This window comes from Nuphar pumila, chromosome 10, assembly GCF_984573655.1.
Source record: "Nuphar pumila chromosome 10, dmNupPumi1.hap1.1, whole genome shotgun sequence".
NCBI classification, from domain to species: Eukaryota; Viridiplantae; Streptophyta; class Magnoliopsida; order Nymphaeales; family Nymphaeaceae; genus Nuphar; species Nuphar pumila.
The window spans coordinates 116,406,816-116,550,994 of NC_143258.1; the positions used below are offsets into that span (position 1 = coordinate 116,406,816).

The window sequence follows — 144,179 nt, forward strand, 5'->3', positions numbered from 1 at the left end:
CTAGTTGACATTTCACTAGGATCTAGGTCGCAGGAACAGATGAAACAACATGTGGACACAGGACACATTAGCAGGGATGTCAATTGGTCGGGTTTCGGTCAAATATCCAATAGAATCTGAACCTGTTGAATCAGATTTGGTAGATCACACGTGATCCAATGAATAATCGGATTGAGATTCAGCATGCACTTTTACATCTGAATCTGATTTCAAACATGAATCCAATAAATAATCTGAATACATATTAAAATGTATCTGATCAGCTAGTCTGTTTAGGATTTGGTACTATGTTTTTCCACCCACCTCCAAATCAAATTAGGTAAAATTCAGTTCAGTCAGGCTCAATAATGCTTACATACTAACCAAATCTGACCCGTTTGCACCCTTAATGCTACACAACATGCTATAATACGAGTTCTGCACTGTTTGTATTGTTACATATTAAAATTATTGAAAATATTTTTACAATAAATAACGAAATATATGTTTGGTAGCTTCCCACTTTTCATTAAATTCGCATATTTTGTTTTAAATTCATATCATATCCATATCCATATTTGTATCCATATTCATATCCACACGTCATTAATGTTGGAACACTAGTGGCAAAGCGGGAGCTGATTTCTTTTTTTATGAAAACAGTCTCTGAGAACCGGAACACTTAATGAGTCCACGCCCTGCAAGGTTAAACCCAAGGTGGGGTCACCAACACAACCAAAGTTGTTGAAACCAATGTTGTCAGTCGATATCCGCCCTGAATCGTTGGGCTACTGATTCAGTTGGATCGCTGATACCGATACTCAATTGAATCGTTCTGTATTGGCCCAAAAATAATAAAAAAAAATCATAACGTGTCAATCGTAGTATGACATGTGTTAAAACCATTACAATAAATATAAAAAAATTATTAAAAAGTTTTTATAATTACTAAAAATAGCCAATTCAGGCCCACAGCGTATCGGATTTCTGTCGATACGCACCGATACTGATAACATTGGTTGAAACCATGAAAGTGATGGATGCCACCATGGCCCCTTTTTTGAGAAATTGCATTAAACACCAAGCCAAGTAAAAATTTGACACATTCAACACGCTTACATGAGAGCCAACAAACTCACACTCACCCAGCATTGAGGCTAAAGTGTAGTTATTGAAAGCTTCTTAAAACTTACCAACAGGGGCTCGGCTTGTCTGGCAGGAGCAGTTATAGTGAACGTCACCTTGTGTTGGGACGTTGCAAGTTCGAACCCCTAAGGGTACAGCTTTCTCTGTTGAAAAAAAAAACTTCTTCAAACTTTGGAAGCTCATGAGAAAGTGTGAAACTATATGCTTCTTTCACTCTTTCGCAAGTTTGATTAACTCCACTTTTGAAAAATCAATACAAAAATAAATTTCCTCGGTATTATAAATGTTTCTCACGTTGAAAAAAATATATACTTTTTTCTAACTTTAAGCTGATATTATGAATCATGTTCGGTGGAATTACTAAAATTTTATAAATAAAGCACACGAGTTTTAATAGTATTTTTACAAAAAATGATCCCCACAAAGCCCGACGCTTCCAACTAACTAAAAAGGCAAGTTCATATTAGGAAAGAGAGAGTGAGGGGAAGAGGGGGATGCCCTACACCAAATATGACATGTTTTCCGAAATGCTCCACAATTTTTGTTATTCTCTCTATGTCCAAAATTGCAAATATCTAATTTTAAAAATACCTTTTTACCCTTTACAAATGTGGTTTTTTAAATATATATAAATTTTCACTCAAATATGTTTGTCTTTTGTAGAAAAGTTTTTATTATCAGATTTGTATCTCTTTTATCTGACTTCAAAATTTTATGTTTTTATAGTCATTGGAAAGATGAGTTATATGTCTATAACGTTTATGTTTTCAATTATAGCTTAAAATGTAATGCTTCAAAATTTTTAACTTAAAAACATAGAATTTTAACCTCATTTTTTTTATAATAGCACAACGAAAATAGTTTGGGTTTTAAAAAGTCGGACAATTTCGGCAGGTTACATAAATGAGTTCTGTATTTGAAATAGAGATCTATCACATAACCAAGACAAGTAAATATTATTCCAAGCATTACAAATAGTTCAAAGTTTATACATCCTCAAAGGTTTAATGAAATATCTCATTAAAATGAAACACTTAATAACTGGTTTCAAGATCGAAAACATAGTTAGGGAAGGTTGGATTAGGGTCTCGCCACGCAGCAAGCTCTCGAACTGCATAATTGTTCGTCATCTGCACCCCATAAAACGGGGTCAAAACTCTTGTGAACCAAAAAACTAACTTAAGCATTATGCATTATGATAAGTAATTAAAAGCATCTATCTTGATTTCAGTTATGCAATATCAGTATGATTACCATAATCATAATCTCATATATGTAATGATATAATTATAATCTTGATAACAATCATGAATAGCATGATGAAATTATAAAGAATCATATTATCATAATCTCAGAATAACAATAAAAGTAATATGCTCATAGTCTCAAATAAATCATAGCTTACTATTTTAGTATATTAGCAAGGTTATGGCTTAGTAGCCCCATACTCTCCGCAGGGCAGTATGTCATGACAGGGTTTATACAAACAAACAAACAACAACTACGCCTTCATCCCAAAACATTGGGGTCGGCGATATGAACCAACAAAGAAAATCATTATGGGTCTTCCACATGAATCCTTCTCCTCCATTCTTTTCTATCCATTGCCATGTCCTCGGTGAGGTTCAAAGCATTCATATCCTTTCTTATCACCTTCATCCATGTCTTCCTAGGCCTACCCCGACCTCTTTTAACTAATATATTTTCTCATTTCTCCATCCTTCTAACTGGAGCATCATTAGGCCTTCGTCGAATATGTCCAAACCACCGTAAACAATTCTCTCTCATCTTATTTTCAATGGGTGCAACGCCTACCTTCTTACGTATCTCCTCGTTCTGAATCTTATCTTTTATTATATTTCCACACATCCATCTCAGCATACGCATCTCAGCTACACTCATTTTTTGAATATGATGTCTCTTGGCAGCCCAACATTCCGTACTATATAGTAAAGCGGACCTAATAGTCGTCCTATAAAACTTTCCCTTCAACCGCAATGGCATTCTACGATCGCACAACACTCAAGTTGCACTCTTCCATTTCATCCACCCAACCTTTATCCTATGATTTACATCTCCATCAAGGGTTTATGCTTATCCCAAATCGCGTGCTTCTCAAACAAGTACCCTATTAGTGAAGGTGTACACCCATGATTTAATATGTGGTTATTAGTGCATGTAGTCAAACTTTCACTCGCAGCGTGGGGTCGCAGCTTACCCAAGCTCTCATTAGAGCATTAATGTGTTCCACAACTAGTTTATTTCACACATAAGTCAAGAAATGTTCATCGTGCCTCAATGCATCAATTCATAGCATAACAATTTAGATGCAAACATATGCACTGTCATTTTATGCAAGCATCATAGACATTTAGAGACAATTCATATGAAACATGAACATCAAAATCATTGACCTTTATGCATGTATATGTCATATGCATTTTCTTTTTCATCTCATCTTGTTATTTTGTAGGCAATATAACACACTATCACACAAGTGATATATATATATATATATGGCACTCAACCTATGCATAAACATTCGCGTATCAATGTCAAGCATAAGTATGTTATTCTACGTCAATGTGCATTTGTCACATTCATGAGCATATATCTAATTCTTGCAAGTGTGTGGTGAATCTCATAAGCATTTTCATCGCATTGTCGCTTAGCTTTTGTCATAAGCTTGTAGAGTTTTGGTCATGCCTCTTGTACACGCATAGACTTGTGAGGTCTTTCAAATTTCGTTGAGAAGAGTTGAAGTATAGACGTGTCTAGCCTCTCTAAGGCAACAACATTGTGCACTCATAAGTGTTTGATTCTTGAATCATGCCTTATCGATTTACTCGGGCCTAATCGAGTATTAAATACAAATTCTTTCTTTTCTTCGTGGTTGTTTCACTTTTTGAACACTTTGTTCTTAAAGTGTGTGTGAGCCTTATATTGATACAATTTCTAAAACCTTGAAAAACTCAAGCTTTCGCAATGAAACCCTTTGTCCACTACCTTTGCTATTTTCTCAAAAATCGAATTCTTAGTTTCTTATTGTCCTCCTTTTTATTTTTATTTTTTATTTTTATTTTTCTCTATTCTGATTTTCCTCAAAGTACATTGAAGAGGTTGTTGGTCTATCCAAGCTTATATGGGACAGACAACCCTCTTTTGAACCATGGCTGGACCGAATTACTTTGTCCAACTAGTTTCAGCTAACTCGACGCAAACCAACCGAACCTAGTTCGGTTGGCTGTGTCAACTTTTATTAACCTAGGTTTGAATCAAGTTTGGTTTAGACCTGTGTGGTTTGATTGGGTAGACTCGATCTAGACCATGCTGGTTCGAACTAGGTTTTTCCAGCCGTGTAGGCATATTTGAGTACTTTCGAAAATCGTCTCATCCTTTTTAAAACTCTCAATTGCATTTTTTTCATTTTTCAAAAATAAGAACCTTAAATCAACATATTAAGTGTGTCTTTCATCCCTTGAAACCCTTCATTTTTTATTTAACTTTTTCATCAAGGAAATTAAGAATTCAAGTAGCTATTTTCTACGCAATCACTTCTCACTTTGGGAATCTATACTCATCCGAATTTCCAAAATTAATTTTCATTGAGAGAACAATTTCCAAATTCTTTTTTCATTGAGTGAATCATTTCCAAATTCATATTCATCCAAAAATTTCAAATTTATTTTCATTGAGTGAATTATAATTATCGGAATTTTTCAAATTCATTTTCATTGAGTGAATCATAATCATCTAAATTTTTCAAATTCATTTTCATTGAGTGAATCATAATCATCCAAATTTTTCAAATTCATTTTTATTAAGTGAATTTTTCAAGAGATCATCAAAGTCTTCAAAAAGCATTTTCCTTTTTATAAAGTCTTCAAGAAGACTTTCTAAATTATTAATCTTCAAGAATAAATTTCTCATATCACAATCATCTAGAGATTTTGAGAAACCAAATGTTAATTTAATAAATCCTATCTCATTCACATGAATTACTCAAAATATTAACTTCAAATCTATAAATTCAATCATATTTATATAGATTTTCAACAATTAATTTCTCAATATGAATTTCATCACTTTCATATGAATTGTGAAAATAAAAAATCCAATTTTTACATTCACATTAATTATTTTCAAGAAAGCATTTCTCATAAATGAATTTCATCATCTTGACACCAATTTTCATGAAATCAAGTTTTTGATTCCCATATTCCCATGGATTTCCAAGAATATTCTAATTTAGAGAGTAACATGATTTTCTTAAGTAGCCTTAGGTGGAATTAAAACATTTGTGAGATGCTTAAACCCTTAAGAATGAGAACTCCATGAACCCAACTAATTTTTATGGTTGATCATGGTTTTTGAAATAAGAAAATGCCATTGAAATTCGTGCTTCTCCATTTCAAACATGAGCATTGTCAAAATCGTATGGATCAAGAAAGAGACATAAGAGTGAAAGAAATAATAATAAGCATAATCATTTGCCATATCCACATGTGTTATGGAAATACATGTTTATATAGTTTGAGGAGAGAGAGAGAGAGAATAGAAGAGAGATGAGGGTTTGAACGATTATTAAGATGCATAAATAATAAATCTACTTACCATGACTTGTGAACTAGGCTTTGATCTTTTCCTTCACTTGGATCTTTCAACTCACAAGAGGTGTAGAGAAGAGTTCCTAATTGGCATTCTTCACTACACTTAAGTGAAGAAAGAGAAAAATGCAAAAATCGTAAATGATAGACAAAGAGTTTGTAAACTCTTGGATGTCTCTCCTTCATAAATTGATGGGGTATTTATAAGGTTAAGGCAATGATTACATTCAAGATGTGTGGCTTGGATCTATTACAAGAAATCAAGGGTTGAGATCTAATTATCTCAATTATCAAAAAATTTCTCACAAGCATAACCCTTGACCTTCATATCACATCTAGAATTTTTCTAATATGAAAACCTATTCCAAGCTAGATATTCTAGCTTCTCTACTTTATTTGTTCTAGTTATGATATTTTAGAGATTCACCTTGGGATTGGGTGTATCTCACTTAGATTAAAAAATCTAAATCTCATTATTATCAAAAATTGCCTCCCCTCTTGTTGTACTTCTATTTATTTAAATTCAAACTATCATAATCACTTAGTTACCTTTTCTCTTTACTTTAATTAATTATTATTTTATTATTTCTTTGATATTCCATTTAACAACCTCAATTGATGCTAATTCCACATTAGATCTTATTTTTCTCAAAATTCCATATTGAGTATTTAATTTTTAAAAATTTCATCTAGAGTCTTTATTTTTGTGAAATTCCATTTTTAGTTTTTAGTTTTCTGAAATTCTATTTTAAGTCTTTATTTTTCTGAAATTTCATTTTAAGTCTTTATTTTTCTCAAATTCCATTTTAAGTCTTTATTTTTCTAAAATTTTATCTTAAGTTTATATTTTTCTAAATTTCTATTTTAAGTCTTTATTTTTTTCTGAAATTTCATTTTACTACTTTCTTCCTACTTTGGACCTTCTTGCTTGATCTAGTCCACTAAGTTAAAAACTTTACATAAATACTATAATTAAATAAAATCATGGTTTAAGGCATAATTCAGAAACAACTAGCTTTTCTAAACTAATTAGATCTTGCTTTTTAAATAAGATTTAACAAATAACTACTAAATAAATATTTCAGGTGAAGTAATATAAAAACTCTACATTCTAGAGATATAAGAAACATATAGAATCAATATTTTCATATTTAAAATTTCTCTATAATGTCTTAAAATACCTAAAAATTTATGGGTTTTACAGAAAACACTTATAGTGCTCCTGTTTCTGCATTCCAACAACGAAATAGAAGCACACTCTATAGACTGGAGTCGGCATGGTTGCGCCTTTTCTGCATGTTCTATGCTATTTTTTAGTCATATGCATTAAAAAATGAAAAAAATATAAAAAATGACAAAGATAGATTAGGAAGTTAGCTTTTCAATACCACCAAGTGCTCTTTGATATGGCGAGTGGTTGCAGAGAAATGTACATGGCAAGATAGATTGTTCAGTTGTTCCAGTCTGCAAAGCATGCTTCTATTATGGTTTTTGAGCTAACAAACAGGAACCCTAGAGAGGTTTTTGGCTGTAACTCAAAACAGAAAAGCTATTGGCTTATGTATAAGCCTTCCAACGATTATAAAAATACAAGTTTTTAACATAAGAGTGGAGAGATATTGACCCGAGAACATAAACTATTTTGCAAAAAATATATATGAGATTTTCACATATATTTTCTATGATTTTCTCTTAAATATATGTAGACTTTCTCATATATATGTGATTTTTCCTTAAATATATATTATTTTCTCGTATATATGTGATTTTTCTCCTAAACATGTGATTTTCTCTTAAATATACATGATTTTTCTCCTATATATGATTTTTCTATTAAATATATACCATTTTTTTATATGTGATTTTCTCTTAAATATATGTGATTTCTTCCCACATATGCATTTTTTCTCCTAAACATGTGATTTTCTCTTATATATGCAATTTTTCTCACAAAATATATGTGAATTTCTCTCAAATATGTGATTTCTCTCCTAAATATATATGATTTTCATGAATAAAAATTTGCATATATTTATGAAAAAATCACATATTTCCTCCTAAATATATATGATATTTATAAATAAAAAATTGTATATATTTATGAGAAAATCACATACATTTAACAGAAAATCACATATATAGGAGGAAAATCTCATATATAGGAGGAAAATCTCACATATAGGAGGAATTCCATGTATATTTAAGAGTAAATTACAAAAATTATATGAAAAAATTGCATGTTAAGAAAGAAAATAACATATATAGAAAGAACTATGCATATATTTAAGAGAACATATATATAAGAAAAATCACATATATAGAAGAAAAATTGCATATATTTGGGAGAAAATCATGTTTATGAGAAAAATCACATATATTTAGGAGAAATCCATATATTTGAGAAAAAACACATATATTTAGATGAAAAATAACATATATAAGAAAAAATCACAAATATTTAAGAAAAAATTGTAAGTTCAAGATAAAATCACATATATAAGAAAACATCGTATATATTTAGGAGATACTATGCATATATTTAAGAGAAAATAGCAAAAAATATATGCAAAAATTATATATATATTTTTTGCAGAACAATCTGTGTTCTCATGTTTATATCTCTTCGCTTTGATGTCGAAATGTTATCTTTTTACAGTCATTAAAAAGTTGAGACATAGGCTTATAATTTTTTTGTTTTAAGTCAAATTCAAAAACCCATCTAGGGTTTCAATTTTTGAGCTCGAAAGCTAAAATAGCATTCTCAGCAGACTGAAACAAGTGAACCTGAACCCACGTTTTTCATCCACAAAGAGAAGGGTGATCTAGTTGATCATTCATCAGTCTATTTTTTAGAGGACGTTTCTCCTCAATCGTTCATCAGAGTGCGTTTCTCCTAAATCGTTCATCAGATGAAGGTGATCTTAATGGCATTGAAAAACTAATATCCTAATCTATCTCTGTCATTTTTTTTATTGTTCTCAATTTTCAACGCATGTAGCTGAAAAATGGCATAAAACAAACAAAAAAGAAACAATTGTGTCTGTACCGATCTGTAAATCATGCTTTTATTCTGATTTTGAAATGCAAAAATGAGAATCCTAGAGGGGTTTTAAGTTCTAACTCAAAACAAAAAAGTTACAAGCCTATGTCTAAGTTTTTCAACGATTGTAAAAATGCAAGATTTAGATATCGGATCAAAGAGATACAGATGCAAGAACATAGACTATTCTACAAAAGTCACATATTTGAGAGTAAATTCACATATATTTAGAACATCTTGTGCAGGGATAACAAAGTCTTTAAAACTAGATATTTGCATTTTTAAACATGAGGAGAATCGCAAAAATTATAGGGCATTTCAAGAAATGCATCATATTTGCCGCATAGTACTTTTCTAGTATTTTTATGCCATTTTCCATTTATTTTTATTTGTTTCATACTTGCATTGTCTTGTGTTTTCTAACACTTCAAAGCTTCACACATCCAAGCATCTCTTAAACTGTTGCTTCTCGCTTCACCCATCGCTTCCACCATACTCCAGTAACTTTGGAATTACCACAAAGTTGGGGATTACAGGAGATCCAAATTTCCACCAATCTCATTTGTGAAGTTTGGCCTACATGAATGGTTGAGAGTTCATATCTACTTGTGGAGCTTGCATTGTTGTCTCCCATCAATTCTATGGACCAAATACCCCTTAGGGCATGTTTGCTTACATCCCATGTGATTCAAAATAATGTGACTCAACCTCACATGATTCAAAATCACATGGTAGACAACACGATTTTGAATCACATGAGAAATGAGCCTTGATGTGAACTTTGTATCTCTGCCACATTTTTCTCACGTTTGCTTGCACATGAGAAATGGGGCAAATGAGAATCGTTCTCACGATGATTGTGAGAGAACAATTCACATTTGGGGCTGGACAAATGTTTAGTAAGGCGGGCCCACCCTGTATGTCCTGACACTATTGCTGCCATTTGCTGCCCTTATTCTCCGTTGCAGACTTCTAAAAGTATGCATCCAAAGGCCTATAACACAGTGAAACACTAGAAAATTTACAGCATGATCATAGCTCAAGTTAAGTAAACATAATGAACCCTTTTCCATACCCAAAAGCATATCGAACATAAGCCCCAAACTGGAAACAAGTCAAGGTTAAAAGGAAAAGAAAAAGAAGAGATTTCACCTCAATATACAATAGAGTTCCTTAATACTTTTACATGCTTGTGTGTAAACGTTCAAAAATTGATCTGCAACCAAAAGGAGATGAGCACACTTAATAATGCCAATATATTTGCTTGTTGTCCATCTCCTGCTCTAATTAAGTTCACCAAACTGATCATATCGCAGTTGATGATCAAAGAATATGCTTGCGCAGGTCAGATGCACACTTTATTCAGTTGGGATGGACATGTTCTTCTGGAAACATTCCTTAAGGCACTCATCAAAACTATTATCACCATCACTGTTTCTGTTAGCTCCTGAAGTTGGCTCCACCCATGCTGTTCACGCCACCACACCAAAAGACAAGGCAACTTCAGTGCAATTATGAAGGGAAGAAAAGAAAATGAATACAGCAAGTGGAGACAACAACAGGTTGTGAAGGCTTGTTTCAAAACAATGGCTGCCCACAGTCGACAAAACCAGGGTTCCATAACCTAGCAGAACAGGAGTTAGGACGCTTTCATGATTCTTTTTCATCTGTTAATGAATTGGTGCTCTATTAACAAATATGCCAGCCTGCAGAAAAAGCCAGAGAAAATACTGCAACAGCACCATGGATATGGATAAATTTTGATCTGAGCTTGACTGTTTTCCCAGTCAAGTTACTGAACTCTTGTTGAATATAGAATCAATCAATTCAGCCATGCAACTCCAACCAGATTCCCCTCAAGTTAGTCCAGATCAGAAGGTATATACCAATTAGTGAGAGCCAAATTCCATTTGAACACCAGATAAGTAATACCTGAAGAGTGGACATTATCTGCCTGAAGGGGAGTTTAGAGAGGAATCAAGATTAATAGATTCAAGAGAGCAACATTCATCATCTCGCTAAGCTAGGACAGAGCAAATGGGAGGAAGAAGGATAATACGCCACTAAAATGCACTCACACTATCGACATTCATTTTAGTTATCACTGATATATATTGCAAGTTTAGAGGCTCCTGTTTGATTCACAGGAGACAGCTAGAAGATCTCTAACCTCATGCTTAAACAGAAATCAAATCATTTATTATGAAACCATAGAAGCAAGCAAGCATGATAGATTCCATATACCTGTTCCAAGAAATAGTTTTCATGAAGCAAATTAACATATTTGTTCATCATATTTATTTGTGAACAAATCATTTGATTAAGTTGAAGCAACTCTTTTTAATAGCTCATCAAAAAACTCTTTTTTATAGTTCATAACTTGTAATGGCATTATAATTATCTAGAATTGATTGATATTGCAAGTTTTCTTCCATAGGTGATTAGTGCGCTCTCCGATTCATTTCTTTATGGGAAAATTCCTACCATTGTTCATTCACAAAAAAAAAAAAACTGCCATCGTGTCTACATGTTTGCAAGCTCACTTGGCCAACTTGAGGTCAGCTTTAGAAATTTCTAAATGTGCCTCTAAGCTCCTTTTTCTTTTCCTTTTTTTTCATGGAAACTCACCAGAGTGTGTGCATCTGCCATGAAAGTGCATGTTCATACACTAGGCCAAGTTAAGGTATTTTGTAGCAATAAAAAATCTCCATGTTCTCATGTCATTGCGTATGATAATATTCACGTTCCAGCTAATGGAATTACATGTAGCATACTACTGCTATTCCAAGGCAACAGTCTATGACTCTATGGACTTCAAAAGTATGCTTTGAGGATTTTTGAGCACTGTATATGTAGAAGACCAGCAGATTGTACATGTAGAAGATCATGTACAACTACATCTATACGGCTCCTTTGCTGATGCCATTGGCATTTACACTCGGATGTTCAACCGATCCATAGAAGCAAATGCCTTTTATTATCTCTATCATTTTCAAGGCATTGCACAGTGAGAAAAGATTGCATGAGGGGCACAAGGCCCATTATCAGGATTAGAATCTTTGATATAATTGAGATCAGTTTGTTTGTGTTGATGAAACTCATGGATATGTAAGGAAATGAGGATCTTCCACGAAAGCACAAATGCTTGCAACAAGTGTCTATCAAAGACACTTTAATCATAACCCACAAAAGGGCACAAATGAGAGAACTCGAAAACAAAAATAATAAACTTCATTTCATTCACATAAAATGCTTAAGAAGCATTAATACAATGAGAGGAGAGTTACCCCTATTTATATACATGAGAGCAGTGTTATCAAAAACGCGCCTTGAGGCGCAAAAGGCACGCTTCTCCTTGAGGCGAGGCCCTCTGCTCCTCAAGGCGCCAGCCGGAGGCCTGAGGGGCCAAAAAAAATAGAAAAGAAGTTTTTTCATTTTATTTTTAATTAGTATGCTTTTAATTAGTTTAATTTGCTTTTCTATTGCATATTGGTTGTTGCTTGCTTTATAAGATATTATAAATCTTATATTTTTTAGTACTGATTTCAGATTTTCTATTTCTTATTGGTTGTTACTTCATCAATAAAGCATTTATTTATTTATTTGTAATTTTAGATATTTTTTATAAATTTTTTTAAGCTTTCAAAAAAAATTGAGGCTTAATTTTTGTGCCTTGCCTCAGTTTTTGGTGGAGAGCCTCAATGCTTTTCACAACAGTGCATGAGAGAGAGAAGAGCCTTTAAAAGGCTCCAAAAAAGTTCTAACGACTATTCAAACTAGTCAAAACTTTGTCTAGTTTGAGTCTAGTTCAATATGAACTAGACAGCCTAAAATACAAAAAAAAATAAAGAAAAAAGAAAAAATATATAAAAAACATATAAATTATATTATATATAATTATATTTATATGTATATACACTTTTTAACACTCTCCCTCAAACTTACGGTACAATGAGCAAAATTTTGTTTAAGAGGAAATGAAATCTAGGAGCAATGATAGGTTTGGTGAAGAAATCCACTAATTGGTATTCTGATGTAACATAAGGCAGATCAATGGTTCCATGTAGATACTCTTTTCTAACATAATGACAATTCATTTCGATATGTTTGGTGCATTAATGAAATGTTTCATTGCTGTCAATGTAGATCGCACTTTTGTTGTCACAACACAAGCATGGGGCTTTTGTCACTTCAAGTCTTCTGAGCCAAACTACCCGCCATGGTTGTGGTGGCCATGACTTGATATTCAACTTTGGTTGACGAAAGAGAGACTTTTTGTTGCTTCTAGCACCGTCACGAAATCAAGGATTCACTTAAGAAAACACAAAAACCAATGGTTGAATGCTCGTTATTGAGATCACCTCCCCAGTCAGCAACAGTATAAGCAATTAAATCTAATGAAAATGAAACAAACAAGAAAAGGCTTCGTGAAAGGGAAGACTTAATGTATCTAATAATACACAAAACTGTTCCCATGTGAACAAAAGTGGATATGTGCTGAAATTGACTATCTGTGTGTATAACATGTGCTATTTTAGGTCTCGTAATGGAGAGATATGAGAGTACTCCAATAAGTTGTCTACAAGGAGTGGGATCTTCAAGAGGTTCTCCATAATCAATTCTCATTTTGGTGTTGACAACTTCTGGAGTATCTACTTTCTTATCATATGTGATTTCGGACTTGAAAACAATATCAAAAGCAAACTTAGATTGAGATAATAAATAACCTCGAGGGAAATAAACAACTTCAATTCCTAAAAAATATCTCAATAAACCTAAATCAAACATTTCAAAATTATTTTAAAGAAGCTTTTTAACGTTTTCAACTCCTTGTTTGTCTCCTCCGGAAATGATTATGTCATCCACATAAAAAAGAAGAATGATAATCCTTGCATCAGAAATCTTAACAAAAAAAGTAGTGTCACTCAGGCAAGTTCTGAATCCAATATCGAGCATAACATGACTAAACTTGTCATACCAGGCTTTTGGTGTATGTTTAAGACCATAAAGAGTTTTTCTAAACAAAGAGCCTTACTCTTAGGAATACTCATATCATGTGGTGCTTGTTGAATTATGTATCACATATATATATTATATATATATATAAGGTGATACATGTACATATATATGTATATTATCTACCTAATTATATATATAAAATATATATTTTTATTATTAAATGTATGGGTAGTTTGGTCATTTCTCTATTATTGTGCATATTCAATTTATGAATATGCTTGTAATTTTGGTTTTTTTATGTTCTTTTTATTTTTTGTTTTTTGTTTCTTTTTTACTAAAGTCAATGCACCTTGGGGGGGGGCCACTCTCATAGACGTTGGGCCCCCTCCAACGGTCACAATTGTGACCGTTGGAGGGGCTCCAACGTCTATGAGTTGGCCCCTCCAAGGTCCTCATTGTATAAATAGGGGCATTCCTGGGTCAAATCCCAAGTATTCAATAAAGCTTTTTATTTATTATTAGTGTATTTGCGAGATTGATTTGTGCTTTTGTGCACAAGTGTTCTTATTGTGCATGTATTCGTTATCAAGAATATTAAGGTCTTGATCATAGTATCTTATTGAAGATACTTTCACATGGTATCAGAGCTACGTTTAAAGAAGGAAGATCATGCGATTTTCCACATTCTTGGGTACCTTGAAAATCGTGCCTTCAAGCTATTGGAGATTGGAGTGGATCACTTTGGGCAATATTTTAAAAGTTTCTTTGTCAAGAAAGACTTAAAAATCTATTGAGGTACGTGTTATTTTCTTATTTTTATCATCTCTAATGGGCAAAAAAGACTCACACTTCTCCCTCGGGTTTAAACTCAATTGTTCAAACCATCATGTTTGGGCCGGTAATATGGAAGCCCATATTAAAGGAAAGGGGCTTTGGGGGTACATTCAAGGTTCGATACGAGAACTCGAACCAAAAATTACTATTATAGAAAAAGGAGATATAAAGATTCTTGAAGGAGAAGAAAGACGGAGCTCTTGAAGATTATTTAAAGAAACATGGCGAATGGGAAATGAAAAACTTCAAGATCTTATCATGGTTTTTCTCATCCATTGAAACAAAGATCAATGTCAACATCATCAAATTCAAGAAGGCTTTCGAAGCTTGGCTATATCTTGAAAAAATGTATACATCACGAGATTTATCATAAGTACTATCTTCAAAAGAGGGCATTAACCTTACAATAAAATGAAATGACTATTCGGGAATACTTTGTCGAATTATCTTCCATTTGGGACGAGCTTGCTATGCTTGAACCCAAATGGAGTGGTGAAGCTATCGAGCTTAGACACAAGCAACTTGAGGAAGATCACTTTTTTAACTTTCTAAATGGCCTTAGACCCCCCAAACATTCGAATGTATTAAGTCAAGTGTTCTAGATGAAACAAAAGTTCTATCATAAAATGATAATCTCTTCATTTTACCAAGAATACAATCTTTACAAGCAAAATTTTCAGAATTACAAGATTTTCCTAAACTTGAAAAGTGTTGGATTTTGAATATACGAGGATGGCCAAGTCTTTTGTTCTATAGATCCAAATCCAATTTCTGAACATTATAACAAAAAACATTCTTGGGTAATTTAAAAAAATCTATATGGTAGAGTCCTTCTCTATGGCCTTCCCCAATCAATCTAGGATTGGCTCGCACAAGCCAGACAAGTCAAACCCAAGCAATACCTGGCTGTAATCGAGACAAGCCAAAACAACCCATGTTTAGTTCACTCAGTTTGTTTACCATCCATAGTCCAAGTCATTTGCAATCTGTCAGCACTAATAGATCTTTTCAGCTCAAACATGAGGACATAAACAAGTGAATATTGTAAAGCATTGTAATTGAAGTTATAAAAAGGCATATTATGAAGAGAACAAATGAACATCTTAAGGTCCAACAAGATGAAGCATGTTTATTTTAATTTTATATGATGACTTAGTGTTCTTCATGCCAATTTCAAGGACCATAAGCTGGATCTATTAGTCAAGAAGTTATCATGCAAGTTTCGTAGACTCTTGTAGGCTCACTCCAAAGAAGAGTCTACACTTCCAGTGAATAACCTTGTTGTATCTCATGCTTCACTAGCCTCAACGATGTCTGTCTGTAACTCCTAGACCATCGAACTTTGTTTTTTGTTTTCCACGACAGGAGAGGGTGACACCGTATTTTAACAGCAACTGTTAGAATATTCCTTGAAATGTTAATCTCTTGCACTTTACACCCATGTCATGTAAAATCCACACAAAAAACATTGTGGACCCGGGTCAGATCCGGACACGGACCCGACCCGGATCCAAATAGAGGCAGGCGGTCACCGCCTGCGTGTTTTAAATAAAACACGCAGGGGGAGGGACAACCGGTGAATCCCTCCCCCACGCGTCGGTGGTCTTCCCTCCACCTGGCGATCAACGCCCTCTCCCCCTCTATATTTTTTCTGCAGCACCGCCGACCAACCTCTCCTCTCCTCTCCTATTTCCTTTTTCCGACCGCCCGCCGTCGGCAAGCCTGTTTGCCGACACCCCTTCTCCCTGCTGCGATCTCTCAGCTCATCAAAAGACCCCCCGAGCCTCCCCTCTGCTGCCTCGCTGCCCACTGGTAAACCCCGACACCCCCCTCCTCGTCTCCCATATTGCCACTGTCAGGTGAACCTCTTTGCCCTCGCGCTGCGACGACCTGGTCGGCACGACCTCTCTCTGTTGCCTTTTCCCCCTCTCTCATCTTCGTCAGTCTCACCGGGCACCCGACCCCGGTCGACACCGGCCTTCGGCCACCCTTCCTGGCGAGCATTTTCTACTCCCATCTCACTCTCGTTCCGGCCTCCTCTCAGGTAAGACCCCCTCTCGGTGTTGTCCTCTTCTTCTTCTTATTTTGCCCGTTTTTGCAGAGGAGGGGCCGAGCCCCTCCCTGCCTTCCCATTTTCGTAGAGGAGGGGGTCGTGCCCCTCCCTATTGCCCCATTTTCGCAGGGGAGGGGATGGGCCCCTCCCTATTCCCTTTGTATGCAGGGGAGGTACCGAGACCTCCCTATGTCCCCTGTTTGCAGGGAAGGGGCCAAGCCCCTCTCAGTCGCCTCTTTGCTTTTCCGGCAGGCAGGGGCCACCCCTAACACTTTCGCTCCCTTTATGTTTCGAGTTGGGGTCCTAGCAAGCTCACTCGTCCGAGTGAGCTCAGCCCCCTCTCGCTCCCTGTTCAGGGCTTGCAACCCCTTAGGTTATTTTCGAGCATTTATATAAGTACTCACTTTTGTTTTTTTTTTTCAGCTTGCGCAATGGAGCCCGCTCGTGCCCCGCGGCTCGAGATCGTCATTCATACACTCGAAGGTGCATGCAACCCCGAAACCCTCAAGTAGGGAAAAGCTACGCAAAAAGGGCAAATAGATGAACCGAATTAAGTTGAAATAATTAAAATGAACATGGTAGATATGCCTAGATTTACTTTATTTTTCCTGTACTTATTCGCTTTGTGTATTTACTTGCCTGCACGCTTATTAGTCGATGTACGGTTTCGTACCTCGTCCATTATTTGTAAAGTTAGTTGCTTATTCAAATATTTAGCCGAGGTACGGTTTCGTACCTCGTGCATTGCTTACATATTTACTTGCTTGCCCATCTTTTTGGTCGAGATACAGTTTAGTACCACGTGCATTTTGCTTATGCATTTTTCGCTTAATGTGTGATTTCACACATCGAGTATTGCTTAGTACTTTGTTGTCGCGCTATAATGTGCACATGCTCACAATTGTGCTATACAAGTAAATGCAGCCTTTTATATATCATGTTTTCGCTCATCTTCAAAGGATGCGAGTTGCGCTTGTGCGCAACAGTTCTTTTTAAAAAGATTCCTTATGCGAATCCAATTTTCAAATACATCGTTTTGCAAAAGCAAAGATTGAAAGTCCCACAGGTTGCGAAAGTGCAATTAAGTTTTCCCAAGTCGGCATTTTCGAAAAGAATGTTTTACAACTATAAATTGATATTTTGATATGACTCGGAAACTCTGAAAAGGATTACAACTTATCGAGTGCGCAGTCTTACAAAGCAGCTCGAAGGTTTTGGGAGTTGCAATATAACAATCAAGTCTCCCAAATTACAGTGTCTTTGGAAAACGAAAGCAAGATCCGAGGCGATCTCATATCGTGCAATATGCCATTGTTGTTAATATAATTTAAAAGACTTAATCTTATCAAACTGAGTAATTATTATCACTTCTTTTATGAAAGATAAATGTCGAGGTTTCTTTTGAGAAATTGTTTCCCTTTTATCGTAGTTGTACCTTTTGACAGGTATGGTTGTATCTTTGGACAGGTATGTTGCGTTGGTGTTACGATGATTGGATGAGAGGTCGGTGGTAACCTCGAAACGTGTTTTGGCACGTTGTTATAATAATGTAACGTTGATATTCGCCTAACAGGCAAGAGGCTCGTGACGGTCTAAAGGACCAAACTTGAATGGTTACATCGTGTACTTTGGCAAAGCAATGTTGTAGGGATTTTCTTTGAGAAATCCATACCCCTCTCATCGTAGTTGTACTTTTGAACAAGTATGTTGTGTACTACGATGAGTGGGATGAGAGGTCTATGTTTACCTCGAACGTGCAATGACACGTGTTTGAGACCACAAAATGGTGATGTTTTCACCCTCACAATAAGTTGACCCCTTTCATCATGGTTGTACTTTTGAACAGGTATGTTGCGTACTGCAGTGAGTAGGATGAGAGGTGTGTGGTTGCCTCGAACGTGCATTGGCGCGTATAAATCACTTAATGGTGACGGTTTCGCCTTCACAGGCAAGATGCTTGAATGGGTCCAGCAGACCAGAGCATGTAGAATGGGGCGGCGGTTAAGAAACCCCTGTTGTGCCCATTCGACCCATTGACTTCATCAAGAGAGAAAATGAATGGTACAAAAACTCTGATGGACAGACCATTAATGACTATTTCAGGCAAAAGACTCAGTTTCCTCATTCATCAGAGTTAAGGAAAATGGGTTACAAAAGATACTTTTAGGTCACTTCTGCAGAAGTTTGGATGCATCCACGGGCCACCTATGCCTCTGGAGATTTACCCTCTTGGTCATTGGTCATCCCCTTAGGAGCGGACTCAGTCAGTCATCTAGGTTATCTAAAACACATAGCATAATAAACCCCCAGACTGGTCTCGACTGTTTCTACGTTTCGTGGCTTGCACGTACCCGCCTGACCAGCTAATATCGAAACATAAGTTAACATATCCACATTATTTGAGATGTGTGTATTGTGACATGACTTGCTTGTTTGCTCAATAGTTCAATATAGTACTCGTTGAATTATGCACGCTCGTTGTCGTGTTACACTAGTTCTTTATTAGTAATAACTAGTTGCTCGTACTAGTTAAATGCTTATGATAACAGCATTATGACAATTGCAATATGATACATGTGACTTGCTTTACTACTTGGTTGAACTATTCGTGCTTATTGTAATGTAGCACTTGTTGGTTTGAGTCTCTTATGACGGATGTAATTGCTCGTCTTATAGGTTGTTTATATCTTATGGCTGCTTACGACTCGTAATCTACGAACTGTTTACATCTTATGACTAATGTAACTGCTTACAGTTCATAATCTATGAACTGTTTACAACTAGGACTAATGTAGTAGCTTGTCTTAGAAGTTGATTATATCTTGTGATTTATATAACTGTTGTCGTGTAATTGCTTACCGCGTGTATCTTATAAACGGCTTGTTAAGCAATTGCTTGCACCTTATGATTAATATATTTGCTTACCGTGAAAGTGGGTATGTCTTGTGTAGAATGAACTCTGACCTTGTGATAGTTGATAGCTCACTTGATTTTATAGTTAAGTGCTCACATTGAAAACCTTTATTTGTTTGCATACCCAATTGTTCATGTTAGAAATACTTACTCATTTGCATAATCTATTGCACATGCTAGATATAACTCATTTCTTGTTATAATTATTTATTTCAGTTCTAAATTGTCGTTTATGTGCACCTACCAGTTTTTCGTGAAACTGACCCATTTTATCGGCATATGATATTTCAGATTGCGATGACACGCTGGCGTGATGAGATCAAGATGAGGCACTTTCCCTAATGTTTTGCTCCTGAGGGCATTTCGGTAAATTCGCATCAGGATTTTCATGAAAATCTCTCATTTGTACAAGTCTTAAAACTATTAAAATTGCATTTTCATCATCTATTTGATTTCTTAAATGTACTGTATTGCAAATCCGTTGTGTAAGAGAGTGTGCGCTATAATGTGCTCAATGTCTAGGAACTTGCTATTTCAAACATGATTTTTCGCTGAACCTCTATTTCAAGCTCTGATAAATGATCGGTTTCAAAGCTTTCAACATTTTCATAAAAAGTTTCAAGTCCCGGATTTTTTGGGTGTTACAACTTAGTATCAAAACGACAGGGAAAACAGTGATCCTTGACTATCTGGCATCTGCATCGCACTGTAAGTATTATTATTTAAATTGTTTAGTATTTATTTTAATTAAAGAAATGTGTTTACGCTTAGATGTCGTTCAATGAATTGATCGAGTCAATAGATACATTGATCGGAGCAGTTGAACAACTCCAAGCAATGGTCCAGAACTTGGATCATATGGTTGATAGGTTGGTTTGCGAAAGCACCAACCTAAGACGATGTGATAACCCTCCAACTCTCTGGACAAATGTGCCCCCGAGATTCTTTTGATTGTGATGCTTATGTTAGCGTATAGGTGAATGACACCTCATGCCTACAAATGATTAGTTTTGACTTAATAGGTGGATGACATATCGCGCCTACAAATGATTAGATTTTACTTATTAGGTGAATGATACATCACGCCTACCTAGCTTCTTTGCAAATGATCACATTATGATTGTTTGAGTAAGTATATCATACTTATATAGCATGATTGATGAGTATCATGAATGTCTAACTAAATTACTTAGGAGGTATGTGCGTGTCTTTCACGCTGAAATGATCGAATGTGATTTGATGTAAGAATTGTGAATGCTTATGAAGATGGTGCAATGATGTGAATGTCTTAGAGATATATAAACTTGAATCCTGTGTGCATAACTCGAACTACATAAGAGTTACGTATGTTGAGGTTTAATTGCTTCATATTATGTATGTTGAGTTCCGAATCGGAACCATCCACAATCGGAACCATCCACAATCCCCCATAAGCCTTTTCCCCATATATGGTGTTTCATGATTGAAGCCCATGTTACATAGTTCGTATCGCTTAGTTTCATAGGCATGATGGTGACTTTATCATTGTCATCCATCGATTACAAGGAAAGAAAGAATAGGGATAGAAGAGAAACAAGAAGGAAAATGAGAAAGAAAGAAAAAAAAAACAATACAACAAGATGTGAAATCTTCTCCAATGAAGTGATAAAACACTTCTCTTCAAGTGGCGAACACTTTTGCAAACGGGCACGGAAACTGAGGCAGCTTTTCCTCAAGATTTAGTACTTCCGCGGCTCTGATACCATGAAATGAAATAGGGATCTTCGAAACACGAGCTTTGATTAACAAGAGCAAGTGTCAAGAATGACACTAAAGCATAACCCTTAAAAAGGGTATAACTGGAAACAAAATAAAAATAAAAATGTATTCTTTATTGATATGAAAAACCAATTGCTTAAGAAGCATTGGAGTAAAATACAAGAGGGGCTGCACCCCTTTATATACACAGCTGAAAGAGGACTCAATAGAGCTGTTGGGCACAGTCCAACAGCTCTATTTAGAGCTGTTGGAATGTGTCAGTCCATAGAGCTGTTGGACTGTGTCAGTCCAACAGCTCTATTGCTAGTCAAGTCTGGACAGGACTTGACTAGCAACAGTCATTCTAGTTTAAACTGAACTAGATGACATAAAGACAAAAAATAAAAATAAAGGAAAAAAAATACAGAAAAGAAAGAAATTAAAAATGTATTTATATATATATATATAATAATATAATATTATTATATATACATATATGTACAGTTTTACATTTTAACACTCCCCCTCAAACTTACGGTACAATGAGCGAAAGTTTGTCTAAGAGAAAGTGAAATCGGGGAGCAGCGAGAGGCTTTGTAAAGAGGTCTGCTAACTGATATTCTGAAGTGACATATGGCAGATCAATTATCCCGTGTAGATATTCCTCTCTGACGTAGTGACAATCCATTTCGATGTGTTTGGTGCGTTCGTGGAATGTTCTGTTACTGGCAATGTAGATCGCACTTTTGTTGTCACAACACATTTGTGAAGCCTTTGTTGCTTCAACTCCCATGTCAGCAAGCAGTCGTCGGAGCCAAACTACTTCCATGGTCGTGGTTGCCATGGCTCTGTATTCAGCTTCGGTGGATGAGAGAGATACCTTCTGCTGCTTTTTACACCTCCACGAGATTAATGATTCCCCTAAAAAGACACAAAAGCCAGTGGTTGAGTGTCTGTTATTGGGATCACCTCCCCAATCAGCATCAGTATATGCAATTAAATCAAGAGAAGAGGAGGAAGATAAGAAAAGTCCTCGTGAAATAGAGGACTTGATGTATCTGATAATACGCATGACTGCTCCCATATGAACAGAAGTAGGAGCATGTTGAAATTGACTTGCTGTATGAACAGCATGTGCTATATCTGGTCTGGTAATGGATAGATAGGAAAGTGCCCCGACAAGCTGTCTGTAAGGAGTAGGGTCTGCAAGAAGTTCTCCATCATCAATCTTCATTTTAACATTAACAACTTCTGGAGTGTCAACTTTCTTATCATCAGTAATACCAGACCTGAAAACAATATCAAAAGCAAATTTAGTCTGAGATAATAAATATCCTCTAGGAGAATAAGTAACTTCAATGCCTAAAAAATATCTCAACAAGCCCAAATCAGTCATTTCAAAATGAGATTTAAGAAGTGTTTTGATTGTTTCAACTCCCTGTTTATCGCTTCCGGTGATGATCATATCATCCACATAAAGAAGAAGCACAATGATCCCTGCATCAGAATTCTTAATAAACAAAGCAGTGTCAGTTAAACAGAATTGAAAACCAATATCAATCATAACACGACTAAACCTATCATACCAAGCTTTTGGTGCTTGTTTAAGTCCATAAAGAGCTTTTTCTAAGCGAAGGACTTTACCCTTAGGAATACTTAGACCAGGAGGGGGTTCCATATATACTTCTTCAACTAGCTTTCTATTTAAAAAAGCATTTTTGACATCCATTTGAAAAATAGACCATTTTTTGATAGAAGCTAAGGCAATTAAGGTTCGGACAGTAGTCATACGAGCCACCGGAGCAAAGGTTTCTTCATAATCAATCCCATATTCTTGGGCATAACCTTTGGCTACTAAACGGGCTTTATATCTTTCAAGAGTACCATCACTCTTGGTTTTAATTTTATAAACCCATCGACATCCTATAGTTTTCTTCCCTGGAGGAAGATCTTGAATATTCCATGTAGAAGCCTTTTCAAGTGCATCTAATTCAACTTTCATGGCTTCTATCCATTTGATATCATTTTTTGCTTGAAAATATGTTGATGGTTCTTCATATGAGTGAATTAATGCAATAACTGCCCTATATGTGGGTGAGAAAGACTCGTATGATACAAACTTTTCTGGAGGCCTCGAGATTCGGGATGATTGTCTAGTTGGAATGTTAGAATATTTCTCAAGTGCACATGGAGTATTAGACTCTTGTCGCCTGGAATATTGAATACTAGTATCTCTATGAACTTCTTCATTTTCAACATTAAGATCAATAATTCTTGGATCATCATCAAAGTTACAATCAAGGTCATATTCATCAGATGTTGATGTTAGATCTAGCAAAAAGGAGTACTCAGTGACGTCTTTTAATTTTCTAAAATCAAAGAAGCTCTCCTTTTCAAGAAAGGAAACATTTCTAGACACATATAGTTTATTATTTTTGAAGTCAAAACATCTATAACCTTTCTGGTTTTCAGCATATCCTAAAAAGGCACAGGGAATCGCACGAGGGGAAAGTTTATCATTTTTGTCAGTAAATATGAAACATTTGCACCCAAATATTCTTAATCTAGAATAGTCTGGAGAAATGTTCATAAGTTTTTCAATGGGAGTGATATTTTGTAACGAAGAAGATGGCATCCTATTAATGAGATAGGTGGCAGTTAAGGCAACTTCTGCCCAAAAGTCTTTAGGGACTTGATTTGCTATTAATAAAGTTCTAGTGGTTTCTATAATATGGCGATGTTTTCGTTCTGCCAGTCCATTTTGTTGAGGTGTATAAGGACAAGATCTTTGATGTGTGATGCCATGCAATTTAAGATAATTTTGAAAATCTGTGGATAAAAACTCTCCCCCTGAATCTGTGCGAAAAATAGTAATATCATTTTGAAATTTGTTTTTAACCATATTATGAAAAGTTTGAAAGTATGAAAATACTTCAGACTTATGTTTGAGAAAGTACATCCACGTATGTCGGGAGAAATCATCGACAAAAATAACATAGTAAACAAATCCTCCTTTAGAAATTACTGGTGCAGGACCCCAAACATCCGAGTGTATTAATTCAAGTGGTCTTGAAGAGAAAAAGGTTCTGTTCTGAAATGGTAATCTTTTCATTTTGCCGAGAATACAATCTTTACAATCAAATGATTCAGAGTTACAAAATTTCCCTAGATTTGGAAAATGTTGGATTTTAGCTATATGTGGGTGACCAAGTCTCTTATGCCACAGTTCCAACTCTATTTTTTGAATATTATAACAAAAAGCTTTCTTCGGCATTTCCAAAAAATCCATGTAATAGAGTCCTCCTTCTCTATGGCCTTCCCCAATCAGCTTGCCTGACTGGCGATCCTGTACCCAACAACCATGAGAAGAAAAAGAAATATTATACCCATAATCAGAAATTTGAGATACAGATAAAAGATTTAAATTTAATTTGAGAACATGTCTAATTTCTGGAATAAAAAAATTTTTTGTTTTATAAATTTTTTCAAAATCTCCTATTCCTTCTATTTCAAGAGAAGTCCCATCAGCAGTAAAGACCTTTGACACACTTGTTTTATTTTTAACACATTTGGATAGACTTTGATTATTTGGGGTCATATGAAAAGATGCACCAGAGTCAAGAAGCCAAGAAATTTTACCTAAATCAGAAAAAGATGAGGCTGCTGCGCCGGTTGAAGCTTCAGATGAGGAAGAGGCACCTTTGATGAGAGGCTGAAGGATCTCCATTAGTTGGGCCAGGGAAACTGGTGCATCCTGATCTTTAGGCTCCGATCCAGCAATTGCAGCTCTTTTTTCTCTCAGCTCCTTAAGTTTGGGACATTGTGGCCTGTAGTGTCCCGGTTCATGACAGTGATGACAAATAACTTTCTTCTTATCATAGTCACCATTTTGTCGGTTAAAGTGAGGAGGCCTATATGATCGAACATGATTCCCTGGTCTAGACACGGCTAAAACGGAATCATCTTCAATTTTTAAAGAACCTTTCCGGAGACGATTTTCTTCCATTGTTAACTCTTCAATAGTTTCAACAATAGAAGGAATTTTTCCCCGGTGAAGTAGGGCCGATTTAGTGGTTTCAAATTCCGGCCTTAATCCAGTGATAAACTGGTAAAAATGTTCAACATCGAGTTGTTTCTGACGAAGCTCGATGTCTTCGGCACAATGCCACTTTGGTTCTAAAAGGGAAAGTTCTTCCCAAAGTTCGGACAACCCATTGTAATATTCACGAATAGTTTTGTCTCCTTGTGTCATCATTCGAACTTTTTCTTGGAGGTTGCACACGTGTGCAATATCTTTAAGAGAATACATATTCTTAAGGTATTCCCATGCCTTATCGGCATGATCAAATTTGGCAAGACTTGAGCATTTTTTAATGTCAACGCTATTGATAAGCCATGACATTATCTTCGCATGAGATATTCTTCATTCTTTCCATTTCTTCTCGTATGAGGCAATAGCCTTGATTTTCTCTTCTTCCGATAGAGGGACGTCTTTATCTCCCTCCTTTTTAGTAAGAGATAGCTTAGGTTCCGAATCGGAACCATCCACAATCCCCCATAAGCCTTTTCCCCATATATGGTGCTTCATGATTGAAGCCCATGTTACATAGTTCGTATCGCTTAGTTTCATAGGCATGATGGTGACTTTATCATTGTCATCCATCGATTACAAGGAAAGAAAGAATAGGGATAGAAGAGAAACAAGAAGGAAAATGAGAAAGAAAGAAAAAAAAAACAATACAACAAGATGTGAAATCTTCTCCAATGAAGTGATAAAACACTTCTCTTCAAGTGGCGAACACTTTTGCAAACGGGCACGGAAACTGAGGCAGCTTTTCCTCAAGATTTAGTACTTCCGCGGCTCTGATACCATGAAATGAAATGGGGATCTTCGAAACACGAGCTTTGATTAACAAGAGCAAGTGTCAAGAATGACACTAAAGCATAACCCTTAAAAAGGGTATAACTGGAAACAAAATAAAAATAAAAATGTATTCTTTATTGATATGAAAAACCAATTGCTTAAGAAGCATTGGAGTAAAATACAAGAGGGGCTGCACCCCTTTATATACACAGCTGAAAGAGGACTCAATAGAGCTGTTGGGCACAGTCCAACAGCTCTATTTAGAGCTGTTGGAATGTGTCAGTCCAACAGCTCTTAACAGCTCTATTGCTAGTAAAGTCTGGACAGGACTTGACTAGCAACAGTCATTCTAGTTCAAACTGAACTAGATGACATAAAGACAAAAAATAAAAATAAAGGAAAAAAAATACAGAAAAGAAAGAAATTAAAAATGTATTTATATATATATATATAATAATATAATATTATTATATATACATATATGTACAGTTTTACATTTTAACACAGTCTCTTGAAGGTTGCCCAGCTTCACAAAAAAAAAAGGGGCCGACCAGCAAACTTCTCTGGCAGTAGAGTGGGTACTTCGTGAATACTCTTGTTAAAAAAAAATTCTCCTCCTCAAGGATTCCCATTCTTCTCTATCGAGTCTTCCTTCGAGTTTCCTCAATCAGCTTGTTTCCGAAAAGTTAACCACCTCAAACTTCTTGATTTGGAAAAGACAAATCATTCCTTTTATAAGGAGCCAAGGTCTCTTAGGTCATTTGGATAGAACCACTCCAGACCCGCTAGAATTTGTTACAAGAGAAGAGGAAGGTGATAAAAGGGCAACTTCAATTGTGTATGTCAAAAATGCATAATATCTCAACTGGGAAAGGAAAGACCAATCAGTAGTTGCATACATTACCTCTACATTGTCTCAAGAGGTCCTTGTTGCAATTCCTAACAATTGTACAACCTTGCAACTTTGGGAGAGATTGGTTCAAACGTATTCACAAGTTTCACAGGGGAGGATGATTTTTCTCAAGAGGGAATTTCAGCTGCTAAGAAAAGACTTCATGACCATCATGAAATATCTAAACAAGATGAAAACTACCACAGACCAACTTGCAGTTATAGGATGTGCAGTGAGTGACAGTGATATGGTGCAATAAACTCTAAGTGGATTGGGATCCGATTATAATATGATTGTCACTTCACTACTATGCTTGCCTGCTTTTCCTACTTTTGATGAGTTGCAGGCTAAATTAATTCAGTATGAAATGACTCTGAAAGAATTTTCTGAAGAAAACCACGCACATACAAATTCTCAAGAAGTTTTTGCTAAGGGGTGACTTATGGTTAGGGGTGGCAATCGTGTCGGGTTGGCGGGTCAGCATACCTCAACCCGAACCCGACCCGTTTATTAAACGGGTCGGCTGTGGCAAACATGAACCCGACCCGTTTAATAAACGGGTAACCCGACACGACCCACCAACCCATTTAATAAATGGGTTGGGTCGGGTAAACGGGTTCTCAGGTTCACGGGTCAGGTTCGTGGGTCGGGTTGGCGGGTCGACGGGTCGGGTTGGCGGGTCGGTTTGGCGGGTTGGCATACCCCCAACCCGAACCCAACTTGTTTAATAAACGGGTTATGCGGGTCAACCCGTTTATTAAACGGGTTGGCTTAAGCCCAACCCGAACCCGCCTAAGAGGCGGGTTGGCGGGTCGTGTCAGGTTTTGCCACCCCTACTTATGGTCGAAGACGGGGACGAGGGGGACAAGGGCGAAATGGACACAGAGGACGTGGATTGCTTCCCACTCCAAATATGTCGACCTATGCTCAGGGACAAAGATCTATCCCCACTTGCTTCCTTTGTAACAAAAGGGGCCATATCAAGGCGAATTGTTGGCACAATCCTGAAAATAAAGGAAAGCCTTCACAGACAGAACCAAAAAGAAAGTCCAGCAGTATTAGAGACAGTGGAGAGATTAGAGATCTGTTAATATCTGCCTTGTTAAAATTGAATTTAAAGCAGAATGACCAAAGAACTTGGTTTGTTGACTCATGGGCAGCAACTCACGTGACTGGTGATGTAGGTAAACTTTTTAAACCTATTCCTTATTTTGGTAAAAGTAAGATTGTCACTAGAGATGGATCCTACCATCCTGTTTCTCACATTGGAAACTCTGTCATCCCCATGTCACATTCTACCCTTGAACTTTCTGATATCATTCATGCTCCTAATATCAAGAAAAATATTGTCTTTGTTTATAAACTTGTTGATGATAATCATGCTTCAGTCGAATTCACTCCCTTCTCCGTGCAGATCAAGGACCTTCGCACGAGGAAAACGTTCGCTGAAGGAAAGAGACAAGGCAATATGTATGTCTTTCAAGAAGCTGCATGTCATCCCATCCGCTCTACTCATCTGGATTTGAAGTCTTCATTAGAGTCGTGTTCTTTCCCTTCAGCAAATGTTTTTTAGTATTTCTGAATGTAATAAGCCTTTCCTATGGCACAGTCGGTTAGGATATTATGGGAGTCATTTTATTGAGAAACTTGTTTCTAATAATTTCATTCCAAAAGAAAGTCTCAATGTGGATGAGAGAAGTCAAAAGTGTTCCAGTTGTCTTTTGTGCAAAAGTCATGTATTGCCTTTTCGTTCTGATAATAAGAGAGCTTCAAAGCCTTTTGAGATAATATGTTCTGATGTATGGAGGCCTACCCCAGTTGCCTCTGGATCTGGAAGTAGATACCACTTAATTTTTGTTGATAGCTACTCTCGATACACCTGGATATATTTCATAAAAAATAAGTCAGAAGTTTTTCTTTTGTTTCAAAACTTCCTTTCCTTAGTAAAAAAATCAATTCTCTGAGTCCATCCAATTTTTCCAATGTGATGGAGGAGGGGAGTTCTCATCTAGTGACTTTATTTCTTTTCTTCAAAATAATGGGATAGAAAGAAGGGTGTCTTGTCCACACACACCTCAAACAAAATGGGATGGTTGAGTGAAAACACAGGCATATCGTCGAAAGTGCAATGAGTATGTGCCATGACAGTAATCTTCTCATCCATCTGTGGACAGAAGTCTTTCATTTTGTCGTACATGTGATAAATAGATTGCCTATAGTTGTTTTGAAAAAATGAGTCTCATGTTTTGGGGTTCATCCTAGTTATCATGATTTACGTGCCTTCGGATGTGTTTGTTATGTGCACATTGATCGGTCTTTGAGAAACAAGTTTCAGGACAAGACTCAGAAGTGTAGATTTGTGGGATATGCAGACGACTACAAAGGATATAGGTGTTATGATCCCGCTCACAGACGTATCAGAATCTCAAGAAATGTTGTCTTTGATGAACAAAATTTTGATCACAAAGCTGGCACAGCGGATATGCCATCTACCACAACCGAAATTTATCATCCTTGGCTGAACTCAGAACTTTTTGCTAGTCCCAATGAAGTCTGTTCTCTAGATTACGTGCAACCGAAAGAAGAAAGGTTTGAGACTATTCGTGCATCGAGACCATAGAATGGAGAAGAAGTACCATCATAGGTACCAGGCAGATACAAGGGCATTTCCTATACTAGACAAAGAACGACCGCGTCAGGCCTTTTAAATCACGCCTCAGTAGCTGCACCCACTTCCTCTCATATTCTTGAGGTCAGAAGATCCAATCGCATGCGACATCCTATTGATAAGTGAGTCAGCTATAACAACTTCTTATTTGGATTTCAGCTCTTTTTAACTGCCATCAATAAAGAAGATGAACCTATTATGTACTATCAAGCAGCCACTTCTACCAAATGGGTAGAAGCCATAAATAATGAAATGCAAGCCTTGCATGAATGTGGAACCTGGAAAATTGTTCCGAGACCACCTAACAAAAATGTTGTCGGATGCAAATGGGTCTACAAAATAAAGTATAAACCAGATGGGACCATTGAACAATACAAGGCAAGACTGGTGGCAAAAGGGTTCACCCAAGAAGCAGGGCAAGACTATGATGAGACCCTTAGCCCATCGATGAGAATGAAAACGATTTGAATTATTCTTTCCTTGGTTGTTGAATATGGATAGAAGCTGAGTCAATTTGATGTAAAAAATGCATTCTTGCATGGGGATTTGAAGGAAGAAGCTTACATGGAACAACCACCTAGATATCACGAGCAAGATTATAAAACACATGTATGCAGGCTAAAAAGAGCTATCTATGGCCTAAAACAAGCATCTCGTTCTTGGTTTGACAGCTTCTCACTTGAGATTCAAAAGCATGGATTCTCACGCTCTTTACTGGATCACTCATTATTCATTTTTAAAAGACAAAATGTGATCACCCTATTACTAATCTATGTGGATGATATTGTCATCACAAGAAACTCTGGAGATCACATCCAAGAAGTGAAAAACCTATTAGGTCAAAGGTTCAAAATAAAAGATCTTGGTGCCTTGCGTTATTTTCTTGGGATAGAAGTCGATAGCCGAGCTGATGGCTTGACTCTCACTCAGTACAAGTATACGATAGGCGTTCTCGACAAGGCAGGTATGAAAGACTGCAAACCTCTAGAAACTCCAAGTGTGCTCCACCAAAAAGTAAGTACTCATGATGAAGACATGTGTGAGGATCCCACCAGGTATCGCAGTCTAATAGGGATGTTACAGTATCTCACATTCACTCGACCTGATATTGTTTATTCAGTCAATCAAGTGTCTCAGTTTATGCATGCACCACGTACTGGACATATGGAGGCGGTTAAAAGGATACTCAGATATCTGAAAGAAACAATTGAGGATGGGTTGATATATTCTCCAAAATCATCTGGCAAGGATATGTGTGAGCTTACTGTATATTGTGATGCAGACTGGGCAGGGGATCCAGATGAACGAAGGTCTACATCAGGATATTGTGTCTTCATTGGAAGAAACTTAGTCTTTTGGAGTAGTAGAAAATAAAAGGTCGTCGCTAGATCAAGCACTGAGGTCGAGTATAGATCCATGGTTGCTGCTACTGCCGAAGTTACATGGATCAGGCATTTACTAACTGAAGCAGGAGAAACGATCTCTCGACCTACCTTACCGTGTGACAATCAAAGTGCTCTCAACATGTCATTCAATCCAGTACATCACAGTCGTGCTAAACATATTGAGATCGACCAACATTTTGTAAGACAAAAGATTGAAGAAAAAGAGATCGAGCCTGAATTTGTTAATACTGAAAGACAAGTAGCAGGCATATTTACAAAGGGCTTAACAAAAGATCGTTTTTGGATGCTTAAAGGCAAGTTGTTCATGGTTCAAAACCATGATTAACTTGAGGGGAGGTGAAAAAGTAGTATTTTGTATACTGAATGTACCATGTAGTGGGTCTGAACATTATACCGGGTCTGGATATTATAACAGACCCGGACCCATATTGTATATCAAAACTTTTAAATACAGGTTCTAGGTCACGATTTCATTATTGAAATCGTGACAGCCGCAGCCTCTCTTCTCCTCTTCTTTTCTTTTCTCACAAAACAGATTCCAGGGAAGAATCTCACACCTTTGTGTTAGGTGAAGTCAACCACACTGAGGTCCATTTCAATCCAAAAGTAGATTCAGTTAACCCTAATCAGGTCCATATTTATATATATATATATATATATATATATATATATATATGCACACAAATACACGTAGTCGTAGTGTTAACTTAAAATTGTTAAAAATTATATATATATCCTCCCCGCACCCCCACACCCAAATTTTTTTAAAGTGCCGCATCGCAGCATCCGCACCCGTACCCGCACCTGCACCTATGTGACATAGCGTATGCCCATTCAACTGAACCCTTCTTTTTTTATTTGAGTGTGTGCCACATCTGTATATGTTTCTGCAGTCTCGTATGTCTGTATATGAAGTCAATATTGGACATGTCTACGTTGGACATTCAAATTACTGAAGTCAATATTGATTTAAATTAGATATAGTTACATATACATACATGCACATAAACATATAGATATTTCTTCTTTTCCATTAAGAGGGTGAGAACAACCTCATCCTCAGTAATTTTCCTAAATGAAAGGCAAAACACACATTGGATATTAATGAAGTTGGCATCCATTGTTGAACAAGTTGCATCATTGCATTTAGAACATATGCATCTTTTGTCTCCTGCATGAAACTAATAGCGATTCAAAAAGCTAAGAGGAGAATATCTAAAGGATTTTTTATGATTCTAAATATGAAATCTTAATTGCAATTCTAGTTAACAGATGTAGCTAGATTAACTACTTTCAGGACTAAATTTCTGAGGTAGCCTTTTCAGAAAACCCAATTACCTTCTTCAATCTCAGTGTCAGTTTCTGTGTAAGAGATGTCGGTAGAAGTACCATCATTCATTGACTTAACGATTCTAGCTTCAGAATATCCAAGATTTTGTGGTCCACTGCAGTGTTTTTGGAATACAGATCTTGAGTATGAGTCACGACAAGATGGATCACCATAGAGTGCAACATGCCGGTAGTAAAGTTCTAATTCCTTTTCTGATATTGCAATAAACCGCCTCACTGATTCTAGGGATTGCTCATATTTTGATTTTTCCAATGCCTAGAAGCCAAAAGACAATGAAAAAAAATTAGCGGACAAATGATAAAAACCAATTAATTAAAGTGATCCTATTTAACCCGAACATGCAAGAAGTGCAAACAAGAAATTGGTAGATGATGGAATTTTATGGAGCAGAACACGGAAAATTGGATTTATGAGATACTGTAATGTAAATTGGCTAAATTAGTAAAGCAAAAATACAAGAAAAAGGAAACTCTTAACATCCCAATTCCACCAGCAATCAATCCATAACACAGCCTGAGAATTCAAGTAGAAGACTAAAGACTGCTTTTCACTGGCTCATGTTGTGGTCACTGTCCAAGGAATGAATCGATAGAATGCATTCAAATGTTGTATTAGCTAAAAGTTTTGAACACAGATTTTAATGGTTACCTTCAAGTACCTATTAGGATATATATATATATAGTGTATATATATAGATTGTATTTTTAGGTTAATACATAAATCTTTGTTGTTTTTTGTATTTTTAATGCCATTAGAGGGCATTTTAATCATTAGGTGGCTAGCTGTTAGGCTACCCTAATGGCTAGTCTTCTTTCTCCTTTGTGTATTTATTGGGGACTATTTCCCTTTGTTATGCAATGCTTTCCTGAGTATTTTACCTATAATAAAATATTATTTTTATACTGTGCCTTGTGCCCTTAGTGGCTTGTGATTGTGTACATTTTGTGCTTTTGTGAGTGCCCTTGGTGGCTTATGTGTTTTTGCCCATAGTGGCATTGTAATTATGCATTCTTAGAGTCATCTCATTACATCGTATCATAGTCATTGGCACTTTGATCCATTCTCTTGAATGGTTCGTCTTTTGAGGTGTCTCTCTTTGATCATGGTTTGTGGTTCATGTGTGCTAAAGCTCTCCACCTTATTTGGTTCGCAGATCGTGATCCATAGCATCAACTCTTTTTAGCTTGCTCTATCTCTTATCATGGCCGAAAATAAATCTAAGATTGAACTTTCCTTCAAACTCAATGGATCAAACTACTTGATGTGGGCCACCGCTATGAAAACCACCTCAAGGGAAAAAAGCACCGAGGGTACGTTAGTGGTTCTATTTTGGAGCCTCAACTCAAGCTTACCAAGGAGGAAGACCAAATTAAAGCACTTAATGGCAATAAAAGAGAGAAATCTATTCCAGAGTATCAATTGAAGATGGTAGATTGAAAGAGCGAGGATGCCAAGATAATAGTTTGGTTCATAAACAATATCGAGCTCAACATTTATGTCAATATTACTAAGTTCAAAAAGGCGAGTGAGACATGGATTTCCTTAAAGGAAATTATACGAAAAAAGATTTGGCTTGATGATACTACTTGCAAGACAAAATTCGTGCTACCAAGCAAGGTGACAAGAGTATATGTGATTATTTAAATGCTTTATCCCCTTTGTGAGATTAGTTGATCCTTCTTGAACCAAAATGAGAAGGATCGGCCATTGAATGAGGCAAAGATAAATTGAGGAGCAATTGTTCCAATCAATGTTATAGGTATCGTATCGTATGATATGATAAATAACGATTAAATACACACTTGTATGGCGAAAGAGTGTGTCTCGTATCTGCATCATATGCATACCACGATACAACCCTGTATCGTATCATCATACGATACAGGGTGTATTATACGATACACCTTTGGCACACATTAAAAAGAGCCGAATTGTAATTTTTTCTTTTGGGGTTTTAAAGACCTCTTGAGGGCCGACTCCCTCATTTGTGTAGAGGCCATTAGAGGAGTATTCACACACCCTAGGAGTCGTGAGTGCGATTTGGGGGCCGATCCGTGCGCAATGGAGAGGACTTTTGCGGTTTGCTCAAGTAAGAAATTAAGAATGTATTTTCACCCAATTATAACTCAAGGAAGTGAGATAAGGTAAACACTCTTCGTTTTTTATTTCATTTGTGTACGATTTAAGTTGAATGAGTGTAAGTTCCTTTCTTTTTTTGATATTTTTAGAAGATATTACTTCACTTTTAGTTACCCTTAATCCCATTTTTTGTGCCTTTAGAACTCAAAATTTGTCCCTAAATGTTTTATTAAGCATTGTTTTACATCTTTATAGTAATTAGATTTAGTAATTCTTGCTCTAGGAGGTCGATGGAGGGTGGAGGTCTCGGAGGATGCCTCTCAAAGGATCCTGCATTGAAATATTTTATACTAGTTAACTTGGAGATGTGTTTAAAAAGAATAGTGAAGTGTAACTTTTGTGGTTTTGTAATAAATGGAGGATTGTATAGATTTAAATGCCATGTTGTGGGGCATAGCAACTCCACCAGGAAATTATGTACACATCACATTCCTACTGATATTTATGTTGAGCTTCTTACTAGTCTTATAGAAGTTGATAAAAGAAATGCACGAGTACATGCAACATTTGCAGGAGAAAATTTGCTAGAGGTAGTCCCTGATTTAGAAGATAAATATGACCCATCATCTTCTCAAGCCAATAAACGATGCAATAAATGAAGAAAATCATTGAGTTGAAGTTTGACACTGAAGATGACTTTTATATATAGAGATATGTTATTGAACTCTAGCATGCATGCCTTTTCCCTTAGCATGGCATTTTGTAACTAAAAAATGTAACTTTAACTTTTGTAATAAGTTATGAAAACCTTTTGGCTTTGAATGTATTATTATTTTGTCTTAACCGACTGTATTTGTGGTGTAGATGCGTGGTTGTTTAATGTTTAAGAACATATCTATGTTTAGTTAATCTTATTACATAAATAAATTGTGTTCTTGTATTATGTGATTTTTTTATTAGATTTTAAAGAATTTTTAGTGAAATTTATGATTGTTTACGATATGTATCTTACTTTGGGCCCGACTGATATGGATTATGATACGATACTTATAACCTTGGTCAATTTCTCCATGGTCTTCACCTTGAGTTTGAACAAGTCATCACTTTTTTATTGTTTCTCATATCCTCCTCTCAATAAAGCCCTTGGGGAAATTTGCCAAGAGACTTATCTTGGCATGTGCCTCCGCACTTTGGGAGACAAAACAATCGAGCATCAAGAAAATTTATTTTTCATTTTTTTAATAAACTAGGGCACATTAAGATGGAGTGTCCAAAGTTAAAGAAAAAGGTGGCTTCCGTTGGAGATAACTCTACTAAGAAGGGAGATGGAGTAAACAAAAAGAATGGTGATCTCAAGGATATGTCAATTTCCCAATTGACAAAGATACTCCAATATTTTTTGAAGTCATAAGCCTCTTTTTACATGATTTCTAATGAGTCCCTTTTATCCAATTGTTGCACCAACTCATATTTTTCTAGTGTTTCTATCGTCGATGAAATATGTTTGAAAATTAAAGACATTAGAAATTTAGAAAGAGTTTTTAAGATTCTAATTTTTTTTTGTTCTAAAAGTTAGAGTTATTTCTAAACTAAATTTGAACTTACTTTCAGTTTCTTAAATATTTCATGGATGTGAGATTTCCTTCTCATCTAAGGGTTGTAGGGTGCAAGATCGTCAGTCAGGGAAGCTTACCAACTTGATATTAAGAATATTTTTCTTAATGGAGATCTTAGTTAAGAAATGTACATAGATCCTCCTCTAAGTCTCAAAATTGAAAAAGGGAAAGTGTTTTACCTTCGCAAGGCTTTATACAGTCTTAAGCAGGTTCCAAAGGCCTCATATGATAGATTTAGTAAGGTCATATTTGATCTCGAATACATATCTTGTTATACTAAAACTGTACTTTTTGTTAAGTCTACAGGTGCCGATATAGTCCTTTTGACTTTGTATGTAGATGATATGATTATTACAGAAAGTGGCAAGAAGGGAGTTGAAAATATTACAACCATACTTAAAGAAAATTTTGATATGTCAAACCTTGGTTTTTTGAGATATTTCATAGGTATTAAAGTGGCTTATCTCACAAGAGGATATTTTTTGTCTCAAATGAAATTGGCAACCGATATTATTGCTAGATCAAGAATTACTAAAGACAAAAGGGTTGACACTCTTGAGCTTATCAATGATAAAATAAGAGTCAAACAAGGAACTCCATTAAAAGATCCCACACCTTATCATCATCTAATTGGTTCCCTTACATATTTGATCATTACTCATCCAGACATATCTCATGTTGTCCACGGTGCAAGTCAATCTAAACACTCACCCACAATTGTTCACACGAGTGTCATAATGCAAATTGTCAAGTACATAAAGGGCACTATAACTAAATATGACGTTCTATATGCAAAAAAATCAGATAAATAGAAGACCTCAGTCTAGAATTGTCCAGGAACTTATTCGGTGGAAATCTAAACAATTTTCAGAATCTTGGTTAAAGAAATGCTGGGATATCGTCTTCCATATTGTCTTATGGAAGGTTTGGTTTTTGAGGAATAAGGCATATCATGAAGGAGATGTGCTGGGAAGGGAAGCTGCTGCTGATCTTATTTGGGCAGAATGTGCGGACCAATTTCTTGCTCTTGATTGGCCTGAGGATTTGAGGAGAACAGTTCAGATTTGTTCTCGCATTGGGATTATTATGAACCCTTTTTGGATGGGGGATGAGCGTGCGACCATATTCAGGTTTGGATCTACGCACTTCAGAGGCATGGACCTTATCTCTTTTGCTGCATATGACAATGACAAGTTTTACTTGGCTGGGGGTTTTAAGCATATGCAAGATAATCACATGATTGAGGCAGTTAGCTGTGATCGGTTTCTTGATTTTCCGGAAGGGACCAAGGTACATGTTATTTCAAACAATCCTCGCTGGTGCAGGGTACTTGCAACAGCTTCCGAAGGACGCCTGGCCCCTCCTGTTGCTGTGTCATTTTCTAAATATTTTCATATTTCTTCTTGCTTTTGTAAAGTGCTGTTATTGGTCATGGGGTATATTCTTTCTTATTTGCGCTCATGTGATTCATTGTATTGGAAGGATAAGCCTCCGGATTGACTTCCTTCTTGGGGAGATCGTCTGTAATGTTTTCAGTTCATTATTAATATAATCCGGGGTAACTCCCCACCATTCCTTATCAAAGAAAAGAATATGGATTACTAAATAAATGATAAAAACGCAATATGTAGAGCCTGATCGATAAAAATTTCGATCGTTAGAGAAAGAATGCTTCCCGATCATCATTGGTTATAGATGTTGCACCTTCACTTGGTTGCACGGTATATGCTAGAGCTTTTAAAATATTGTGTATATATTTATACCTAACTGATATACGTATATTTATACAATATACATATATTAGGGGTATTTTGGACATTTCATAATATGTATTTTAGTACAATCCATTAGGGATTGAAAGGTCTTTTTTGTTTATTTATTTTTATTTTATTGTAAAGTCAAATGGACTGTTGGTGTAACAGTCCAACTAGTCGTTGGACTGACTCTATGGATTCCCTTAATGGTATGAGCCTCTCTAGGTAAACTCATGCTTTTCTAAAGCATTTGAAGTGTTCATACAATATTTTTTTCTATTGTGCTCTTGTGGGCTTTGTGCCTTTGTGCTCCGGAAGATTTCATACTTTTGTGTATCTCTTTTATGAGATTGTCATTGGTCCATTAAAGACCATATTATATGTGTGCACTTGTTTAACCCTTCATTGGCATTGTAATTGTGAACTCTTGTTTCATTACATGCTATCAGAGCTAGGCTCTTGAGTAGTGAAAGTTATCTTGTGATTGCTCTCCTTGAGGTGGTGCTCTTCAACTCATCCCCTCTTTCTACACAAGTCTTCTTCATTATGGGAGAAAGAGATTTTGCCTCCGTCATCTTTTACAGGCTCAACGAAAACAATTATTTGATGTGGGCGACCGCTACGAAGAATCACATCAAAGGTAAAAAACTTTGGGGTTTTGTTAGTGAAACCACTAATGAACCTCAACTTAAATTGACAAGTAGAGAAGGAGATCAAATCAAAGCTCTATCCGAAGAAGAAAAATAGAAAGCTTTGCAAGAATATCAAAACAAGTTGAAGGATTGGGAAGCTAGCAATGCTCAAATTCTATCATGGTTCATGAATACCATGGAGTTCAAAATTGCCACAAACATCATCAAATTTAAAAGGGCATGTGATGCATGGATTATACTAAAGAGCACCTTCATCCAAAAGGATATGGCTAGGCTATATTATCTTCAAAACAAGGTACGTAGTACCAAACAAGGAGATAAGTGTAGGAGACTTTGATGGTATTTTATCTCCTACTTGGGATGAACTGGCTATGTTAGAACAAAAATGAGAAGGTTCAACTATTGAAATGAAAAAATTACAAGTTGAAAGAGAAAACTTTTTCTCTTTTCTTTATGGTCTCAGACCAGAATTTGAGCAAGTTAGGTCCTCCTTGCTTCATAGGACTTCGTCTCCTATAAATGAGGCTCTTGCTCAAATTTGCCAAGAAGAAACAAGAATTTGAATACAGAAGACTAATAATAAGGTTTTTGCCATATCAAGACCCATAAATTTTGTAAAAACTTATAAATCACCTCACTTTGAAAGAAAATTCAATGGAGAAAGACATAATTGGGGAGGATACAAAGTTAAAATTATTTGTCATCATTGTAAGGAATCGGAGCATATAAGACCAGATTGTCCCAAGTTCAAGAAAGTGCCGTCATAAGTGAAGAACCTCAAGGATCAAAGAAAGAAGGCAACTTCAATGATTTGACAATTGCCCAAATAGCAGAGTCCATCTCACAAATTCTTAAAGCCACTTCTTCTAAAGTCCTAGTTGTTGGGACTAGCCCCATGTGCCTTGTATTCCCTCTATAAATATGGGTTCTTCCCATATCTTGTTATGCATGTCTCAAGCATTCTCCTCACAAATATATTTAGATTTTTTATGTGTTCTTGCCCACAAGTAGCTTTGTGATATTGTTTTGTATTGGCCCATAAGAGGTTCTTTGTTTGTACACACTCTTGTATGTTAGTAAGCCCATAAGTAGCATTTATTTATGTATCTTTTCATTTCATTACATATACAAGCTCTACAAAATTAAAAAAATACATAAAGTAATGAGTCTCTTTTATCCGATTGCACTAATTCATATTTTTCATGTGTATCAACCGCCAATGGTACTTATTTAAAAGTTAAAAGTATAGGAAACCTCAACAATATCTCCAAAAACCTTTTTGTTCTAAATGTGAGGGTTATTCTAAAATTAGATTTAAACCTTTTTCGGTATCTCAAATTTCCGATTACAGGTGTAAAGTATTTTTCTCATCTAAGGCTTGTTGAGTGCAAGATCTCCAGTCAAGGAATTTGATTGGGCAGGACCATAGAAGAGGAGATCTTTACTATATGAATTCCTTATGTTTACCCCAAAACTCTTTTTGTTATCATGTTAAAGACATTAATTTAGATCTTTAGCATAAAAGATTAGGACACCCAAGTATATCCAAATTATCTCATTTTACATTTTTGGAAAAAAATTGTAAGGATAAAGATTTTGTACGTGAAGATTCTATAATTGAAAAAATGCAAATGATGCCCTTTGGATCTATAACTTCCTTGACTAATGAAATCTTTGAATTAGTGCATTCAAATGTATGGGGTCCCGCTCCCATTATGTCAAAATGTGGTTATTCATATTAAGTTGCGTTCATAGATGATTTTAATGTGGTTATTCATATTAAGTTATGTTCATAGATGATTTTAGTAGACATACTTGGATATACTTTCTTAAACTCAAATCCAAAGTTTTTTCGTGTTTTAAAAGCTTTCATAATATTGTTAAAAATCAATTTGAAACAAATATTAAAGTCTTCCACTCCGACCCAAGAGGAGAGTTTCTTTCAAATGAATTTCAATTATATCAAAAAATTCATGGTATTATACATCAAAGATCTTGTGCTAGGACCCCTCAACAAAATGATATTTAAGAAAGAAAGCAACGTCACATTGTTGAAACTACTAGAACCCTACTTATTTCAAAAGAAATTTCAAAAAAAAAAAAATAGGCCGAAGCCGACCTCACCGCCGTATATCTAATAAATAGAATGTCTTCTAAAACGTTGAAAAACAAATCTCCTATTGAAAAACTTTTTAAAAATTTTCTCGACATGAAAAGGTTAAGGGTATTTGGATGTAAATGTTTTGTGCTTCTTGAAAATATAACAAACTCTCTCCTAAAGCTATAAAATGTGTTTTTCTTGGATATGTAGAAAATAAAAAAGGCTATCATTGTTATGATCAAACAAATGATAAACTTTATGTTTCTAGAAATGTTGTTTTTCTTGAAAATGAAAATGGATTTTATCTTGCAAAACCTAAGGAAGAATCCGAGTAGGCCTTCTTATTTAATTTGTTACCTAAATCAAATAATGAAATTGTTGATGATAATGACATTGGTAATTTTGAGACTATTAATGACTCAAGTGAAGAAAGAGAACCAACTCACAATCTCTTACAATACCCTAGACGAGATAATAGGGAGCATCAATGTGTTTTTAAAAGATATAATCAATCAACAAATGTTGAAGAAACAAGTGTTAGAAGATCTGAACGAATGCATAGGCCTCCAAATAGATTTGTCTCTTATGAATATTTTTTTTTCAAACTATAGGACTTATCTTTTAGCAATTCATTTATATCATGAAGCTAAAAACATAAAAGAATGGGTTAAAGCTATGAAAATAGAATTAGATGAATTACACAAGGCCTATACTTGGGCAATTCAACCTCTTCCTAAGGGAAAGAAGATAATATGGTGTAGATGGGTTTTTAAAATTAAAACAAAAAGTGACGGGTCTCTAAAAAAAATATAAAGTAAGATTAGTTGCAAAAGGATTCTCTCAGGAATATGGAACAAATTATGAGGAAACATTTGTCCCAGTAGCTCGCATGACCACAGTTAGGGCTCTAGTTGCAATAGCATCCATTAAAAAATGGCCTATATATAAGTTAGACGTTAAGAATACATTCTTAAATGAAAATTTAAATGAAGAAGTTTACATGGATCATCCCCCTGGTTTGACTATTGAAAATGGTATGGTTCTTCGTCTTCAAAAGCTTTATATGGGCTTACACAAACCCCTAAAGCATGGTATGATCGGTTTAGTGGTACTGTGGTAGACCTTGGATTTAAATCTTGCTACACTAACACTACTCTTTTTGTAAGATTTATAGGTATCTCACTTATCATTCTCCTTTTGTATGTTGATGATATGATCATCACTAGGAATGATCAAAAGGAAATTGAAGAAATTAAAGTTATGCTTAAAAAATCTTTTGATATGACTGACCTTGGTTTTTTGATATACTTTTTAGGAATTGAAGTAGCCTACTTGCCAAGAGAGTACATTTTGTCTCAAATCAAGTTTACAGCTAATATCGTTGAGCGTTCAGGAATTATTGACACAAAATATGTTGATACTCCTGAAGTGATAAATGCAAAAATGAGAGTTGAATACAGAGTATTATTAGATGATCCAACTCCTTACAGGCAACTTATCATATCATTAATGTACCTATCTATTACCAGGCCAGACATTGCGCATGCAGTACACACTGCAAGTTAGTTTCAACATGCACCCACATCGCTTCACATGACTGCAGTATTAAGAATAGTTTGATACATCAAGAAAACTATATTTAAAGGGTTATTCTTATCCTCTTCATCATCTTTAAACCTTATTGCTTATATTGATTCTGACTTAGGAGGAGATCCCAATAACCGTCACTTAATTAAAGGTTTATGTGTGTTTGTAAGTGATTCTCTTATTTCTTGGTGATGCAAAAACAACAGGAAGTGTCTTTATCTTCCAGGAAGCTGAGTACAGAGCGATGACTACAACTACCGAGGTTATATGGATGAGATCATTGCTTTCAGATATGGGTGTTGATGTTTCAAAACATTCAAAACTATGTTGTGATAACAAAAGCGCCATATATATAGCCAACAATCACACATTTCATGAGCAGACGAAACATATTGAGATGGATTGTTACTATGTTCGCGAAGAATATTTGAAGGGAACAATTACTTTCCCATATGTTCAGTCCAAATTTCAGATTGCGGACTTCTTCACCAAAGCTCTCCTTCTACCAAGATTTTTGTATCTTCTTAACAAACTTTCGGTGATTTCACTGTAAATTTTAAGGGAGTGTTAAAATATTATATATATATTTATATCTAACTGATAACGTATATTTATACAATATACGTATATTAGGGGTATTTTGGTTATTTCATAATATGTATTTTATTACAATCCATTAGGGACTTAAAGACTTTTTGTTTATTTATTTTTCTGTTCTTTATTATAAAGTCAAAAGGACTATTGGGGTGACAATCCAACTAGTCGTTGGACAGCCCCCAACGGTCACATTAAAGGTATGTGAGGCTCTATAAATAGTGCCTCACCTCTCTATGTAAATCCATGCTTTTCTAAAGAATTTGAAGTGTTAATAAAATATTTTTTCTAGTGTGATCTTATGGGCTTTGTGCTCTTGAGGATTTTATACTTTTGTATATCGCTTTTATGAGATTGTCATCGGTCTATTAGAGACCATATTATATTTGTGCACTTGTGTAGCCCTTCGTTGGCATTGTAATTGTGCACTCTTGTTTCATTACAAGAGCCACTAGAATAATGAGAACTAAAGGGTGAACTAGATATTTCTGATCTTTTTTCTTTTTGGAGATCTGACCCTATAGATGTGTTCAACATGATCCATTTGCTAGGAATCAGTGTTGTGAAAAGCGTTGAGGCATAGCGAGGCGCTCCACCAAAAACTGAGGCGAGGCGTAAAGCGTAAGCCTCAATTTTTTTTTGAAAGCTTAAAAGAAATTATAAAAGAATAGCTAAAAATACAAATAAATAAAGAAATGCTTTATTGATGAAGTAACAACCAATAACCAATAAAAAATAAAAAATCTCAAACCAGTACAAAAAAATATAAGATTTATAATGTCCTATAAAGCAAGCAACAACCAATAAGCAATAGAAAAGCAAAATAAACTAATTAAAAACTTACTAATTAAAAATAAAATGAAAAAATCTTCTATTTTTTTTGCGCCTCAGGCTGGAGCCTTGGGGCACAGAGAGCCTCACCTCAAGGTGAGGCGCGCCTTTTGCGCCTCAAGGCGCATTTTTGATAACACTGCTAGGAATTGATTGTTTGATCAAGCTTTTTCAAAAAACATATATTTTTTTGGATGCTTGAATATTTACAAAAATTCTAAGCCATTCATTTTTAAACATTAAAATTCCTACTTACGCATCGCAATCGGATGATTCAAGAGCCGGTCCCTTTAAAACTAAGCATGTAGATCACATCTGTATGGTCAGACTTAAGAAAAACAAAAAAAATAAACCTATGAAAATCTCAGTTCACACTTGTTCTCATACTTTCAGTTCTCATATTCTAGTGGCCCCATATGATAGCATGTATATATCTTTTTTATAGATTGTATTTTTAGGTTAACATGTAAATCTTTTTATTTGTATTTGTTTTTTAATTGTTAATGCCCTTAATGGGTGTTTTAGCCATTAGGTAGCAAGCCGTTAGGCTTAACTAACAGCTATAGTCTTCTTCCTCCTTTGTGTATATATTGGGGACTATTCCCCCTTGTTATTCAATGCTTCTCTTGAGCATTTTATTACTAATAAAATATTATTTTTATATTGTACCGTCCTTGTGCCCTTAGAGGCTTGTTATTGTGTGCACTTTGTGCCTTTGTGAGTGCCCTTGGTGGCTTATGTGTTTTGCCCAGGGTTACCGGAAGCGCCTAGCTAAAAGGGGAAGCACGCTTCGGAAGCGCGAAACGTCGCGCTTCCGAAGCGTGGGGGGAAGCGTCCCCCCTTTTTTGGGAAGCACGCTTCCCTTTAATGGGGGACGTGTTTCCCTTTAATGGGGGACGCGCTTCCCTTTAATGGGAAGCGCGCTTCCCATCACGCTTCCCCCTCGCTTCCCCTATTTTTTTCAATTTTTTTGTATTTTTTATTTTTATTTTTTTTTTCGCTTCCCCCTCGCTTCCGAGATGCTTCCTAGGTCGCTTCCGAGACGCTTCCTAGGTCGCTTCCGAGACACTTCCCGAATCGGTCCTAAGTGGTCCCCCGCTTCCTAAAATTTTGAAAGTGCCTCGCTTCCCGCTCCCGCTTCCCGTATCGCTTCCCGCTCCCGCTTCCTCAACTGGCAACCATAGTTTTGCCCGTAGTGGCATTATGATTTTGCGTTCATGGAGACATCTCATTACAGTACAAGTACAAATTCATGTATGCATAATCACAATGAAGATAAATCGAAATTCAGTAGATTGATTCAACCCATGCATAACACTTCAAATACAAGAGGGTGATGCCTAGATTTTCAATGTGCTGTATCATCAAACAAAAGAATGATTGGCTTGACAGGGAGATTTCATTAACAAATGCAAACTAAGCCAAACCATCCAATTCTACACCATCTTTTGCCAGCATGTCAAGCAAAGGGATTACAATTAGGAGTCATGATACCGTGCACAGAATGGAGAATATTAAAATTCAGTGTTTTAGTCTACAGAAGTAACAAAAGCGGATGACAACATACTGAAGTCTCAAGAGAGATACCTTTTTCTTTGATAGTGTATCAATGGGTGACATAATTTCTGGTTGGGCATAATTCTTCCCTCGATAAAATATGATTGTATCATTTCCAATAATTTGGATTGGTGTGCCACCACTTAATCTGGCTATCTCCTCTGCATATGAATGTATTTGACCAGGTTTACATGGCTTACAGATGACCTTACAAGTCTCATGCTTTTTCCAATGCAAATGCATGTTAAGAATAACACCACCAAATACTCCTCTCCTACCAACTGGGACATAATTAGACTGTTTCTGAGCTATTTTTTTCATATAAAAGCGCTCCTCGCCAGTTAGTTTTTCAGGTTCAACAGTTGGACCTTGAAGCTTAGGCACTTCATACTTCTTCAACTTCTCAATAAGCATGGCCTCCTTGATTTTGGCCTGTTCGTGGAGTTTTATTCAGTAAGAGCCACAACACTATAGTAAGCTACATAAACACAACAAATGTAGCACAAACTGATAATGCAGTAGATTAAACTTGTAACAAGTTATTTATTTATTGATATTTCAGTTAAGAAAGAACCATTTCACATGAAGAAAATTATGTAGAAAAAGGACTACTATATCACATGGAATGTGATCAAGATGCAAAAAGAAGAAACAAGGAGGCTGACAGTGGAAGATAAATTCCCAAACAGGTCATAAGCATCTATTTTTATAACATGAAGGGGCAATTAGATGATCAAGGGACCTCAAGGGTTGCCTGACATCAATACCCAATCTAAAGAACCTCATGTAGAAGTGATCTACTAATGAACTCCTGCAAATAGTCAGAATAAAATTCACATTTTTAGCCATTTTTAGATGATCATGAAGAAGAATGACATATTGGAGATGAAACTTAGTAAACAATGGATATCATCTCCTTCGATATTCCACCTCTTCTCCACCTGACTATTTAAGTGTGGAAAAAATAAATAAGTTATACAACAGATTTAAAGTAGATGACGATGATTATCAAGTATAATATGGGTCTCTCACGATTGCTTTTCTTCCTAGAAGGAATATATCTTGTGCATGTGTATGTATTCCCCTGTTTTATTGGGGTTTTAAACCTCTAGCTGTTGATATTTTTCAAGCCTAAGTGGCTAAAAACACTAGGCAATACCTGCAAACCAACCCAGATAAAATTTAAGTTATGATAAATACATTTAAAAAACTAAAAATCTCTAAAATGATGATTTTAGAATTTGCAGACATTCCATGTCAAAAAATGCTAATATTTTATCATTACTGTTCCCACCAACCCCCCTCTCCCCTAGGTGCATGCCTCTTGGGGAATACATTCATAATAAAGAAATTGACAAAAAAGTTCACATAAACAATTGATATAGTCTTAATTTAAAGAGGATTGCCTTACCTAGGCTCAATATATGTCATGAATCTTCTTGAACAGTTTTGAAAACGAGAAAGAACCAAAGGTCTTTGTACAAATTCTTCTAAAAATTTAAACAACAATGAAATAGTATAAACCAAATTCATGCATAATTTTAGAAGAATATCGTAACAATAATTTTTATAATCAACTTATCATTCGAGCATTTAAACAAGTATTATGCAACAACAAATATCATGCAAAACAGAAAAAGCATGAATGAATGAACTAACGCAGAACAGTAAATATGCATGATTTAATGCAAATGCATGAATAACTTATTAATTTATTTATCAGAGTTGTTTTTATATGCATGTCCCTATTAAATGCACACAAATTTAGTTTTCACTTTTCCTTAAACTCGTGAATACTCAAAACGGGCACAAGTTCCCGAAGTCTAGGTTAGGTTCCCAATTGTAGCTTAACACACAATTTGTATTTTATTACTGGGTTTCACACATATTCCTCGACTGATATCAGGAATCAGCATCATTCATCGGAACATTAGAAATCAACATCTAATGTCGGGACATCAAGAAAATCAGCATCAACTGACGCTACTTTTTTGGTATACCAATAGCTACAACTGAGTCAACAACAACACCCCCAGGCAAAGTGGCTAAATCTCCCTAAAATCGTGGCCGGGAGGCGAACCACCATATCAGGTTCAGGGGCACAATCACACACGAAGTTTTAGTATCTTCACGGTTTTCTCAAAACCGTCATCCAAGATTCTCATACTCTGGAAGGGCCATCAAGGAAGAAAATAATTACATTTTTTTGTCTCTTTTACCTTTTTAAACAAATTCAGGTTATTTACACAAGAATCGTTTTGCAAATCAACATGCAAAACTAATTTCGGGGTCTTGCCCGCATAATATAACAGTGCAATTAATTTTGGAAAACCAATAATTTCTAGAAATAAATTTTACAATGCATAAATTAAAATCAACGACATTTGAGCAACACCTGCTCCTGGTCCACACGACAACAGTGCTTCACATCTAACCACAAAAACATCTCAAAGTAATTTATGCATCTTTTTTGTAAAATTTTACTAAACATGCAACACACTTGTTTCACATGTCCACAGTGTTGATTCAATCACACAACATAAATGCACATAAAGTCATTGCATATGCATGCAAAGAGATGCATGCAACACACATTATCATGATCTATCTCATGCATAACATCCAAACATGCACATGATCATATTTATGCAAACTTCAAAATTTTCATTTTTCATGCATATGATATGTATATTTGTAACATAATATTTTATGCATAAACATGCACAATCAAATGCAAAATATATATAGCATCCAGGGTCTGAACATAACACTATTCAGAAATAATACCCAACACACTGCAAATCTAATTGGGATGTACAAGCACACATTCTATCAAATCTGATCATAATGCACATAACATAACGTACCACATGACAATCTAATCAGATTACACATGTACAATCAATGTCAAATCCGATCAGATTGCATGTGCACCAACAATGCACAAATCTGATTAGATTGTACACATCACCCGACTCGGCAACAACATGAATTTTCAAAGCATAAGCTAGTTCAACAGCATGTTGTCAACAATGTCATTGCTACAAAATGTGCACAGTAGCATGTTGTCGTCAGCATGTTGCTGCTGTAGAAACACACACAGCAACATGTTGTAAACAACGAGTCAGTGATGCACAGTTGTGCAACACTGTGCTGCCCAAACAGTTCACAAAAACAAATATATATGCAGCCGATAATCAGTCAACTTGACCAAGAAATCAGATTTTGCTGACAGCCAAACAACACGTATATAATTATCATCCAATAACAGTCAACAAATTAATGTATGCTCAAGTTTGATGACAATCAATATCACAACATAAATTTAGCATTTATGACAATTTACATGTCAGCATAAATTCAGTTCTAATGGCAGACAACATAACAGTATACATTCAGGTTTGATTAACATCCAGAACCGCGTGTATTCTAGTCAAATCAGCACCCAAAACAGTGTGTATTCAGGTCTGATCAACACTCATAAATTGCATATGTTAAAGTCTGACCAGCACCCAAAACAATGCATTTTCAGGTTTGATCAAACTCCATCACATGTATTGCATCAAAAACAGATTTATATATATATATATATATATATATATATATATATATATATATATATATATTACCGCTGACAGGATCTCATAACAAAATCAGATTTAATAACATCAAAGAAAAGTTATCTACAGGTCATCAAGACAATATATACTTAACGAAAACCCACATTGATCATGTAAGAAACAACAAAAAGTATATTTATCCTCAACTGAAGCTGAATATCGAGCAATGGCTACCATAACAATGAAGATTGTGTGGCTTACAAGTCTTCTCAGTGATATAGGTATCATCTCAACACCATCGAAAATGTTTTGTGACAATAAAAGTGTAATTTATATTGCGAGCAATCATACTTTTTATGAACATACCAAGCATATTGAGATAGATTGTCATTATATTCGTGATGAATATTTAAGAGAAACTATTATATTGTCATATGCCACCTCAGAATATCAACTGGACGACTTCTTCACCAAAGCTCTTCATACTCCACATTTTCTTTTTCTCCTTAGCAAACTTACGGTTCTTTCCCCCGTAAAGTTTGAGGGGGAGTGTTAAATATATATATATATATATATATATATATATATATATATATATATATATATAAAATTTTATATTTCTTTTGTATTGCCCAATAGTGGCATTTTGGTTTTTTCACTGTACTTAAAAACTATAGTGAAAAGACTAAAATGCCCCTATCGAGCAATACAAAAGAAATACAGAATTATATATATATATATCACTCCCCTCAAACTTTACAGGAGAAATAACCAAAAGTTGGATAAGGAGAAAGAGAAAATGAGTAGGAAGAGCTTTGGTGCAGAAGTCGGTCAGTTGATACTCCGAGGTGACATATGACAATGTAATAGTTCCTCTTAAATATTCATCACAAACATAATGACAATCCATTTCAATATACTTGGTGTGCTCGTGAAAGGTATGATTTCTCGCAATATAAATTGCATTTTTATTGTTACAGCACATCTTCGATGGTGTTGAGATGATGATACCCATCACTGAGAACTTGTAAACTACACAACCTCCATTGTTGTAGTAGCAAATGCTCGATATTTAGCTTCAGTTGAGGATAGATATACTTTTTTTTGTTTCCCGCACCTCTAAGAAATCAACGAATCTCCTAAAAAATAGGAAAAACAGTAGTTGAGATTCTATCATTTGGATTACCTCCTCAATCAACATCAGTATAATGAGTTAAATCAAGAGATGAGGAAGAGGATAAGAAAAACAATTTTGAAATGGTGTTTTTAATATATCGCACAATCCTCATTACTGTTGTCATGTGTACTGTAGTAAGAGCATGCTGAAACTGGCTAGCCGCATGAACATCATGAGCAATATCAAGTCGAGTGACGAAAAGATAGGTGAGAGATTCAATTAATTAACAATATGAAGTATGATTTTCAAGTAGGACACCATCTTTGAGTCGTAATATAAATTGAATTGAAAAAACTATAGAATATAGGTGGCCGCTATGGAAAACAACCTCAAAGGTAAGAAACTTTGGGGATATGTATGTGGAATCATTCTGGAACCACAATTTAAGCTCACCAAGAAGGAGAAAAATGAAGGAAAAGCCTTGAGTGATGAAGAAAAGGCCAAAGCTATTCAAGAATATTAATCTAAAGTTGAAGATTGAGAAAGTGAGCATGCCAATAATATTGGTGTTGAAGACTAAGATGTTTTTAGTAGATGTTTTTAGTTAATAAGTTTTTCTAAACTAGAGGTTATTTGAATCTTATTCTTTAATGAGGGACATGGGTGTAATTTTGTTCTTTGGACTATCTCTATTTAATATAGAGATTAGCCCTAATTGAAGTAAGGAGTTCTATTATTCTCCAGCCGTCTCTCTCTCTCTCTCTCTCTCTCTCTCTCTCTCTCTCTTTCTTTTTCTCTCTACCTCGGTTTCTGCGCTTCTCACCTTACCTTCAACATGGTATCAGAGCAGCGTGCGACCTTGGGTGCCTAAGTTCCAGCATCATCTTCCTGCGAGCAACATCTCATCGGATAGTCGGAGGAGATCGACATCCTTCGCTGCTGATCAGAGTTCGGTCCTTCTGTGTGAAGATCAGACCTGGCGACAGATCTGCAGTCAGACCTAGTCACGACTGTTGACTAGAGGTCGTGACTCAGATCTGAAGCCAAATCTGGGAGCAGTTTGGAAATCTATTGAAGATGGATCGTTGTGATTTGGCAAGCTGCAACAGCAGGTGGATATCTGGGTCGTGAGTTGCTGCTGTTAATATCGTTGGGGTGCTGGTGATCAGCGGTCTTTGTGTTGACGTGGGTTGCTGTTCATGTGGGTTGACATGGTAATGTTAAATCAGATCATATTCAGATCTGATAGTTGTTTTTGGTGTAGTTGAAGTTGTCTACTGCAGATCTGCACCTTGGTTCCCAACTTGATGTGCTTGCGCCTATCAAATATTGATTTGCTGGAGTGTAAGTGTCTCAATAGTTTTACTCCATTAAAGCTCTAACATGGTATCAAATACTGATTTCTCTCTTGGTTGTCATGATTTTGCTGAAAGTCGTGAAACTGATTTTATTTTGGTTGTCGTGATTTATATTATTGGGGGATGCTCTCGTGAATTCCTTTATTTATGTTGATAAATACGCAGTTGTCGTGAATACCTTATCTATGTTGATAAGTACAAGTGTTGTGCAGAAGTCGTGAAATTGATATTTTTTTTGGCTGTCATGAGGTATATGGCTGGGAGTAGGTGTCGTGAGTTAAAATTTTGTTTTTGCTCATAGTATTGTTGGTCGTGCATCTAGTTGTTGTGTCGTGACCCTTTTGACTTAGCAAGAAGCTGGGTATTGTGTAGTGATCCTTTTGACTCAGCTGACTGTTGAAAACTGCATGTTAATAAGTTTTCTATGGAATCAGCAGGCGTGATTCCTTGCTGTGCTGAAAAAATATTCTGTTTGTGGGAACAGTGTCTTTTGAAGTGGGATTTTGTGTTGGGCACTGTGGTATCACACTCTAAGTCGTGTGTTGGGTGCTGCTACTGGTTGTCGTAGTGGCGAATGTGTGATGATAACACACTCTAAGTCGTGTTGGATGTGTGATCTTGATTTACAGCCTATAGTCATCCTGGGTTGAGGTGAAAAGTTTTAGTCAAGGTTCTTTAAAATTATATTTGAAGTTTGGATCTGAACAGTCGAAGGTCGTGTTTCTCAGAATTCATTGGTGAAGTCAAAAACTTAATATAGTCAGGCTTGTGTTGATTGTGGGTATGCGCGTGTGGTTGCTCCTGCATTTTGTGAATCAAGCCCATTAGTTTATATTATGGCTCAAGTGGTTAAATCAGATGCAGATTCCTCCAATGATTGTGTAACTCTTAGCAGGGCTGAATATGACGAGCTCCTTGCTTTACGATCATCCAATTCAAAGGCTTCTGTTGCGGAAGTGGTGTGCTTGGCAGGTGATGGCCTATCTGCTCAAGGTGGTAGGTGGGTTATTGATTCTGGTGCCTCTGGTCACTTGTGCGGAAACTCGAGCAATTTTTTGAGTTTAAAACCTGTGACAGGTCAGAAAGGGGTACGTCTTGCGGATGGTAGCTCTTCCCCAATTGTAGGGCAGGGAAACATGTCTATTACCCCTACTCTTCAATTGGCACGTGTTCTTCATGCTCCTTCGTTTCCACAGAATTTATTATCAGTCAGTCGAATGACAAAAAAGTTTAATTGTAGAGTGATTTTTTATCCTATGGGATGCACCTTTCAGGACTTGCTGACAGGGAGAAGGATTGGTGGTGGCTATGAGGAAGGTGGTATGTATTACCTTCACCAACCAGAGGTTTCCGCCCACTCTGCTGTTACATCATCCTCTAGTCCTCTATTGTGGCATCATCGGTTGGGTCACCTTCCAGTGACAAAACTTCGTCGTGTCATTCCTCATATACCTCCCTCAGTGTCTTTTCAGTGTGAAACATGTCAATTGGGAAAACATTGTCGAAGCTCTTTTCCCTCCAGTCAGAGTCCATCAAGTCAAGGATTGTTTAATCTTCTTCATGTAGATGTGTGGGGTCCGAGTAGGATTCCGAATAGGTCTCAATGTCGTTATTATCTAGTTATTGTTGATGACTTCTCGAGACTATCGTGGGTGTTCCTTTTAAAAGATCGGTCTCAAGGTCCTGTCATTCTTAAATCTTTAATTGCAGAGATAAAAACTCAATTTGACATATGTGTTAAAATTGTTCGCACTGATAATGCTCTTGAGTTCAAATCCAAAGACTTACTTCAATTCTACTCTGGTAATGGGATTCAACCTCAATTTACATGTCCCCATACCTCCCAGCAAAATGGGGTGGCTGAGAGGAAACATAGACAAATCCTTAATGTTGCTCGGTGCCTTATGATTCAATCCAATATGCCTGCTACATACTGGGGCGATGCGGTTTTGACAGCCGGGTTTCTTATAAATCGCATGCTGTCCAGTTCTGTAGAAGACCAGATCCCAATTCAAATTCTCCATCCAGAGGCTCCTCTCTTTCCTATTCCCCCTAAAGTTTTTGGATGCGTGTGTTTTGTGCATAAGCTGGGTCCTGATCGAGATAAACTTGCAGAGCAGTCTATTAAATGTGTTTTCATTGGGTATCCTAAGAACCAAAAAGGATATCGTTGCTATGACCCTACATCGCATAAAGAGTATGTCAGTGCGGACGTTACCTTCTTTGAGTCTATTCCTTATTTTTCGAGTACTACTCCAAGGTTGCAAGAGAGTCAGGGTGATGTTTTTCCTCTGCCAATTCCCCCTTTTCCTTTAGAGTCGTTCACTCCAAAGCATGTGGCTCCATCCTCTGGGGAGTCTCGATACAGAAACCCTCCTATAGTGTATACTCACAGGTTACCACCTACCTCCATGCCCCCATTTTCTTCTTCTCCTGAAGCAAGTATCACTGAGCATACTGAAGTTTCTGCTATGGATGACGATCTTCCTATTGCTCTGCGAAAAGGGAAAAGACAGTGCACCCTTCATCCCATTTCTCAGTTTGTTTCTGAAGTTAATCTTGGGGCTTCTATGAAGAAGTTTATCTCGGCTTTGTCTGCCTCCTCTGTTCCGCTTCATCACAGTCAGGCTTTATTCGACCCCAAATGGATGCAGGCTATGAAAGATGAGATGGATGCCCTATGTTCTAGGGGCACTTGGGATTTGGTGGATCCTCCGACTGATGCAGATATTGTTGGCTGCAAATGGGTATATACCATTAAATATAACTCGGATGGGTCAATTGAACGGTACAAAGCCTGGTTGGTTGCAAAAGGTTATACTCAAACTTATGGTGTTGACTTTTTTGAAACTTTCTCCCCAGTTGCTCGTCTTGGCACTATTCGTCTTGTTCTTTCTGTCGTTGTGCACCATGGATGGCCCTTGTTTCAGTTGGATGTCAAGAATGCCTTTTTGTATGGGGATTTGCATGAAACGGTCTACATGCAACAACCCCCAGGCTTCGAGGTTCAGGGAGAGTGTAAGAAGGTGTGCAAGTTGAGGAAGGCTATTTATGGCCTGAAGCAGAGTCCAAGGGCATGGTTTCACAAATTATTTGAGGTAATGTCTAGTTTTGGGTTTGTCAGGTCAGCTTCAGATCACTCCTTGTTCATCAAGAAAACCAGTGTTGGAATTGTTGTTATGGTAGTATATGTCGATGACATCATCTTAACAGGGAGCAGTGCCCAAGATATTTCTGCCACAAAAGATCATCTTCAGAAACACTTTGTTACTAAAGATCTTGGTCACCTTCGATATTTTCTGGGTATCGAAGTTGCAAGAAACAAAGAGGGCTTAGTGTTGTCTCAAAGAAAGTATGTGTTGGACTTATTAAAAGAGACTGGAATGCTAGGAGCCAAGCCAGCTAATATTCCAATGGATCCCAAAACTCACATGTTCGATGAGAAGTCTGAGTATGTAGACAGTGCCAGCTTTAGATCCTTGGTGGGTAAGTTACTATATGTGACTGTTACTAGACCTGACATTTCATTAGCTGTGAGTAAAATCAGTCAGTTTATGGACAAACCTACAAAAGTTCACTGGGATGCAGCTATGATAGTTATTCGGTACTTAAAGGCATCTCCTGGTAAAGGTCTGTTGTTTAAACGAAATCCATCTTTGGACGTTGTTGCTTACACTGACGCGGATTATGCAAGATCTGTTGAAGATAGGAAGTCAACATCTGGATTTTGTGTGTTTGTGGGAGGAAATCTTGTTACCTGGAGAAGTAAGAAACAAACCGTTGTAGCCAAGTCGAGTGCTGAATCTGAATACCGAGCAATGGCCCAGACTGCAGCTGAGATTATGTGGGTAAAATCAGTCTTGACCGAGCTTCAGGAGAAAGTATCCCTAACTATATTGATGATGTGTGACAATAGGGCTGCTACATATATTGCCAACAATCCAGTGTTTCATGAAAGGACTAAACATATTGAAGTTGACTGTCACTATGTTCGCGACTTGGTTCAGGCTGGGTATATCTGCATCGATCACGTATCTTCCGAAGATCAAGTAGTTGATGTTTTTACCAAAGCCCTGGCAAGACCAAATTTCTCAAAGTGTTGTGACAAGCTGAGACTCCAGCTTGACGGGGAGTGTTGAAGACTAAGATGTTTTTAGTAGATGTTTTTAGTAAATAAGTTTTTCTAAACTAGAGGTTATTTGAATCTTATTCTTTAATGAGGGACCTGGGTGTAATTTTGTTCTTTGGACTATCTCTATTTAATATAGAGATTAGCCCTAATTGAAGTAATAGCATGGTTCATGAACAATGTGGAACTCAAGATTTGTGTTAATCTAGCCAAATTAAAAAAAAGCAAGCGAAACATGGCTCTTCATGAAAGGTATGTACAATCAAAAGGACCATGCTAGGCACTCCTTTTTACAAGAAAAAATAAAAGGAACCAAGCAAAGGGATATGAGCATTAGAAACTATTATTGTAATATCCCGTATTTTCACACTTAGATCTCAAATTTAACCAAGTATAGAAGAAAAATCGATAGATTCTCGATTTTAGGCCGATGCTTTTGAGTCTGGGCTTGATCTAAGTCTCATTGTCAAGGCCTTAATGAGCCACTTAAAACGTGAGGAAGAATTTTATTTTTAACCTTTAAATTCAAGCAAAATTTGAGCGAAATTTGAGTTATTTTCGGATGAATTTCAGAAACAAAATTCAAGTTATATATCGTTGGATGCGCCTCAATTTTTTTAGCATAATGGTATTTTACTTATACGGATTCGGGCTACGATTGACCCAAAAATCCAAAAAAAGACCAATTTGTCGGTTCGAGTGCAGATTTGGATCGGACCGGATCCAATGGATTTGATCCAAATTAATATGGATCTAGACTCTATCCAAGACCCATATTAATCTGGATTTGATTCATCCCTAGGCCCATTTGGATTTTTGAAGATGGATTTAGATCTTGGATCTAGATCAATATCCAAATCAATGCCCAACGATTTTTCCAACTTTAAATTCATTAGATACATTTAAATTGAAGTTAATTAATGTTAAGAAGTCTCCCAAGTTAATTTGGCAACTTTTGGAAGCTTGTGGATAATTATTAATTATTTAATATTAATTAATTAATTAATTTTAATTAATTCCAAATTTTAATTTTTATAATTGTTTAAGACTCCTTGATTTTTAGGGTTGAGGAAGGTTGTCATGATATCGGAGAATCAATTTGGTTTTATGCCTGGAAGATCAACTATGAAAGCTATATATCTTCTTGGACAACTTATTGAGAGATATAGAGAGAGGAACAAAGATTTGCATATGGTTTTTATTGATTTGGAGAAGGCATACGATAGAGTACCTAGGGATGTTCTCTGGTGGACAATGATGAAGAAAGGTGTTTCTCTCAAGTACATTAGTATAATTAAAGATATGTACGAAGGAGTAGTAACCAATGTCCGCACTTGTGGAGGGGTGACAACCAATTTTCCTATGACGGTTGGGTTACATCAAAGATCTGCATTAAGCCATTTCCTATTTGCTATAGTGATGGATGAGCTTACGAGATCAATTCAAGAAAAATGTGTCGTAGTGTATGTTGTTTGCTGATGATATTGTTTTGATTTATGAGTCTAGAGTTAGGGTTAATGCTAAGTTAGAATTATGGAGACAGACATTGGAAGCAAGAGGTTTTAAGTTGAGTAAGAGTAAGACAATATATGGAATGTCGGTTTAGTAAGCAACATAGTAGTGATGGAAGTGTAGTGAAGCTTGGTGAGCAAGAAATACCGGTGGATGACTGTTTCAAATATTTGGGATCTATCATTCAAAAGTATAGAGAAATTGATGGAGATGTAAATCATAGAATAAAGGTTGGGTGGATGAAATGGAAAAGTGCAACTGGAGTGTTGTGCGATCGTAGAATGCCATTGCGGTTGAAGGAAAAGTTTTATAACAATTAGGCCTGATTTACTATATGGTACGGAATGTTGGGCTACCAAGAGACATCATATTCAAAAAATTAGTGTAGCTGATATGCGTATGCTTAGATGGATGTGTGGAAATACAATAAAAGATAAGATTCGAAACGAGGAGATACGTAAGAAGGTAGGCGTTGCATCCATTGAAAATAAGATGAGAGAGAATCGTTTACGGTGGTTTAGACATATTCAGCGAAGGCCTAATGATGCTCCAGTTAGAAGGATGGAGAAATGGGAAAATATATTAGTTAAAAGAGGTCAGGGTAGGCCAAAGAAGACTTGGATGGAGATGATAGGAAAGGATATGAATGCTTTGAACCTCACCGAGGACATGGCATTGGATAGAAATGATTGGAGGAAAAGGATTCATGTGGAAGACCCAGAATGATTTTCGTTTTTGGTTCATATCACCGACCCCAATTGTTTTGGGATGTAGGCGTAGTTATTGTTGTTTAAGACTCCTTGATAGAGTCCTTAGACATGCCTAAGAAGGTTTGAGAAAAGACTTTTAAAAAATTGAAAACTTTGAAAAGTCAACTTAAAGAAAGTTTTGAAAATTTTGGAAAGAGTGGGAGTGAGTCTCAAATTAAGGAAACTCTCCATCTCCAGGCCATCTAGAAAGGGTTGGAGAAGGGGGGGGGGGAGAGAGAGAGAGAAAGAAAGAGAGAGAGGAAAAGGAGGAAGAAGTGGAGAAGAAGGCCATCTTCTCCGGTCAATCACGTTTTCACCATCCATTAGTATTTTTCTTTCGATCTTTGCGTAAGGTACAAGTTTCTCTCTTGTTTCAAATGAAAAAAAGGGCATGGGTTCAATTTCCATGCAAGATTTTAATGGAAATCCATGGGAAAAGAGTCAATCTCGATATTTACTCTAATATGAGTTGTATGTTTCATTTTTTTTTTTTTTTTGGGGGGGAAATACTTATATTAATGTTTGTATTTGTGGATCCCTAAATCGGGACAGATTTGCCATGTTTGTCACATGCACAAATCTTGCCCGAATTTAAAGTATATAAAATCTTGAAATCTGGATGCAATGATGAGCATATGCATAAATTTTTGTTAATGAATTTGGTGGTACATGCATGCACAATTGAAAATCTGCATGAGCATCATTATTGCCTAATGGATTCATGCAAATCTGAACATGCTTATCTTATTGAGTGTGATTATGCATATGAATGCATACTTAAAATATGATTATGTCCATGCATGCGCTGATTGTAAGTATGCATAAATATATTTATGCACAAGTGAGATGTGAAACTTTGTATGCATGCAGCCTGAATTTGTATATGCATATGCATGGATCATCAAACCTATGTATGTGTTCCTTTGTATGTTAAAAAAGAAGAAGAAATTATTATTATTTTTTTTGTGCTAGCCTGGATGGCGGTCCAGTCGAGTGGGACTAGGTTGGGCAAAAGCCCAGCCCCTGCCATGCTCAGCCAGTCAGTCAGCTGGGCAAGGGGGCAAATCTGGCAGCACTTGATAGGTGTTGACAGACCTAAACTAGGCCCAGCTGATTGGCTGGGAAGGTGCGTCTTTCAACAAAAAAAAAAAAAGATGATTTGTTTTTGTGGGTTGCAGTCTGGTCAGCAGACTACCTGGCAACGCCTTGAGAGGCCTGCCAGGCCTACCGAGCCGCAGGGACCCAGCTGAGTGGGCTCGGCTGGGCAAGTGTTTTTTAATATATATATATATATATAACTTTTTTTATGTTAGTGGGCTGGCCTGACTTGCCAGGCCCTACCTGGTTCAGCAGTGGTCTGGTCGAGCCAGACCAGACTTGGCCTGGTTCGGCTGGGCAGGCTGGGTCCTACTGGACTGGTGCAACCCAGACTGTGTGATGTTCTTTAGAAAAAAAAAATTGTCTTCAGATTTGGTACTTGACCAAATTCTTTTCGGTTCATACACATCCTTTATTCATATACAAACATGGAATTAAATTTTAGTAGGCATGGTAAATTTCAAAATCTTTCTATTGGAATTAAACTAGGTTTTATGCATGTAGAGGAGTGATAATTTACACATGTTTAGACGTGATGTGTTATGCGCAATTAAAGTATAATTGTAAAGCACTTCATGTACATGTGCATACTTGAATTGATACGCTTTTGCATGAATATTTACAGATTTAGTTGTTATGATTCATAAATAGAAGCATGCATTTGTCATGAATATGTAAATTGAATAGAAGCATGCATTTGTCATGAATATGTGAATTGAATAAAAGCATGCATTTAACATGAAAGTGTGAACTCATGCACATGCATTATGAATATTGTCGTTTCATGCATATATTTATATTGGCATACATGATTGTGCATTGAAAGGCATATGGAATCATTGCATAGATGACATGTTATAATTTTTGCATATGATGCATCAATGATCGAATAATGAATCATTGTGGGCTTTGTGAGCCTTGAGCTTGGATTGCAGTTTCTTTACTTGTTTTAATGCATCGCAAAAGTCACATTAATATTATTTCAATATATTGCATTGTTCTATGTTTTTCACGGGCTATGGTCCTGTGATGAGTCTCGCATTTGGATATGCGGACTTGTGTTATTAATTCTGCATGTTGAATTGCAAATTAAAAGAGATGAATTAATAATAAGATAAAATAAATTAAAAGAACAGTGTAATCTACGTTTCTTTGATATCCCTTCTAAAAGTATGAAAATCTTGGACATTGTGGTTTTTGGGAAATCGTGAGGATGCTAAAACTCCGTGTGCGTTGTTGCCCGTGAACCCGATATTGAGGTTTTTCTCCTGGCCACAGTTTTAAGGAAAATCTACCACTTTGTCTGAGGGTGGTGTGTAGACACGATTGTTGTTTTGGTATACCAAGAAAGTGGTATTATGGTTGTTGATTTTCATAGTGTTCCAACATTAGATGTTGATTTTCAATATTCCGATGAATGGTGTTGATTCTTTATATCGATCAAGGGCTGAGTGTGAAACTCAATAATAAAATACAAATTGTGTACTAAGCTACAACTGAGAACCTAACTTGACCTCAGAAACTTTTACCCGTTTAAAGTATCCGCGAGAAAAGATAATAAAAAGAGAAACTAAAATTGCGTCATTTAATAGAGACATGCATATGAAAAGAAAACTCAGATAAAAAAATAATAACTTATTCATGCATGTGCACTGAAATCATGCATATTCTTGTTATGCATATTTACTTGTTTTCTTAATTGTGGTGTATTGGTGAATGCATGATGTTTATTCCCGAATGTATGTTAAATATTTTTATTGCTTAATTTGTGGTCTTTGTTGTTTATTAAATTGTTCCTTGATGCTTAATAATTGTCCTTTATTGCATGAATAGTCAATTGAGTTATGAATTTATTATAATTGCATTCCTCTAAAATATTGTATGAATCTTATTTGTGTTTTTTTTTAATTATTTATTTTATTAGAGGGATTCGTACACACATTTTTTGGGATTCCGACACCCCTACTTTTATGTTTTTTTCAGCCTCAGAAGCCCAGTGAGGCGACTTGCATTTGAGAGGAGTTACGAGGGGACTACACGACTGCTTGGCAGATTCTTTTAGACAGTGTGGCTTTTCTTTTTGCTTTATTTATATTTTATTTGTTTATGTCTCAAACTATATGAACTTTAATAAATAAAGTTTGGTTTGCTTCGAAAGATGAGTATAAGATCCCTTGTTGTTGTGGATGTGTTATAACTATAACGGCCCTGGGTTTCTGGGAATGTTTCCGCACATGAAAAAAAATTGCCACTTTTTCATGAGTTGAGATCCAACCTGAACTAGATCCTAGTCAATATAGATCCTAAACTAGGTCTAGATCCATATCAAGTTAGATCAAACAAAGCGGATTCAGTCCGATCCAATTAAGAAAAAGTTAAAAATAGAGGCGTGTTATTTTTTAAAAACGTGATTTTTTGGCCAAGTGTAGCCTGATTTCAGAAAAATAAGCCACCAACGTTCTCAGAATTACGATACGCATCTATCAATATACTTGATTTTTGTCTCTGAATTTTGCTTGAATTTAACCTGAATTTCGCTCAAATTTAAAGATTAAAAACAAAATATTTCTCAATAATTAATTGGCTCATTTTAGTCTTGTCAGCGGGCTTTCGGCCATGCCCATACCCAACTGGCGTTACCTATATATAAAGACATTTTTCCATGATTTTTATCATTTTCATTAAATACTTAGCTAAAATTTTATAATTTTTAAAGTTATAAATCATGGAAAAACACACAATATTATACCATTTGCCCCTCTAAAGCCTAGGTGAAGAATATGAAGAAGAGAAATGGGGAGAATGATAAGAGCACATGCAGCACAAGAAGCCCTTAGGCCCAATAATCTTCAATGTGAGGGCAATCCATGTGACTCAATTTATAATACAACACTAATCAAGGTTCTTAATGTTTACAATATATTTACAAATAAATTAAAAGATGTTACCCATAAGTCGGCAAACTCGTGACTCGTATTCAGATCGCCCAACCCTTGACTCGCGAGTCAACGGGTCGACTCAGTAACTCGGACAAGTTAGGACTATGCATTTTCTAGTGTGAAGATATGGAAAAAATCAAACTTCATATTGTATAATCACTAAATTTAGCACATGACATCAATGACTAAGCTATATAAGTATTCAACTATACTTAATTGTCAATATTTATGATTTAAAAACATATGATTCTTTATAACAAGTATTATTTTATGGCCATTATGCATGACAAAAAACACATAAGAGGCACGTGGATCGGTGGTCCTGAATTGGTGACCCAGTTGGGGTCCGATCCAGGTCGAATCGGTCGATTCCCAAATCGACTCGTTGGGTTTGTTAACTATCCCAAATGCAACCTAATTTTTACAACTTTGACATCTACAGGTGGTGTGAGCACATACAACTAAATTATTGCCACCATGCTACTCGACTATTACTCCCCCCGATGAACTTGTAGGTGTGCTATGTATAACTTGCCTTTTAGATAATTAAAATTGTCTTTGGGAAACTCTTTTATGAAATGCTAACAACTTGATTCTATGAATTGACAAGAAATGCTTTTATTTCTCCTTATCTTCTCTCAAACGAAATGATAATTGATATGAATATGTTTGGACCTGCATGGAAAACTAGATTCACTGCAAACACCAATGCATATCAAGATAAATGTTTCATTATATTGCGTTAAAAGTTTAAAACCAAAACAATTTAATAAGCTTTTGATCTAGACTATTTCAGAAATGGTTCCTGCAAAACTCTATATTTTATCTCAGTAATAGACTTGACAACACAACTTTTCTTCTTACTCTTCCACGATATCTACTCTTTTTTTATAATGGAGAGAAACTACAACTTTGATTTGCAAATCCTGTTACGGGACAAGAGGCACCATTGATTGTGGCCCTGTTTCGATGTTCGTGGTGTAAAACTCCACAAGCACTCCCCCTGCCCACCGAAGATAGTTTCTTGTTGGCTTTGGCCTTGCAGCAAGGGGATGCACACTGGGTATCAAACTCTCAATGTCGTTCAACTTGAGTGCCTTAAGCCGACCCATTTAACCAGGTGTATGGAGCCTTTGTGGGATATCCATGATATCAAGTTGCTAACAAAATAAATAAAATATTCAAATGCTAATCTTCTTGAATATGGATCACCAGGCCAATCAGCATCACAGTATCCAAACAATGAATTTTTTTTGCACGTTTGGCATTTCTGCCTTTAGTAGATCAACCCATGTGATGCTGTACTTTTTAGATACCTCATTATCCTTTTTAAGGGTTTCGTATGAGTATTTGTTGAATAGTGCATGAATTAACATACTTTGTTGACTACACCCGCAATACTTAAATCCCTATCATGCTCTTGTGCAGATCTATATTTATAATTGACTCATTGTCTTCTCTTCTTTGTTTTTTAGGTAAAGAAGTTGGGAGATTACCCTTAATTCATTGACATCTCCATAATGGCACAAATTACAATTTGCATTGGTACAAAGAGGTCTCTAATCTAGTGTCTAGTCTTTCCAGCATAAGGTGTCCTCAGGACTCATAAAATTAAGTAGGGAACACAGTGTGGGACTAGGATCCACCTAGACTACTTGGCTCTCAGAGAAGAATTGCACAAGTATAGAGATAGTATTGTACCTCTGCCCTCCTTCATAGCTATGATCTCTACTCTCCACCTCTTGGCGTGTAGTTGATGTTCTCCAATATGGCTCTCTAAGTAAATGAGGTCGTCCACATCCACAACACCCGTGTAAATAATACTTATCTAATCCCTTAGTTTGAAACCACACTTAGAGATGCCGTCTAAATCCCAACTTACAAATGAGACATAGAGCTCTCTATTGAAAGGAGCGATCAATTTCCTTGAAAATAGGGGCACCCATCATCCATTGGATCATAACAATTCTATATTCTAAAGGCCAACTAAATTTTCCTGTATTCTCCATATACCAGTGCCATATAGTCCGCTTTAGCCAGTTATATATAGTGAGATTTTAACTCATCTTCCAATAGGAATCTACAACTTGAAACAGGCCAAATTCCATTAGGACAGGTGGTTCTAAACCAAATTTGACAGAATTGCATGCTTGTGGAGATTATACATGGAAATAATATTTCAAGAATCCACTTAATCAGATTTGCTGTCACTTGACCTGGTGCAAAAGGTTCCATTTGAAGAATCAAGATGTGTCATCAAATTGGCCAACAAATTTGTTGCAAGAACTAAAGGTTAGTATTTCATGAACCTTCACCATTTCTATTAATTGATTGGACCAAATGTTTGTATTGTGTATGTGCTAAAGCATGACAGTTATTCACCCATGCAATGACTATGATCGTTGTATTCTCAATCATTTTTAAAATTCATAGTCAAACTTAAAATTCCGTTAAGCATGTAAACTTTTGGTTTATGGCCACATGTAAGAATTGTTTTATGAGAGTAATAAATGCATGGATTGTTCCCAATGGGATATTGCAAGTTTATTCATCAGAAAGTGGTCTCATAAATTTTGTGAACTATAAGGTATAAACTTATGTGGAACGAAAAACAAGATCAATGTCTAGAAAAAATATCCAAGTAAAAGAGAAAACATGATATAATTAAGTTTGTGAACTAAGACAATCTATGTCACTTGGGTGCGGGGGTGCGGCAAATATATATATATATATATATATATATATATATATATATATATATATATATATATATATATATATATATAATTTGTGCAGAGGGAGGGGTCGAGCTGATGAGTTGTGGAGCCTGATTCAGAGTTTTTGCCCTTGCAGAAAGGGGGGGTCCGGGGGCTCCCCCCGGCGCGAGTCCCGCTGCGCGGTCAGCAGTCTAGGGAGGGTGCCCCTGGCGGGGGGGGGGGGGGGCAATGCCCCCCAGAACAAAAAAAAATAATAATAAAAATTTTGGACACAAAAAAAATAATAAAAAAGTTGGACACAAATGACCCTGGGTGCGGTCAACGCACCCAGGGTCGGGTTGACGGCACCCAGTGCCGCACCCGCGTTGAGTCGCGTCGATGCGGGTGCAGCACCCTGCTAGCCGAATCCCTGTGACATAGAAGACAATGATGTAGAATTCATTACTCAATGATAGCAAGTGACCTAATATAGATGACTTTTTGAGAGATTGGGCTAACTCCTACAACCAAATCACCAATAACAGGATCCCTACCTAGAGTTCTTGGACACCCCAAAACCTAAAATGAATGGGATGAATAAGTTATTATAATGATTATAAAGATTGAATATAACTAAGGAATATATTCATTAAAGGGAACTAAGAAGAATGTTTTCTCCTCATCTAAGAAAGATACACTTAGACATAATCTCTTAATAAATATAGGCCTACATGGGTAAAGAATTATTATAAACTTAACTATGTAGATGCAAAAAATGAAGCCATTTCTCATCAGACACAGACAATCCCTAGATCATCTATTAGACTGGTATCAAGCTTTTCAAAAATCAAAATAAATATTTGAGAATTATATGCAAGTACGATATCCAACATTAGCATAACATCCCTAGTTCAAGATTTTTTTCATTACAATTATAATAAACCTACGTATTTTGCAGTAACTAAATGTTCAAGTCCCCTATGGTAGCTGGAATTATGCATACAAATTTTCTGGCTTCATCTTATATGATGCATCATGCAAGTATTTCATTGTTACAAAATTTGGGGAGATTATTGTAATAAATTTCAAAATACGCTTAAAAGATTTTATGAAAGTCAATTTACAACTAGAACTTATTTTTTGTGAAAAAACAAAGTGTAAAGTATCTATAAAACTTTTTTAATTATTTTAACACAATCATAGCCTTTGAGCTTTGGATTAGATCTCTGAGGGTCACAACCATTCCAGTGTAAAATCCATGGCCATCCATGTGCAGTTAATCATTTATATGGATAAAAGAGGTGTATTTAACAAGCACTGGGCTCCATTTAAAGACTTATTAATGGACATTTTCAGGAGGGAGAATCATAGTATTTTGTACCTCTTCCCTCAACAGAATGCAGTTCTATATTCCAAAATCTGCTAATTTAGAACCTATATTACTGAAATTGATGTTATTATCATATTGGATAAAAAAACAAAGAAAAAAGTATCAACAACATCTTTGTCAAGTACAATAAGGAAAGACTACTCTCATTGTCCCATAGAGATAGGGTGTGGAAATTCCTTGCACCATTGTGTGGGACATATACTATCTCGAATGACATGGTGTCATGCCATAAATATGGTTGAGATCAACGGATTCATTCTATGGTTTGTTGGATGTGATTTTGTTCTAAATTTACACAAAGTTTGCAATAATAGAAACAGGGAAAATCATAGAGAAAAATACAGTTAACAAAACAAGAATAACAAGGTCACAATTTCAACATTTCATAATCAGATTTCAAATTGAAATCCAAAACCATACAATAAAAAAGGGTGTGAAAAATAAATAACTTTCACCTGCTCTATTTTGTACTTGATTCTCGCCTCTGCAGTGGGAAACTTCTGATTCTTCTTCTTCCCTTTGAGAGTCAGGCATCGTGGGTCTGTTTTGCTAGCCAACTTCCTCTTCCTCTTCTCCCTCATCCTCTGCATCTTCAGCCGCTTCTTCGTCATCCATTTCTCCTTCTTTGGTGCTTCAACTTCTTCTGCCTCGAACTTCAGTGTCCCTTCAGTGAGCACCACACTAACTGAACCGTAGCTCACAGGCCTAAAGTCCCATGAAGATTGCCATGGATTGAAAGAGTAGGAAGGAGGAGTGATCCATGGTAAATGGTGAGGAACCACCCTGCCATCATAAACAAAGACATGGGTTTTGCAGTTTTGCTTCTATAGGGATGAGGAATTGAATGATAGGGGAAGTGTGGGGCCTGTGGTGTATGAATTACCTTGACAAAGAAGAAGAGGATCGGTGCAAGAGGAAGGGGAGTCGACGTAGAGTGTGGACGAATCGATTTGCCATACACCATGAACCCTTACTCTATTTCTTGGGTAATGCCATTAATGAGAAGAGGAGAGCTTGAATTTCTTGTGATGTTATCAGGAACCCCAACATGTAAATTATCTATGATAAAATAAAAAGGGTTTTTTGCAAATTAGTCCCTGCATTATCATCGATTTGCAGAATGGTCCCGGCCTTATGGGATTTTGTAAATCCGTCCCACATTTTAACCGTTGTTGCAAAGTGATCCTTTTGTTTCAAGGCTGTTAATTTAAACATGATCAAACACTAATCATGGTTAGCCGGTCAACAAAATGACCAAAATATCCCTCCCTTTCTTACAAACAACCAACCCTCTCCTCTTCCTTCCCTAAAGACTCTCTCTCTCTCTCTCTCTCTCTCTCTCTCTCTCTCTCTCTCTCTCTCTCTCTCTCTCTCTCTTGGGTGTCAAGGTTGCCAGAAAGGAAGCTCGGAATCCATTCCCAATTGCTTCCACCTCCTCATTGAAAGCAAAAATTCTATTTTACCTCTATTTTTTGGTTAGTGACTTATTTTTGGTGATTTGTTAGGGTTTCATGCTTCTTGATTTAGGATTTCTTTGCATTTTGGGCTTTGACTGGAAACAGGGATTTTGGTTGGTTGACATGTGGAGGTATTAGGGTGATTTGGTGGACTTGTGTTTGAGCACTCACTTGTTGTCTATTGTATGCCCTTGGTGGCTCTTTTTGTATTTCTCTTTCATTACACAAGGTCTCTACATCCCCTAGGCAAGCACATGGGCATGCTTTTAACTACATATCAGATATCTCTGAAACTTTATATTAACATATAAATATTAAAGGAAAAAAAGGAAATATAAGAGTGGAAGAGTAACTCGAAGTACCTAAAATGGAACCATTGGTTCGACAAGTTACAAGAATCCTGTTCCTCCAAATCTAATGGAAAAAGAGAGCATACATGGCAAAGAATAAAAGAATGCACAAAATTGATCATATAAACTTTGAATCCTAGCACTGAACAGCATAAAAGAGTAAGAAACAAGGAGCTTAAGTTTCAAACTTATAGTTGAATTAATTAAAGTTAAATATATAACACACATTATAGAATTTAAATGCCCATATGATTTTAAAAATAGAATTTACATGCATATATGATTTTCAAAATGATTTTTCAATTAAACAGATGCCAGAAATGACACTAAGGTCAAGCGCGCAGTCAATACAGCTGATAATCATAATTGTGATGAAGCACATGAGCCGAGGATGAAGTTTCATGCATTGATTTATTATTTTTATCATATAATATCACCTTATGCAATGATTTATTATTCTTATCATAGAATATTGCTTTAAAAAAACAACACAAATTCCATAACATGGTTCTGGACTTTAAAATTGCCTCTTACTGGTGTACAGACATCCAAATGATACAAGTCAGCTGCTTCTAGGCTTGATTATTACATGTGATCCACAAATAAAATTTATTATTTATTTTGGGTGGTTAATTGACTTTTAGAGATATTTGAAGCTTTGTATCAAATGAAATGATGTTGGTTTCTTCAAGTAGTGCAGAGGATTACCCCATTATTGTACATTACCTTGGCTATTTTGAAGATTCTGTTTCTCAGAAAGCAAGCAAATGAAGAATCACTACTTCATAGCAATCTTCACTCTTCTTCTGTTATCTCGTTTGTCTTGAGCCCATTTGTTGGGTGCACAATGCATATATTTTCTTGTTAAATACCTTTCTGTGCATCTGGATCTGTTTACACCCGTATGCTGGTGCAAACTTTTGCCCGGGCATTCATTTTTTCCTCCTGAAGCACTCGTATCCTTAAGAACCAGTGCTTCTTGAGCCTACTCAAAAGACACCTGTCTGATGATGCTTTCATGTCCGTATCTTAGTGCGCTTTGTAGTTTGTACCCACTTCTCAAACTGATGCTAGCCGTCCTCTCGCAGTGAGAGAGAGCTACAGTGATGCACAAACAACGATAAATTTTATCTAAATACGCTTTCACACGCGAGCGATAAAAATCAAAACGTAAATCGGTAACCCGATTGGCAAAAACCGCAAATCAACAAACTAACAAGCCCAAAACAAGATTGGACAACTGTGTGGAGCATCTCCACAAGTCTGCACGCTGTCCAAAACATCACCCCCGCGATGGCACAAAAATCTAGGCACCCGATTTCAAGGAAAATTTTTCATTCCCTTGGGAAACAAGTCCAAAATCTTTTATCTTTTATCTTTTATCTTTTATCTTTTATCTTTTATCTTTTATCTTTTATCTTTTATCTTTTATCTTTTATCTTTTATCTTTTATCTTTTATCATGAACCTATCAAATTTTCAACCAGAGATACTAAACCATTTCATTGCTCCTTCATTGAAAAATTAAAAAATATCATTTCCCAACTAATACGCCAAAACTAGCAACAAGTCACGTTACAAAGAACCTTAGATGCCCATACCATCACCACGTTAAGCTTCCCCAAATGGGAGACAAGTAATCAATGGAAAACTCAACCTTCAATTTGATCAAAAATGGACAAAACAGAAAGCAGCACTTCAACATAATTTAATCTGGATTGAGGTTCGCAATGAAAATAAGTACACGCACAACACACATATAAAAGCCAGCAAACCAACAAAGAAAAACTGAACCCCCCTATGCGATGTGTCATTTTGACTGAACACATAGCTTCCCCAACCACATGATCTTAGATTTCTGCCAAAAAAACGAATCAGGTGCATGCAAGAATTCTCTCCAAAACTAAATCTCGTTTAAACAACATAAAACAAAATGATAAAACCAAAAATACAAAAACACGACAGATGACACAAGTTTCAAGCTATGATCCATGCAATCAGAACGCCAAAGGGGAAACCCTAATTGGTGGGTGGGTGATCGTTACCTGAAGATCGGCGAGGATGCAGGCTACAGAAAGAGTTCTAGAATGTGGAGGCCGGTCGTCTGGAGCCCAAGGCAACGCCAGCAGCAGAGGGATGGAGCGCTTAAGGGAGGGCGTCCATCGACGGCTGCAAAGAAGGGCATCCGGCGGAACTCGGTGGGGGTGTTTCTGTGAATGAAAACACACGAGAGAGAGAGGATGATCGATAAAACGAAAAGAAAAGGGTGCCGGTTGGGTTGAGAAAAGAAAAGGAGAAGAAAGAGGGTTGCAAGGGAGAAGAGAGATGGTTACCCAGCGATGGTTGGGGCTCAACGGAGGCGGTTCTCGGACCAGGGGAGGCACCTCCGATGGTGCCCAGCGAGAGAGACAGAGAAGAGGGAATCCGGCGAAGGCGTGCTTGAACCAGGAGGAAGAATGGGTGAATCCAGTCAGCGGCGACGGTGGGTCACGGTGGTGGCGCAAGGACTGTTTCCGGTCGGCGCCCGAACGGAGGAAGAGAAGAAGGAAGTGAAGGGAGAGAAGGAGGAGAGAAGGGTATCGGCTGGGAATAGTGAAAGTAAAACGAAAAGGGTTCGTTTGACTGCATGAATGGTAGTGGGTCCGGATCGGGCCCGGTTTGGGTCTGGTTTGGACTCAACCCAAAGACGAAAATGGTTAAACGAAAACAAATAAAATAACATAAAAAAAATCTCAAACCTATTGAACGAATAACGAGTTTTTTTTTTTTATAAAAGTCGGTTTTTAAAACCACGCCATGATACTTGTTTTATTATTGTGAAAAACCTTTAAAACTTACCCAGTTGGGTCCAACCCGTATAGAGTTCGGGTCCCTTATATAATCCTCAATTTTTTTTCAAATTTGTTTCTTAACGTTTTATTCACAATAATTACTCATCTTGTAACGACTAGGGGTGGCAATCGGGTCGGGTTGGCGGGTTGGCGTGTCAGCATACCTCAACCCGAACCCGACCCGTTTATTAAACGGGTCGGCTGTGGCAAACACGAACCCGACCCGTTTAATAAACGGGTAACCCGACACGACCCGCCAACCCATTTAATAAATGGGTTGGGTCGGGTAAACAGGTTTTCAGGTTCGCGGGTCGGGTTGGCGGGTTGACGGGTCGGGTTGGCGGGTTGGGAGCCGGGTTGGCGGGTCGGGTTGGCGGGTCGACCCACCCGCCTAACCCGTTTATTAAACGGGTTGGCGGGTTGGCATACCCCCAACCCGAACCCGACCTGTTTAATAAACGGGTTACACGGGTCGACCCATTTATTAAACGGGTTGGCTTAAGCCCAACCCGAACCCGCCTAAGAGGCGGGTTGGCGGGTCGGGTCAGAAATTGTCACCCCTAGTAACGACCCCAACTCATACCTTTGAAAAATGCGGAATTTTTTTTTCTAAGAGTTGCGGAAAACTTCTCAGAGACCTGGGGTCCTTAAAGTTCCAATTTCAGTTGCATAACTACACACCATAAACAAACTTACATTTATCATCCATAACCAACCAACTAAACTCTTTTACTAATGAATCAATAAGAGTCTCATACTCAATATCCAACATGAAATAACAACTTGCAGGAAATAAGAAAAACTAAAAGAGAACAAAAGTAGAGTCACTATGTCCGTAAGTAAAGCCGTTTGAAACAAATGTGGCCCTCGTATCCCCTCAGAAGCGAGTCGATTTCACTGATCACCTGCGTCTGGGAAAAAACCAATAAAAGAAGAGGGTCAGAAATCCGAAGAATTATGCGTACAGGTTTCCCTAATAAATCAAATAAGAAAAAAAACATAAATAAGATTCATGTAATATTTTGAGGAATACGGTTATAATCAATTCATAAGACAATTAACCATTCATGCAGAATTAAACATTGAACATGAGGAAACACGAAGTAAGTAACATTGATCACAATTTAATCAATAAGGCAATTAAATGCAAAAGAGATCAATATCATGCAATGATCAATATATAACAATCAAGTGAACAGGTAAACATGCATGAACTAATGCATAGCAAGAATATGCATGATTTATGAGCAATGCATGAACCCTTATTATCTTTCATTTAAGCTTCTCTCTTTCCATATGCATGTCCTATTAAATACACATAACTTTAAATTCCTCTTTTTAATTTATCATTGCCCGCGGATACACCAAACGGGTACAATCCCCAAGGTCAAGTAGGGTTCCCAGGGTAGCTTCACACACAATTTGTATTTTATTACCAGGTTCCAAACTTAGCCCTCGACCGATATTAGGAAACAACATCATCTATCGAAACCTTGGAAAACAGCATCCAAAGTCGGGGACACCATGAAAAACAGCATTCACTGGCGCCACTTTATTGGTATACCAAAATAACAACAGATGTGTCAAAACACACCACCCCCAGAAAAAGTGGCAGGCTCTTCCTAAAACCGTGGTCAGGAGAAGAACCTCAATATCGGGTTCAGGGGCAACAACGCACACGGAGTTTTTGTATCCTCACGGTTTTCCCTAAACCGTGAGGATACAAAAACCGCAACATCCAAGATTCCCATGCTAAAGCAGGGACATCAAAGAGAAAATGAATTACATTGTTCTTTACTTTCTTTTATCTTGTTATTAATTCATCTCTTTTACATTTGCAAATCACGGTGCAAAAATTAATAACATAAGCTTGCAAAACAGCATGCCAAGCTCTTCGTGGGATTATAGTCCGTAGCAACCAAGAACAGTGTCATGAAAACCATAATATAAATGTGATTTTTGCGATACATTTTAAACAATTAAAGAAGGAGCAACCCAAAGCTCGAGACTGTCCAGACCCGCGATGATTCACTTAGATCATCGATGCACCATATGTGAAAACCACAACATACTACAACGCATTACTTTTAAATGCTTCAAGTGCACATTCATTCATACCAATTTAACAATGTGCCTCAACTACAACAATCATATGCATGTGTTCACCAACTATGTGTGAATGTTCAAGTGTGGTCATTTGTGTAATGCTTTTACGCAATTCATCTACTTAGGACAAGCGCATGTATTCATTAAATGCAAATATTCATGACACCCGTATGCGGCATGTTAGTACACATATTCCAGTCAATGCAATCTTCCACCTGTGAACCATGCAAACTCACATAAACACCGAATGTAATCATTTCATCTATGAAGTCTATGTATGCATGTTAGCCCACTCTTGACACAATCTGAAAGTTAGCATACATGGGTTTTTGTTTTTGTTTTTGTTTTTGTTTTCAGACTTGAGCCAATACTGAGTCTGCTAGAAATTTTTCTTTTTCTTTTTCTTTTTTATAACTACTAGGCACAACCCCTATTAGTCTCAGGTTTAATTAAATGTCCAAAATGATTAAGCTTTAACAGTTTCTAAACAAAAAATCAAAAATTCAATACATTATTTAGTTAACCAAGACATATCAGAGTTAAAAATGGATGCAAATCTCGATTCATTCTAACAAATCAGGTTCAAATAACTGATTCAGATTGACATAATAAATCTGAAGTAAACTTTATTAAACCCCCCCAAAAAAAACTCCACGTCAGTATATATAGCCATAACCAGAAGTTCAAAATCAATTTAATTACATGCTTGTGTTAGATAACACCTACTGGACCACTCATGGTTATAATAGAACCCCTTATATGATGATAAATAGATCTATATGCATCTTAAACAATAAAATGAATGTATTAACAAGAAAGCGTAATTTAAATCCTACGGATGCTCATTAAGTATGATAAACAAGCATATCTAGATGAAATAGTCACTGTAACTTGCTAGGGTAGAGAGCTTATGACAACAATTGCTCCATTACCAAAACCACATATCACTATTCTGGGTAAAGAGCTTTGTACCGAGATACATGCAATAAAAAAAAATAGTATATCCTGACATAACAGGATCCTACCATGCGTGCATCCTATTACATCACATTCTTGGCAGACCTTACTCATACGTACCATAAATCCCTTATGCAACAGGGGATTCAAAACTAACAGGTGAACAAACGAATCAAAATTTGGTATGTTGAACCACCTCAAATCGTGAACCCATACAAGTGTATTGAGACATGCTGAAAAATCTGAATAGCTTTAAATTGGAATCAGGGTAAATCCACAAATTTTGACATCATACAACAAGAAAAATCAATGTATTCATATCCTAATCATGAACTCCCAACAAAACGAGTGATACCCAACTCATATTAAATCACCGATCGAACTTAAAATCAGTTTTAAATCCAGGAACGAGATTCTTAATAGGTTCAAAAGCCATCCTGAAACCCTAAACCCATACGAGTTGAAATTTCCCTAGCTTGCTGAAACTAAATCCTTCTTCAAGGAACATGTGAATATGAGCATGTGAAAAAAAAAACTCGCAATTTAACCCCATGTGATTCTACCCACCGAAAGCCCAAAAAAAACAGGAATTCCAAGATCAGAGTTCCCAAAAAAATTACATGGAATCCAGTTTATAGCCCCTTTCTCACCCGATTTCAAGAGAGAGAGCCCGTACCTTTTTGAAGTTTTTTCGGCGATCTTTCCGACGATCGGAGGCTGGGGACGCAAAGCAGAGCCGACTGGTGATGCTCCTCTCACTGTCGTGACAGGGTGCTCGCTGGAGGTCGGCGATGGTGGATGTGGGTTGCCGCAACTTTTTCCGGCGATCTTCTACCCTCTGGCGCACGCACACAGACAGAGAGAGAGACGAGGGACGAGAGAGAGATAGAGACGAGGGACGAGAGAGAGAGAGAGAGACAAGTGAAGAGGGCCCCCTCTCCACTCCCTTTTATCGGCCAAGACCCCCCCCCCCCTCCATGCCGAGATGGGGGGGGGGGGGGGGGGGGGGGGAGATCGGTTACGCCCTGCGTAAACCCCCCCCCCCCCCTCTTGCCCCCCCCCCTTTCTTGACTTTGTTAGGGTTTTATCGGGCAACCCTTATCTTTTAAAAAGGGTGTTACACATGGTGGGGCTCGGGTCCGGACCCGAGACCCGTAACCCGACTCCAAACCATATGGATCCACAAGTTGGATCCGAATGGATCCAACTGTGGATCCTCGGATAAGTTTTAAAAAAAAAATTAGTTATTTCTTCTTCTTATTATTATTAGTTTTATTATAGATGTGGATATAAAGACTACTTTATAGATCTTAGATCCACATGTTGGATCCATTTGGGTCTAATCACGGATCCAACCTTAAATACTTGGTTTTTTTTATACTAATTATTATTCCAAAAAATAATTCTATTTATTTATGATTATACACACACACACACACACATATATATATATAGGTATATGGATCCAGTATGTGGATCCCAGGCCCAAATCACTTTGTTATGAAATATATATTATAATATATTTAAATAAATGCCTAAAAATTATGGTTATTACACATCTAATTTTAAATAGTTCAAGGTTTTTTAGTATTTTCTAAAAATAAAAATTTATTCTATTAAAATATTTCTCATAATTTATTTTATGACAAAAATACCCTTTATTAGAATTTCTTTCGAAAATCACCAAAATGCATCTAATTGCATTCAAAAGACATTGAAAACACCTAGATTAGTTTGTGACCCTTTAAAATAATATCTTTTCAAGATAATTTGAATATTTTAACAATATTTTATTTAAAAATATTTTTGAAATAACCATTTTACCCTTATTGGTCAGAAAGATATAATTAAGCATATAAAATACCCAAAATTGACATAAAAAATAATACATTTTTAACTTGAAGATAAAACTAATTCTTTATTTGTTTAAAATCTCATAAATTTACAGGTTTTACATCTTACTCCCTTAAAAGAACATACACAAGCACACATGCATATACATAATTTCAATTAAAAGACAATACAATAGCACAAAAGCACAACACAAGCACTAAGTACAAACATTAAAGAACTCAAGAAAAGAACACAAAACATAAAAGTATTCATCTTATTGAGCATGAATGCTTAAGAGAAGCATTAAGAAGTTGAAGGAATTTAGAGAAATCATCTTTGATTGGTAGTGCAATGAAATATGCAAAAATACAAGACTAGGCTTCTAAGGGCTTACAACTGCACATGCACATACATAATTTCAACTAAGGAGCACTACAATAGCACAAAGGCACAACACAAGCACTAAGTGCAAACATTAAAGAACTAAAAAGAACACAAAACATAAAAGTATTTATGTTATTGAGCATGAATGCTTAAGAGAAGCATTGAGAAATAAAAAGAGATAAAATCCTCTAATTATACACATATAAGAGAGAGGGAGACCTCAATATAGCCATTGGACTGTTCCAACAACTATAAATATAGTTGTTGCACTGTTCCAATAGCTCTATTAACTAGTCAACTCTAGGCTGACTACTCAAAAAAGAACCCAACAACTCTATTTGGTATTTGACCAAATAGTCCCTATAAAAATAGAAATGTACAAAAAGAAAAGAATAAAGTGTACTAATGTGCCTTTAAAGGGTACAACCTATTACAAAGTCTGAAATGACCAAAATACCTATAATGGGTATTTACCTATTACATCATTATAAATAATATATATAATATAAACCAAAAATATATATATGTATGAAAATACATACATATATATATATACATGTACAACTTAGCACTCCCCCTCAAATTTATTGTGTGATATACTGAAAGTTTGAAAATACAAAATGTATCAAGAGAAAGGATCAAAGACTTCAAGTGTCTTCATTGGAAGTCTCAATTTTTATGTTGCATCAAAGAATTATGCAAATACAAGTCTCTAAATGTCTTCACTGGTGATCATCCCCAAATGTGTACACCGGCTATCTTCATCTCCATGATATGATGCATTAAATATATTCCTTTCTCAATCCATCACATCTTTAAAAAACTGCAGAGAACAAAACAAAGGTTCCAACTACAAAAAAGAAAATATTTTAACCTAATAGTTATAAAGTTTTTAAAACAAATATATTTTTGAACAAGAGAAACATTAGATAATCATTAAGAAAGATAAGATGAGCATACCTCAAAGATGTATTTTTATGAAATGAAATCATAAACCCAAAATCAAATATTTTCTTAAGAAAAACATAAATATTGATCATAAGAGAATTTGATTACTAAAGGATATATAAATCATCAAGAGCTAAACAATTATGCATAAATAATATCCCAAGGTTTTTTAGCAAAGTATTTCAAATGAAATAACAAATCATCACTGACAACATGCATATAAAATATAACAATTCAAACGAGCCCTCAAAAAAATAGGAGATAATTAAATTCATGCATACAACAATGTAAACAAGATAATTAATATGAAACACATATATATCTAACATGCAATCAAAGCATATTTAATGTATATAATAATGAAAGAGAGCAATCTCACGAATCACAACTCGTTAGGATTCATTCACATAAACTAGAATGGGTTTATGCACAAAGGACCGAACATCAATCTTAATATATATATATATATAATAATAATAAAATGAACATTAGATGCAATAAATTTTATCAATAAATATTTTTTTCATACAAGTAAATTTTTAAAAAAAAAATTATGAAGAGATTTTAAAAATCTCATACAACAAAAGAAATGATATTTGCAAATCTCAACAATCATTCGACCACCACAATCAATCACCTTACTAGACCTTTGAACCTAAAAAATCAAGTGTATCAGCTACTAGAATAAGAGCATAATCACAATGCCACTAATGGGCTAAAACACACAAAAATAACCAACATTTCTGACCTACATAAAATGACACTTAAACAAGTGTGTCAGCTACTAGAACAAGAGCATAATCACAATGCTACTAATGAGCTAAAAAACACACAAAAAGTGTGAATAACCAACAATCATCTCTTGGCTATATAAAATGACACTTAAACAAGTGTGGCAACTACTAGAACAAGAGCATAATCACACTGTCACATATGGACAAAACAAACACACAAAAAATATGAATAATCAATGAGTGACCATAACTCACCACATTTGAAAAATAGCATCTCTTGTCTACATAAAATGACACTTAAATAAGAGGCATAATACGATAAAACACATGAGGTAAGAGAGCTTGTAATAAAAACAAACTAATGTTATCAAGAAGGTAAGGAAAAAATTTACAAATCAAGGCAGAAATATTAAATTTCACAACCTTTTGAAACATCATGGTTTAAAAAATAGATAGCCACCACAAATGAACATAATTATAAGCATTCATAATATAAATGGCCAAATATCCAAATGAGTGATACAATACACTCACAAAACCATAGAACGAACAAACGCCAGTTAGCATCAAACTATAAGCCAACAATCTAAACTGATAAATGTGAGGTGCACACAACTCACCACAAAAAACAACTTTGGTTCAAAAAAAAGCAACAAGATCAAAAACAAAAGATTCAACATATAAAAAAACTGTGATGGACAAAACAAATATCATAAGAAGGCAATAAAGTGCTCACGAAAATCAATTTTCAAATAAGTGAGTTCATATATAAGAACTGATTTAAAAAAACAACGTTTCAAATCCAATCCAATACCAGTAGATGAAAACTTAGAATGAATATAGTATAATCATATGCACAATAAGATGTCAATTGATGCAATCGTATACATAGTCAATATAAGCAAGTTATATAGAGATATAGTTCAATCTAGATTACAAGTCTACTATGAGACAACAATGGCATATAATATTAAAGAGGGTCAAAACATATATAGAGATTCTCAAAGAACCATATAGAAGATCAAGTGCATACACAAGTATAATTAATCATGGATACTCACAAAGAGATCAAAAACTCATGTATATGCAATAATCTTAATAACTTAAAGCTATAAATCTTATACAAAAGCTATGAAGAATCACATAAAATATGTATAGGAACATATTTAAGAATACATGCAAGTGATAGATTAAGAGACTAAGGGTATATACCAAAGAGGCCACAATATAAAAAATAATATTTTATAAATAACAAGTATGCAACGAATCAAGAATCTTTAATAAAAAATACACATGTCCACCAAAGATCTAAGTGGACAAGCACGTCCATTAATAATAGATAAGTACCAAAGTAAACCTTGAGGAAAACACTTATAACATCCAAAAAAGGCAAACATGATGAAGTTTATCATAATTCTCAACTTAATATTTTATTAAAAAACTAAATATGCAATAAAAATATAATATTTAAATTTCATTAAAGAGCCATGAGACTAAGAAAATAACACAATCATAAGAACAACAAAATGACCAACAAAAGGCATTTATTAAAGTTAATGACTCCCATAAGAAATCATGCTCAATACCTTATGCACAAATAGACAATCTCATTCAATCTCATTCATCATGTAAGGCAATCATAAGTGCATAAGGATCAAATATCAATATAAAAATTTATTTATTTATAAGCTAGATCATAATTTTTAATACTTCATAAGATACTTTAAGTTTCACATAAGAATACACCAAAAGTAAAGAGAGAGAAATTAAACACAAGTTAAGCAAAAATTCATAAGATCATACTTGTGAAAGACACACAACACCATTTCAAATTATGCGGAAATACAAAATGAGGGCTTCTAAGGACTTACAAGATCATAAACACAAAGTGCACATACATAATTCCAACTAAGGGACAATACAAGAGCACAAAGGCACAACACAAGCACTAAGTGCATTCAAGACATTAAAGAACTAAAGAGAAGAACACAAAAACATAAAAAGTATTCATCTTATTGAGCATGAATGCTTAAGAGAAGCGTTAAGAAATGAAAGCGGATAAAAGCCCCTATTTATACACACAAGAGAGAGGGAGACCTCAATATAGTTGTTGGACTATTCCATTAGCTCTATTGACTAGTCAACCCTATGTTGACTAGTAAAAAAAATTCAATAGCTCTATTTGGTATTTGACCAAATAGTCCCTATAAAAACATAAAAGGACAAAAGAAAAGAATAATCCTAATAGGCACAGCCTATTATATGGATTAAAATGACCAGAATACCCCTAATGGGTATTTACCTTTTACATTATTTTAAATAAAATATATGAAAATTATATATATGAATATATATGTATAATATAAACCAAATACATATATATATACACATGTACAACTTAATAGGTAGCACTTGTAGAAGGGATTTAAAAGGAATTGAAATCCTTCCTAAAGAAGGATTTGGCAATTATATCCTCTTTTTTAAAGAACCCAAAACAAATATTTGAAAGGAATTGGCTGATGCAGATTCCCTTCCCACCATTAGGATTCTACCAATTCTTTTGTTGCAAATAGTGCAATATACTGATTGGAAGCTTGATTCCTCATAACTATTATGATTCCCTTTAGTTCCTCCCTGAGGATCTCTCCTATCTCCCTTTGTTTCAGGGATTTAAAATTCCTAAAATAAAGGGATTTCTGATCCATTGTTTGTGTGCCTCGGATCTTTGGAATGGGGCTTGTGCCACTTCAGCAAGCCCCATGCCAACTCAGATCCTCAGATCTGAGATCCAAGGCATTCAAATGCACCCTTAAGGTATTCAGCAGATTCTTGGATGGGGCACACCAATTCTCAAATCCCATTGCTAACTGTTGTTTTTTTCTCTATTCTTTTTTGTCTGGGATGGAGAAGAGCTACCTTGTCTCCAAGTCCCTCTCCTTTTTTGCACATGCTTTCCACCTTTTTTTCCTTTTGACCATTTTGTATGTTCTCATGGATGGAGGAAAGGCACCTTCTCTCCAAGGACCCCACTTTTTATTTTACATGGTTAAGGGGCATTTTGTCAGGGTGGAAAAATAAAAAAGGACCTACTGAAAGTTGAAAATGCATTGATTTAGATCTAAAAAAATAAATGATACCCTAAGAGGCATTACAAGCAACAGCAAAGGCACAAAATGCATAAAAATATGAAGCACAGGATATCAGCCAAAAACATCTGAGGAGCAGGGGAAATAGTATAAATTATAAAATAATGAATAGGTTAATATTAACTATATCTGGTGTTTTCCATCTTCAGCAGCGCAGAGCATAGTCATGAACTTTTAGATGTCAAAATCCTTATTTATAATGTACAAAACATAAAACAGGGATGAGACAAAAAGAGAGAATTAAAAAAAATAGTGAATCCAAAATTAATAAACAAATAAAAAAGAAGATATTATAGTAAAAAAAAGACTTAATGAAAACCATACATTATCAAGGTGCTCTTCAGTAGGGAATGCATATGTTCTTGAAACTAGTTTGTGGCAGTAGATAATGACATGAAATAGACAACAAGGTGGTAAGGAACTAAGCTCCATTGTCGTTGAATGGGACAAGGATCTTGTTAGGAATTCATGAAGTTTTTGTATTTCTTTCTAAAGTAAAAACTATGATTTAAAAAAATAAAACATCACACCGTTCATGTAGGGAGTAAATATGAGAAGACCCTACAACAACACAGTTAGCTGTGCCTCAGACAATATCTATGAGAACAAAGCAAGCAAAAGGGGGCATCACTTGGGAATGCAAATATTCAAGCCTTTAAGATCAGAAGTAACCTTGTGGCACATATTCAAGAATTGCAAGAGAAAATAAGCTGCACAAAATCAATACAAATAGAACAAAGTATGTAAATGCATGCACATATTATGTCAACAGACTCAACAACATAAATCATGTTATGTATAATCCATATACGCATGAAAGACATCCACAAGGGATCTTGGTTCCACTCTAGTTCTGGTAATCAAATCTCTTGATTCTTATCCCGGCCATATCTACACGTCAAATTATCCTTATTGTAGGTATCATCTAATTGAATGTAATTCAATCGCTTACTGATTTGATTCAATGAATGAATTTTTAAGTCAATGAACCAACCCAATCTTAACAGGATATAGTATCGATTACCATACAACAAACAAACAAGTTAAATGATGTTAATTTCTAGAGCTAGAGCCAATTCACGACTGTGTTTGCTCAGATCCTACTCATTGTGTTCCTCAGGCTTTATCATTTAAGCCTCCTTAGCAAATAGAACCAAACAGTGAATCAAAATTGATCACTTCATAAGCAAAAAATGCATCTGAAAAAAAACATAATATCCAAGTTCCTTCTACACCGTATTTTCTTCTACATTACTTCGAGGTTCAACCTCTAGTGCTGAAATTGACAATCTGTGCCACAGAAATCGATCGTTTTCCGCACGGAAACAACTGATATACGAATCAAAATATGTTCATATCCAATATGTGCCACAGTAAACGATAGGACGAAAAGGAAATCCTAGAAGTAAACTCGAACAAATGGTCGATTCGGGATGAAAATTTAAAAAATGCGCTCTTCATATAATAGACAGAGAAAGAGAGAATGGCCGGAAAATGGCCCCGGTGTACTTTTTCCGGATAGAGAGAGAGAGGGACACTGGCCGGAACCTTTTCCGGCCAGACAGAGATCGGGAGAGATCGACCAGAAAGGGTCCCGGAGATACTTTTCTGGCCACAGAGAGAGAGAGAGAGAGAGAGAGTACCGCTGCTCGCCAGTGAGAGCAATCGCCAGAAAGTCTTTCGCCGGAGGGATGATAGGGCATGGGGAGGAGACGGCTTGAGGAGAGAGGGCAGATGGGGTCTTCAGGCCGTATCAACGGGTCAGACCTTCATCGGACCCGGATCCAGTTCTAAGGTGCTGGTACAGTGGTACCGGATCCGATCCAATATACTAATGCCAAAACCAAACCTGGACAGAAGTCAAAAGACCCAATAAAGTAATCATTTTTATGCTACGGCCCTGCTGGTATGAAATTTCATAAACCATACCCAACTCCAAAAGCCTATTTAGGGTTAGGGGTCTGAATTTGTTAATTTAGATATCTTTGTTTATTATTAAACATAGATCCTACCCATTAACACTCCTAGCCGGGCGAGGAAGAGGAAGAAGTACCATTTGGATAACACTCAAAACTCAGTTTTAAACTGGGTTTTTAGTGTAAACTGGGTTTTGCTGATGACAACAAAACCTGGTTTGAGAACTAGGTTTTTACCAAAACTAAACTAAGTAGAAAAGTGCCATCCTCCCAAGTTGTAAATTTGGTTTATTAGAGGGGGCTTTTTCACCCCTCATCCGACTCCCTCATCACCTCATTCCTTCCCCATCCCTTCTCCACTTCAATGGCGTCATTGCCGGATCGGTGGGTGGCCATCCTTTTTTTCATTTTTTTAATATAAAATGGTGGCCGTTTTTGTTAGTGGCTGACTGACTTTTTTCTTCTTCTTTTTTTGGCATGCCATTTCTAGCCACCCGCGTACCCATTGGAAGGCTCCTTGGACGTGACCAAATCCCTAGGTTTTTATGTATTGCTACTTAAAGTAGGTCACTCAATAAAGAAAAATGAAGACAAAAAAAAAGTAGAAGAGGGAAATGATTAACTAGAGAAAAGTCATCTTATAGGAAGGGTTATTTAGAGTGCAAAGTTGCAGGTATTGTTTGAATCACATGTAAGTTTACATAAAATAAGTGGTTATATATTTTATAAGTAATGCAATATAGAACTTATTAATGAATGAGACTTTAATTTGTAGGTAATGTGGTGCTTCTACAGAAAAGATGTAGATGATGACGAGAATGTGATTGTCTATATCATTGAGCCCACAAAGGACATTTGGTTGTACAACATGAAGAAAAATAAATACCAAATAATTAGCCGAGTAATTCAACAATTTGGATATGCTTAATCACAACCATGTCAGTCTTTCTGTATTAGCAGAAGTGTTTCATGTTGTTTAAAGGATCAATCGAACGATTATCCCATCATGTGCTCATCGAACTGCAAAATTGGAGCAATGACATCAATTATTATTTGATTGTATGTGTTCTTCAAGAGAATGTAGATGCTCACAACCCACAGTTGCCATGCAGTTCTGTAAACACCTCAAATTTTCTCTTTCATTTACAAATCACCTTCTTTTGCCACTAGGACCTACCCTCTGAAGCCTTTAGTGCACCAGCTAGTCGACACCTAAGTCAGGGCCATCCAGAGCCCAAATTTTGCACTAAATTTCAATATTTCATCTTGCAATCAAGATTCAATTTCTATTTTGTCTCATATTTAATCATCATTTTTTGCCTTCGAACAGAAATATTCAAATCTTTATCTCTGTCAAAGGTCCGGGACTTCAAATTCCCCATCCAAGGTTTGCCTTTTGTAATCATCTCATAACATTTCATATCATTTCATACAATTTCATATCATCTCATATAATTGCATCGCATTGCATGTCATTTTTGAGATCCAACACTCTTGTTTTTCAAAATCTTTCAGTTTAGATTCGAGTTTTAAAACCCTATTTCGAAATCTATTTCAAATACTTGAGTTTTTAGATCAATATTTGTCATTTGCCAACCCCCGGGATTTTTATTTCAAAATATTTTATTTAGAAAGCGATCTGGATTCATTTTAAACTCAATTTTTAATTGATCTTAATTCTCATATGAGACCCATCTAGGTGGTGTTGCTTTTGGATCCCTTCTTTCATCCAAATTTTTTAAATTTTAGAGTTCTAGTTGGACCAGGACTCTGTCTTTTTACTTTTTTAAACATCTTCAAAATTCTATTTTGATTTTAAATCAGAAGAAGACTTATATCTAGTCCATTCCATTCATTTTGGCCAAAATTTCAGAGTTTTAATTGGACTAGGACTCTATCGTGAAGTTTCATTCGGATTAGGACTCTATCCCAATTTCATCATTTATTTCTGTTTTTCACTTATTTTCAAAAACCTTCTCATCTGACTTTCAAAAGAGCTAAAATCATAAAGTTTCAGTCGAACTAGGACTCTATCACAGAGTTTCAGGCCGACTAAGACTTTTTTTTTCATCTCTATTTTCACTTATTTTCAATAAAACTTGTCAAAATCTTTTATTTGGGTCAAAATTCCAGAGTTTTAGTTGGACTAAGACTCTATTTCAGAGTTCAGATTTAATCAAGACTTTATCTTTTACTCCTATTTTTACCTGTTTTCATAAAAATCTTTTTAAATCTTTCAAAAGAAGTCAAAATTTTAGAGTTTTAGTCAGATCAGGACTTTGTTCAAGAGTTTTAGTTGGATTGTGACTCTAACTTCATTTTTTTAGAAAATCTTTGAAGAACTTTTTTATTTACCTTTCGAACAATCAAATTTCAAATTTTAGGACTTCATTGTAGAGTTTCAAAATTTTAGTACTCTGCCCCAGAGTTTCAATCTGATATCATATTTTCACTTTATTTTCACTTGTTTTTTGAAAACAGATTCAATTCTAAGAGTTTCAAAATTCTGGGACTCTATCCTAGAGTCTCAGTTGATTAACTTTGACTTTGGTCTCGTATTTTGTTCATTTTTACTAATCTCTGAGAAGATCTTTCAAAATCTTTTTGTTTGTCTTTCAAAAATCCAAATTTAAGAGCTTCAAAATTTTAGGACTGTGTTCCAGAGTTTCAGTTAGTTTAGGACACTGTTTTCAAAACTTCTGATTCTCATATGGTGATTCCAACCCTGTTTCAAAACATTTTTCAGTCTTTATTTCTACTTTTTTCAAAACTTTAAAGTGGGGCCCACATAGTTGGCGCCACATCTGGAAGAGTTTTAATCCATTTAGGACTCTAGTTGATTTAGAACTTCAGTTTTATTTTTAAACTTTCTTTCAAAAAAAAAACTTCTTAAAACCCTTTATTTTAAAAACTTGATTTTCAAATCAGTTTTCAACTTTCTTTAAGTTGGGCCTACCCTGAGGGGTGCAAAACCCTAATTTTTAATTTCATTCTATTTAACATCTTTCATATTCTACAAATACAAAAAATATATATTAGTTAGTTTTTCTTTTGAAGTTTCTGAAAAAAAATTGTTTTCAACCGCTTTATTTTCAAAGTTTTGAAATCATTCTCTGAAAAACAAGTGGGGCCCACAGTAGGTGGCCCACATTTAAAAAAGTTTTGGTTAGCTTGGGATCAGTCAATGTCTTAATTAGGTTAGAAGTTTGAAAAGTCTAATTGATTTTAAAACTTTAAATTTGTTTTAACTCTATTTTAGGGTTTAAAAAACCAAATGTGGGTCACACTAGGTGGCGCCATATTTGAGATATTTTAAAAAGTTAATTAGGTCAATTATGTTAGCTAATTAGTGTTGGATTAGGGTAGGATTTTTCAATAAAATCCCCCCCCCCCTCATTTGACTCATCCAAACCAATTAAAAAGAGTCCAAAATAATCAAAATTCTCCCTAGTTAATGCTTTGAAGTTTCTATAAATAAGAGCACCTAAAGAGGGGTCAACCAATGCTTTTTTCACTCTTTCTCTCTCTCCCCCAAATTTCATGGTTCTCTCCTCTCCTCCAACCTTCCTCCTTCCTCCATTGTTGCAGCCCCAAGGTAAGTTCATCTTCCTCTTCTTTTACTTGTTTTATTTTTTTATTTATTTTCTTCGCATTGTCTAAACCCTAGATCGACTTATACTGATCATATCTCCCTAACTAAAGATTCGATCGATGATCTGTAAAAAGGAGTTTATTCATCTGTGTGTTTACTGTCATCTGATAAAATTGTATAAATTTTTAGCACATTTTGATATATTTTCCTATACCCGAAACCAGATGCATTTATTTCAACTCTTTACGTATAAGCCAGAATTAAGTATATATTGCCAGAAAGATATCTCCCTAACCAGAGATGATTTTTTCGATCTGTAAATAGAATTTTTTTTGTTTATTTGTCTAGTATCTCTCTGTAAATTTTTATAATTTTCTATGGTGGTTTGATACCTGATTTGAGTCTGACACTATAATAGGTACGTGCCTATAGGCAAAATTGCATATTTCATATTTTTATTCAATTTTTATAACAAAATAATACAAAATTTCTATTTTTTATTATATTTTAATCTTAGGGTTATTAGAAGTATCCATGTTAATTTTTACAGATCTTGGAATTCATTTAATACTTTATTTGATTAAATTACAAAAAGAAGATGCCCGCGGAGTCCTGATTCAAGCGAAACACCTGCAAAAATCAATATTTTTCTAATATTTCGATTTTTTCATGAAAAGCATCATATTTTTAGGGTTTGATCATATTTATAATCATGCTAGGGTGATCCACACTCGATTTGATGTTGATTTAAAACTGTTTGATCTCTAAATCAAAAGTTTTACAAAAAACTTTTCTGAAAACCCTGATTTCAAAACCATAGTCTTGTTTTAGGGGCATTTTGGTCATTTCTCCTAAAAAATCAAATTTCAAAGTTGTTTATCTTTATTATTTATTCAATTTTGTATCATCTTTTATTATGTTTATCTCAAGAAAGCATAGAAAAAGGCTTATATCTGGATGAATCAAGCAATTTCCAAATATTGCTGAACAAATCCCGAAAAGCCGACATTTGTCCACTAACAAGTTTGCTAGTTTTACTGAGACACTCAAGACTATATTTTATTTATTTTTATTTTCTTTATTTTAATTTATTATTGATGTAAGTTGTAAACATTGGAATAAAAAATTAATTTTCTGCTTAGAATAGGGTTGCATTGCATATAGTTTACTATTTTTATATAAATGTCAATGTGTGATGGATGATGATTCATGCATATCCAACCCCACCATAGTCTACACGAATGACACGTGCACTAGCTTTTAAGGAGTTGACAAACTCGATTGAGTTCGCATTTGTGGCCATAGTTAGAATGCGAACAAAACCCAGATTTATCATATTCTTTTAAGCCACAAACAACCTACACTCTTAGGCTATCTTCAGAAATCATTATATATTTCAACGTTTTTCCAAGTATTTACCTCTTTTAGAATTAAATGAGATATATTCAATACGTATTTGTGGCCATAGTTAGGGGTATGTAAAGAATCTATTTTATCTAAATTCTATAAGGCACAAAATCATTTTATCAAAGATTTTTTCTATAATTCTTCAGAAAATATTTTTGCAAATTATATTCATTCATTCATCTAGGTTTAAATTGCATCATAAAAAGGATTTCACAGAGCCACACGCCCATCCCTTTTGACCTATTTCATAAATTCAATTCAGAAAAATCGATTTTCTCAAAGTCATTCTTGTTTTTTTCTCAAAATCGATTTTCTCAAAATTTACTCAGAATTTCTTCAGAAATCAAATTTTCTTTTCTTCAAAAGTAATCTCAAATGTGATTCACGATTTTCAATCATCCCTTTTTCAAGTATTTTATAATATTTGAAGCAAACATCATGTTTTCAATCTGTATTTTCAAAGTTCATAGCACATGCCTGATTTTTTGTGCATTTAGTAAATAGAACATCGATTTAGACAAGTTGAGCAAAGCAAAGCATAAGATTGATCCTTGGTTTGATTACCCCTGGTTATGGTGTCATGAACGATTGAACCTCATACCGACAGGCGAGTCTCATTCTTTGAAATTATTCTGCATTTTAAAACGGAGGTGAGTTATTTTTAAAAAAAAAATCAAAGGTCAGTTTGACTTGCAAAAGTAGAATTTTGCAATGATAACAAGTTTCAATACCAAGAGGGACAGTGAGATGGTATTTTACTTACACTTTGATTTCTCATACACTTTCATATTCATAATTTGATTATACTTTGATTATAAATTTACTATGTTTGCAAATTTACTTTCATTATAAATTTATTAATTTGTACACACACACACACACACACACATATATATATATATATATATATGTTGGTACATTCCAATGGGCCTAGGTTCTCTTTTAGGGGTTTGATTATATTAGGTTAGGCTTGGGTTAAGTAAAAGGTAAAGTTTTAAGAAAACATGTTCGAATGGGTCTGACATGTTCTAAAGAAAAATTGGTTTCTCCTAAAATACAACTCTATAAATACTGAAAAATTAGGAGATAGCTTAAGACATGTCAGGGAAGCTAGGGTTAAAAAATGAGATTAAGGGGAATTTGACTTGCAAAAATAAAATTTTGCAAAGTTCGGGTTCTATTTTGCATATGGATTCTATTTAGTTTCCGATAGACCCTAAGAGAGTGATTTAATTCCCTCAAAATACAATTCAAAAAAATCTCATAAAATAAGATTAGGCTTGGGATAGGTTAGAAAAAATCTTGGTGAAATTTGAAAGGTTGGCAATTTTGGTTTGGGATTTAAAAATTGACAAAGTCAAAACACAGGTTCAACTCAGGTCTTATTCAGGATTGAGTTTTGTGCAAAACCAGTATCAGTGTTAGATTTTATTTATGTTATTGGAAAAAAAATTGGATCCAATTTTTAGAGGATAGGTTTAGGATAAGTAGGGGATTTTGAGGTTAAATTGTCAAGTTTGGACTAGGTATAGATTGGGAGAAATAAATTAGCTAAGTTAGAGTAAATTCTAGAAATCACAACAATAGAGTATTGTTTCTAGATTTGGGTTTAGGTGAGGTTTTAGGTTAAGAGGGGCTTAGAGATTAGGTTCTAAAGACTTACATGACTTGGACTGGTTGTTCTAAGGTGAAGGGAAGGTTTGGTCCGTCTGTATGTTGCACACAAACACCTTGGTGTGAGAGTTGAGTTGTTTTCACAGAAGACTTGAAGTTGTCAACTAAGTAGAGTTGGATCTACTTTGTGCTTTACGTAGTTTCAATCCCTGAAAAGGTTGGGACCACCAAACATGAGTTGGATGAGACCTGGGACAGTGTCAACAAGTCTAGAGGAATGGACTTGTTAGGGGTAGAAGAGAGAGAAAAGAGTGAGGGCCTAGGGGCAAGAGAAGGTGAGAGAGAGTTAAAGAAAAATGTCCCTAAGGGGGGCGATTTCTTGAGAATGAGAGAGAGATACAATTCAATATATTTTCCTTCATAATCAAAACACAAATATGGAACCCTTTATATAGTTCAAGGAGAGTTCCATAATTAACATCAACAATTACAAGAAATTTTAAAGTAAAATTATAAAACTCAAGAACTAATTAAAACATTTTATAAAATCTTAAAAACCTAATTCTAATTTAAGCAAAACTCATTTTCAAGGTACTTAAGAGGGCCCAATTCATTAGGCTAACTTGAGTTTTACAAAATGCAATTAAGGTGGGCATCCCAAGGGGCTACACGAGTTTTCATGGAGAGCCTTTATGGGTTTTGAGGGGCGCACATGAGGTGGGGCCTGCATCTCCATTGGAGCTCTCTAGAAGAGGCATCCCATGCATTTAATGCTCTTCATAGGGAGACATCTAAGGGGGGCCCCACTTGCTGAGGTAGAGTTGTCGAGGGGACAACATCCATTGGATCTTGGATAATGGATCTAGATCAGCTTAGAAACCATTTGCTTTATTCAGTCCTTAAGAGTTGGATTGGATCTTGGATCTAGGATCTAGTTTGTCCTGTATGAGATCCAATTACACTTTCTGGATCATTAGCAGAGAATACAACATTTGGTTATTGTAACAAGGCACAACGATGGATATATTGACCACACGAGCAAAACGTTGGTTATAAAGCCAATGACGATCTGCAACCTGTGGCTTTAGCATGCACTATAGGAAAATAAAGAATGGATTTTGTTTTCATTACAAGCAAGGAGAGAGTCGAACAAAATCAAATAAAAAAAATCACTCCACAAATACAAGAATCTAGTACAAAAAAAAATCAACAAAAGAAGAAAGCAAATAGCATAACAGTGAAGAAGTTGAGATATTGTAGCTTGAAAACTAAGAGAAATAGCATGAACAAAAGCTTCTTGAATTTTCTTCAAATAAGTGGCATAAAACTTGGTTATGGCAAAAGCCATGATCATATTGCTAAAAACAGCATGACTAAGTTTTTCATATTAGCTAGAAGAAAAGACTGATCAAAACAATGCAAGACATATAATATGGATTTACATCTAACAGCGATGGGGAAACAAGGCCACTGAATTATCTACCAATATTTCTATACTTACAGGGGTCCTATATACCACCTTTGTGCTTGGCCCACCAAAGTTTTTTTTATTATTACTGTTCCATGCCATAAAATTTCTACCAGATGTATCTGGGTCCTTAGCTTGTCAGCATAAAAAAAAAGCCCATATTCATAGAACTTAAAAACTTTTTTGATCATTGCTATTCTGCATTAAATCATAGCTAATGACACCTTTTACAACAAATAAGCAAGGCAACTCAATTATAGCTCATGAATAGCTACAATGAAGGATAGATATAATATGATTATACTTCAATCCAAGCACGGAGAAGAAAACCTTCACGAAGAAAAGATTATGATATCAGCGACAACAGGCAATAGAAAGAGACTACATGCCATATATGAGAAGCACCAATTCCTTCGAAGTAAGTCTGGTGTCCTCCACGAGTTGTAGTAGCCAAAAATAATATTTCTATTTGCCCTGCATTCATCCCATGGGATTGCTTCTTTTGTGCAGACTGGATCATCCAAAGCACTAATGCAGAGCAGAGGCACTGATACGTTTTCAACAAAACTAACACTGCTACAACATCGATAATATGTATCCACAGTCTAAGAAACAGGGCATCTATCTTAGTAACTTGAATGAAACAAACGGATAAATTGGCACATTGTCAGGTTACCGGTCGATACCTCAAATTTCCTAACAAGACATGTTACATGGTTGTCAAAGTCTCGAACAAAACGCGACTGAATTCCAGAAGCACGCTTATCTGTCCATTCAGGAGGGAGCTATTGATAGCTCAGTAAAGAAAATTAGATCATCCAATGTTCGATAAATATCAAACACACCATCAATGACAAGGGTCAGCGTTTTGACTTTCGCAAGTTTGATCCTGCACTTGAACTGTGGATCTGGCAACACTAAACTAGACAACATGAACCATACCATTGGTTAGCAATCCCATTTTTTCATTATCCTCAATTCTTCCCACCATCTTGAAAACTCTTGAAGCTCTTTGGTGCATGGATTGCACGTGATTGAAGTGCAAGCTTGTTGGTTTATCGCATCTTGATGAGTTGCAATGCTCCAGTCGGCCTATGTATGACTAGTGGGCATCGGTTGGAGATGGATATACAGATCAGAATTGTCCCGAGCTACCTGTTTCAATGACTCTGTTAACAGTAGATAAGTACATCCTTTTAACCGGAATGCAGTTCGATTATTGAAATATGAAATTCCTCCTTCAACTGTCGCGTCCCCATTCAGTTGTTATCCCTCTGCCAAAGACTTCTCCAATGAAAGTAAAAGTATCTGATTTTTCCAGATTCTTCGTCAAACTTATTGTTGAATGCTTGATATAAATGATAACAAGACAAATACAAAACCAATTACCATGTGCTAAAGGTTGCTTTGACCTCTCTGCAATGCTTAGAAACCTTCAGGGTGATTAAGGATGAAATGACCAGATATAGTGATAGGTGAAAGGGGACAAGGCAAGAGAGGTTTAAAGCTGGTGACAAAAGGCAGGATTGGCATTCTAGGTGGGTGATGAGGACAGCAATATCGTGATTCTGAGAAGTGGATGCGATGAAATCGTAGCTCAACAAACAAAACCATGAATGATGCCATGAAATGAATGAGGAATCTACCAGTCATTCTTCATCAAGCTTTAGATCATGAAGCTAAATGCAGATGTAATCTGATGCTACAGTTATTAAATGCAGACAATACTTATATGAAGGCAGATTACAAATGAACAGGATCAGATTATATTTCAAAAACAAATTGATGTATCTCAATTTCGACAGAATGAAACCACCCATGTTCAAGGTCTCTTAATTGAAGGTCAGATCTTCATCCCTGGGACAACACAGACCACAATCCTAAGTCGCAAGCCAAAGGAATATCAAACTCAGGATTAAGTTATTTACTAACGATCCCTGAGCCCCATCACCATATTGATAACATTTGTTGATTTTCATCCTTGTGAAATGCATGTACCTATATTCTGAATGCCTAGGCGTGATGTGACAAAGGGGGCAGTGATAATACAACCATGGCCAACATATGATATGCTACATGTAAAACTGCAGGAACCGAATGCAAAGATCCTTGATCAAACCAATTTTGGGTGATCCGTAATGCTCCCAATACCGTCCCATAATGAGAATTTATCATGGATTCAGCCTGGTTCACGATGGGTCCAGTAGGGCTGCACTCAAGATCAACTGGTGTGAATAGAGTTTTTTTGTTACGAAAATGTTAAACGAAACGCAATAGCCAGATATTAAAGCAGAAGATCAAAATGCCAATCAAAAACCAAAATCAACAAAGAGGAAGGAGATGTTGGAGTGAAAACTCCATTGATATTGCAATGTGTAGGCTGGTGATGCAATAAGCAGACCAATGCTACAACAGGTGTGTTGATGGAGTAAAAAAAAATAAAGAAATTAAAAAAAAAACTCAGAAAAGATAAGGGGAAGAGGGTACCCGCCGTGGCTTTTGCAGGATTAAAGCGTTGGAATCAAGGCTCCTTTTCTACCGTGAAGGTCTTTCACTACGGATTGCTGGAGGGTTGATCTCCCGCGTGATGGAGGATGTGCCAGGGTGAAGGCGGATCAAAGAAGTTGAAAAGGGGGAAGAAGAAAAGCGATGGTAAAAGAGGGGTGCTGGGGTGAAAGGCGGGTCGTGAGAGAGGAGAGAGGAAAGAGGAAAGAGGAGAAGCATGGATGAGGGGGTGAAGAAGCGGTCCCCTAGGGTTTCCTTGTCATGCCCCTCTTAAGGAGGAGGGCGAAGGTTCGGGAAGGCTGAGAGTGAGAGTGAGAGAGGGAGGGCGGCGCTGTTTTCGCCATCTCCCCTCTTGCGAAGGGTTCCCAATGAGAAAACCCTAAAGGGGATTTTCAATGGGCGCCTTTTACTTTTAAGAATTTTCTAAAAAAGGGGGGGGGGCTCCTTTTGAGAATTTTCTAAAAGGTGATTCTTCATAAAAAGCAATTTTCAAAAGGTTTTTTTTAGAAAAAGGGTATTTTCAAAAAGGAGGTTTTTCTATATATATATTTTTTTCTTTTTATTATTATATATATATATATATATATATTTTGTTCTTTTCTTCATTTTCTATATTTTTTTGATATTTTTGGAATAAAATCTATAAAATTTACAATTTTTTTTTGTATTTTTGAGAAATATTTACAAAAGTATTTTTCTGAGAATTTCAGACCATTTCGGGGAAAATTCTTCAGAAGAATGGGTTTGGTTCCAAGTTTTGAGAAAACGTTCGAGTTTTGAAACTCGAATCGAGAAATACATTGCAATGAATCCATACAGAGGTTGGAGGGACTGTCTGAGCTATTTAAAAACTATTTTTGATATTTTCTGTAATTTTAATTAAAAAGTTGGACAACGAGACTCAAATTTGGATCTGGACTATGGATCCAGATCCGAAATCAAGTAAAATATATAAAATGAATTTAATTTCAATAAAACTTAAGAAATGAACTGAAATTTAGATTTAAAAATGACTTAATTGCTTAGAAAATGATGTCAGGGAAAAAAAAGGGATATTTACAATATTTTGAAAATTTTGGGGTGTTCACAATAACAAATGTTAATTTCCTTAGTTGAGAGAAATAAAGATTTGCAATATATATCGAGTTTAAAACATAAGTAATTTATCTATATGTAAACGTAAATATAAATATGCAATGTTGTTCAACAAATACCTTGTCACATTTTTGAAGAGGATACGATATATTCTGGTTCTCCAAGAAAGTATGAGATCCTTCTTTCATATTGGGACATTTGACCATTTGTTGTGAACACTGTTCAATAATTAATTTCTTTGAGTCGATAGAAAAATATGAGGACTTTCGCTTTAGAGTCTCACTGAGAAATAATTAAGAGGTAAGGTAAATGTTCTTTGTGTGTTTATTTCCTGCTATCATGTCCTGATTGTGATTCTGAATAAGTCTTTCTATGAATCTATATAGTGGTACACAATTGTCATATGCAATATGTTCATTTTAGATTCAAATTAGTCTATATACAAACCAAACACTTATATTACTATTTAACAAAGTGTGCATGTAGAAATCATGCTCTGGTAGCTCCACAGTCAAACTCTTTCCATGTGGCTGGTTGTCATCAACATTTTTTTCCTTCCGACTGTGTTACAATCCTAAAAATCTGCAAACTCAAATCCAGCTCCTAACACCTAGAAGTTACAAATGAATCCCCTATAGGACGATCCATATATGTTATCCAAGCTCCACTTGTTGCAAGTCATTTCACCTTAACCATGTTATCGCATCAAAGTAGTCACCTTAGCCAGCCAACCCCCTTATTTATGGCAAATGGGACCCACCTTGTGCCCTTCCTCTAGAAGCATCCAAGGGGGCATGTAGGTTGCATGTCTTGGCACCACCCAAGGGCCTTAACTCCCACTAATGAAGTCGTGTAGACCCTTCAGGTGCCTTTCTTGGTAGTCCAAAGTTGGGCCTTGTGATTTGGTCCTCTTAAATGCCTAAGAAGAAATATTTTGCCCAAGTTAGAATTACATGCTGAGATAATTGCAAATGGTTTTATTAGTTTTTGATAATTATAATTTTTATTTTATTATTTCTTGTAATTATTGATGACATTATAAAGCTTTCCTTAGCCTATAAAAGGGGTTCAAATTTGGGTTTGAGTATGATATATAAAATTGAATCAAGTTGCCTCACTCCCTCTCTCAAGAAAAGTTTCCCCCTTCTGGAAGTTGTGCTTCCCAAGTGCTAAGTAGAACCCAAGATCTACTTAGTTCTCATGCAGACTACATCAACTTGTGGTAGATTCGAAGCAACTGACTCTAACATGGTTCATGAGCATTCTTAAATGGACCAAACATGTCCCCTACCTTAGGACATCTCCCCAAAATTGTTTCCTAAATCCCCTCTCTAAGCCTAAACCTTTTTTAAACCCAATTTCAAAAACAATATTATGTTATCGTGATTTCTAGAAAATAATCCAACTTAAAAATAACATATCTTTGAATCTATACTTACTCCTGGCCTGCAAAATTAATCTCAAACACTCCTACGTGTCCTTAACCTACCACCTAAAAATCAAATCCTAATTCTTTACTGTTGAGGAGAATTAAATCCGATAGCAAAACTGGGTCTGCTCAAAACCCAGTCCAGAAACATGCCTGATCCAAACTGAACAAAATCCATATCCAAAACAAACCCAAAACTTTGCACAATTTTATCTCTGCAACCCCGAATCCCCTGAACCTAAGATTTTAACTCAAGTTTTCCTAACGTGTCTTAAGTCTTCTCCTATTTTTATGGCATTTATAGTGTTGTATTTTGGGAGAACTTGATTTATCTTTGAACCTTTTCTAAGCCTTACCCGAACCTGCAAACAAAATTTGACCCTTGACTTGACCAAACCTAACACACCTAACCCCTAAGAACTGAACCTAATCCCATTGGAATTCATATATTTCCTATGTCTCTCAAGAAACCCCAAGACCAAAACCTTGAGTGAACCCATGAAACCTTCACCCAATTCGTAGTTCACACTAACTCTAAAATCAGTGGTGTTGAAACTCGAATGGCAACCCTTGAAACTAGCATAGCCACCCTAACCCATATGATTCAACATCTCTATACCACAGTCCAAGATGCCAACCAACATATGCAATTCAACATGGGAGGTGGAGGCAACAACAATCATGAGGAGAGTGATAAAGATGATCAAGAAAAAGAAAGGGTGTGTGACTCCATCTTTGGTAGGCACCCGGAGGATCGTGACTTCAGATCGGGGACTACCAACTTCGGCTTCTCTCTTCCACGTCCCACAAATATCACTTTTTAATTTTTTTGAGAAAAGATCCCCCATGATTGGATGTACAAAACAAAATAGTGATATGTAAATCAAAGAATCCTCATCAAAAATAGGTTAGGATTCATCATTGCTCACCTCAAAGGTGAAGCAATACGAAGGTACTGTTCGCATGAACAACGTTACGGTACACCCACTTGGATAGAGTTTGAAAGAAAACTTTTGAAAATGTTTGAACCTTCTCCGTATACAAACCATATTATGGAGATGAAAAATCTAAGGAAAAAAGGGTTCATTCAAGAGTATCAAGCCGAGTTTGAGGTCTTATGTACCATGTATGGTGATTGGTCTAACCCCTCCTTGATAGGCACATTCACGAGAGATCTCAAAGAAGAAATACACATCGAGTTCATGGCTCTAGACCTCCAAACCTTGGAAGAGTGCTTTAAAAAAATGCATGTGGTGGAAGAAAGGTTAAAAAAATACAGCCATATAAAGTGGCCTACTCAACTCCCAATAGGTCAGGATCTCGCACTCAAGTCAAGGTGGAGGGTGCCAAAAACAAATTCGGACCCATCACGAAGACCAAATTTGTTAGTAGATCCCAAATGGTAGACCGATGTAGCAAAATATTATAATACAATTGTGATGATAAGTGAAGCCCGAGCCATAAGTGCAAGGCCCCTAAGATGTACGTTATGGAAGAAATTAAAGAAGAAACAAGTGAGGATGACCAGGTCCCAACTTTGAAATAATCAAAGATGAAATAGATCAAGGCCATGAGATTTCTCTCCATGCCCTCTCTAGAGTCCTGATTCTCATTTTCATGCTTTTAATGGAGAAGTTATACTAGCTACAAGTAGAGGTGTTGGTTGACACCGGATCTATTCACAACTTTGTGAGGAAAGATCACATTTCGAGTATCAGATATGAAGTAAAGGAACAACCTATGTTCAAGGTTATGGTGGGAGATGAAAACCAACTTTCTTGTGTGAGTGTATGCCTGGAAGTAGATCTTGAGATGCAAGACTCAAAGTTCAAGGTGGACCTTTACGTAATCTCTATCCAAGGAGTTGACGTAGTCCTAGGGATAAGTTAGCTTAGATCCCTAAATGAGGTCCATTGAAACTTCAGGAAAATAAAAATAAAATTCAAGAAGAACAATAGGACTGTGCACCTTAAAGCCCATAAGCCTAAAGAGAGTGATGAAATAGGCTTGGAAGACGCTCTTAAGATATTTAGAGCAACTTGGGTAGCCTTATTTTGTATGGTACAAGTTACTGCGCAAGCAAAGAACAAATAAGAAGAGGAGGTCCCTCCTAAACTCCATAATGTTCTAACATAGGTTAAGGATGTGTTTGCGGAATAGACCTCCTTACCTTCAGAATGGTCCTAGGTTCATCATATCACCCTCATTCTGAGTACGAGGCATGTGACCATTAAACCTTATCAGTATGCTCATTCTCAAAAGGATGTGATAGAAAGATTGATCTGAAAAAATGCTCCATAGTGAGCTGATTCGTCTTAGTTCCAACCCCTATTCCTCACCTGTCTTGTTGGTGAGAAAGAAGGATCATACTTGACAATTTTGCGTTGATTACCACTCTCTTAATGCTGTAATATCGAAGGATAAACACCCTATACTGCTCATTGATGAATTATTAGATGAGTTGCATGAGGCACGAGTATTCATGACAATTGATCTTAGAGCCGAATATCACCAAATCTGGATGGCAGAGAAGGATATCCAAAAATGGCATTTAGGACTCATGATGGAAATTTTGAGTTCCTAGTCATGACTTTAGGATTAATGAATGCCTCAACCACCTTCCAAAGGGTGATGAACGATATATTCTAGCTCATTCTTAGAAAGTTTGTCCTCATTTTCTTTGACATCATACTTGTCTATAGCCGGACTTAGGAAGAGTACCGAGAATACGTTAGGGTCATTCTACAAACCCTAAAGGAGCATCGATTCAAAGCCAAGTAGTCCAAGTGCAACTTAGGATAACCCCGTGTGTCATACCTTGGCCACATCGTAAATGAGAACGGTGTAAGCACGAACCTTGAGAAGGTTTCAACCATGGTCTCTTGGCCTAAACCAAACTTCATCATGGCCTTATGAGGGTTTCTTGGTCTTGTTGGATATTATCTACAATTCGTATAGTGACAAGTTATCATTGTTGCCCCATTGACGGTGATAAACAAAAATGCATTCTTTTGGTCAAGCAGAGGTGAGCTTGCTTTCGAGACGCTCAAGCATGCTATGTACGAAGACACGACCCCTACCCTTCCCAACTTCTCAAAGAAGTTTCTTATACAAACTGATGCTTATGATATCAAAATCATAGTGGTGTTGTTGCAAGAAGGCCACCCCTTGACTTTCCTTAGCAGGAGTTTCATGAACCGAGCCAAGGCATTATCAACATATGAAAAGAAGATGATTGTTATCATCCTAGCCCTACAAAAATGGAGACCCTACCTCATTGGAAGGCACTTTGTGGTTCACACTAACCACAAGAGTTTGAAATACCTCATGGAATAACGAATCATGACTCCACTAAAGCACAAGTGGGTCGCAAAGATGATGGGATACAATTTCGAGCTTCAGTATGAGAAGCCCAAAAATTGAGTCATTGGTGCTCTCTCTTGGCGAATGGAGGAAGCTCAAATCAAAGTAAGAGGAGAAGAATTTTTGTCTAAGAGACTAGGAAAATCTCAAGGAGGAGGGAATTATGCAATCCCAAAATCTGTAGACCTAGATCGAGCTTCTAAGGCCCACAAATTGCAAACAGATCATTTGAAGAATGACTCAAATTTGTTATCCAAACTTGACTTGTTGCAAGCGATACCACATCAGCGATGCTACCTCATCCATGCCATCTCATCAAAGCAACCACCTCAGCCAGCCATGTGGGCTTTTTTGGTCATCCCTCCTTATTTATAACATATGGGACCTACCTTGTGTGTCCCCTTTTAGAAGCATTCAAGGGGGGGGGGGGGGGGGGGAGGGGGGATGTGGGCCCCACCTATTGGCACCACACAAGGGCCTTAAATCCCTCCAAGAAAGTCGTGTAGACCCTTGGGGTGCCTTACTTGGTAGTCCAAGGTAAGGCCTTGTGATTTGGTCCTCTTAAATGCTTAAGAAGAAGTATTTTGTCATTAGGTGCTTAGATAATTGTAAAATAGTTTTATTAGTTCTTGATTGTTGTAATTTTGCTTTTATTATTTCTTGTAATCATTGATTATATTATAGAGCTTACCTTAGCTTATAAAAAGGGCTCTCTTTTGTGTTTTGAGTATGATATATGAAATTGAATCAAGTTGCCTCACTCCTTCTCTCAAGAAAATTGCCTCTCTTTTGGAGGTCTACTTTCTCTATCTCTCTCTTCCACCTCTTTGGCCCCTAGGCTCTCTTTCCTCCTTCCTTACCTTTGCGAATTCATATCTTTAGATTCATTCACCCTATCTTAGGGCTCATCTCTGGTTATTAAAGTAGTCTCAGCCCTCCAAAAGGTCCGGAGCTTCCCAAGTGCTAAGTAGAACCTAGACTCTACTTAGTTCTCGTGTGGACTACTTCAATTTGCGGTGGATTTGAACCAATTGGCTCTAACGTGGTTCCTGATCATTCTTGAATGAACCAAACCTCTCCCCAATCTTAGGATATCTCCTCAAAATTGTGTAAGTCCTTATAACCATTCCCTAAAACCCCCTTTAAGCCTAAACTTCTCCTAAACACAATTCTAGAAACAACATTCTGTTGCTGTAATTTCCAAAAAATAACCTAACTTAAAAATAATATATATTCAAATCTGTACCTAGTCCAGACCTGCAAAATTAATCTCAGACACTCCTATCTATCCTTAACCTACCCTTCAAAAATTGGACCCTAATTCTTCATCGTTGAGGAAAATTAAACTCGATACCAAAATTAGTTCAGCCCAAAACCCACTAAAGAAATATACTTGAACCAAACCTATGCCTTGACTTTCTCGAATTTTAATTCTCAAACCAAACTGACCTAGACTCTCAATTTTTACCCAAATCTTCCCTTAACATGTAGCTAGATGAATCCTAATTTTTGAGATTTTCATGATTTTTTATCCTGAGGAAAATAATCCACTCTCTTAGGATCTATCAAAAATTGAACAAAATCGAGATCCAAAACAAACTCAAAACTTTGAAGAATTGTATTTTTGCAACTCTGAATTCCCTGAACTTAAGATTTTAACCCAAGCTTCCTGATGTGTCGTAAGTATTCTCTTATTTTTACAGCATTTATAGTGTTATATTTTGGGAGAACCTGATTTATCTTTAAACCCAATCTGAGCCTTACCCGAATATGCAAACAAAACTTGACCCTTGACTTGAGCAAACCTAACCCCTAAAAACTGAACCTAGGCCTACTGAAACGCATCATGCTACTATGTTTCTCTTTAGGTATCATATTGCGAAGACCTAATATATACATAAAAGATATAAGACATCATACTAGCAAACAAACATCGATATACTATAATAAAAATAAATATATATATATGAAAAAAAACCTTAAACATAGTAAACCCTAAATGATAAATCTGGTGGCAAATATTAAATAAAATACAAGAAAACATACAAAAAATATCCACAATAATAACCAAACACAAATACACATGGGGCATCGTAAATGCTCATATTTACAAACAAAAAAAAAGTTTGGAATGAAATAAAATAACATGCATATATATATATATATATTGTTTATATGAAACTCACATTTCAACCTAATCTGCAAAGTTGCTGTGAAGGATACCACAACCTTATCAGAAAGCAAAAAAAAAAAATCACGAGAATCACCCTAAGAGAAGAGAAAAATGCTAGAGGTTATAGAGGAAAAAGGATTAGGGTTCTTTATAAAAATAAACTAGAAAAAAAATAACAAAAATAACTATATATATGATTCAACCAGTAAATGAATGTCAGAAAATCTGCATGCCAAAAATTTATGCAGATGGCCTTATATTTGTAGATCTCCTTGAAGATCAGTTACTTAAAAGAGATCTGCATGGTTCTATGCAAACTTTGTACTATATATACAAATTTAGTAGAATATTTGCGAAGTTTCGATAGGTTTCAATTACATAAAGTTTACATAGTTGGTTATGTGAATTTCATACTATATATGTGAAGTTTGTTTGTGAATATTCGTACTAACATTAAATGCGATACTTTGATATTTAAAAAGTGATGGTTCACATTTTAGTTTTTTTTTTTTTTTGAAATTTTGGGCTTTATTTGTGGCCTCAACCCCTTTTGCCTCACTGTGTTTTCCTTGATAAATTTTTTTGACCATTTCCTGCGACTATTTTCGACAACTTTTTTTATGTAAACATATTGTTAACAACTAAAACAATAAAGAAAAGATGCCATGGCTGAGGTAGAAAAGATTTTGGAAAACAAAGGAGGTGGGGATGCTGAGGCAGCGAATGATGTTGATGGTCCTTAGTCTAAGGAGAAGGCCCTTATTGTGGAGAGTGCACAAGAGGATGCTGAGGAGTATGAGGAAGTGGAAGATGAACCCTTAGAGGAGCAAGTGTGCTGATAAGTATGAGGAGGTGAAAGATGAACCCTTAGAGGAGCAAGTGTATTTTCTGAGTCAGATTGCAGGATTCATAGGACTTACATGCTCAGGAATCAGATTGCAAAGGAAACATTTTTGCATCAATCATTTGCTTGAGAGAAGAGAGGGTCTGTTGACAAAAACAATAATCTACTAGCATTAAAAAACCAAAAATTGAACCCCCTAATGTTAAGACTTTCCTATTTAATCAATTAATAACCTTGTGTGACGCAGTCTGCTAAACCCAAATAGAGTGCTTCAGAATTTAGGATGGACATTTTTCAGTTGCACAAAGAGTCCATCTATAAACAAATATATGTCTCCCATTGGCCATGACAGTCAGCATGTGCAACATTCCAACCCTTCGCCTCTATGAATGCCAAAACCTGAACTAGTTGATGATGATTTTCATGAAGTTTGTATTGAAGTTTCCATTGCTACTATGCAACCTCCAAGCCCATTCTTCTATACTATGAATGTTTGTAACAAGTTCACTTTTTGATATATATATATATATATATATATATATATATATATATATATATATATATATAGAGAGAGAGAGAGAGAGAGTTCATTTTTAAATGATTGGAATGAATATATATGTATGAGCATATGCTCTAATTTTTTAATATAATGAATGATTGTACGAGCATGTACATTTTTAAATGAATTTAATGAATATATGATTGTATGAGCAATTTAATTTTTAAATGAATGAAATAAATTATTGTATGAACATGATATAAGTCTTGAATATGGACATTCACAAATATTTGACCAGGTTTGCGCACTTTGATGTGCTAATTTGGTTTAATTGATAAGGTTAACTTCTCATATACGAATGTACCGCTAGAGTTTATGCAAAATTTGGGATTTCTACTAAAATATCATGCAAATACAAATTTTAGTAAGAGGTTGCGAGATCTAGAGAGCGTTGCGACATATCACATGAAACTCGATAGAAAAATCACATATTTATGAGGAAGTCACATATTTAGGAAGAAATCTACATATGAGAGAAAAAATCATATTTTCACATATTTGAGAGAAAATTCACATATTTGTGAGAAATTTTGTATATTTGGGAGAAAATTTACATATTTGAGAGGAAATTATTATATATGAAAAAAAATCGTTTGTGTAAAAGGTAAAAAAGTTCTTTTAAAGCTAAAATTCTATGATGTTTTTAGGTTTCAGTTACAAAAAGTTCTCATATTTGGTAATGCGAACTTCGTACTATGTATGCGAAGTTTCGAGATGTTTCAATTACGAAAAGTTCACAAATTTGGTCATGTCAACTTCGTACAATATATGCGAATTTAGTAAAATATTTACGAAGTTAAGACAAATTTCAGTTACAAAAAGTTACAAGTTTGGTCATGCAAATATCATGAGGTTAACAAAAAAATGTCTGAATCAACCTTTTAATGAGAATTTATGATACCTGAGGAGCTTAGTAATATATCATGCAAACTTGAAGAAATTCTCTTATGAAAAAGGTAAAAAGGTTTTTTTTAATTAAAAAATTTGAGCATCGAGCAAATTTCAAAAATTCTAAGATAATTAGAAGTACCTTTAAATATTCAAACCGAACATTTGAGCATTGGGCATCGGGTAAAATTATAAGAATTTGAGCATTGGGTAAAAGGTCTTTTTAAATTATAAGAATTTGAGCATTGGGCATCATTTTTGCCGTAAAGTACAAGAGGAGAAACACGGCAACAGTATGAGGAGAAACACGGTCATTTTCCTAGCAACACAGACTTCTTAATGAAATTATTAAACCATCCCAATTGCATAGCAAAATCATTGGAACAAATTTGTTCATACCGAAGGTTAAAATTGACATTTGATATGGACTTCAACCGAAGGTCTCTGTTTGACTGTTCAAGCGCCTTTAAATGTTCTCGGACCCTTTTTTGTTTTTTTTTTACTTGTAATATCAGGCAAAAGGTGGGGCCTCCAAAATGAAATTAACCCCCAAAAGTAGAGGCCGACTTTGGATGCTTTCCCCCACACGAGCGGGAGAAGTAGCCAGCAAGCTTGACCAAATGAAAAGATGACTACAGTGGGGTAGCAACTAGGGATGGCAGTGGACCGGGGGAAAGCGGGGCCCAGCCCCGCCTCGCCCGGTTTGGACCGGGGATGAAGGGTATGAAACGGGGATGGAGGCGGGAACGAAGGTTAAAATCCATCCCCGTCCGGGGGTGGTGGCGGGGATGGACGTGCACTTTTCCCCACCCCGCCACGATCCCTGCCCCCAACCACTTTTTCCTGCAATATTCCCACCGGCCCCGCCCCGCCTCATCCCTGTTTGAACCGGGGATGGAGGACATGAAGGCGGGGATGGAGGATAAAATCCATTCCCCGCCGGGGATGGAGGCAGGGGTGGAGGATAAAATCTTGAGGCGGGGCCGGGGTGGAGACCTTGTCCCCCGCCCCGCCCCGCCGCACTGCCATCCCTAGTCGCAACGCAAAAATCAAGTGAGTGGAGGCGGCTTGACAAGCGGCCTATCCTCACACCCCCACACCCACGCTCCCATACCTTCGTTACCTGGCTCATGAGATAAAGACAAACCTCTCTCTCTGTCTTTCCCTTTTCAGTCTTCTTTCCCTCTTTCCCCTACTTTCCCGCTCCTGAACCCATGCCCTCCTGACTTGAGAGTATAAACCCAACCAATACCCTTTGCCTCCTGACCAGAAATCCACCCACCTTTCTTACCTTGGTCTTTCTAGGAAGAGAGAGAGAGGTGCTGGTGGCTTCTTCAAGAGGGTTTTATTTGAGAGAGAGAGAGAGCTGATGTTTTCTCCAATAGGGGTTTCAGTTGAGAGAGGGAGAGGTGGTTTCTCCAAGAGGGTTTAGTTGGAGAGAGAGAGAGAGAGAGAGAGAGAGAGAGAGGTGGGTTCTTCATTCTCATCAACCCCACTTCTTTTTTAGTTATTTTTCCCCACTGTGGGTGTGGGGTTTTCTCCACCACATCACCCCTAGGGTTTCTCAAGGGTTTAAGCACACCACCTTCCAACGCCCCCCACCCCCACCTCAAGAGACAAAGAGGCTTAGGCACCTAGAAGAAGAATGGCACCAGCGTCCACAAGAAGAAAAAGAAGGAAAACCACTCAACACAAGAAGCACCCCAGAAAGCACCAGCCATCAGAAGCAGAACACCCCTTCTCCTCCAATATTCAACAAGAAGAAGAAGAAGAGAAGCAAGGGGAAGGAGGAGTCGCTAAATGCCTAGATGTCCTGGAGGGCGATACCAACAGCAGCGGCTGCACCACACCAAAGGCTCACTGCTTCAGAATACCAGAGCTCTCCTCATGCCCACCACCTCCAAAGAAGCAGAGGGCCCTCTTCCCCTTCTCCCGCAAGAAATCATCACCCATCTCCTTCTTCAGGCCCCCAGAGGCAGATCTCCTCTTTCTCTTTGTCCTTCATGGTGCCGCTGCTCTCTAGCTGCCTATGTCTATGTGGTGGACTCACCCCTTGTTTTGATTTTCTGGTGATCATCCCCATCTTCATTTACTGCTAAAAATAGGTGACTATATATCTCGCTAGATTTAGCTATGGTTTTAGTGTTAAGAGTTTGTACCTCCCATCCTTAGGTTGGGTATATCAGTGTACTGTTGACATGTATGATGTATCAAGATCATATTCAAGAGTATATTATCATCTTCTTCTTCTTCTTTTAAGTTGAAAGCTTTAGTGTTGAAAGAAAAGAGCAAAGCCAAGGTCTTTACGCGGCAATATGCCTACTGGAATTGATCAATCCTCTTTGCTTGTTACGCTTTTGTGTGTGTTATTCCTTTCACATTGTAGGTACGTGACATATGTGTCCTTGGTATGGTCTAGTCTTGTACTTTTAGAGAGCAATCAACGGCTAAATATATGAAATTGACAACGCTAAAAATTTTCTATTTCTTTTTTTATGCTTCAGAAAATGTGACAATATCAACCTTTAAGTGTTGACTTGTCTTCATCTTAAAATGAATATGGAGCCTCTGTTAGACAATGGGGAATGCCATCTGACAGAAAAACATGGAATTGAACTTAAGTCCGTCATTTCCAACTGTTGAATCGTTTACTTAGTCAATGATCTAATATGTCCTCCAGGTGGATTGAGATAGTTGGATGGTTAGGTTGTACTGTCATACTTGTGGAGTTTTGGGTTCCAATTCCAGTGAATTATCCCCATGTTCCCATAAAAAAAAATCAAACAAAGATTTTTTATGTTCTTATACAGTGAAAATATAAGCACCCAACATCTTGTATCTATATGATTAATGCCTAGCAACCAATTTATTTATTTACGTTGTAAAAAATATATACATCTTACAAAAATATTTGTAACTTCTATCTTTATGAGCCTACCCAAACCGAGCTTAATTAGGCAGTCTTTGTTCAAGCTTGACTCATTAAACAGAATAAACTCCTATTGAGCTCAGCATGAGCTTATTCCAACTGCCCGAACGAGCTTGTTGTTGAGTCGATCCGAGCTGTTACGAGCATATTGGTTCATTTAGCAGACCTAAAAGAGAGTAATTTATTGGTGTTATACCATATTCCTTCAATTGTTGCATGTATATATAAGGGTCTATATTTAATAGAGTCGATTGTAACTAGTCTTCTTGAAATCTCATGATCCAAATTATTTTGACTCGATCTAACCTCATAGATTCATTCAGCATGGTTGATTTAGGAAGAATCGATCCTTAGATAATGTTTAGGAAGAATCAATCCTTAGATAATGTTTTTTTTCGATGAATAAACATGTTTTCTTGAGTCGAATAAAATAGATGCATTCATATATCTGTTGATTTTTGGATATCCAAAAAAACTGTATACAGGTCAAATTTGGGAGATGCAAAACCTGGTTATCTTATCACTAATAAAAACTTGTAGATCACATCTATGGTGTTGGATGTGAGAAAAAATAAAAGAAATAGTATTTGATAAGTTCATTGTAAATGCAATCTATTGTAGGCTTGTAGCAACATTAGCCGTATATATAATGGCACCTGGAATGATCATTCACAAAATTAGGAGATAAGGCAATATGCAATTTGCATTGAACTCGATGTGCAATTGATGACAATGTCAGGTATGGATGTGTGTTGGGATGCACACGAGGTGAGCTTGGGCTGTTCGAACTCGGCTCGCTTCAAAATGCATATGTTCAAGCTCGGCAGCATAATTGCTCAGGCTTGGCTCAGTTCCGAGCTCGAGCCAAGCTTGACCCTTATTAAAAAAAAATTGCTTTCAATCCAGAAAATATACATATAGTAAAAACCGGCTAGATTGTTGAAGAGTTTTTTTTTTCAAAAAGTGAAGTTCAAAGTCAAAACCTCTTAAAAAAGAGATCAATACTCTAACGACTATGGAGACAACAACTTTCATGGATTAATTTGCAAATATTATATATATATATATATATACTCTAATGCAAGCCTTATTGATCTTTTTGAGCTTAATCTAGCTCAACAACTTGATCAAGCTAGACTCGTTTATCTACACAGAGACTGGACTTCTGTTCAAGCTCAACTCGTTTATTTTTTTGACCGAGCTCAAGTCGAGCTTAAACGGGTCCGAGCCAAGCCTGAGCTAGCTCGGCTGGTTGTGCATCCCTATGTGTGTGTCTACAGTGGAGGCAGCAGCGGGTAGAGAATCCAAGGGCGTACTCGTGTGGGTGATGATATGTATGAGTTTTTTAAATGGGATGAGTAACTCGTGAGGGTGAGATTTTTTATTCTGCAGGTAGAAATAAAATAACTAACGGGAGAGAAGTGAGAACAAGCCCAAGGACAGCATCAATGATGCAATTGAACTAGCATTTATGGGTATCCTTGAAAAAAACGTTTTCTGTTCGGCAATCGGGCATATATGGGCGCGTGTAGCAATCGAATCTTGTTTTTTTTGCTTTCAAGTACTCTTTTGCTTCTTGTGCCAATCCTGAAATTTCTTGATAAAACAAATCCCTTCCCCAGCACGCAGGTGTATATATATATATATATATATATATGTATATGATTTTTTTTTTTTGTTTTTTCTTAAATTTTACCATATTGATGTGATCTAGATGCTTGGTTTTAAAGAAACCTGGATCACTCTATTACAATGCATAAGAAGAATCTTTTAAGGTTTCAAAATCAACTACTCAGAATTGTTGTAAATATTCAAGTATCCAAAAACCATATTTTTTTTTTCAAAAATACAAGATCCAATAGTTGATTACCAGCAAATGGACTACGCCGAATGCATCAATTGGGTTGGATTTGCAAAAAAATAAAAATAAAAATAAAAAATGCTTAGTTCACTCTCCGGTTCACATATTTCATGTTAACATATTCTAGTGACCCTACAATTGAAGAGATCGAAAGGTGAAAATAGTGTTCGAGCTTTTACTAGAATGCTTTGTTGTGCTGCGCTCAGTTAAAGAGTACGGATGTCCGGAGTTGAAAGTTTTATTATATATATATATATATATATATATATATAGTGAGAGAGAGAGAGAGAGAGAGCAGCATGTAGTCCTACATTCACTCGCACGCTTCATTTCCTTGATTCACGGCCATTACTCGTCCTCGTTTTTCATCATCAAACAAATCTTTTTACTGAAATCAAGGGGAGTTAGCATTGCTTCCTTTGCACCGCAAGGTCAGGGAGTTGTTTTTTACTCAAGGGGTAATAGGCCTGCAACTGAATGGACAGTTTTGGTGGGTCAGGCTAAATCCAAGTATTCAAGCATCCCAAGAACTAAAGTCTTCATGTGGATTCTGGCCAATTCCCGTGGGTCCAACTAATGTCTAGGTGTAGATGTAGGCCAAATTTCTGTGGGACCCACAAGGGCAGAATCCAAGGTTCTCCAGATTTCCTTTGAGAAAGAAGCCTTCAATGCACACACAAGATTAGGGCTTCTAATGGTAGCAACTCATTGGTGCTCATTTTCAACCCTTTAGGATTTTCTTGCTGGAGAGGTTTGGATAGGCGTGTCACACCACGTTCGCTTTGCTGGTTGGCTTTATTATTGGATTTAGCTTCTTATTTTGGAGAGTGGGTCAGGGCCACGAGTCACCTTTGATGGATTGTGATGCAAATGGAATCTTTGATTCACGAAAAAAAAACTAAGTTATGCTACTCTTACGTGAAAAAAACAAGAAAAAATAGGAAATACCAAAAGGAATTATATAAATTCAACAAAAATATATAAGAATAATCAATCATTTAACTCTGAAGTGTCCATCTACAAAGCTCTCTCATCTATAAATATATGAAATTTCTTAATTCTAATTAGAGTAGACTTTTTAATGGGATAACCTCTAAAGAATAAAACTTATCTTAATCTAATAATTAAAATATGGATAATGAATCCAACACATAATCCAATATCTATTACAAATCAACCAAATACTAAAATGATCCAAATATAAAAGATTCAAATGATAAAAACATCCAAAATAAAAATTAGATCCAAATGAATTCTTATGAATGCAAGTCTTTTGCTCCTCTCCTGCATCATTATTTTTAGGCTGAAGAAGACTTGCCCTTAAGTCAGGATCTTTCTTACGCTTCTTTAAATTCCGCTACACATTGTGGGTTATGGGCTCATAATATGAAAATAGATATTGTTGGTCTAAAGAATGAGTAGTCGAAATTATTTTAGTACGCGTTTGGGAGCCCAAAATATTCTTTCCAAACAAACCAAAGTCATCTAGATCGTGATAGAGATCTAGGTCAAAATTATCAAATGGATCTAGTGTAGGCTTTATTCAACATGAAAAAGTCCAGGAGCAAATGAACTGGAGCTCTTGCTCTTTCAATTCGTGCTCTAAATGTTGTTATCTTGATGCTCCAAATAAACTCGGAGCTTGGGAAACTCGATCCTAAAACTAAAGAACTTAGGGTTTGGATCCAAAAATAAGGTGAAACTTGATCCAAACAAGAGTGAACCAGGTTCTAAACATGGTTTTGATCCAAAAAATTGGAAAAACTAGGTCCACTAAAGAGCAATCTAGGATCCAAAGGCCCAAACCAGTATGCATGGTCACCGTCTTGGTCTGATTAGGATCTGAACCAGTCAGAACTAGTCTTGATCCGCTATGGTACTTAGAGATACCGGGTTCAACAGGTGTCACATAGCCGAACCAATTCGGTTTATAAGGGGGTTTAGAGGGCTCGCTCCTGAGCTGGGAACGCAGATGGAGGCGCCTTCCACCGACTCCAGATGGGTTGAGCTGGTGACTCCTCCGAAGCAGGTTATATGCCCCCCCCCTCAGAACACGGAGGTGCGTGTTCTCGGGTTTGAATGAGTGCCACATATGTAAGCACGTGGGGCTCATTTCTCCGTGTGTGTCAGCATCACTTAGAATTAGAGTATGGTGCATTTGCAAAGACTTAAGTACTCTTTCCCATCCATTAGCGCCATAAACGATATTTTGAGTAAAGGACAAAAATATCCTCTCGCCAAAAAAGGGTTAAAATCATCATCATTTTTGCCCTAAAAAGTAAACTCCTCTCATTTAATAGGAGCTCTTCGTAATATGTCGCCCTAAATGTTTTGAATCACCCTTTGGCGATGCACCATTTGCTGTAACAAGAGCTTTGATTGACGACACACCCTTTGTCGTCGTCTGCTGCCGCTAAAGCACCCTTTGTTGTCATCTACTGTCATCGGAGCACCCTTTGTCGTCATTTGTTGTTGCCAGAGCACCCTTTGCCATTGCTGTTGTCTATTATCGTCAGAGCACCCTTTGTCGTCGTCTGCTCGTAAAAAATAGTTGAACTACAAGAAAAAATAGCATTCTGTTTATTGTTCATCATGATACGAGGGTACAAACGTCGAACTGAGTATACAAAGAATAGCGATTTCAGCATAGATAATAATGACAATATCAAACTCAGTAAAGTAGTGATTTATAATAGAAATTAAATAAAAAAGTAGTGATTTACAATAGAAATCAAATCAGTGAGTAGTGATTTACAGTAGAAATTAGATAAGAGAGTAGCGATTTAAAGTAGAAATCAAATCAGAGAGTAGCGATTTATAATAGAAATCAGATAAGAGAGTAGCAATTTACAGTAGAATTCATATAAGAGAATAGCAATTTACAATAAAAATCAAATCAGAGAGTAACGATTTACAGTAAAAATCAGATCAAAGAGTAGCGATTTATAATAAAAATCAGATAAGAGAGTAGCGATTTACAGTAGTAATCAGATCAGAGAATAGCGATTTACAGTAGAAATCAAATTAAAGAGTAACGATTTATAGTAGAAATCAGATCAAAGGGTAGCGATTTACAATAGAAATCAAATTAGAGAATAATGATTTACAGTATAAATCAGATTTTTACTATAAATCGCTATTCTCTGATTTGATTTCTACTGTAAATCGTTACTCTCTGATTTGATTTTTACTGTAAATTGCTACTCTTTGATTTGATTTTTACTGTAAATCGCTACTCTTTGATTTGATTTCTATTGTAAATCGTTGCTCTCTTATCTGATTTTTATTGTAAATCGCTACTTTTATATCTAATTTTTACTGCAAATCGCTACTCTCTGATTTGATTTCTACTGTAAACCACTACTCTCTGATTTGATTTCTACTGTAAATCGCTTTTTTCAACAGAGAGAGAATAAAAAAAACCATGGCCGCTTAGAAAGAAATCTTATTGCTCTTTTCAACAGTTACAAGAGAGAAAGAAAAAAAAGAATTTATACAAGGCAAGAGCGACAACCCTAAACCTAAACAAGTTGGGTCTGATCCATAAGAAATTGAGTTTCAAACCGAGTCTCAGTGGGACCCGCGCTTGAGGGAGCCTCCGGACCCCCCTTCTTACAAGGGCAAAAACTTTCAATCAGGCTCCACAACTCATCAGGCATAAATAAGAAGGCAGTCATGTGTTGTAACACAAGCTAAAAACAAAGGCAAAACACACAAATCTATTTACGGGGAGCAGGAGGACATTTTCATCCAACACATATCGATCATATCAGAGAACATTTTCGTCAAAAGCATATCTACCTTTTTTATATGTTATTTTATTATAAAGTCATCGTGGGCAACATTGGCATATGAATTATCACGGGTCCTAAGATATTCCTCCGTACATACAAGAACACGCAAATTTATGTTTCGGGGAGAACACACACCACCATCCCTGACTCCTCTGACAGCCTGTGTGTGGGTGGGTGGGTGGTGGTGGTGGTGGTGGGGGGGGGGGGCAATGGGACCTGATTGGTGGATGATCGTCAGTCAGGATCCCACCATTGGCGTGTTCTTCATCGGCGGGGAGCTCCACATCGAGGTTGACAGTGGAGGCACCCTCCATAGCCCCTGTGCCATCATCGATGACATCATCTCCATCAAGCGAGGGGTCGCTGTTGGTAGGGGTTTCCCCCACCGATCAGCCCCATCTACCAGACGATGACTGGCCGACATTGGGGGCTCCCACCATGGCTTCCACCATCCAAGCAAGGGCGGTGAGGCTAGGGATCACGATGTCTGGGAGACCAGAGCGTTGGGAGCCACCAATGGCAACCTCTGCCGGTTGGGTGGTTCCCCATCGGCTTGCACTCGACTGGCGACCAATCTGTAGTAGGTAAGTTACTGGCAATGGGCACCTGCCCTACTCAAAAAAGAGTAGTCAAGGATGGTGGAGGGATGGCAAGTGATTTCCCTCTCTCCCCTACCTCAGGTAGATACGAGCCCGATGATGCGAACAAGGTGATGGTCATCAATTGGTGTTCCCCTGATGACAAACATGCTACTGCTCGATAGGAATTCGTTGCCACTTTCGTGACTCATGCTTTCTTGGTGGATCATTGGTTCTTGGCCACTCCTGTTATTTTGATGTCCCGCGTGCCGCTTGAACTCTACAAACTATTGTTTCAATGGACCGATACGTTGATTTGCTGATTTGTGTGTATCTTTCATTTCTTGAGTTGCTTGCACGAGCATCTCTGCTATTGAATCAATCTATCAAGATATGCCATGCATGTCTTTGTTTATTTCATGCAAGAAAACTCTCACGAAATTCATGTTTGCTTTTTGAACTATCATTAAGGTGCTTTGTAAACTTCACAACATCATGGGCATGATCAAGGTCTTTCTTTGGTACCACTTTGATGCAAATCGAATCCTTGATTTGTGAAGAAAAACTATGTTATGCTACTCCTACACATGAAAACCGAAAGAAAATATATAATACCTTTAAGAAATTACATAAATTCAATAAAAATAATAATAATCAATCATCCAACTATGAGCTGTCCATCAACTCCCTCATCTATAAATAGACGAGATTTCCTAATTCTAATTCAAGTAGACTTAACTCTCTAAAAGCTAAAACTTATCTTTATATAATAAAATCTAGATATTAGATCCAATACATAATCTAATATTTATTACAAATGAATCAATTACTAAAATGATTCAAATATAAAAAATTCAAATGATAAAAATATCAAAAATATAAATTAGATCTAAATGGATCCTTATGAACTCAAGTCTTTTGCTCTTGTATCACACTGCCATATATATTGGACCAATATGCTCTTTGACTTGCAACTTTTCAGGCAATTAATGAAACTCATGGTTCATGTTTTGACCCAACTTGCCAAATTTGTACCTGATACTGTCTCTACTCATATACTTCCCTTTTCTTCTCACACAAATAGCGTACTCACATGAGTAAGCACATGCACACACACATATGCATGCAGTTAAAACAACCAAAAATGACCCTTCCCAATTGTTGGACTAGCATGTTGACAAACACCACAACATTTTTTTTTTTGAAAATATTGCAAACTTGTTGCTATTTTTTTGTGACCCATTTTAGTGGAGCAAATATTGCAACATTAAAAACAATAATTACATATATTTTCATGTGAAAATGTCATATTTTTGCTGCAAATTTTAAGTTTTTATGAGTAAAATCTTGGGAAAAATGAAATAAATAAATAAATAAATAAACACACACACACAGAGTAAACACGGTTATACAAAGTTGATTCAAAATGATAAATATAGCAACCCTGGGAAGAGGTCATTACTCATGGGCATGAATTGATCCAAAATGCTAAATAGCTATACTAGTCGAGCAGGAGGCTCCACAGGGATCGAGGGGGATGCATACAAAATTTTACACCACTAAATGACAACCGTAGATATAGCAGGTTGAGACCATATACTGCTAGATCTCTGATCTTTGATCTCATTAGAGGTTTCTCTTAAGTGATAAAAAAAAAAGAAAACAAAAAGGTCATTACTCATAAGCATGAAAATTAAATAGTAACTTGGGTATGATAACTTGTCAGCTTGTGATTGTATAGGTTTTGTGTGAAACCATTTTTTTTTGTTTTCTTTTGATTAGAAGATAGCAGGAAAAGACACAGAGTATTTGAGAAGAAATAAAGCTAAATGAATCATGTTTGCTCTTTTTACATTACACCAGATGATCCCTCACCAATATTTGTGAAGTAATCCTCATGAGAAAGATTGTCATGGGCCTATTTTTTCAATAGGCCAGTGTTGTGCGATGGCCCTTCCTTACCGCCGCAAGCCTTTTCGGTCGCTCGCTTGCTACTGTGGAAGCTTTGATTATACAGAGTGCAAGAGAGCGAAAGAGAAGAGAGGGAGAGAAATAGTAATCACTTGAAAGTAATCACAACGAGGGTGAACAAAGAAAGCTCAATGCATTTGTATTCATTCACTATTTTGCTCGCAGGCTCATGTATAGTTCAGATCTATGGGCTAACCCTTCAGAGTATTAATCAACCTAAACCAAAGTGCAAGGATAGCCTAGAGAAACTTACAAGTAACTTAACACTTACATCGAGACTCAACCAAAGAAAAACAGACTCTAGACACAATTGCATAAAGTAGGTCACATGGAAACAAGCTCCCCCTTCAAATCATGCGCCTTCCTCGGTGCTATCTGTTTCATGGTAGGCCCTGTCTTCATCTGGATGGCGGATCTTTATCTAGAATGCTAGCTCTCACGTTGGTTTCATTGTCTCCTCCCACTGCACAAAATACTTCTTGTCTGCGATGCCGCCCACGGAAGATGCTTATGTGATTCGGGTAAAGCTTAACCAACACCTGGTCCCCAACATGGAACTCAACAGGCCGATGATGTTTGTTTTCCCACTTCTTCATCCTCTTAGTCGCTTTGTGCAGAAACACTTTCGCTAGCTCAGTCTACTCATGGCAGTCTCGAATAAACTGATAGGTGAATGATGACATTCCCTTCTCCTATGTGGCTAGAGTATGCAAGGTCAACGGTTGCTGCCCCGTAGCTATCTCAAACGAGCTATGGCCTGAAGACTCGCTATTCTAAAGATTGTAGCAGAATTGGTCCATGTCCAGAAGCTTCACACAGTGTTTCTGATTGACACTAACAAAGTGCCTGAGGTATTGTTCTAACAATCCATTGATGCACTCCTTCTGCCCATCCATTTGTGAGTGGAAACTTGTTGAAAATAGCAGAATGAAAATGAGTAGCGAAAACATTTCACGTCAGAATTTGCCCGTGAAGCGAGCATCGCGATTGCTCATAATGCTTCTTTCATAACATGCTTGATGAACAACACCGCTGTTTTCTCTGTGAGGCACTCCTTTAAAGCTCAGATGAAGGTGGCATACTTAGAGAAACAATCTGCCATCATCAGAATAGAGCTGAAGCCATCTACCTTTGGTAGACTAACAATGAAGTCCATAAAAATGCTCTCCCAAGGACGTTCTCGAATAGATAGAGGCTCAAGGAGGCTATCGGTCTTCTTGTTGGTCCCCTTGTCTTGCTGGCAAACGAGGCACATTAGCCTATACCCCTCCATATCATCTCTCATCTGTGGCCAATAGTAGCCGCGCTCAAGGAGTGCTAAGGTCCGCTCCTGACCCGGATGACCGACCCATAGTGTATCATGACACTCCTTAAGCAATTCACGACACTCCTTAAGTAATTCGTGACCAATGCTTTTCCACCGCGACACGAAGACCTGTCCTCCTCTAGTCACGATGAGGTCGTACTGTAGCCAAAATCACCGAGTCTTTCCCGCTTGTGCCAGAGAGACAAGGTGTTGCACTGTTGTGTCCTGCTGCATTCCTTCGCGGATGTGGTCTGATGATATATGAAATGCAATATATTTTAGTTATTACTTGCATGCATCTAATTGCAATTTCATGATTTAAATCCATGATTAGGTCGTTATAAGGTTCAAAGAGCTACGTTTCACATTTAAGCGAAAACAGAGTTAAAATGAGGAAGTTAGAGGCATTTCAACATTCTGGAGCGAAAGCAATAGCGGATCAGGTCCAAATCTGATCCAGAATTAGCATTATGGGTTTTGGATCAGACAAGATCCTAATATCCATTCCTAAACCCATATCCATCTAACTTCATGTTTTACAAATTTCAAAATAACTCAAAATAAAGGGGCATTTTTAGACCAAATGCATTTTACTGGGGTTTTGAGTGAAAATGGAATTCTTTGAAAAATGGGAGCTATTTTGAAATTTCCAAAAAATAGTTTTTTAGCCTCCTCATATGGGACGTGTTCTCTATGGAAGGGATTTTGTCCATGGTTGAAAGAAGAGATTCCTTGTGTGCCTTGCATCTATCTTCTTTATCTTCGTCGGAAATCCGACCAAAAATCTTCTTCTCTATCACTTTATCTTTCTTGTCCACTTCATTTTTATCTTTATCTAATCCTTTGTGTCATTATTCTTCATGAATGTTTGCTATGTTTTTGCACATTTTTTAAGGTGAAGGGCATGAATCGTGCTTGAGAAATCAAGCATTCTCAAAGATCTAACTGACCTTCTTGCATCTAACGGCTAGATTATTTTCGGGCATTTTGCTCTACTTTCCTCCACCCATCCACCGTGAACTTGTTGGAAATTTTGCAGACCTTCAAGCAGCCATTGAAGAATGTGAATGGAGCTCTCCGGAAGCCGTGGTCCATTCTTCTTTCACCTATATTCGTTAGGCTTCCGAAAGGTAAGCCTTCTTACATCCCTTTCATAGTTTATGATCAAAATAAAAAAAAATTGTGTAAGTGTTTTAGTTCATTATTTTTTCTGTCAAGATTCATTTTTCGTTGAAGATCTGATGAAAATATGCCATGGGAGACACTACAATGTTTGAAATTTGATTTACCTTAAGTGGTTGTAGAATATTACATTGGATTGGAAGTTACACGATCTTTCAAAAATCGACTAGAAATAATCAAGCCGTTTTTGGATATCGATTTTTTTTTTAAGGTTCTAAACTGTTTTCACAACAACTTGAGAACCGTATATCTCATCATTTGATAATGCACAATTGAGATTTGGAAGGGATTATGGTTTAGAAATTATTTTTTTAGCTTTGCCTTTAGCCTAACCGTGTTGTGCATTTTTTTTTGTTACTTTCTTCAAGCTTCAACGATGACTGTCGTCTTTCCCATGGATGGAGGCAGCCATTGCTGAATAGTGAAGCACTGGTTTTTAGGTAATTGCTCTAATTTTAGTTACTTCTTAATTTGCATTTAGTGTATTTAGCTTAGGAATTATTTTAGTCAAAGTTAGTTAAATTAGCTTAGACATTTTTGTTGAATTTTAGCTATTCACGATTTTTATTCTAATTCAGTTGTTACCCTTACATTAGTTAGTGTAGTTTAGTGACATATATATATTATATTAGTATTAGCTTACTAGATATTTGTTTTAAGAGTTCGAAATTTGTTAGAAGGGCATTTTTGTCTTGCATTTAGTGAGTTAATTTTAGAAATTGTTGACTAAGTTTTGAATTTCAAATTCCATTTTTTTGGTGTAGCTAGTCTTCAAGGAGGTCGACCTCCTTGGAGTATGCTGAATAGAGCTAGTATTAGTTTATTTTAGTTAAGGTTTGGAAAAGAAGAAAAAAATATCTTTTGTTGCCTAATTAGTAGGGGCGTGGATTTGCTTCCAAATTTTTAGAAGATTTTGAATTTCTAAGGCTTAAATTGCAAATCCACGTTTCATTGATTTTTCTTGGTAACTGCCATCTAAGTAATTAATATAGATTTACTTTAGGTAAAATGTGGTAATTTTAGGTTTAGTTTCAAAGGTTTAAAATCGTGGGTCAAAGTGTTTCCTATTTCATAGGATCTTTTAGTTATGTATTTTCAAAAGGTAGATAAAGTTAGCTATTGTTTCCGCTAACTTTTAGCCAACATATTATTTAGAGTCAAGTTTTGTTTATAACTCTTGCCAAACCTAATTAAGGTAGGTTTAGGCTAGGAAAACGTGTGGGCCCCTCCTCTTATGTGTCAACCTCTCTCTCACTCTCTCTCTTATCTCTCCACACGCCAATGCCTCCATCTCTTCTCTATCTCCAACTTCTTCCAAATCCCCTCTCTTAGGTGCCATTCGGGTATGACCCACATTAGATCAATTAAGTAACCCTTTAATGTTTTCCAGATTTACCTTTGATTGATAGAATTAACTAAGTTAGTGAGACAGATTTATTTTGACTTCTCCTTTCATTATTTTCTTACTTCATAGTTTTAATAGTAGTAAATACGTAAGCTATGAGGACCCACCTTAACTAGGTAGTATTCATCCTTGATTACCCCTTAGTTTGTGTGGGCCTTATTAGAAAACGTGTTTGAACTTATAAATCTGATTTAGGAAGTCTGATTTTATTTAGTTTGGTTTTACTTACTAGCATTTCAAAGTAATTTAGTTTAGAGTCAGTTATTAAGTAGCAATTAACATTTTTCATTAAGTGTTTTATTTTTCCTTGATTTTTGGTTATGCATGTGAGTTAACATAGGTCTGATATAATTTTAGCATCAGCATATGTCAACTTAGAAAACGTGTTAAGGTCTTCATCCACGTATATTAGTTAACATAGCTATTTAATTCTTTAATTGTTACTTTCAATAGTTAATTGTTGTCTTGTTTATGTTATTTGATTAAGGTTCTGATAATTTTGTTTTTTTTTTTGTGTGGCTGCAAGGTTGCACAATCATCAAATCAAAGTTTAGTATATACATGTGGAGGTATAGCTCTTAGACGAAGATCACTTAATATTGCCAAATGTTCCTGTAGTTTTGTAGAGTTTCTACTTGCTATTCCAATTTTTTTTTGTGTTATGAATTCATGTATGTCGTGTAATGTTCAATCACAATATATTTGATTAATAATAAAGTGTGATTGTATTATGGGTATTGAAGTATTCCAGTTCCTTATGGAACGACCCGACTCACTACAATAGTGAAAGTCGGTTTTTATATTTTGATGAACGATTTTCACTCGCTTTGATAAAAAGTAATTTTATAAAATTCCAAACAATCAAAGTACCATCACGGTCCAACAATGAACCCTCCAAGTAACTTCGAAAAGCTCCGCTCGCACAATCGCCAGTTCATTCTTGTGACTCAGGGTGTCAACAACAATATTGGTCTTCCCCACCTTATACTCTAAAGCAAAGTTGAACTCAACTAGGAACATTTGCCATTGAGCTTGCTTGGGCGTCAACTTCTTTTGTGTATGAAAATAGATTGTGATGACATTGTCCGTCTTGATGACGAACTGGGCACCCAGAAGGTAGTGCCGCCATGTTCTGAGGGAGTGCACGACGGTCGTCATCTCACGCTTATGCACAATATAGCGCCTCTCTGCATCCTTTAACTTCTGACTCTCATAAGCAATCAGATGTCTTTCCTGCATAATAGATCCACCGATGGCAAAGTCTGAAGCATTTGTGTGGACTTCAAAGGGTCTTGTGTGATCTGACAACCGCAACACTGGTTCTCTCAACAGGACCTTCTTCAAGCCACTGAAAGCATCTTGACAGGCTTCTGTCCAGAACCATACCGGATTTTTCTTTAGCGAATCCATGAGGGACACAACAATGATGGAGTAACCTTCAATGAACCGCCTATAGTACTTTACAAAGCCAAGGAATGATCACAACTCTAACACTTTGGTTGGCAGACTCCATTTCTGGATGACTTATCTTTTGCTCGTCCATGCACAGCAAACTACACCCCACGATGTGGCCAAGAAAGTTGATATCCTGCAGGCCGAAGAGACACTTCTCTCGCTTGACATAGAGGTCATTCTCCTTTAACACCTGAAACACTGTTCGCAAGTTCCTGACATGTTCCTCCATGTTGTTGTTGTAGATCATGATATCATCAAGATAGACCACCACAAACTTGTCTAAGGGTAGAAGATATTGTTCATCAATGTCGTGAATGTGGCCAGAGCATTAGTCAACCCAAATGACATCACCAAAAATTCATAGACACCGTAGCAAGTGACATAAGTTGTCTTTGGCTCATCACCGTCAGCAATCCTCACTTTCCAGTAACCCGATCACAAGTCTAGTATCGAAAAGACACGAGCACTGCCTAGCTGATCAAACAAGTCCGCTATCAGTGACAACGAATACTTGTTTTTCACCCTGACCTTGTTCAATGCACGATAATCTACACAGCCATTTTGAACCATCATATTTCATCTGAAAGAGTACAGGGTGACAAAGGGTGCTTTCGAAGGATGAAGGATGAATGATGACTGCTTCTAATATCTCATCCAGCTACCTGCGTAGCTCGTTCAATTTAGTTGGCCCCATACGATAATGGACTACGGCAAGGGAGCTTTGCTCCCGAATCAACTCTCTCTTATGGTCGACCTCGCGTCTCGACGACAGACACTTCGACAGTTTCAGAAGCATCACTCCTCAAAACTCTTCTAATAGTTGGGAAAGGGTCGGCGACACTACTGCTTCCACCTTCCCTTCTTCGGTGTGCACGACCGCTAGGAATATCTGCTCTCCCTGCTTGACACCCTTCTTCAATTGCACGACAAATAGCATTGAAGACTTGCCTTCAATAGTAATGCACTGCACAGTGTGTGAAGAGTTTTGCTCTATGATCGTCAATGAGTTAAACTTTGGCAACATCATATTTTGGCTGCGAAAAAACTTCATGCCCAAAATCATTCAAAAATTGTCTAGGGTCACCATTGAGAATTTGATATTGTTGGCCCAACCCCCAATTTGGATAGCCACATCCCTTGCTTTAGCAAAGATGGGTTTAGCCTAAGAGTTCACCGTCTTGATGGTCCTCTAATTTGGCCCGGGCTTCAAGCTCAATCACTCTACCTCTTCCCATGAGACGAAGTTATGCGTTGCCCCTAAGTCTAGCCATAGTAGACTTTTCATTTGCAATAACTTCTAGATATATGAGTTTTTTGCTAACCGGTATGCTTTCAACTGCACAGCTTCTTACTGCGTTAACCAACCGCATAGCTCCCATCCTTGGTTGCTTGACCTCGGTATCTCTACTCTCTGCCTGTACTGCATTATCATGTCCGTTGTCTTTTAAGAGGCGCTTAGGACATTGCGTTGCGATATGCCTATCGTAATAGAACCAACAAGTCACAACCCGTCCTTTGTTGTTGTTGTTATACTTCTTGTAATTTTATTTCTTATCGAAGTGGTGTTGGGTCGATGTTTTACTCTTGTTGTCACGCCGATCCTCTTTCTTGCATCCGTGGTCTGGCTTCTTCCCAGCCTTGGTTGATGGAGTGAAGAGCTTGTGCTGAGTATCCACTAGGTGCTCAGTCGTCACATATGCATCTTTCAAAGTCTCGAGATTGCTCCTTTCAACTTCAGACTGTGCCCATGATTGCAATCTCACAATAAACTAGTTGAGTTTGTCTTCATTTGGCATATTGGGTACCTCTAACATGAGCTTCTGGAAGGTTCTGACATAGTCTTGCAACGATCCAGTGTGCTTAAGTTCTGCCACCATCCAATAAACTTGCCTCTGTGCGTTCTTTGGCATAAAGTAGTTGCGTAGCTCATTTTTGAAGGCCTCAAATGTATCAATTATGCAGTGCCCTCTTCCCATGTCGCTACATTTCCTTCTGCACCAGGCTTTGACATCTCCATCAAGTAGAGTTGCTGCAGCCTTTACCCTGAGGACCTCGGCCAATACATTCTGAATGTCCAAGTAGTCTTTCACTTGGAACAAAAAGTTCTCTATGACCTTGTTGTATCTAGAACTATTGAACTTCGTTGGCCTCAGCATATCTATCTTTGATGGCCTATCATCATTTTTGCCATTTAGGGTTACTATCTGCTGCAAAGTGCGGTTTTTCAACTGAAGCTCGTCTACTTCAGTCTACAAGGTGGTCACTATCGTATTCAGTGAAGTAACTTGTCTTATCAAAAAGTTCATCTTCTCTCGCAAGCTATTCACCTTGTCGTCCAATCCTCCGAATGACTCAAATGCATGTGAAATTGCTTTCTCATGCGAAGTCACATCATCCACCAATCTATTGACAGTCTTAACCATTTGCTCTTGGTCTCGAGGTGAACCTATCTCTTCGGTCTCGACAACTGCCTTACCTTTGGTGCTATGCAAGTTGTATTGGGGCACTACGATGTCTTGCTCACAAATCGCGGCCTGTCGGCGCGTTGCTTGACATTGACTCTAAAGTCCTTTCTCCAGCTCGAGAATGAGCTATGATACCACTTGTCATGGGCTTATTTTTTCAATAGGCCAGTGAGATGCGACCGTCCTTCCTTACCGCTGCAAGTCTTTTTGATCGCTCACTTGTCACTGCGGAAACTTTGATTATAGAGAGCGAAAGAGAAGAGAGAGAAAGAAATTGTAATCATTTGAAAGTAATCACAATGACAATGAACAAAGAAAGCTTAACGCATTTGCACTCATTCACTATTTTGCTCGCAGGCTCATTACAGTTCAGATCTACAAGCTAATCCTTAAGGGTATTGATCAACCTGAACCAAAGTGCAAGAGTGGCCCCGAAAAAGTTACAAGTGTCTCAACACTTACATCAAGATTCAACCAAAGCAAAACAAACTCTAAACACAACTGTATAAGGTAGGTGACAAAACAGAGATCATGCACTTGAATTTATTGATTTTATGTAAAACAATACCAAGTAAATGAAAATCTCCATACAAGTACTAATATGCATTTAACTCATGCTTCTCTTTTAGAGTTTCAAAAGGAATAGGGATGAAAAAATAAAAACAGTTTTCTAGCAATATAATTAGGGTAGGTATTTAGTACTAATGAAGGAATGAAAATATTAAGTTAGAAATCATACGTGCAGGATGTATCGAGTCAATCGGACCATATAAATGAGTTCCTCATCGTTAATGTAAATACGACTTCTTGAGTTGTGAAAATTTTCATATATTGTAGGCCATTAAATTTTGAAGCCTTTGACTAACGTGCTTATATATCACCATCACATGATTTAAAACTCATTTTCTACTAAACTAATCATATATAGATCTGAAATGTATAATGACAGAAAAATATCAAAAAGATAAAAAAAATTGAATTATAGTCAATAAATATATACCTTTTTACTAGGACCAAATAATATTACTTTCATCTTTTTTACCACTCATTAGGGTATAAGTTTTGCATGATTAAATTTTCACGGTAAACTTGTTCGGTGTCACTGCCAAACATGCCGTATCAAATATACTAGTATTCACCATTTTTGTAGTCAACCTCTTATGTGGATTTTTTGGATATCATGTATCTTTGCAAATAATGATATGAGAAATAGTACTTAGCCATCAGGGTATCTCAATCACATGCTTTTGCTTGGTGACTTGCAATTGCTAACACGTGGGGCATTGTGCTCATGCCTTTGTCCTTTTTCACAGCATTAATGCCAGTGTCTCCAATTCTAAAGGCAAATGTCCATGTACTGAACACCATCTGAGCCGGAGCTGTTTGAACTTAGCATGGTGCAAAAATATATATGTCCAAGCTTGGCTCGAGTTTGGTGCCGTGAATAGCTTTGTCCGGACTTGGCTTGGTTTTGAGTTCGGGCTAAGCCGAGCTTCAAGGTATTCCAAAAAAAAAAAAACCATTTAAAATAAATTCTTTTGAAAGTAGGATTCGAACTCTAACCTCTCTTAAGTTTCTCAAATGACCCACCATATAATTTAATTATAGTCACTGAAAATATTATATAGATACTAAAAGTACTTTACAAAAACGAGATTCCCACTACAAGCCTTTTGATTAAAAACCCATCAGGCTACCAATTACACTAACAATAACTTGTTGAATAAAATTGCAAATATATTATATATATACTTTATTTTAGCCTTATCGAGCCCACTGAGCTTTATTGAGCTCGGTAGGCTGATCAAGCTAGGCTGGTTTGCTCATCTGAACCTTACAACCATGTTCCTCATTTAAAGCACGAAGGAGCTTAACCGAGCCAAGCCTAGCTCAAGCCAACTCGGTTTGTTATTTATCCCTACTTACTAACATCATGATTTTTTTTTCTTTACCACAATGTTGTCAGTGAGTATCATTGCAAATCGGCTTGAATTGGCTGATTCTAATCGTATTGATAGAAAATTGATACGACACCAACCTTTTAGGGTTAATTTTTAAATAATTAAAAAACACTTAAAAATATTTTAATAGCTCTTGGTTAAAGTTGGCCAAATTCAGAATCGATTCAGCTTAAAATCGGTATGGGCCGATTCACCTGAATCAATTTGAAATCATTCATGGCCCGATACGATTCTTCTGACAAACATTGCTTTAGCCCTTAGAGTCACTTTATATCAAACTATTGCAGGTCATCATGAATGCGAATGATCCGATATTTCTTTGAAAAAGAAAAAGTGAACGGTCGGGATATGCATCTAGAAAACTCGATTAGGAAAAAAAAAACGAGTGGGATCTCTTAAAAAGAAGTATGCATGGGGAGTCAAAAGAAAGGTTGTTACCAGAAAACTTCTAAGAAAAAATGGACAACCTTTTTTATATGTTTCTGTGGGAACTAGGGATGGCAGTGAAACGGGGTGGGGGCGGGAGTGGGGGACAAGGTCTCCACCCTGCCCGGTCTCAAAATCCGCACGTCCATCCCTGCCTCCATCCTTGTACGGGTTTGAATTTTAACCTCCATCCCCGTTTAATGGCCTCCATCCCCGATACAAACAGGGTGAGGCGAGACCCCCATTTTCCCTCAGTCCATTGTCATCCTTTAGAAGGATTGGGGATGGGGCAAGGTGGGGATGGGGTGGAGCGGGAAAAAGTGTAAGTCCATCCCCGCCTCCATCCCGCACGGGTTTTGATTTTAACCTTCATTCCTGCCTCTATCCGGGCCCGTTTCATGTCCTCCATCCTTGGTCCAAACGAGACGAGGCGAGCCCCCTTCCCCGTCCCACCCCCCATCCATCTTAAAAGTAGTATAGGGAGTCAAGAAAAACTTCTAAAAATGAAAAATCTTTTCTACATGTTTCTGTCTGTTTCAACTCAAATATTTCTTGCTAGTTTTTAAGTGACATCTTTATTTATTTTTTGTACAGTCTACCGTCTAAAGAAGGAAAAAGTCCATCATCACCAACTGTACATTGGATGGCCTCGATTGGTAGAAACCTCAATGCCCCTCGGTTGGTGCACCCATCTTTGACCTTGTGGCAAGGGATACCACTTGTGGGTTTCGAACTTGTGATATCCCCTCAACCCTACAAGATGAGTAGAGCCTTTGTGTGCATTTTTGTTTTTGAAAACCAAGGAAAGCCATCTACTCATTAATTCATTAGCACAAAACCCTAGGTCTCACTTACCATCAGGGATTTCATGCAACTTTTGCCTCAACAAAAAATGTGTAGTTTTGAACTTGTGATATGTTGGATCTAGAGTTGGAACCCATATGCTAGATTTAGAGTTGGATCTAGGTAATTAGATCCAATAATCCAAAGTAGTGAGCCAAGAATCTAATGACCTACATGAGTAGTGGGCCATTGAGACATGAACTATCAGAATAGTGGTGAGCCCACTACACATTGGATTCCCAACATGTTTGAGAATCAAATAAGTTGGTTATGGCTGGGTAACGGCTACCTAGGAGAGGATAAGTACCCTAGCCCCTGCATCTGTAGGAAACACTAAGAACTCAATAATCGAAGAATCTCTCTTGAAGTAGGTCGTTTACAAAAATTTCTCATCTTTTTTTCTTCTTTCCACTTCAGTGCTCCTCCTTCTATGCGTACACCACTGTCCTACATCTTTCATTGGTATAAGAGCCTCGTTCTATGTGCACAAATCCTTGATGTCGATCGTCACTTAGAGCCTTTGATCAATGCAAATGAAGGTGAAGTTGCCAGAGGTCGGCACTGTTGTTGGCATCCGGAGCAGCAGAGAACCCCTCCATCAAATGGTCGTATATCCAGTTTGTGATTGGATTCGGATAAGTGTTATGCCCGTATATGAGATATAAATCTAGATTTAATTCAGAGATGAATAAATAAATAAATAATATATATATATATATATATATATATTGTCTCATATATTTTATGAATCTAGATTTGATCCAAGTTTTATGTTGGATCTGGATAGTATCAGGCTAAATATTTGAACCTAATAATGACATATATTTTGTATGGGTCTATGCTTGACCCAGATAGATCCAAAGAAGTAGAATGCTGAATGTATAATGTAGATCTACATGCATTTGAAACATATGGTTATGAATATGGATTTGGATTATAATAAAATCCTGTGTGATCCATGGGTTTATTCAAGTTCGTATGGAGATTCATTTTAATATGGATCGTGTTGGATTTGATGAAAATATCTCAAGTCGTATTTGGATATGGTCTTATACAAATTCAGTGGATTTGGATTTAGATAATGAGTGGATTCGATAATAGATCTAAACTTATATGTTCACAAGCTTGTGGTTTGATTAAAACCTTGATATTGGTTTTCATGTTTGACATATCCAAATGGTAATAAGATAATTTTCATTGGATATGATTTTTGGTGAATATCCAAATGAGATTTGGATATGAAATTTATATTTCAGTTCATGATAAAAAATCAACCTAGTCTGTGAATATCTTCATGATGGTGATATATCATGAAGGAAAAGTCCAGTTAGCGTATGTAAAATCTCGTGAGATCATGGTTTAATACAAATATTGTTTAAATGCAATACATTGAAATAGTGGGAGCGGAATTATAATTTTTGTATATGCATGAATATTTATTTGTATATAATGATAAATATTCATTATAAATAATTCTCCCTATAGTATGCTCGCATGAATACATAAAAAGATATTTTTCATGCCTTAAAAGATTTTGGCATAAAATATAACATGATCAGTTACATTTATGACTATTTGGATCTAGATATATTGATATCAAATGATCAGGTAGTGATCAACATGTGATATTGCACATGGATAATGGGAGTAAAAACTATGGTGAAAGTTTGAAAAGTGGGTGTATTTGTTATGTTTAGCCAATCGTGGATTTATGAACTAATAAATTCTATAGTACTTCACTAGTGTGCGTGCCTATGATATACTCATGGAAGAGCTGCAAGAACCCCATGACTATGCGAGACTTACATTATGATGTCTTCACTTTTCTTCTTTAGATCTATGAACTGCATGACTTAGTATGTAGTGAATGATGAATACTTAAAATAAATTGTTACACATTAAGATTATGATAAAATTTATGACATGATAGAAAAATAATCTAGTTTGTGAATAAACTCATGATAGAGATATATCATGAACGAGAAATCTAACTAGCATATGTAAAACCTTATAATGTCATATAGTTATGAGTGCAATACATAATGCACCAATTATGAAACATTGTTGTTGTTCACCCCATATGACCAAGTGGGAGATGTTGGATCTTGATATGGATCCAGTCTGGCCAATGGGTCTCACACATGGAACCCATATGTTGGATCTAGAGTTGGATCAAGGTAATGGATCTAAAACTTGGATATGAGTAATTAACTCCAATGATCTAAAGTAGTGGGTCAGAAATCCAATGACTCACTTGAGTAGTGGGCCATTGAGATATAAACCACCAGGATAGTAGTTAACCCACTACATATTAGATTCTTAACATGTTTGAGAATCTAATGAGTTGGTTATGGCTGTGTAATGGCTACTTAGGAAAGGATAAGTATCTCAGCTCCTGCCTCTGCAGAAAATACTGAGAACTCGATAATCGAGGAATTCTCCACTGAATCTGACTATTTACAAAAATTTCTCATCTTATTTTCTTCTCTCCACTTTAGTGCTCCTCTTTCTATGTGCACACCACGGTCTTAAATCCTTCAAATGGCTCAATGTGGGAGACCAGAACAATCATTTTTTTCATCTCATGACCAATCACAATATATAGCATAAACAGATCCATTGACTCCATGGGGAGAAAGAATCATAAATGGCCGAGCCAGAAGATATATTTAGAGAAGCGTCCAATTATTTTTCAGAATCTCAATTAATCACACTTCTATTGATTGGTGTTTGGAGCCTCTTGTGAATTCTTTGGAAAATGCTGAGCTTCTAAATCCAATTTTGGAAGAGGAAGTAGCAAATACAGTTTTCAGTCTTAGTGGTGAAAGCTCACTTGGCTCGAAGGGTTTCCCAGGTAGATTCTTTTCTTCTTTCGGGTCTATTATAGCGAAAGATGTAGTGAGGTAATCCAAGACTTTTTTGGCTAAGGCATGATCCTCACTATCATCAATTTCACCCATACTATTCTCATAACCAAGGATGCTGGAGCTCATTCTCTTTTCAAGTTTAAACCCATTAGCTTGTGTAATTTTTTATATAAAGTTATTACCAAAATAATAGTGAACCAAATTACTTTGATTATCTAATGTATCATATCGCAGAACCAAAGGGCTTTCTTGAAGGGTCGCAATATAAAAAAAAGCATCCTCTTGGCGCATGAACTAGTGGCTTCCATGGCTTGTAGCAAGGCTACTTCTGTCATGTTTAAGACAAACCGTTAACTAGATATTCCTAGAAGACACTCTTCGTTGCTTTGGTTTAGTGGATACTTGGATCTACTGCATCATGTGATGTGTGACTGACTCTTAATTTCGCGGTGGTGATTAATGGTGAACCAGCTCCAAAGTTTCATAGCTGCAGAGGAGTTTGTTAGGGAGACCCCTTATCTCCCTTCCTTTTCCTTCTCGTGAAGGAAAAACCAAGTTGTCAATTAAATCAAGCGGAAGTGGGTCTTTTATCTCATGTTTCAGTTAAGGTGCTCCCTTGGAGACACACTTAGGGATGGCAGTGGACTTGGGAAAAACGGGGCCTGCCCGCCTTGCTCCATTAATTTGAACTGGGGATGGAGGACATGAAATAGGGATGGAGGTTAAAATCAAAACCCATGCAGGGATGAGGTAGGATTGGACTTACGGTTTTCTCCACCCTGCCCTGTCCCCCATCTCCAATCCCCATTTTGCCCCGCCCCGTCTCAGATCCTTCTTTAGGGTTAGCAGTGGATAGAGGGAAAATGGGGTCCCGTCCTGCCTCGCCCCCTTTGGACCGGGGATGAAGGGCACGAAACAGGGATGGAGGTTAAAATCAAGAACCGCGCGGGGATGGAGGGCAGGATTTTGAGACGGCCAGAGTGGAGACCTTGTCCCCCGCCCCCGCTCCCGTCCACTGCCATCTCTAGATACACTTTTTGCATATGATGCTTTGTTTTTCATTTAAGATAAGAAGCAATCCATTTAGAATTTTTGAAAATCATTCATGGGTTCGAAGAAAAATTAAGCATTTTAGTGAGCCGAGAGAAATCTATATTTATTCCCTTCAATCTTTCTCACAATCAGCTGTACTATGTCAATAACCAAAGTCGTTGGCAGAGAGGTTTCCTACCAATCAAGTACTTGGGGCTGCCACTCTTCAATTGAAATTGTCGTTATGTGATCCTTTGCTGAAAAGGTTTCAAAACAGGTTGAAAATTTGAAGTAGCATAACTTTATCTATGGTCTAAAGATTAGTGTTCATCAAATCTGTCCTTGCTTCCTTTTTTATTTACTGAATGTCAAGCTTTCTTCTTCCGAGCTCGATTATCTAAAAAATAGAAAAGATAATGAATCAATTTCTGTGTTATGATTCTATCCAAGCATCATTTGCATCTTATTGTGTTGGACAAGGTAGGGCAAAAGCCGAAGGTGGGCTGGGGTTATCCAAGTTGGGGTGGACGGTTCTGCAAGAAGCTGCAAATTCAATGCAAGTATCTTCAGACCTCGTTAGTTTGCTTACCCAAAATAAGTCTCTGTCATGGGCTTCAAAACATTCAAGGGAACAGTAAATGGCACCTGGGCAATGGCCTTCCTTCTTATTTTTGGCTGGATCCATGGATCTCTCAAACTCCATTAATTGATCGAACACATTGGGTTCCCGGATTTAAATCTTTGATCAAATGCTTACAACCCATTCGTGTGGCTGAAGTTATGGACCTCCCTTCACTGTACATACCAAGACATACCAGACATGATTCTGCAACACATTGAAGAGTCTGGCACTTGGTTAGAGGAGGGTCTTCTACACCATAAGGCCTACCATTCATCGGCTATAGGTGCGTATATGACATAGGTTATCATTAAGCCATATTGGAAATTACTGGTTAATAATATAAATATGCACTCATGGCAACCAAAATCAATTTGAGTGCCATGCGTGCTGCTGTGTGATGGCAGTGGGTCGGGGAAAATGGGGCCCTGTCCTGCCTCGCCTTGTTTGGACCAGGGATGGAGGATATGAAACGGGGATGGAGGCGGTTAAAATCAAAACCCATACGAGAATAAAGGCGGGGATGGACTTATGCTTTCCTCTGCCCTGCCCTGTTCCATCCTCGATCTCCGTTAGTAAAATAACTAAAATACCTTTAAGGATGACAGTGGACTGGGAAAAACAGGACCCCCCTCCCTCGCCCCCTATTGAACCGAGGATGGAGGACATAAAACAAGGATAAAGACTAGGATACAGGTTAAAATCAAAAGGTGGAGAATTTTGACACGGGACGAGGGTGGAGACCTTGTCCGCCACCTCCACCCGGGTCCGACTGCCATCCCTAATAAAGGAAGGGCACAGTCAGTAGGATGACCCAGAGGAGGCATGTTTAATTAGAAAAAGGGCATGGCATTGGTTGCAGTAATTGGTGTAATCATCAAAAATTAAAGTAGTGCTCGTAAAAAGCAGCATTCTAACATCATGGAAGTCTTAAAATTTTGCATATGCATTTTTTCGTACCGGCGTGCATTTAGTCTTTACCAACCAAAGCCAAACTTTTCCGTACTGGCATGCAACTCTCTCTCATATGGCCTTTGGGAATATTCCTAAACCGTTCTCGTCTTCATAAATTATAAGCCATCGATTTTTCAAAACATTAAAAATTGAATCAGATGATATATTTGAGACTATCTTTTTTTATTAGCTAGCTGGGCATTTTGGAGATGATTAGACCCACTACTAACATGTTAAATAAATTTGTACACTTATATCCATTATTTGGAAGCATAGTCACAAATCTAGTTATCGGGATATTCTCGGCAAAGATATATCATGGGAGATTTTCAAAAAATGAATTTTCTAGGAAACAATCTCAAATATATATATATATATATATAAAGTTAATCTAATATTAAATTGTTTGTGTTTAACATTAGATGGATTCAATTAAAATATTCTTAAAATTGTGATATTTTTTTAAATGCATAGTTGCTTTTTTGGGCATTGCATAACTTTTAAACTTGAAAGAAATTAAAAAGTCAAACATATTTTCCAAAAAAGTAATTTTCTGAACTATCAAAAGTTACCCTTTTGACTTCAAATGTAACCTTGCATTTTTAAAAAATATCATTATTTTAAAGATATTTTTACTTACAGTTGAATCTATCTAATGTTAAACATAATTAGTTTAATGTTAGATTAACCAATATATATATATATATATATATATATATATATATATATATATATATATATATATATATATATATATATATATAGAAAGAGAGAAAAAACCATGTTGGGAGACCAAATAATTCTGTATCACCATCAAAATGATGACCTGTGTTTTAACATGTTTTTTTAATATATCGCAAGATATTGAAGATAAGCAATCTATTCAATATATTGCTTTTCATTCTTGAATATCTTGTTTTGAAAATAAATCATGTTTTTTTTTGTGAAAAATTAAAAAAATCATTATGATTTGTGACAGTTTGGAAGACAAGATCAGGTGAGGGGCACCAATCTGATTAGTGTCAGAGATGCTATGAATGTCGTTTATCAAAGATGTGAATGTTGCTCATCATCATGTTGGATTTTGAATCCACCAAAAAAAAAAACTAAAAGGATCAATATTCATGTCCACGCTAAATCGTTGAAAACAAAACATAAACTGAATCTCAATGCAGAAGCGTACCTGAATCCATTGGCGCTCCAGTAGATCATTGACAAGTATGATCTTGCAGAACCTGTATACACAGTTCCTTTTTATTTCTTTAAACCTTATGAGAGAGACTTATTTCTCTTTTCTTGATGGGGAGTCTAAAGAGAGGGCCACTATATATGGTTTGGGGACTATAACCTAATTGTAACAACCTGGGAGTCTCTTTCCAATTCAGTTCATCATAGAATCAGAAAAAGACAGATAAAGGCATAATAGGTTTCTTCACATAAGAAGTTCATACCATATGAGATATCATATGACCCAACCTAAGCAGATCACGTAAACTGGGCCTGAACCATAAACAACCTATAATGTATGATTTGTCATATGTAGGCCCACACAATTTTTCCCAACAATCTCTCACTTGGGCCACATGTGTAACCTTCTAATCACACATTATAACCTTATGAGCTAAAAAAAAAACCACATTGTCTTATCAATTGATATCTCTACCAATCCAGTCCATTGATCATGTCAACATAGAACCAAAGCGGTTTTCATTATAAATTAACGTAATTGGACCCATCAATGATTACATATATTGGCATAACCAAATGACATGGATCAAGTATGGATGTGAAACATAGAAATTACATGCAATGTGATCAAAACATGCCTATTTTCAACTAGTCCTTCCTTAAACTTTAGTGAGATCAAAACATATGAGTACAGAATGAAACAAAAACTTTAACTTTATTCTGAAATGCTAAACAAAACTTTATTATATCATAGAATATCCAAATACAAACTCCCACTAAACCTGCATATCATAAAATGATAAAATACGTATTCGAGCAATATGCTCATGAAAGTCCTTGGGTGACAAACCTTTAGTAAGCGGATCCACAATCATGGAGTTTGTGTCAATATGTTCTATCGATATCTGATCATTTTGCACTATTTCTTTAACAACAAGGAACTTAATGTCAGTATATTTTGACTTCGATGAGCTCCTCTTGTTATTGGAATATAGCGCTGCTAAATTATTGTCATAAAATAACTTTAGTGGTCTCTCAACATTATCCAAAATTTGCATCCATGTGACAAAATTACATAACCATATTCCATGATTGGATACCTCATAACAGACCATGAATTCTGCTGCCATGGTGGAAGAAGCAATGAGTGTCTGCTTGGCACTCCTCTAAGAAATAGTTTCCCTGGCCAACAGAAAAATACAACCTAACGTGGATCTACGACTGTCTTAGCATCCAACAAAGTTAGAATCAAAATACCCAATGATCACCATCTGATCTAACTTCCTATATATGAGCATGTAACCTTTTATTCTCTATAAATACCACATAACCTGTTTGGCTGCTTTCCAATGATCCATACCTGGATTACTAAGATATCTACTTAACATCCCAACAATGTATGCTAAATCTAGACGCGTACACAGCTGAGCATGCATAAGACTCCTCACAATAGATGCATAAGGAATCTATTCTATATCTTTAATTTTAGAGTGGTATTTGTGGTACTGAGCGAGACTAAACTTGTCTCCCTTAGCAATAGTAGTATCACCGGGTTTGCAATCTTTTATGCCAAATCTATAAAGAATCTTTTCGATATAGCTCTTTTGTGATAATCCAAGAATACTTCGAGAACAGTCTCGATGTATTTGGATCCCTAATACAAAAGAGGCATCACCAAGATCTTTCATTTCAAATTTTTTTCTCAGAAATCTCTTGGTTTCGTGCAGTATGCCTATATCATTACTAGCAAGCAATATGCCATCAACATATAAAACCAAGAAAATATATTTACTTCATCTGAACTTATGGTATATGTATTCATCAACCACATTTATCTCAAAACCAAATGAGAGAACAACTTGATGAAATTTATGATAACACTAACGGAAAGTCTGCTTAAGTCTATAGATGGATTTCTTTAATTTGTAAGCTATTTTCTTGACATCGCTTGAGACAAAATATTCTAGTTGGACCATATATATTGTCTCATCAATGTCACCATTAAGGAATGCAGTATTAACATCCATCTGATATAGCTTCAAATTATAATGAGCCACAAGTGTCATCACAATTCTAAAAGAGTCTTTCATAAAAACCGGAGAGAAAGTCTTTGTGTAGTCAATGTTTTCTCTTTGAGTAAATCCTTTTACAACAATACATGCCTTATTTCTTTCCACATTACCTTTTGAATCTCTTTTACTTTTAAATATCTATTTGCAACCAATGAGTTTTACACCTTCAGGTAATGGGACAAGATCCCATACACCATTGTCCCTCATGAATTTAATCTCCTCATGTATTGCATTAATTCACTTTTGAGTATTAGAACTTTGTGTGGCTTGATGAAAGTTGATTGGATCATCTTTCCTTAGGCCAGTATCACCCTCATGTTCTTATAGAAAGACAATATAATAATCTAAAATTATCCTTCTTCTCTATTTAGTGGAATTCCTTAATGACACTAGTTCTTGAGGTGTTTCTTGAGTTTGTACTTCAAGAATAAAAATTCAATTTTGGATAGAGAGATCTAAAACATTGCCTTGATCTAGATTTATGAGAATAATGTTATGAATAGAAATCTGATCATTGTAAACCACAACTGTAGGAAGAGAAAGAGACTCTTCTTCAAAAGTAATGTCTTTTACCTTATCATTCATCTCAAACTCAGCATCCTCAAAGAAACAAGTATTTTTTATTAAAAAAAATACTTATTCATAGGGTCATAAAACTTATAGCCTCTAGATCTTTCAGAATACTCAACAAAATAGCAACTAATCATTCTGAAATCCAGTATCTTTTCATATGGCCTGTAAAGCCTAGCCTCAGCTAAACATCCTCAAATATGAAAGTGTTTCATATTAGGCTTTTTGCCTGTCTATAATTTATATGGGGTCTTGGTTACTGCTTTAGATGATGTCCTGTTCAAAACATAAGTTGCAGTCTTTAATGCTTCTCCTCATAGGGACTCTGGTAAAGTAGAATAAAAAATCATACTTCTTACCATATCCTTAAGGATCTTGTTTTGTCTCTCAGTAACACTATTCATGCTAGAAGTGCTTGACATTATATACTGAGCGACGATCCCACATTCCTCTAAAAATTTAACAAAAGGCCCTGGACTTTGTTTACCTGTTCCATTATATCTATCATAGTACTCACCACCATGGTCAGATCTGATGGCCTTAATTTTTTTGCCCAGTTGGTTTTCAACTTTAGCTTTAAAATATTTGAACACATCTAGGGATTAACACTTTTTATGAATTAAATATAGGTACTCATAACTAGAATAGTGGTCTTTGAATGTAATAAAATATTGCTGATCATTCCAAGAAGCCGTAGGAAATGTCTCACAAATATTTGTATGAATTAGTTCTAAGACATTCGTTCTCTATTCGGCACCTAATTTCCTTATGCTTATTCGTTTCTCTTTTATGCACTCAACACAAACCTGGAAGTCGGTAAATTCAAGGAAATCAAGAATCTCATTCAACACAAGCCTTTAAATTCTTTGTTTATAAATATGACCTAAGCGCTTGTGCCATAATAAAACAGAATTCTCATTTGTTAATTTTTATTTTGTACCACAAGAACTTAAATGCGAGGTTTCATTATATAAGGCAATAATATTAAGCAAATATAGGTTATCAACCGCAGATAAAGAACCGATTCCAATAAGATTTAAATCAAGAAATAATTTAAATTCATTATTTTTAAATAAACAAGAATAACCATATTTGTCTAAAGTAAAAATAGAAACTAAATCCTGCCTAACAGACAACATAACATATGTTTCTTTCAAATCTAAATAATTTACAGTATTTAAAAGTAACCTAAATGTTCTTATTGCCTCAACTTGAACTGATTTGCCATAAACCACATAGATGAATCTTTAAGCATCAATTAATAGTGAGCAACTTAGGCAACTCTGCATAGACACACTTATGTAAGTGGTAGCATTAGAATTCATCCACCAAGTGTATTTGGGCACAAAAATTAAATTAATTTCAGAACAAACCAAAGTAAGGAGTGTACATTTCTTCTCACGTCAAGCATGAGTAAGGAGTGTACATTTCTTCTCACGTCAAGCATGATACTTGGTACAATCATTCTTCATGTATCTCTTCCCTTTGCAAAAGAAACAACTCGACTTTGGATCCTAATGTCTTTTATGTTTCTTCTGTGATTGAGGGTCCACTGCAGCTTCCTTAGTCTTTTTTTTCTTAAACTTGTCCTTAGAGGCTACTGCTAAATGAGCACTTTCTATCTTCTCTTACTTCATCCTATCATCTTCTTGCACACAGTGTGAAATAAGCTCATTAAGATTCCATTTCTCCTTCTGGTAGTTATAACTGACCTTAAACTGACTGTATTATGCAAAAAGAGATATCAAAACTAAGTGCATGAGCAAGTCCTCAGACAACTTAACTTTGATTTTTTTAGTTTCGAAGTAAGATGGGACATTTCCATAATGTTCCATTTCCCTCTATACCTCATCGAAATAAGACTTGACAGAAAAGTGCTTGTTTCAGCCTTTTCGTTTTTAGCAAAATGCTTTTCAATTTCTTCAAAGAACCCTTTGACATTAATCTCTTCAGTCATAATGCACTCGAAGGATCTAGGAATTGCATGTTTCATGATCATGAGACTCATGCGATTGGATTGATCCCACCAATGGAAGTTTTTTTTTATCTTCAGCGGAACTCGTATCTGTAAGAACATATGGTTGATCCTCTCGAAGTGCAAGATCCAAATCTATATATCCGAGAACAATCATAACGTTCTCTTTTCAGTTTTTGAAATTAGAAACGCTCACAATAGAGATTGAATTAATATTTGCAGATATCGTAGAAGCAGAGGTATTAACTGAATCAAGAACAAAACAAGCTCACAATTAACATATATATTTTCACATGCAGTAATATAAAATAGCATATTCAAACAGTGGTGAATCTCATCACAAGATAGCCATCACAACATTGATATTTAGTATTTAGACATAAATATCAACTTGTAAGTGATACTCTCAAAACAGTAATCAAACATGGATAATTAGTCTTATCAAACAACAAACATTTCTTTGGACCGACTCGTTATTCACATGAAAAACTGTACAATTGTTTCATATTTATTACTGAAAAATTATATATTTAGGTTTGTCCAAATAATAATCTTCCTTTAGGCCGATCACTATTTGTATGAACCACAAACATATAAACATCACAATATTCTAAAATAAGCTAATCTAAATAATAGAGGTTACTTTGGCAACATATTGATTCAATCAATTCAATTTAGAATATCAGACCCATAATAAAAAAAATACCAACGTTCAAGCATGTTAATTAATGCCGCAATATGTATGGGGCAAAAAAAATAACAAAAAACTGCACACCAAAATGACTCACGAAGCATGCCAAATAGCCTTAATAAGATCCTCATAATTTTTTACTATTATTATGACTAGTGCACGAGTCCGACCAATCGGACCTGGCCGGACCCAGCAGCAGGTCCAAAAATTGGTCTCACTCGGATCAGATCAGACCTTGAAATCCACAACCGGGTGTTGACTCGTGCAGTGGGTCGGGTCTACACTAGGCCTGACCCATAGAGTATCCCATCTGACTCGGTTGCTCCCCACAACTGAATGGGGCTGAAATGGGTCATCAAACCCTGTCACCTTCCAAATGCAACTTCAGCCGGTTTGACCCCTGACTGGGCACTGAATGCATAACAGAGGGCAGAACCGGATAGTTAAACCGGTCTTGTGCACAAAGGCCAAATCAGCTAGAACCATATGGCCGAACTTGCCCTAAAATGAAAGTCCGACCCGACCCGAGACCATCATCCGAATTGCTCTGCCTGAATGAATCAGTAGGTGGGGGCTAAACCTATCCGAACTCATTCGGATGGCGACCGAACCGGCTTGGTTTCTGTCAGTTGAAGGCCGAGTCGACCTGGATAGGATGCCCGAATCGGCCTGGCTGACAAAACAGGCCGCACGTCGAAACATCCTGGGTAAGGTGGTTTGATTCAAGGTTGAATTGGCTTTGGCCAAACCCGAGTCATCGAATCATCCCACAATGAATGGCCAAATCAGCCTGAGATGATAAATCAGAGGACTCCCGAATCACCCATGGGTTAGCACAAAGCACGAATTGGCCCTGCGAAAACTGCAGTTGCTGGATCTGGGAAAGTTTGTCGGTTCTCGCTGATCGATGGCTAAACTGGATGCCGTCAACTGTCAGCAGAAGGCTGAACTTAATGCCTACAATCACCAACCCTCGAAAGAGGCCGACGATGGTCGAAAAAGGCATTGGATTGCCCCCAAAATCCAGGAACATTCGGTAAAAAAAAAAGGTGTCTACACTCCCACCGTTTGGCGACCTGAGGGAGGAGGGCCCTCTGGGCGACGAGAACGCTATCCTGCCAGATGGCCTGAGCGAGAAACATCCCTCTTGTCCGGCATCCTGAGATCTGATTAGTGACAACCCCGTTCGACGACCGGAGGGTTAATTGGCGATATCTCCCTTTGTTTGGAGTCCAGAAGAACAAAATGATGATAATCTACCATCTGGCATTCAATTAAAACCAAGGGGGGGGGGGGGGGGTTGACCCTTCTGCTTACGCAATCCAGTGTTCCAAAAGCAAAAAGGGCCGAATGACCCTTTTGATCCAACCGGGTGCCACTGAAACGCCCAACCACCGATCACACCAGATCAACACCGCCAAATATATATAAAAAAAATTATGCAATAAAAATCAAATTTTCAATGATTCATCGGGAACATGTTGCTTTGATACCAATTGTTGGATTTGGAATCCACAAAAAAACTAAAAGAATCGATGTTCATGTCCACACTAAATCGTTTAAAACAAAACATAAACCGAATCTCAACAAGGAAGCGTACCTGAATCCATTGGTGCTTCGATAGATCGTTGGCGGGTATGATCTTGCAGAACCTGTATACTCCATCCTTCTTTCTTTCTCCGAACCTTATAAGAGAGACTTATTTATCTTTTCCTGATGGAGAGTCTAAAGAGGAGGCCACTATATATGGTTTGGGGACCATAACCTAATTTAACCACCTGAGAGTCCCTTTCCAATTAAGCCCATCATAGAATCAGAAGAAGATAGATAATAAGAGGTTTTTTCATAGAAGTCTATACCATATGAGATATCATATGGCCCAACCTAATCAGATCATATAAACAGGGCCTAAAACATAGACAACCTATAATGTACTATTTGTCATATGTAGGCCCACACGATTTTCCCAACACATCAACCCAAACAACATGGTTGGATAGTTTATTTTTCAGCTATCACAAAGACACATGGACTTGAGGATGTATGATGCGGGTTCATTTCACAAAGTTCATTTTCTTTTAAGAATATTGGGAGTGAGGACACAAATTTTTTATATTTTTAATAAATATTTTTTATTATTTTAATATTAAAAATACATTAATTATTGAAATAAACTTTCAAATATTTAATATATATACAAAAATTTGTATCATCGAATGGGTGAAGCGTCGAAAGAAGCTTGGATGCGCAGCCATGTTGAAAGAATTAAAAAAAATGAGTTGTTTGTTTTCACGGGAGAAAAAATTTTCATAGGAACACTCAAGTATTTGATGAAAAAATGAGTTGGGTGTTGCTATATATATATATATATATATATATATATAGAGAGAGAGAGAGAGAGAGAGAGAGAGAGAGAGAGAGAGAGAGAGAGAGAGAGAGAGAGAGATTGGTATGTGCAAGATGAAATTTTCAGGGTTTTTTTGTTTTATTTTTAAATTCTGACTGTACAATTATGATTTATGTACTTGATTTTATAGGGACCAGCTGTTGAAGTTTTCAATTAGGACACATGGGTATGTTTTTATAAGTTTAAAAAAATCAACGGTCCGTAAATTTTTGAGGCTTCAAATATCATTTTTTCATGAAAAACACATGATCTAGGTGTGGATTCTTCATAAGTCGACCATGCCCAACACATTTATGGGTCAAAACTGAAAAAAAAAAAACACGACACACGATAACTGAACATATTTGTCCCTGTTTTCTCGTTCTGCAACATTATGCCCCATAGTTTAAAGTATTTTATTATAGATCTGAACCATTGGACGTGTTTAGTATGCTTAATTTAGTGAAAATGGACTCTTGGATCATGTTTTTTAAGACAAAAAAATGTATTTTTATGAGCTGAGAAAAATTGATGCCTTTGTAGCTATTTGAATCACTGGAAAAACCTAGGCCATCCAAAATCTATTGATCACATCTACAGTGTTAGATGTTAGAAAAATACGAAAAACTATAGTTTTTTGAATGGGCCTAATGAGGCAGAGCGAGAAAACGAGGTATACTACTGAGAACCATCTAAAGCAGCAAGCTATTTATTCATGGTGTCCTGGTTGTCGTTCATCACATGGATGAACTGCATCCAAAGGCAGCTCTGAAAGTATAGGGTTATACGATCATGATCCTTTTAAAGATCCTTTCGCTTTAAAAGCCTAAACGCATAGACCGTAACACGTGTGTGGATCTGCAAATATGCACCAATGCGTGTTTGTTATGAAAGCTTGCACTTATATGGCTGTTCTGGCCATCCCGGGTTATAAGTAGGGTGTCAACGGATTGGGTTTGATTTGGACCTTGATGAAATCAGACTTGGACCAGATTTTAGGGTATGGTATTGGGTCTGGACCTGGGTCTAATCAAGTTTACTATAAAAGAAACCATACTTGGATCCCATAAGAAATAGCCCAGACCATACCCAGTAAAATAATATGTTTTATGATTTTTACATTGAAAAATTGTGGGTCTTAATCAGAACTTGGGTCGGGTCCGGGTCTGATATAAAATTTCACAAACTATACCCAGGTCCATGTATTAATTGAACTTTTGGGTCTGGACCCAGGTCTTAATCATTTTTATTTGTCATGATACACGGACCCAAACCAGACCCGTTGACACCCTTAGTTATTAGCCTATGCATCCGCATTCAGCATGTGATGTGGAGCACACATCTCAAGAATTGATACTCCCAACTTTCTTATGTATTCAGCATTTCACATGGACATGACAAAAAGGATACAACACAGAATTCTTGCTAAAAACAGTATACAAGGTGACACGACACAGGTAACGTTGGAGTATCTCTTCGACAGAGCTTGGAAACCTAATCCTTTTGTTTAATTTTTTTTTTTTTTGCTAAATCTCATAAACCTTCTGCTAGAATCCTCGATGCTAAAAACAGCATACAAGGGGACACGACACAGGAACCCCACTCGATGCCGGTTTTCCCATGAAAAAAAAAAATCACTTTATGCTAGAATCAATCCTAGCATCTGCCCGCGGTGGTAACTAATTAAAGAGGGCTATTGTGGTGGGGACAATATGAGATGAACCTAACATGACAAGCAGGACCAGTTGAGCATGACCCTTGGTGCAATAAAGACTGGTGCATTGCACCTTGCCTTATCGTCATATGGATATGGATATGGATATGGACAACTGCTATTTTTTTTCTTTGATGTGCAGGAAAAAACAATGATACACAGAGGCTGATAATACATCACGTATATATAGCCTTGATTAACCTTCCAAATTTCCTTACAAAATTTTCTTAAAATCTAGTCTTGAAGATGGAAGCCATGACTAAACCTTACTTGAATGGAAACTTTCTTAGGATTGCACTTGTTAGATAAATCATGTGGTATGTTTAATCACACGTTATAAACTGTCTAAGGTTAAAAGCCCATATAAAGTGATACAATTGGGTCATATGATATTTTATATGGTATGACTATATTATGTATAGAAATCTCATGTGCCCTCATTTATCAATTTTTAATTTTATGATGGGTTAAATTGAAAATGGACTATAGGGTGGTTACGATTAGGTTATGGTCCCCCAAACCATATATAATGGTTGTTCTCTTTTGCCTCTTCATCAAAAAAGAAAATCGTTTCTCTCATAAGGTTTAGAGAAGAAGAAAAGGCTACATATAGAGGTTCTCGAAGATCAAACTCGTGAAAGATCTACCAGAGTATCAATAGATTCAGGTACGCTTCTGCATTAAGTTTTATTTTTGATCTTTCAATGATTTAGCACAAACAAGTTTAACGATCAAATAAAGTTTTTTCTCAGATTTTAAATCCAACAATTGGTATCAGAGTAACTTGTTCCTGTTGAATCATTGAAATATTATGTTTTGCCATTATGCTTCTCATTGTGTTCGACGATCTGTTGTGGTTGGTTTTTGGCGCAAGCACCATTGGGTGCCTGCACGATTCTCAAGGAAAAAAGAAGGACCAGATCTTTTTTCTCGAGTTCCTTTCTGATCGTTGTCGAGGCACAGGCAGAGGAGGGTTGTTCAACCCTCCCCTTAGGGTTATTGGACAGACGGGAGGGCTGATCAGCCCTTCCCCTTTCTGTCTCTTTAGATCAACGAACGACAGAGGGTTTCCCCTCTTCAGATTATCAAACGACAGAGGGTTCCCCCTCTTCTTATTGCCGACAAGGGGTTCACACTCTTCTGAACGTCAGACGGGTGATCTCCGAATGGCATGGGGGTGAACATCCATTCAGACCAGACGTTTCAGGATCGGTGGCAACCCAGGGCCATTTTCGGCAGTCGCTGGGTGTTTCGAGGGTCAGCGACAGTCGACATTTGGTTCGACCCTCCACCAACAACAATCAACATCTAGTTATGCCTTCAACCGCAGCAATCGGGTGGGCCGATTCGACCTTCAGCCGATTCGGGGACCCAGGCTAGTTCGACCTCCAACTAGGGCCAGACTGGCTTTCAGTTTCATTCGGGGGGTGACTGACCCAGTTTGGTCCCCATTTAGTTACGGGGACTTGAAATTCCACTAGAGGGGGGGGGGGGTGAATAGTGAAATTCTAAATAGATCGATAAATTAAAAATAGAATGCAATAAGGCACAACACATAAAACACAAAATTTATACTGGTTCGGTCAAAACCCTGACCTACATCCAGTCCTCAAGCAAACCACTTGAGCTTTCCACTATAACATCCGAGTTACCGGATAAATAGTACAACACCCTCTTCCTTAGAGGTCTTCTTCTCTCAACAGAGAAGGGGCACACCCTCTTTCACATAGGTCTTCTTCTTTCAACAGAGAAGGAAAACACCCTCTTTCACAGAGGTCTACTTTTTTCAACAAAGAAGGAATACAATGAATAACAAAAAGTTTACAATACTTCCTATAGAACCTTCATAATGATATGAATGCACGAATGAAGGATTCTCAGAATGTTCTGTTCTTTTCACTCAGAAGATACTCTTTGTCAAAGAGTTATTCTTGATTTTTTCTCTTTCTTTTCTTTTTCTTTTTCAAGGCTCTTTTTCAAATATCGAATAAGAATTTTTCTCGTTGTAAGCTCACATGTCCTTGTTTGAATAAGTAATTTGATTGTGTTTATATAGCCTTAGAAAAATAGTCGTTGTCTTTTTGAAATGATAGTCTTTTTGGGATGTGAGATGTCAAGTCATTTTAAAAAATATCTTTATGGATTTTCAAAAAAGTCTTCTTTCCATAAAAGTAGTATTTGGGGTACACTAGTCGTTGTAATATATTAGGTATGATATATTTTATGTAAAAAGTTTTTTTCTTATAATAGTACATTGAATGTTGGATGTGTAAGCCATCATGTAGTTTTGTCTTTATTCTAATTAATGATTTGTAGTACTTAAGTATTTTATTTAGAAATTGTCACTTCTTTACTTAAATGAGTGTAAGTACAATAAATGCTTTGAAATCTTTATTTGTAAATAGTCATATCAAGAATTGCTTTATGATGTACTATTTAATGTCTACAGAGATAATGAAGACTTTAAGCAAGTCGACATTCTTGAGTGAGATTAAAATAGTTATTTCTAAAAAAGATTTTTAGAGGAAGTATTTAATGTTTTACAAAGAGAATGATGACTTTAAGTAA

General features: G+C 36.5%; 1 protein-coding gene across 8 annotated transcripts; it reads right to left on the reverse strand.

The window, feature by feature from the left end:
• Positions 1-9,821: 9,821 nt before the first annotated feature.
• On the reverse strand, positions 9,822-82,228 carry LOC149828029 (RNA-binding CRS1 / YhbY (CRM) domain protein). Of its 8 annotated transcripts, XM_090019818.1 has the most exons (9): positions 82,158-82,228; positions 69,909-70,082; positions 69,621-69,785; positions 67,589-67,640; positions 66,653-66,828; positions 66,225-66,552; positions 45,252-45,653; positions 32,437-32,704; positions 9,822-10,240 (listed from the first exon to the last, which is right to left on the reverse strand). In XM_090019818.1, exons 5-9 carry the CDS (start codon positions 66,724-66,726, stop codon positions 10,131-10,133), a joined length of 1,182 nt encoding a protein of 393 aa, XP_089875944.1. In that variant the 5' UTR covers positions 66,727-66,828; positions 67,589-67,640; positions 69,621-69,785; positions 69,909-70,082; positions 82,158-82,228; the 3' UTR covers positions 9,822-10,130. The 8 variants fall into 8 exon arrangements, with proteins under 8 accessions (XP_089875944.1, XP_089875943.1, XP_089875945.1 ...); XM_090019817.1 differs by lacking the exon at positions 82,158-82,228 and having other exon boundaries at positions 69,909-70,152; XM_090019819.1 differs by lacking the exons at positions 67,589-67,640; positions 82,158-82,228 and having other exon boundaries at positions 69,909-70,152.
• Between the last annotated feature and the right edge of the window lie 61,951 nt (positions 82,229-144,179).

What these genes read in the sequence shown, in the direction of transcription:
- LOC149828029 (XM_090019816.1), bottom strand. Translation starts at nt 67,698, where the DNA reads ATGATCAATTTTGTGCATTCTTTTATTCTTTGCCATGTATGCTCTCTT. An exon ending in ATACACTATCAAAGAAAAAG is followed by an intron (nt 32,705 to 45,251) that starts GTATCTCTCTTG and finishes TTTGGCTTCTAG; the next exon opens with GCATTGGAAAAATCAAAATA. An exon ending in TGACACTGAGATTGAAGAAG is followed by an intron (nt 10,241 to 32,436) that starts GTAATTGGGTTT and finishes TGGCGTGAACAG; the next exon opens with CATGGGTGGAGCCAACTTCA.